At 41.8% G+C, this 140,973-nt stretch overlaps 10 protein-coding genes and 1 pseudogene across 15 annotated transcripts; 5 read left to right on the top strand and 6 right to left on the bottom strand.

Moving 5' to 3' along the window:
* Positions 1 to 268: 268 nt before the first annotated feature.
* On the bottom strand, positions 269 to 5,213 carry LOC121604753 (zinc finger protein 37 homolog). Of its 2 annotated transcripts, XM_041934354.1 has the most exons (3): positions 4,957 to 5,213; positions 4,233 to 4,811; positions 269 to 1,738 (listed from the first exon to the last, which is right to left on the bottom strand). In XM_041934354.1, the coding sequence occupies exons 1-3, from the start codon at positions 5,126 to 5,128 to the stop codon at positions 1,602 to 1,604; spliced, it is 888 nt and encodes a 295-aa protein (XP_041790288.1). In that variant the 5' UTR covers positions 5,129 to 5,213; the 3' UTR covers positions 269 to 1,601. The 2 variants fall into 2 exon arrangements, with proteins under 2 accessions (XP_041790288.1, XP_041790287.1); XM_041934353.1 differs by lacking the exon at positions 269 to 1,738 and having other exon boundaries at positions 2,475 to 4,811.
* A 2,434-nt stretch (positions 5,214 to 7,647) lies between these two features.
* LOC121604754 (zinc finger protein OZF-like) lies at positions 7,648 to 10,011 on the bottom strand. Its single transcript, XM_041934355.1, has 2 exons — positions 9,756 to 10,011; positions 7,648 to 9,610 (listed from the first exon to the last, which is right to left on the bottom strand). The coding sequence occupies exons 1-2, from the start codon at positions 9,925 to 9,927 to the stop codon at positions 8,565 to 8,567; spliced, it is 1,218 nt and encodes a 405-aa protein (XP_041790289.1). The 5' UTR covers positions 9,928 to 10,011; the 3' UTR covers positions 7,648 to 8,564.
* An 816-nt stretch (positions 10,012 to 10,827) lies between these two features.
* On the bottom strand, positions 10,828 to 12,487 carry LOC121604770 (annotated as a pseudogene).
* Positions 12,488 to 13,467: 980 nt separating this feature from the next.
* iqce (IQ motif containing E) lies at positions 13,468 to 25,446 on the bottom strand. The gene is made up of 21 exons (XM_041934310.1): positions 25,053 to 25,446; positions 24,369 to 24,410; positions 24,148 to 24,199; positions 23,899 to 24,048; positions 22,675 to 22,776; positions 22,349 to 22,419; positions 21,123 to 21,236; positions 20,992 to 21,042; positions 20,830 to 20,900; positions 20,679 to 20,751; positions 20,366 to 20,406; positions 19,698 to 19,849; positions 19,243 to 19,298; positions 18,915 to 19,144; positions 18,570 to 18,677; positions 17,248 to 17,524; positions 17,052 to 17,138; positions 16,533 to 16,660; positions 16,264 to 16,355; positions 14,881 to 14,979; positions 13,468 to 14,538 (listed from the first exon to the last, which is right to left on the bottom strand). The coding sequence occupies exons 1-21, from the start codon at positions 25,122 to 25,124 to the stop codon at positions 14,414 to 14,416; spliced, it is 2,193 nt and encodes a 730-aa protein (XP_041790244.1). The 5' UTR covers positions 25,125 to 25,446; the 3' UTR covers positions 13,468 to 14,413.
* A 3,879-nt stretch (positions 25,447 to 29,325) lies between these two features.
* On the top strand, positions 29,326 to 35,901 carry LOC121604745 (fascin-like). 2 transcript variants are annotated; one of them, XM_041934341.1, is made up of 6 exons: positions 29,326 to 29,375; positions 29,681 to 30,608; positions 32,760 to 32,916; positions 33,024 to 33,145; positions 33,385 to 33,555; positions 34,461 to 35,901. In XM_041934341.1, the coding sequence occupies exons 2-6, from the start codon at positions 29,777 to 29,779 to the stop codon at positions 34,664 to 34,666; spliced, it is 1,488 nt and encodes a 495-aa protein (XP_041790275.1). In that variant the 5' UTR covers positions 29,326 to 29,375; positions 29,681 to 29,776; the 3' UTR covers positions 34,667 to 35,901. The 2 variants fall into 2 exon arrangements, with proteins under 2 accessions (XP_041790275.1, XP_041790276.1); XM_041934342.1 differs by lacking the exon at positions 29,326 to 29,375 and having other exon boundaries at positions 29,633 to 30,608.
* Positions 35,902 to 41,482: 5,581 nt separating this feature from the next.
* Positions 41,483 to 42,121, top strand: rasd3 (RASD family member 3). Its single transcript, XM_041934384.1, has one exon. The coding sequence runs from the start codon at positions 41,486 to 41,488 to the stop codon at positions 42,119 to 42,121; it is 636 nt and encodes a 211-aa protein (XP_041790318.1). The 5' UTR covers positions 41,483 to 41,485.
* Positions 42,122 to 45,054: 2,933 nt separating this feature from the next.
* On the top strand, positions 45,055 to 50,300 carry plk1 (polo-like kinase 1 (Drosophila)). 2 transcript variants are annotated; one of them, XM_041934332.1, is made up of 11 exons: positions 45,055 to 45,725; positions 46,045 to 46,213; positions 46,588 to 46,732; positions 46,842 to 46,935; positions 47,085 to 47,310; positions 47,474 to 47,513; positions 47,706 to 47,803; positions 47,937 to 48,014; positions 48,563 to 48,717; positions 49,144 to 49,326; positions 49,448 to 50,300. In XM_041934332.1, exons 1-11 carry the CDS (start codon positions 45,363 to 45,365, stop codon positions 49,640 to 49,642), a joined length of 1,746 nt encoding a protein of 581 aa, XP_041790266.1. In that variant the 5' UTR covers positions 45,055 to 45,362; the 3' UTR covers positions 49,643 to 50,300. The 2 variants fall into 2 exon arrangements, with proteins under 2 accessions (XP_041790266.1, XP_041790264.1); XM_041934330.1 differs by having other exon boundaries at positions 47,471 to 47,513.
* Positions 50,301 to 51,073: 773 nt separating this feature from the next.
* palb2 (partner and localizer of BRCA2) lies at positions 51,074 to 60,725 on the bottom strand. The gene is made up of 13 exons (XM_041934291.1): positions 60,704 to 60,725; positions 60,291 to 60,383; positions 60,127 to 60,186; positions 59,867 to 60,047; positions 57,681 to 59,183; positions 55,427 to 56,925; positions 55,167 to 55,319; positions 54,627 to 54,709; positions 54,299 to 54,448; positions 54,098 to 54,214; positions 52,823 to 52,910; positions 51,913 to 52,106; positions 51,074 to 51,827 (listed from the first exon to the last, which is right to left on the bottom strand). Exons 2-13 carry the CDS (start codon positions 60,366 to 60,368, stop codon positions 51,614 to 51,616), a joined length of 4,320 nt encoding a protein of 1,439 aa, XP_041790225.1. The 5' UTR covers positions 60,369 to 60,383; positions 60,704 to 60,725; the 3' UTR covers positions 51,074 to 51,613.
* A 1,434-nt stretch (positions 60,726 to 62,159) lies between these two features.
* On the bottom strand, positions 62,160 to 68,699 carry LOC121604769 (retinol dehydrogenase 8-like). Its single transcript, XM_041934373.1, has 6 exons — positions 68,587 to 68,699; positions 64,207 to 64,368; positions 63,933 to 64,112; positions 63,570 to 63,663; positions 62,778 to 62,961; positions 62,160 to 62,648 (listed from the first exon to the last, which is right to left on the bottom strand). The coding sequence occupies exons 1-6, from the start codon at positions 68,690 to 68,692 to the stop codon at positions 62,421 to 62,423; spliced, it is 954 nt and encodes a 317-aa protein (XP_041790307.1). The 5' UTR covers positions 68,693 to 68,699; the 3' UTR covers positions 62,160 to 62,420.
* Positions 68,700 to 71,994: 3,295 nt separating this feature from the next.
* LOC121604712 (collagen alpha-1(XI) chain-like) lies at positions 71,995 to 110,129 on the top strand. The gene is made up of 66 exons (XM_041934289.1): positions 71,995 to 72,344; positions 83,868 to 84,035; positions 84,152 to 84,243; positions 84,766 to 84,887; positions 85,010 to 85,172; positions 86,233 to 86,355; positions 88,274 to 88,393; positions 88,474 to 88,602; positions 88,738 to 88,785; positions 89,407 to 89,448; positions 89,577 to 89,639; positions 89,719 to 89,793; positions 90,882 to 90,965; positions 91,092 to 91,148; positions 91,684 to 91,737; positions 91,840 to 91,893; positions 92,015 to 92,068; positions 92,151 to 92,204; positions 92,288 to 92,341; positions 92,433 to 92,477; positions 93,295 to 93,348; positions 94,237 to 94,281; positions 94,360 to 94,413; positions 94,497 to 94,541; positions 94,614 to 94,667; positions 94,792 to 94,836; positions 95,256 to 95,309; positions 95,699 to 95,743; positions 95,915 to 96,076; positions 96,204 to 96,257; positions 96,351 to 96,404; positions 96,492 to 96,536; positions 97,006 to 97,059; positions 97,202 to 97,246; positions 97,334 to 97,387; positions 98,886 to 98,939; positions 99,096 to 99,149; positions 99,254 to 99,361; positions 99,468 to 99,557; positions 99,665 to 99,718; positions 99,965 to 100,072; positions 100,308 to 100,415; positions 100,512 to 100,565; positions 100,667 to 100,720; positions 100,881 to 100,988; positions 101,101 to 101,154; positions 101,263 to 101,316; positions 101,410 to 101,463; positions 101,565 to 101,618; positions 101,785 to 101,892; positions 102,970 to 103,023; positions 103,545 to 103,598; positions 103,718 to 103,771; positions 103,994 to 104,047; positions 104,132 to 104,239; positions 104,330 to 104,383; positions 104,610 to 104,663; positions 104,748 to 104,855; positions 105,458 to 105,511; positions 105,626 to 105,661; positions 105,771 to 105,824; positions 105,962 to 106,286; positions 106,508 to 106,620; positions 106,787 to 106,855; positions 108,701 to 108,934; positions 109,015 to 110,129. The coding sequence occupies exons 1-66, from the start codon at positions 72,266 to 72,268 to the stop codon at positions 109,159 to 109,161; spliced, it is 5,232 nt and encodes a 1,743-aa protein (XP_041790223.1). The 5' UTR covers positions 71,995 to 72,265; the 3' UTR covers positions 109,162 to 110,129.
* A 6,428-nt stretch (positions 110,130 to 116,557) lies between these two features.
* Positions 116,558 to 140,708, top strand: LOC121604748 (noelin-2-like). 3 transcript variants are annotated; one of them, XM_041934346.1, is made up of 8 exons: positions 116,558 to 116,695; positions 121,700 to 121,849; positions 124,605 to 124,760; positions 130,170 to 130,389; positions 131,790 to 131,896; positions 137,433 to 137,609; positions 137,700 to 137,873; positions 139,933 to 140,708. In XM_041934346.1, the coding sequence occupies exons 1-8, from the start codon at positions 116,558 to 116,560 to the stop codon at positions 140,251 to 140,253; spliced, it is 1,443 nt and encodes a 480-aa protein (XP_041790280.1). In that variant the 3' UTR covers positions 140,254 to 140,708. The 3 variants fall into 3 exon arrangements, with proteins under 3 accessions (XP_041790280.1, XP_041790281.1, XP_041790279.1); XM_041934347.1 differs by having other exon boundaries at positions 116,558 to 116,699; positions 121,719 to 121,849; XM_041934345.1 differs by having other exon boundaries at positions 116,558 to 116,701.
* The last annotated feature ends 265 nt before the right edge of the window (positions 140,709 to 140,973 follow it).

Genomic DNA, 140,973 nt, shown 5'->3' with positions numbered 1-140,973 from the left:
AGAATATTTAAGTAGAAACACCACAGTGTGATTCACAGTGCGACCAGGTGGAGCTCATTTCACCCATCTTACAACCCTTTGGATAGTTTAGCAAGGCATCTTTATACAATCATTATAGGTCTACGTCTCTTAAAATCTTAAAATGCAAAGTGAATTCTTTAACCACACCTGTCATATACATGAGTTGGGATAAAAGGTGAACAATTACCATACTGCTACTTACATGTCATCAATGATTTCATTACATAAGTGATGCAATTCCCAGTTTTCAGCCTTGTTTCCTGTCCATCAACCTGTATCTAGATCAGCCTGACAGTCTTTTGAACTGACTGCACACTGGAACTACTGACAAAAAACACAAGACTCTGATCTTCTGAAAAATCAGCATTTATGATATTCAGCAAATGATCTTATCCAAACAACAATCGGTCATCCACATGACACCATCAGTTCGACAGCCACCACTGTGCACTCACTGTCAAACAAAGATTCCCAGGATAAAGGAGGACTGTGATCATTCTCAGAAATGCTCTTGCTCAAACATAGTGTAATGTATGAAAATACAAAGACAAACATATGGCCACACTGTGAATTTATGCGTCTTACTGAACTGAAACCTCTTCTGAATACTTTGCAGGTACGTGACTTCATAAGTCAACATTTGGCAGATCCAACAATCAAGATTACAGCATCACTTTATCAGCCACTAATTTCACTGTGAAACTAACATTTTTTCTCCATTTGGGAGAGTCTCATTGTTTCACAGAAAAACTGTTGCTAACAGAAATATGTCATACATTATGAGGGGAAACTTTACATGAAGATACTGACATCTCAGCTTTATGGAAAACATTTTACTGTCAATTACAGAGAAGTAGCTATTGCAAGACTGTATTTGATGAACACGTCTCCACACGAGTTTCAGCTCTGGTGTCTCCTGTGTATATGAATATAAGTATGAGATTTGAGTCCAACTTTTCCAGTAACTGCTGCAATTATGAGGCTCCTCACTTCTCTGAGGTTTTCTGTGTTTTGACAACGAACCAGGTGAAATGAATTGTCTCACACATATAGTTTGCAAATACAAGGCTGCATGCCTGTATGTGACCTTATGTACTTTGACAAATGACACACATCAAACAGTCTTTTCACAAAGGTCTTGCAAAGCCAAAGGTTCTCTCCAGTGTGGCCTCTTCTCATGTGGACTAGGCTAAGGCTGACATCTTAGAGAATCTTTTACTGCAGGTCTTGGAAAGGTCCAGCCTCTCATCTGTGTGCGTTCTCATCTGTATTTCTAATTCAGACTTTTCAGTAAATCTTTTCTTGCAGGTGTTGCATGAACATGGCTTCTCACCTTTATGGATTCTACTATGAGAGCTCAATGTTGACGTTTGACTGAATCTTTTCCCACATGTGTTGCACGAATATGGTTTCTTACTTGCAAGGATTTTTATATGAGCGTTCAATCCAGATGTCGAAGATAATTTTTTCCACACGTGTTGCACACATACGGCTTCTCACCTGTGTGTCTTCTCGAATGTACATCAAATTTGGACTTACATTTAAAAGCTCTCCCACATGTGCCACACTTGAAACACTTTTCAACTGTTTAGCATCACTGCCAATCTCTGACAAGTCAGGGTTGTGTATATTGTTATTACCATGTACAGGCTGTTTGTCCAAGAAGGAGAGTGATGGAGTGCTGCGTCAGATGACTTGGCCTCCACAATCACTTGACCTAAACCCAAATGAGAAGGTTTGGGATGAGTTGGACCGCAGAGTGAAGCTAAAACAGCCAACAAGCGCTCAGCTCCTCTGGGAGCTCTTTCAAGACCTGTTGGAAAACCATTTCAGGTGACTGCCTCATGAAGCTGATTGAATGCCAAGAGTGTGCAAATCTGTCATCAAAGCAAAAGGTGGCGACTTCGAAGAATCTAAAATATTAAACACATTCTGGTTTGTTTAACCCCTTTTTGTTTACTTCATAGTTTTGATGTCTTTAGTATGAATCTACAATGTAGAAAGTAATAAATATAAAGAAAAAACATTGAGTGAGAAGGTGTGACCACACTTTTGATTGGTAGTGTAGCTATACACTCACCGGCCACTTTATTAGGTACACCTTGCTAGTACCAGGTTGGACCCCCTTTTGCCTTCAGAACTGCCTTAATCCTTCGTGGCATAGATTCAACAAGGTACTGGAAACATTCCTCAGAGAGTTTGGTCCATATTGACATGACAGCATCACATAGTTGCTGCAGATTTGCCGGCTGCACATCCATGATGCGAATCTCCTGTTCCACCACATCCCAAAGGTGCTCTATTGGATTGATATCTGGTGACTGTGGAGGCCATTTGAGTACACTGAACTCATTGTCATGTTCAAGAAACCAATCTGAGATGATTTGAGCTTTATGACATGGTGCGTTATCCTGCTGGAAGTAGCCATCAGAAGATGGGTACACTGTGGTCATAAAGGGGTGGACATGGTCAGCAACAGTACTCAGGTGGGCTGTGGCATTGAAACGATGCTCAATTGGTACGAAGGGGCCCAAAGTGTGCCAAGAAAATATCCCCCACACCATTACACCACCAGCAGCAACCTGAAACGTTAATACAAGGCAGGATGGATCCATGCTTTCATGTTGTTGACGCCAAATTCTGACCCTACCATCTGAATGTCGCAGCAGAAATCGAGACTCATCAGACCAGCCAACGTTTTTCCAACCTTCTATTGTCCAATTTTAGTGAGCCTGTGCGAATGGTAGCCTCAGTTTCCTGTCATTAGCTGACAGGAGTGGCATGCGGTGTGGTCTTCTGTCTCATTAACCCATTTGCCTCAAGGTTCGTCATGTTGTGCGTTCAGAGATGCTCTTCTGCATACCTCGGTTGTAACAAGTGGTTATTTTAGTTACTGTTGCCTTTCTATCGGCTCAAACCAGTCTGGCCATTCTCCTTTGGCATCAACAGGGCATTTTCGCCCACAGAACTGCCGCTCACTAGATATTTTCTCTTTTTCGGACCATTCTCTGTCAACCTTACAGATGGTTTTGCGTGAAGATCCCAGTAGACCAGCCTGTCTGGCACCAACAACCATGCCACGTTCAAAGTCACTTAAATTACCTTTCTTCCCCATTCTGATGCTCTGTTTGAACTGCAGCAGATCGTCTTAACCATGTCTACATGCCTAAATGCATTGAGTTGCTGCCATGTGATTGGCTGATTAGAAATTTGTGCCAACAAGCAGTTGGACAGGTGTACCTAATAAAGTGGCCGGTGAGTGTATATTGCCAATACTCAAATAAAAGTGCACAGTACTGTGTATGTAATCATTTCACTGCATATACAGTATGTTGAGCAACTTTTGATGTCAAAACTGTCATTTCAAATTGCTACATCCACCTGAAAATGGAAGTGACAAAGGCTTTGTTTCAATTACAATTGCTGAACATTTTCCTCAAAGCTGTTGCTAACTAGCAACTATTTACATGAAAAAACAAATATCCTGTATAAAAGGTAAAAATGTGGTCAAACACATAACTGCATTACTGTATAAAATAGCGAAAAAGCATGCTCACATTTGAAAGGATTTCTTATATCAATATAAAACAGTGATATCAGTCACTCAAAATGTGGCATCTCACCTGTATGACTTTTTAAATGTGCGTTCAATCCCGATGCCCAAGAGAATGTTTTCCCACAGGTGTTGCACAAATATGGTTTCTCACCTGTATGGATCCTTACATGAATTTTCAATGCTGATATTTGCTTGAATTTTTCCCCACAGGTGTTACACAAATATGGCCTCTCACCTGTATGGAGCATTACATGAGTTTTCAATGTTGACATTTCCTTGAATCTTTTCCCACAGGTGTTGCACAAATATGGCCTCTCACCTGTATGGACCCTTAAATGAGTTTTAAATGCTGTCATTTGCTTGAATCTTTTCCCACAGGTGTTGCACAAATATGGCCTCTCACCTGTATGGATCCTTACATGAGCTTTCAAAGCTGACATTTGCTTGAATCTTTTCCCACAGGTGATACACAAATATGGTTTCTCACCTGTATGGACCCTTAAATGATTTTTAAATGCTGACATATCCTTGAATCTTTTCCCACAGGTGTTGCACAAATAAGGCTTCTCACCTGTATGGATCCTTACATGAGTTTTCAATGCTGACATTAGCTTGAATCTTTTCCCACAGGTGTTACACAAATATGGCTTCTCACCTGTATGGATTCTTATATGAGCATTCAATAGATATGTCCAAAGGAATGTTTTCCCACAGGTGTTGCACACATGCGGCTTCTCACCTGTGTGTCTTCTCAAATGTACATCTAATCGGGACTTATATTTAAAAGCTTTCCCACATGTGTCACACGTGAAACACTTTTCAACTCTCTGAGTATCACTGTCAATCTCTGACAAGTTAGGGTTGTGTATATTGTTACCACCATGTTCACTTTTCTGATTTCTTTTCTTTGCTTTTGGCTCTGCATTTCTCGCTGATCCTGAATCTTCATGGCTGCCTCCTTTCTGATCTTGGCTCTCAGCTCCATGACAGGTGTGGGACATGAGCTGGTGGTCACTTTCCTCACAAGTAGGGGTCAACATGAAGGTATCGGTCTCCTGCTTCAGTACAAGCTGCTCTCCCTCCTGACTGCTGCAGACTTCCTCCTGTTCCTCTTTCATCTGTAGAGGTTCTGGGTCCTCTAGGTCTGGACTGGAGTTCCTGTCTGGGTTACAGAGCTGCTGCTCAGCCACAACCTCCTCCTCTTCCTCCTTACAGACATGTTGCTGTGGGAGCTCTGGAGGGACACAACAAAAGGAAGAGGACACTACTGTGATGGTAAAGAAAGAATACAGACATGCCAGCAAATTGGCACCACTATGTATTTAAAACACTATACCATAAACCGAACTCCTCATGTAGCTTAATCACGTTTTACACACCTATCCTGTGCAATTTAATTTCGGGTTTCCAAACGACATCCAGCAGTTTGCGCTGACGGTTGATCTCTTCCTCAAACTCCACGATCGTCTTTTTAAAAACTGTGAATATTTCTTCAGCAGCAGCAGTTAGCCGCTCGTTGACAAACTCTCTCAGATGCTCAGCCGAAGACATTGTTGCTTAATAACTAAATCAATAATTAATAACAGGACGACTTCAATGTCGCCTCCCGATTCATTTAATACCTGCACTCAGCCAAAGGAATTGGCGCTTGTATTTTTTTTTTTATTTCCGCTGTACGTCACACTGTGGAGTTCCGATCGTGGACGTGCGGTAGCTTTTCGTTCCGCTTTCAGTTGATGGCTTTTTTAATTCTCACAACTTGCAATAAAGCTGACTGAAATAAGCAGTGGTGGTAAAGGTATTCAGAATATTTAAGTAGAAACACCATAGTGTGATTCACGGTGTATTCGAAATGTTCAGTAAAACTACAGACATATTATGAACAAAATTCATTTCCAGTAAGACACACTGAAATAATCATGATAGAGGAAGCCCCTGTCAATGCCACATTTTATTTAATTTTCATTATAGGCCATAAAATGGAAAATTTGTAGCAGCTCGACCAGGTGGAGCTCATTTCACCCATCTTACAACCCTTTGGATAGTTTAGCAAGGCATCTTTATACAATCATTATAGGTCTACGTCTCTTAAAATCTTAAAATGCAAAGTGAATTCTTTAACCACACCTGTCATATACATGAGTTGGGATAGAAGGTGAACAATTACCATACTGCTACTTACATGTCATCAATGATTTCATAACATAAGTGACGCAATTCCCAGTTTTCAGCCTTGTTTCCTGTCCATCAACCTGTATCTAGATCAGCCTGACAGTCTTTTGAACTGACTGCACACTGGAACTACTGACAAAAAACACAAGACTCTGGTCTTTTGAAAAATCAGCATTTATGATATTCAGCAAATGATCTTATCCAAACAACAATCGGTCATCCACATGACACCATCAGTTCGACAGCCACCACTGTGCACTCACTGTCAAACAAAGATTCCCAGGATAAAGGAGGACTGTGATCATTCTCAGAAATGCTCTTGCTCAAACATAGTGTAATGTATGAAAATACAAAGACAAACATATGGCCACACTGTGAATTTATGCGTCTTACTGAACTGAAAACTCTTCTGAATACTTTGCAGGTACGTGGCTTCATAAGTCAACATTTGGCAGATCCAACAATCAAGATAACAGCATCACTTTATCAGCCACTAATTTCACTGTGAAACTAACATTTTTTCTCCATTTGGGAGAGTCTCATTGTTTCACACAGTCTCATTCTTTTCACAAAGGTCTTGCAAAGCCAAAGGTTCTCTCCAGTGTGGCCTCTTCTCATGTGGACTACCACAGCTCCATTAAGTCTGAGAACCCTCTGATGTTTTCCAATTAAATTTTTACCTGTGTGGATGCTTGTGTGCTTTTTCAGGGCTGACATCTTAGAGAATCTTTTACTGCAGGTCTTGGAAAGGTCCAGCTTCTCATCTGTGTGCGTTCTCATCTGTACTCCTAATTCAGACTTTTCAGTAAATCCTTTCTTGCAGGTGGTGCATGAACATGGCTTCTCACCTGTATGGATTCTCCTATGAGAGCTCAATGTTGACGTTTGACTGAATCTTTTCCCACGTGTTGCACGAATATGGTTTCTTACTTGCAAGGATTTTTATATGAGCGTTCAATCCAGATGTCGAAGATAATTTTTTCCACACGTGTTGCACACATACGGCTTCTCACCTGTGTGTCTTCTCGAATGTACATCAAATTTGGACTTACATTTAAAAGCTCTCCCACATGTGCCACACTTGAAACACTTTTCAACTGTTTAGCATCACTGCCAATCTCTGACAAGTCAGGGTTGTGTATATTGTTATTGCCATGTACAGGCTGTTTGTCCAAGAAGGAGCGTGATGGAGTGCTGCGTCAGATGACTTGGCCTCCACAATCACTTGACCTAAACCCAATTGAGAAGGTTTGGGATGAGTTGGACCGCAGAGTGAAGGCAAAACAGCCAACAAGCGCTCAGCTCCTCTGGGAGCTCTTTCAAGACCTGTTGGAAAACCATTTCAGGTGACTGCCTCATGAAGCTGATTGAATGCCAAGAGCGTGCAAATCTGTCATCAAAGCAAAAGGTGGCGACTTCGAAGAATCTAAAATATTAAACACATTCTGGTTTGTTTAACCCCTTTTTGTTTACTTCATAGTTTTGATGTCTTGAGTATGAATCTACAATGTAGAAAGTAATAAATATAAAGAAAAAACATTGAGTGAGAAGGTGTGTCCACACTTTTGATTGGTAGTGTAGCTATACACTCACCGGCCACTTTATTAGGTACACCTTGCTAGTACCAGGTTGGACCCCCTTTTGCCTTCAGAACTGCCTTAATCCTTCGTGGCATAGATTCAACAAGGTACTGGAAACATTCCTCAGAGAGTTTGGTCCATATTGACATGATAGTATCACACAGTTGCTGCAGATTTGTCGGCTGCACATCCATGATGCGAAGCTCCTGTTCCACCACATCCCAAAGGTGCTCTATTGGATTGATATCTGGTGACTGTGGAGGCCATTTGAGTACAGTGAACTCAGTGTCATGTTCAAGAAACCAATCTGAGATGATTTCAGCTTTATGACATGGTGCGTTATCCTGCTGGAAGTAGCCATCAGAAGATGGGTACACTGTGGTCATAAAGGGATGGACATGGTCAGCAACAATACCCAGGTAGGCTGTGGCATTGAAATTATGCTCAATTGGTACGAAGGGGCCCAAAGTGTGCCAAGAAAATATCCCCCACACCATTACACCACCAGCAGCAGCCTGAACCGTTGATACAAGGCAGGATGGATCCATGCTTTCATGTTGTTGACGCCAAATTCTGAGCCTACCATCTGAATGTCGCAGCAGAAATCGAGACTCATCAGACCAGCCAACGTTTTCCAATCTTCTATTGTCCAATTTTAGTGAGTCTGTGCGAATTGTAGCCTCAGTTTCCTGTCATTAGCTGACAGGAGCGGCATGCGGTGTGGTCTTCTGCCGCTGTAACCCATTTGCCTCAAGGTTCGTCATGTTGTGCGTTCAGAGATGCTCTTCTGCATACCTCGGTTGTAACTAGTGGTTATTTGAGTGACTGTTGCCTTTCTATCAGCTCAAACCAGTCTGGCCATTCTCCTCTGACCTCTGGCATCAACAAGGCATTTTCGCCCACAGAACTGCCGCTCACTAGATATTTTCTCTTTTTCGGACCATTCTCTGTAAACCTTAGAGATGGTTTTGCGTGAAGATCCCAGTAGACCAGCCCGTCTGGCACCAACAACCATGCCACGTTCAGTCACTTAAATTACCTTTCTTCCCCATTCTGATGCTCGGTTTGAACTGCAGCAGATCGTCTTAACCATGTCTACATGCCTAAATGCATTGAGTCGCCGCCATGTGATTGGCTGATTAGAAATTTGTGCTAACAAGCAGTTGGACAGGTGTACCTAATAAAGTGGCCGGTGAGTGTGTGTGACTTCTTTATGACTGACAATGGAGGCGCCATTAAGTCTGAAAACCCTCCGATGTTTCGGGTGTTAACCGCTTCTCACCTGTGTGCGTCCTGATATGTCTTTTTAATTTTGACATGTGAATGAATCTTTTCCCACAGGTGTGGCACAAATATGGCTTCTCACCTGTGTGGGTTATTACATGAGTGTTCAATCCTGACAGCTGACTGAATCTTTTCCCACAGGTGTTGCATGAATATGGCATCTCACCCGTATGGATTCTTCTGTGACAGATCAATGTTGACACGTCACTGAATCGTTTCCCACAGGTGTTGCACAAATATGGCCTCTCACCTGTATGGATCCTTACATGAGTTTTCAATGCTGACATTTGCTTGAATCTTTTCCCACAGGTGTTACACGGATATGGTTTCTCACTTCTATGACTTTTTAAATGAGCGTTCAATCCCGATGCCCAAGAGAATGTTTTCCCACAGGTGTTGCAAACATACGGCTTCTCACCTGTATGGATTTTTGTATGAGCGTTCAATCCCGATGCCCAAAGGAATCTTTTCCCACAGGTGTTGCACACGTGCGGCTTCTCACCTGTGTGTCTTCTCAAATGTACATCTAATCGGGACTTATATTTAAAAGCTTTCCCACATGTGCCACACTTGAAACACTTTTCAACTCTCTGAGTATCACTGTCAATCTCTGACAAGTTAGGGTTGTGTATATTGTTACCGCCATGTTTCCGTTTCTGATTTCTTTTCTTTGCTTTTGGCTCTGCATTTCTAGCTGATCCTGAATCTTCATGGCTGCCTCCTTTCTGATCTTGGCTCTCAGCTCCATGACAGGTGTGGGACATGAGCTGGTGGTCACTTTCCTCACAAGTAGGGGTCAACATGAAGGTATCGGTCTCCTGCTTCAGTACAAGCTGCTCTCCCTCCTGACTGTTGCAGACTTCCTCCTGTTCCTCTTTCATCTGTGGAGGTTCTGGGTCCTCTTGGTCTGGACTGGAGTTTCTGTCCGGGTTACAGAGCTGCTGTTCAGCCACAACCTCCTCCTCTTCCTCCTTACAGACATGTTGCTGTGGGAGCTCTGGAGGGACAGAACAAAAGGAAGAGGACAATACTGTGATAGTGAAGAAAGAATACAGACATGCCAGCAAATTGGCACCACTATGTATTTAAAACACTATACCATAAACCGAACTCCTCATGTAGCTTAATTACGTTTTACACACCTATCCTGTGCAATTTAATTTCGGGTTTCCAAACGACATCCAGCAGTTTTCGCTGACGGTTGATCTCTTCCTCGAACTCCACGATCGTCTTTTTAAAAACTGTGAATATTTCTTCAGCAGCAGCAGTTAGCCGCTCGTTGACAAACTCTCTCAGATGCTGAACCGAATACATTGTTGCTTAATCACTAATTCAATAATTAATAACAGGACGACTTCAATGTCGCTTCCCGATTCATTCAATACCTGCACTCATCTGACGGCACTGGCGCTTGTATTTTTTACTTCCGCTGTACGTCACACTGTGGAATTCCGACAGTGGACGTGCGGGAGCTTTTCGTTCCGCTTTCAGTTGATGGCTTTTTTAATTCTCACAACTTGCCTGTTTAATATCAGTCGCAATGATTTACATCTACCTCTCTTCATTCCACGAGGAAACTAGGTACTGTTTTCTAAATTAGTAGTTTCAGTGAAGATCCATCTCTTCAGTTCTTTCACAGATCATGATGTTTATAGAAAATACAAATAAGCAGTGATGGGAGAAGCATTAAGATTATTTAAGTAGAAACACCATAGTGTGATTCACGGTGCATTCGAAATGTTCAGTAAAACTACAGACATATTATGAACAAAATTCATTTCCAGTAAGACACACTGAAATAATCATGATGGAGAAAGGCCCCTGTCAATGCCACATTTTATTTAATTTTCATTAGAGGCCATAAAATGGAAAATTTGTAGCGGCTCGACCAGGTGGAGCTCATTTCACCCATCTTACAACTCTTTGGATAGTTTAGCAAGGCATCTTTATACAATCATTATAGGTCTACGTCTCGTAAAATCTTAAAATGCAAAGTGAATTCTTTAACCACACCTGTCATATACATGAGTTGGGATAAAAGGTGAACAATTACCATACTGCTACTTACATGTCATCAATGATTTCATTACATAAGTGATGCAATTCCCAGTTTTCAGCCTTGTTTCCTGTCCATCAACCTGTATCTAGATCAGCCTGACAGTCTTTTGAACTGACTGCACACTGGAACTACTGACAAAAAACACAAGACTCTGGTCTTTTGAAAAATCAGCATTTATGATATTCAGCAAATGATCTTATCCAAACAACAATCGGTCATCCACATGACACCATCAGTTCGACAGCCACCACTGTGCACTCACTGTCAAACAAAGATTCCCAGGATAAAGGAGGACTGTGATCATTCTCAGAAATGCTCTTGCTCAAACATAGTGTAATGTATGAAAATACAAAGACAAACATATGGCCACACTGTGAATTTATGCGTCTTACTGAACTGAAACCTCTTCTGAATACTTTGTAAGTACATGGCTTCATAAGTCAACATTTGGCAGATCCAACAATCAAGATTACAGCATCACTTTATCAGCCACTAATTTCACTGTGAAACTAACTGTATGTGACCTTATGTACTTTGACAAATGACACACATCAAACAGTCTTTTCACAAAGGTCTTGCAAAGCCAAAGGTTCTCTCCAGTGGGGCCTCTTCTCATGTGGACTACCACAGCACCATTAAGTCTGAGAACCCTCTGATGTTTTCCAATTAAATTATTTTTACCTTTGTGGATTCTTGTGTGCTGTTTCAGGGCTGACATCTTAGAGAATCTTTTACTGCAGGTCTTGCAAAGGTATGGTTTCTCATCTGTGTGCATTCTCATCTGTACTCCTCATTCAGACTTTTCAGAAAATCTTTTTGTGAATATGGCCTCTCACCTGTGTGGATTCTTCTATGAGAGGTCAATCCTGACATCTGCATGAATCTTTTCCCACATGTGTTGCAAGAATATGGCCTCTCACCTGTATGGATTCTGACATGAACTTTCAACGCTGACATGTTACTGAGTCTTTTCCCACAGGTGTTGCACATATACGGCTTTTCCCCTGTATGGCTTCTCAGATGTCTATAAAATCGGGACTGATATTTAAAAGCTTTCCCACATGTGTCACACTTGAAACACTTTTTAACTCTCTGAGTATCACTGTCAATCTCTGACAAGTTAGGGTTGTGTATATTGTCACTGTCATGTTCGCTTTTGTGATTTCTTTTCTTTGCTTTTGGCTCTGCATTTCTAGCTGATCCTGAATCTTCATGGCTGCCTCCTTTCTGATCTTGGCTCTCAGCTCCATGACAGTTGTGGAACATGAGCTGGTGGTCACTTTCCTCACAAGTAGGAGTCAACATGAAGGTATCGGTCTCCTGCTTCAGTACAAGCTGCTCTCCCTCCTGACTGCTGCAGACTTCCTCCTGTTCCTCTTTCATCTGTGGAGGTTCTGGGTCCTCTTGGTCTGGACTGGAGTTCCTGTCCAGATTAGAGAGCTGCTGCTCAGCCACAACCTCCTCCTCTTCCTCCTTACAGACATGTTGCTGTGGGAGCTCTGGAGGGACAGAACAAAAGGAAGAGGACACTACTGTGATGGTAAAGAAAGAATACAGACATGCCAGCAAATTGGCACCACTATGTATTTAAAACACTATACCATAAACCGAACTCCTCATGTAGCTTAATCACGTTTTACACACCTATCCTCTGCAATTTAATTTCGGGTTTCCAAACGACATCCAGCAGTTTGCGCTGACGGTTGATCTCTTCCTCGAACTCCACGATCGTCTTTTAAAAACTGTGAATATTTCTTCAGCAGCAGCAGTTAGCCGCTCGTTGACAAACTCTCTCAGATGCTGAACCGAAGACATTGTTATTAAAATACGAAGACGGCAGCTTGACGTTTTACTGACAGACTAAACTGTTTCAACTCAATAAATCCATTTCCACGACGCAACCGGCGCCTGTCACCTCTTCTCTCTGGATGTCAAACTTTTGTTCCGACAGTGGAATTTTTGTCTCATCTATTTCCGCGTTGGAATTTTTTCGAGTTATTTTTGTTAGATATCGGGGTTTTATCTGTTTTTCAGCGCGCTTGATTTATTGATTGCTGTCGAGATGTTAAATTGAATTTCAACAAACACTCTAATTATTGGTTGCACATGTCACTTTCACATCTGTCAACCTTATTCTGTATTTCCCATTTCAAAGCTATCAAAAGTAAATCTCATTCCGGTTTAATTTGATGGCTTATTACCCACTTTGGCTCTGTTTTTAATATTGTTCTTCTATGTTGTATTTGTGGAGCAAATGCTTTTATGTATTATTTGTATTAACAGATTCTGATTCTGATTTTGCATTAAAATAAATAATGAGCTTTTTAAATTATCGAAAGTTAAACCAGAAAAAATCTACAACGTACCAGATTAGGTCCACTTTGACCAGCTAAAGCAATAAAATGCTCATTGCACTTCAATGTCATCATAATCATGATCCAATAATATGACTGTTTGACATGGGAGGTCTGTCGCCTCGTGAGTACTTTTACTTTTTATTATATAAATGCAGTTTGACTCTGTCCCCTATACACACATGGCCTTTTAGAAAAGAGGTGCCACACATTTTTTATGTTAATGTTAATACTTCATTTGAAAAGTAACTAGTAACTGTAATGAATGAAGAGGAGTAAAAAGTGCAACCTTTCCTTCTGGAGTGTAGAGGAGTGCAAGTATAAAATATAATGCAAATACTCAAGTGAAGTACACGTTCCTCAAAGTCTTACAGGCCGTACTTATATACGTATATATACATAGATATAAAAAGTACATCAGATACAAGAGGGTTCATTATAAAAACAGCATTTTATTGAACGCAACACACATCTAGTGGAGAAAACTGCACTCATCAATTCTCTTTGCTGACTTCCCTGTCGGTTATCGTTTGTCTGTTTCACAGCACGGACGTTATTGGCATCAGACATACACTCGCTGTGTATCCTCCACTGTACTGATTATGTGTTTAGTATTGCAGCAGACTGATCTATAATTTATTCACAGTTTGACTCAATAGTGCATCAGTTGAGAATCATCCCTCAATCATACCTCAGAATCAGCCAGAATTTATTTAGCATAGCGTAATGATCTTTATGTGTTATAAATCTGGCCTGTCAAAACATGATTCATTCATTACTTCATACCTTGAAAGGAATTTGCAGTGATGTGGCTCACGTGGGCCAGTCAATTTAACAGAAATGAATATATTTGTTACTGAAATTTTAATCTGAATATCTATGCAGTAGGCACTTAGGCAAACAAAACAATCACTGAGAAAACATAAGACTCATTGAAAAGGGCCATTTGGCTGAAATGATAATGGAGTAATATGGTACAATTAAAAGGGGTGTTGATTTCATGTTCATGTGAGTGCTTTATGCTGCACTAACAGAGTACAACACTGGGAGGCATGGACATGTTGTATTTTGACAGGATCCTAAATAAGACCATTATCAAAGTGAGGTGTTTATGTGCCTCTTATTGAAGTTCATGACCCTGCAGCCAACTTCCCAGAATATCCTGGTTATTACTGTAGAAAAAAAAAGCATTCAGACAGACGACAATCAGCAGACAGCAAATTATGTGTGTGTATCATCCCGCCTAACACTGGAATGTCCCAGCTGTCGTTTGCAGGTTCAGTAAGAACCTAAAACATAATCATTTGGTACACTTGACTGTGCAGGTCTTGCTGCTTGAACTCTCTCACACACGCACTCATACACACACAAACGCATCCCAGGAGGTCTATAAGAGTAAAACTTCTCTGCTTCTCAGAGGACGTGACGGGGACACAATGATGTCATCAGAGTCATCAGAATCAGCTGCAGCGGCTGCACCAGACTCGGCTGTGCCGTGAAGCTCTGATTGGTCTGCAGGAGGTATACAGGTATAATTCTGCTTAATCACCATTACATCGTTTCATTAATCCCTTTTAACACAAATAGTGTTGAAGTGTAAAAAATAAACTGAATGAACACATTTGAAGTAGTTTTCCATTTGCACATTTCAACATGAATATGTACAATGTGGTAAAGATTTAGCTATAATTTCAGCATATTTTCAGAATCAATTTTGAAAAATCACATTAAAGTTTACACATATATCTACAGATCCAGCTGACCTCAAGATCTCGCATGCTTATAACAGACAAAACACAAAGGGAATATGTCTATATATATATATATATATATATATATATATATCTGTCTAACCTGCTGAGGATGTCATCCTAGAGGAATGAGTGCCAGAAACAAGCCAGATGTCTTCCTCCTCACCCTGCTTTGCCTCCTCTTTATGGAGGGATGCAGCACCTTGGCGACAAAACAACACATTCAGTAGCCAGCCATGCACAGCCAGCCAATTCAGAGCTAGGGGCTACTTTAGATCTTTTAGGGTCACGTGAGGTAGCAAACATTACTGGTACCAAAGGGCTGCTGAGTGCTCTCATCTGTCTTTTATATGAGGCTGTCAAAGCTCTGTCTGGTCCAGAGGAGACAGACACCCTGGAATTAGATCAGTTTCCCAGCAACCTCCATCACTACCCACAAAAGGTGTCAGGGTAAACGTGCCCAGCAGTTTATGGGGTAGAGAGCGAGGCGATGCCATGGTGTCGCATACTCAACAAACATCAAGCCTGAGCCCTGACGGACACTCTTTAGTGGTTGTGTCTACAGTGTGTTTGGATGCCTCTCTACAGCTCCAGCTTAAAGAATTCGTCTAACATCTGTCAAAACACAAGTGACACTAAACTGTTGCTCATCACAGCAAGAGGAAACCCACACATATGCATTAAATACATGCATTGAATACAGCAGCAGTAAGCTATAAACACATCTGTAATCATTCGAAAAGTATGTTTTCCTGCAGCATTTGCCCCTTAACCCTGAAATAATAGATGAGGCAAGCATGGAATAACTTCAGCAAACTTTAATGAGAGATTCTGTGAATTGGCAAAGCAGTTCCCACCACAGGAGCTATCTAGTCAGTCATAGTGTATGCACTGCTACGCTGCTACACAGCGGGCGATTGGGCATTGAAGACATTTCTCAAAGTGCAGCTGCTTCGTACTCTTTTCTGCTTGTCTATATATTGCTTTCCCCTTTTTCGTTGACACTGCAAATACGTCCAAATGGAGTATTTCCGGTAAGTGAGTACACGTGTGGAAGGACGGACAATGTCCACAGAATCAGCGAGCCACCTGCCTCACAAGGCCACGTGATTGGTGCAGCAGGACTGCCTACCACCTTCTCATGTGACCTGAGAGCGACAGTTGGTGGCAATAACGCACCTCTATTGCATCTCTGCACCTCTTCAAGTTTCCATTTGGAAAGAAAGTCAGTTTTATTGTTTTTGAGTCTTTGTCGTCTCATGTGAAGCAGTTGTTGTTGTTGGGAGAAAACAATCAATCGTGATGAATTTACATAACAATTACTATATCCTGATACATACTGTTGCCCTTATATAAAATTAACATATACAGTGATTCTGGAGCTTCTTTAAGGGCGATGCTATGTGCCATATGGTCAGCTACCTATTTTTTGTTAGTCCTTGTTTTGTTTGAATTGATCACAAAAAAAGTTTGCGTGCAATCTCACCTGTTCTGCTGGGTGTGTGTGTTGAGCGCGCTCTTCTTGGTACCAGCGTAGGCAAACCGTTTCCCATTGGAGAAGGCACAGAGAGCCCTGAGCTAATGCGTGCGTGCACACACGCACACGCACACACGCACGCACACACACACACACACACACACACACACACACACACACACACATACAGATACATATATACATATAATGCAGCAAAATGCACTGTGGGTTTGACTGGATCTGGTCTTTTAACACTTTTCCATGTAAACATGAGTCACCTCTCTATTGCAAGACTACAGCGAGCCAGGTGTCCCCTGAATGCAGACTGTATCATCGTCAAGGCAACCACATCCAGCTCTCCCTCCATGCGGGATGCAGCATCACTGTGATTTGTCGCCTCAACAGCCTGAAAGGACAAGACAAGGAAGAACGGCGAGTCAGAAAATGCTTTTTAGAATCATCTCGTGCTAACTTGACTCAACAAGTCTGTCCATAATCATGTGTAGCGGCATTGCCCATAGCTGAGACGAGGGCATTCAAGTAGATCTATGATTCAGCCTTCATTTCCACATCCTTGAAAAAATTACTTTTCAATGCTATTACACTGCTTCGGATAAAGCACATGGTGATTTCCATCAGCTCGACAGCCGCAAACCCATACTGTATTACACTTGCTACTTTTTATTAGCATTTGGGGCAGCCTCTGTTGCTGTCCTGTTAGCTTAGCTCTCAGGCTAGCATTGCCAACTAGCTTATATTTTACTACGTTGGTTTATTCTGGTGTGTGTGGATGAAACCTTATTCTGTGTGTCGTTCAGCAGGTTCTTGAGCTGAGACTCTCTGAGGAGGTGACCTCTTAATGCCGACTGCAACATCACGATGTCCTTAAGACAGAATGGAGGCAGAAAGAGGACAATTAGGGACAAAGTGTATGAACATTTGTGTTCTCTCACATCAATCGCGTCTTCTACATAACTGTGGTGTGTGACATACCCTATTTCTGTGCTCCCTCCAGTTTGTCTGGATGACCATTGCTGCTTTCTCTCTTTCTTTCTTCCCTGTATCCGTACTCAGTTCTTCAACTCCTTCCTCCTCCTTCCCTTCTTTACCTCCCATGTCCCTCTCTTCTCCTTCTTCTGGCCCTGCTGCAACCTGAGTGTCCTCATTGTCCTCTGGCGATGTGGCAGAGACAGAGGAGAGCTCAGCTCGTGCAGGTTTACTCCTGTCTTCCAGAGTTTGGATCCTCGTCCACAGCTGGTCCAACTCCTGTCTAAGAAACACAAACATGCAAATAATAGGGAGACAGGTGACAAAACACAACTAGCTGCCATTGTGGACGTTGTGTTTCTGAGAGGGACCTTCACCTGATTTTAGGTAATTGCAGCATAGCAGGAAACACAGATTACACAACGCTGATTCCAAAAAACAGAACACTATCATTTGCAAATAAACTGTGTTTACTGACAACAGTTTTACAAAGTGTTCCTGAGCCCATGTATTAATCTCCTTTATACAATCATGTGTTCACAAAGTGGTGAACCTTGCTCCATCCTTGCTGAGCCTTAACCATGATACTATCACCTGCTACCAATCAACCTGTTTACCTGTGGAATGATCCAAACAGGTGTTTTTGGAGCATTCCACAACTTTCCCAGTCTTCTGATGCTCCTGTCCCAACTTGTTTGAAACGTGCTGCTGCATCAAATTTAGAATAAGCAGATATTTCCAAAAATCAATGAAGCTGATGAAGTAAAACATTAAGTACACACACACACACACACACACACACTGGCAGAGCAGAGTTAGTCTTTACGAGCAAACTACATCTGTAAATAACTCTTCTGTATGATTTCTTTATAATATTGATCTGACCATCACCCACACTGCCACATCTCTTTCAGTCGACTCGGTTTCTTGTCTGGCTGTTGTATATTTAGACATTATTTGCATACAGAAAATTCTCCAGTGGATCTTTCAGATGATGCCAAAAGCGTTTGCTGGGACATTTCTGATGTAACTACAAAGCATCTGTATGAGAAAGGCTTCAGCCGTGATCTGTGTAATGGGCTTAAGTAGATTCTCCCAATGAAATGATGGTTTCAGTACATCCAGCAGCAGTTGGTGACAGTCTAATAACACTACACATTCACAGAACATGTGCATCCATATGACCTCCTTTTGATTTTAAACACAAGCAGAACTCAATCATATAAATCTCAAGCTCACATATAGTAGAGATATAGTGACATATGGTATGTTAAATCAAATGACACATCATTTAATCACATCAATGCCACATCACAGCTAAAACATACTTATGCTGCTGTCTCTCTTTGTCCCGCTCTTTCGTCTGTTCAGCTTTCCATCGATCTGTCTCTTTCTCCAGTTCGTCTCTCTCTGTCCTCAGCCGTCTCAGTTCGTCACTGAAAACACAAACACAACACAGATTTAGTCTCAAAAACAAAACGTAATAGCTTTACGCCCACAGCAACTCACACTGGTAATCTTAAACTCCAGCTCCACTTATAAAACCACCCAAATTTTTTTTCCTGTGTTTTTTTATGTCATGAACTTACATTATTATGACTTGATGCATACACTGTATATCATATAGAAAAGCTGTAGGTGACCTGAAGGGTCTCACGTTGCTGCTCACTCACTCTTTCCTTGACAGAGTCTCTTGAAGCTCCGTCCTCTCCTTCTCCAATTGGCTGAGGCGTTGTCTCAGATCAGAAACCTCCTCCCTTTCCTCAGTGTTCGTTCCCACGGAGACCACTGCCTCTGTTGCCATGGTAAACCCCACAATGTCAGTGGGCGCGGCTTGGACCTCCTGATCCACTCGGCCGCTGCTTTTTGCTGACTGGGCGTGTCTTCTGTTGTCCTCCAGCCTCTGATAGGAGGAGAGAGGAGTCGGTTTGTGACGAAGCATCTGTCTGTTTAAGGCAGCGTTGACATGCACAACTACAACTACAACTACTTTTCTCTCACCTTCTCCACTTCCAACAGCCTTCTCAACAGTCTCTGTTTACTCCACTCTCTGTAACCTAGGATACACACATACACACACACACAAATACATTATTGACCTTAATTGTTAACACGTTGTAAAACTGTAGACTGTGACTGTCACTTTATGACAGGAATAAATGAACTTAATGTCTTGTAATCAGGTCAGTTTTGGCAGTACTGGGACAACACTGCAAAAAAAAAAAATAAACTAAGATGAAATATCTTAAATCAAGGCAATATATGCATGTTTTGAGAAGACGATTTATCTCCTCACCAGGCAGTTTTTATGTTACAGCGTTTCAATTGTGTCACGCTTTTTTGTCCATAATTATCTTAGTAAGATATTAATTTATATTAAATTTGTTTCTTGTTTTTGAGAGCTGCCTTTTTGCAGTGAGGAACTGTCAGTGAGATTTTGTTGTGTGAGAAAAGACCTTTGATTCCTCCTGCAGGATTGTCAGTGTTGAGCTCCTCTCTGAGTGCTGTGTTCTCCTGCTGGAGGTGCTTCAGGTTCTCAGTAAGACGATGAACTGCGGAGCTTAAAGCTTTCTGCTGCCGCTGGGAGCATTTACTCTCTGCTCGGCTACTGTAGGCAGGCAAATTGTGACAAGCATTTTTCACGACATTTTATAGACAAAATAATTCAACTGTGAAAATTATCAGCAAATTAAATTATAATGAAAATAATCGTTGTTCAACATGACATTGCAAACAAAGAATATCTTCATAGGATTTCTTTTGTTGCTTTTTTTGGCAGACTTATGAAAAGTTAAAGCATCAAATAGCATTTATCCAACGACCTACAACCTTGTTCATGTAACCATGAGATAAAGAACTGCAGATGGTAGGAAGTCACAGCCAAAATCAACTAAAGGGTTACAGTATTCCTGTGATAATTCAATTGTAATTTTATAGTAATCATATGTTTATGGTAAATTAGAAGCCTGTGATCTGACATCTGATGACCCACCTTTCCCGATTCAGACCAACACAAACACAGGTTTATTCACGGTCACTATATGTCGTTACAGCTTTCTATGATACCACTTGCCCTCTAGCAAAAATGAAAAAGGGAAGGTAAATTTGACGAGCAGATGCATACCTCTTCTCCGCAGCTTCTAGAAGCATCCTCAGCCTCTGGATCTGAAAGACGAGCACACAAATATATACTTAACAAGTTAGGTTAGAGTTGCTTTTCCACAGCTGAGCTCGCATTCTGCAACCAAAGCTGACAACATCTTCTATCACAGTGAGAAAACACAGAGCAGCCAAGGAGCATGGCTTTGATCCAAACAGCATTTTTAGTGTAAGCTCCTCTCTCTCCTTCCTTTAGTGGAAGCGGTAACATGCCAAAAGACTTTATAACTTAACAAGTAACACTTGTTAAGTGTTGCAATGAGAGGCACAGAAGTTACCTCTTCATAGTAGGTTTCTACCGTGATCTTCAGCTCCTCCAGGTTGGTGGTCCTCAGCTCACTTTGTAGTTTACTGGACAAAAAGCAAAGAACTGGAACATAACGTACATAAACCAAATGGACTTACTAAAAAAGTGGGAGTGTGTTTTACCTCAGAGCGTTCTCTTTCTCTCTACACTGCTGCTCCAGCTTCAGGATTCTCTGTTTCAGCCCATTGAGAACCTTGATGGAAAGCATCAATGTCACAAAATCTGTTAAAATCAATCCTAAAAATGATCTCTGGTACGTTCATTAGCGGACTGGGCGTACTCACCACACTCCCTTCTTTTTTCTTATCCACTAAGCTACGAGTATATTCAGATCCCTGTAGAAAAAAAACAATATTTTTTACATGCGTCTGTTCAAAGTTTCTATGAGGAAAAACAAACAAGTTAGTGGTCATACTTTAGTGGGATCCAACAGTTCTTCTATCTGTTTCTCTCTTTTAGCGTTATCTTCCTCCAGGCGGCGCAGTTTGGCTTTCATTTGCTGGTTGTCAGACTTTTGTGCCTGGAGACTCTGCAGAGAAGAGCACTAGTGATTAATCACACATCATGAGTGGATATGGAAATCCTGAGGTGCCAAATCTAAATAAAAAGCTTTAATCCACACATTCACCTGAAGAGGACAAAAGTCTGAGTCAGATACAGAACAACACATTAGAATTAGTAGGCAATCAATGCATTGCACAAGGCCATTTCTGAAGACCAGAGAACACGTCACATTACAGTGAAGCTTGATGCTGGACTCTCTGCAGGAGAAAAATCTCTGTCCTCTCTTCTAGTGACAATCAGGATACCAGCTATCCAGTAATTACTGTTTCACTACTGGGAAAATCTGCTTGAGTGTGCTATATGTAAATCTCTCCAGTCACAATGTCCATGAAAATAATTCCAGAGTTAGATGTGAATATATTCTGGCTGTACACGCTGGTTTCTCAACTGCTTCTCTGATGTCCGCCATCCCTCTCGCTCCTCTGCTGATATTCTCATATCTCACTCTGTGAATTAAGATGTTTATTCCAATTAAACCAGAGTTGGTGATGATTGTTGGAAAAGTGGAAAGACAAGCCAAGAAGGTTTTGGTGAGTTTTTTTGTGAGTTTGAATGAAGTGTGTTTTACAATGATAAATGACTGTTTCTGTAAATGGAGTCTGGTGGCTTTGGCGAGAGGGATGTAGTGGCTGCATCGAGTTAAACTAAAAAAATCTTATTCTTTAACAAACAGGTCTATCTCTGTAGGGATCACGTCTGTAATGTTGTCAGGCACTTTATGGAATATAGAATAACAATCTGAGTCTGTCAGTAGCACAAACAAACACTTTTAGTGGACGTACACCAACGGTGCACAGACACCCGGAGGGATTATGTTGCAGCCTGTTTGGCGGCTGCAGCGCTCTCACTCACTACTGGACCAATTTCAACATTTGTTGTCTCCAGTAGTCACGTGGACATAAAAACATGGGAAAATAGTCCACAAATACAGATAATATTTGACCAGAATTTCTCCCATTTGTTCTCGACATTAAAATCCTAAAAAAATGCAAAGGAAACCCTGATGTACAATGTGTTGTATCAGTGTGTTTATTTCCTAAGTGCCTAACATACAAAACATTCATTCTGCAACTTTACCTTCTTGAGCCGAATAATCTCATCGTACATGTCTTCCTTCTCTCTGTGGTCGCCTGTGCTGAAGGCGAAGCCTGCAACATATAGGAACAAATGGGAAGATGGTACTTAATCAAGCAGACAGTCACCCACATTCTTGCCTTGCAGTGATGAGCCACCTGGTGGTGGTGGTGATAGCATGTGACCCTGATTCTGCTCTCTGATTCTCTCTCCTGAGACTACCCTAAGCCAACTCCTCTGTTTAGCACAAAATCTGACCTTCAGCTTCACACAGTCTCTACTTTCCCTCACTTAGTTTCTCAGTCTGACACACCTACACGTTCTCTCACCATTGGATCCAGAGTGGAGATGTTTGTGTTTCCTCATGCTCAAGGTCTGTTTGAGCAGCTCTGGTGTCACATCGCGCTCTGATCTCAGCGTCTGGGATGCATCTGAAAAAGAGGCAGACAGAGAGATATTTCCCGACACAAATCAATACTCCATCTGACTCACGCATTTAACACCCTTTGAGAGGAAGCTCTGCCGATCCAATTTTCAGATATAAAAATGGATCAAATAAGTGTGCATAATGCAGTAAAGTACGGAGAAAATGAAGTAATGAAGCGCGAGAGAATCGTTATCTCTACAGAGCTTTTTAGCCTGCTTTCTTTTTATTGTGCAGCCCACAAATTCCGCTCTCAACAGCTAATTTCCAGCAGCAGGCAGCTGTTTTCAGAAAAAGAAAACACTCATAAACACACTGTGATGCTTCAATTATGTTATCCAGGCCATTTATATCAATGAGGGTAGGCTGCATAACAGAGAGCCTCTCTGTAGAATGCAAGACAGCTCAACAGCACCTCAAACTACATCCTCCAAAGTGATCACAGTTAAATCGAAACCTTTCTAAAACAGTTTCAATATTATAACCTTTATCAAGTAAGGACTGCAGGACTGTTCTCTTAGACTCCATAAGTTTTAGCTAGGTGTATCTGATAAACTGGCAAATGAGTGTTTGCTAACATGTTAGATATAACAGCTTTGTAAAGTGAAAATATGTCAGACTCAATTAGGATTGGGAACTGAATTCAAAATGCCAAGAATCGGGTAAAATAAATCTGAATTGAATTTCGCTTCTGCATATCGTTTCCTAAATGCGTCAACCCTTTATTATTGCAAACATGGACATGGGCTATCTGCCAGGATCTGTCTCTGTCATGCATCAACGCAGCAGCGACAGAGGAAAGCGAATGAGAAAAAGAAGGTGAGACAGATTTTACAGCTGAGTTTGCAAACTATAATGCTGTGAAACCTTGAGAGTGTGAGACTGCAGACCAGTGATTCAAGAAATCCCAGAGCGATGAAGCCAAATAATAACGCTCGCGGAGTTGCTCATTCTCAGTTTCCCAAACACATCAGTACTGAGCAGGACACCTACAAAGTGAGTCTGAGTCCCTCACTTCTCACTCCATCATCTTACTTTCAATCCGAGCCTCTGCAGACTCTCCTCCCGCCGTCCCTCCTGAGGAGAGACACTACCTGCGGAGCTTCAGCTGTGTTTGTACGATGCTTACCGTGCCCGTTGCTGAGGGATGTGAGGCGAGCTGAGCTGCTCTCCCCAGGTGTGTCCCCTCTGGCGTCCCCCAGGGAGGCCCTCGGCAGCCTCCAGGCCGCCACTGCTGCTCTTCTGGGGTTCACATTCATACTGGAGAGGTATGGAGATTCTGCAATACACATACTGCATATAAACAACCATGGGATATGAAGTGGGTTTCTTAAAGTATCTGCAATACTTCCACACAGAGCAGCTGAGCAGGTCTTACTTGGAGAAGGAGGAGGCTTGCCAGAAGATCTCTTCCTCCTTGTTCTCTGACCCTGAACAAATAGAGGATGTTAAAGCAGAGGAGAGGTGGATTAATCAAACTAATTATTTGAGGCAGAACATGTAGTGTTTACGGCATGACACTGACCCAAACAGGAAAACAAACAAAATAAACTACATGTCATGCTACAAACCATATTCATCATTATTTCATTTGTTTACCTTTTCCAAAATATCAGCGGAGAAAGAGAAGCTATCGTCAACCTAGGACGAACAGAGGAGTGAGCGTGAGTGTGGGGATTTGGAAATGCTTGTGTTTAATGTGTGTCAGTCAAATTATCCCTCATAAACGAGCAGTTCCTGACCCCAGGGGTCACATTATACACCTGGTAGGGTTCATTATTCAGATGTTGAAGCAGATAAACAGCAAAATACTATTTCTGTTGAAAGAAATATTTTATTTACATTGGGTATTTTAATGAAATATTTTACACTTTCACCTCTGTAGACCTCTAATAGTGCATCAAATGAGAAAATCAGTTAGGGCTGCAGCTAAATGTTACTTTCATTGTCGGTTAATATGTCAATGGCCGATTAATCAATAATAAAAGTAGTTGGTGATAATTTAAGACTGCTCTAAAATCGACAAATAAACGAAAGGAATTGGATGAAAGCAGACATTTAAGGGGCGACAAGTCAAAAGGGTTTGGAACAAATGCCACAAACTGCAGTGTTGTGCGTTATTTTGGGTTACAGGCTCAATGTGGACACAAGCGTGACAAACAGCACAACCACATGCTTTCAGCAAATACTGAAGTTCATGTAAAAGCTTCCTCGCAGGACCGATTCACAAACTGAGAGACTGAGTCAGTCGTATTCTTGGTCTAATTAAAACTACGGACTCACCAGCTCCTCGCAGTCTTCATCTGTCTGAACATCACTCGCCTCCAGAGCCAGCTTAGCAGTTGCACTGAACATGGCTGGTGAGCAAACGTTACGTTAAGTTGAAAAACTTGACTTTATCCGTTTGTGATCGTCTCATTGTTTCCAAGTCAAAAAGCGCACTTCAGGTCGCCCCTCTTGCTAGTAGTGAAAACATGGGGCAACAAAAGAGACGTTAGCTGTGCTACAACTCGGATTTTGGTACGCTACACTGCGGACTGTCCACGTAACAAGCCGGCGCTTCACACTGTTGACCATATCTTCATGAAGTCCGTTAAAATGATGTTTTGTTAAAATGCAGAGGTTACTGTTTTCACATCAGTGTCGCAGATTGAGTCGTCTAGCAACCAGGCAGCTGTTAATGGGCTGTGTCAAACTAGCTACAACAAGTCAAAGTTGTACCGGAAACTACGCGAGTTTGTCTTCAAAATTAAAGCGTAAACCGTGTAAAGGCTAGCAAACTTGCATGGAATAAGAGGTAAAAACACCATATCTTTAAATTAAGTATATATTTTTATGAAATGTGTTTTGAAATAGGTCAAACATTTGTGTTCATTTCAAGAAAATGGGAACACGTTTTCAGTAAGATGTTTATTTTGAAAATTAAAACCGGTTGTACATCTTCAGATTTAAAGTGCTTGACAATGCTAACAACCAAACCACAGCCCATGGGTAGGTGTCAATAGTTTCTGTATCCCTCCGAGCTTCCGGCTCATTCCCTCACGTTTCCCATTGGTGGACAGGTCTTAAAAGGCGGGACTTAATTTTTTTTCCTCCAATAGGACGAGAGAAGGAGACGAGGAAAAGGGAAGGTGAAGGAGACTGAACCAGTGTTCCAATGTTCAGTTTGTTAGCCTCTGACTTCAGCAAATCAACACGGGACTCCCATGTCACACAGTATATAACATAACATTTACATACAGAACATGATTGAAATATAAAACAGATATGAAAATTGATAAGATGCGCAGTTTTGCACACATAGCAACTTCCTGCAAAATGTCTTTCCCCATCATTCCCTCTACCGTTTGTTCCCTTGAATGCAACATAATACAGCTGATGAGGAAAGTTTAAAGGGAGATTTACTAGACTGGACAGAAATCTTCTACCCTCTCATGTAAAATGCCCCTCTCTCCATTTGCATGGTTCTTCACACTCTCCTCTTTTCTCGGACTCTGTAGAGAACACAGTGGCCTGTTGATACTGTATCATATTCTCATCCACATTGTTTATACAGGTGGTGGACCCCCCTGAGCCACATAGCCAGGCAGACCAGCATACTTCATGGGCAAACAAACCCACTGCAGATCTCATCTAAGACATACAGTTGTCCAACTTTCTTACAAAAGAGTTAAACTGTCGCTCAATAATCTGTTTTGACCACATCCACAGACATGATGGGAATATAAACCTTAACAAACAGACCGTCATAGCTTTTAATACAAAATGAACTTTTCACCATAGCTGTCGTTGTCTGACAGTCCACACCTACTGAAGAGGACATGTCACATCAGCTGTGTGAGTGAGCAAGCAGTCAGAATCACAATACTTTATTGATCCCAGAGGGGAAATTGGTTCAGTTGTAGAACAAGCAAATAAGATAGGAATAGGAAATACTAGATGCTACTAGAATGCTACTACTGATAATACTAATACGATAATAATAACAATACTAACAATAATAATCATATGTATAGTATATATTAAGATGAGCAGTAATGATAGTGTATAGTAATATATAGTAGTAATAATAATAACAACACTAATATAATAATAGAAGTAGTACAACAATGTTGTATTAATATGCAGTATAAATAAAATACATATATACCATTGCAGCATTAGATACATATACACCCTAGTGTATATATGGTGACTTCAAGATCATGTGGAAAATGATCTGTGCAGTGTGAGTGTCAGCTGTATTATGGATGTGGGTTCTGTGTTTCTGTGACTAACCTAATGTAGAAAAATCAAACGGGGGATTCAGGGATCTCCTCTCCTCTGTGTGTGTGTGTGTGTGTGTGTGTGTAAAATGTTGCCTCGCAGTGGTAGTATGTCTGCCACCTAGTGAGTGTCAAACTGCACTGCACGTTTCCTGGAGGTCAGAAAACCTGCAGGGCTTCAGGTACATGGATCCGCAAGTTATGGAGTATGGATTCTCCATAACTTAAATTATAGCCAACGTAATGATTTTGGTTTGATATACTTACAGAATCAAATACTGCTCAGATTTTAAATGTTATAAGTCCATTTAACAAATTAACTTGCACAGCAGAGTGAATTGTTTTACTGTTTCTCTCAGACAGTCCTGTCTCTTGGTTACCCACTAATGCAACTATATCACAACTATATAATATATCTCATGTAATTAATGAAATGTAAAACACAGTTCCTCAGTTAAATGTATAAAGGAAAGCCATCAGTGTCCCTGAATAAACTAAATAAAATCACATGGATTCAGGTTTGATGATAATAATAATCAGAAGAAGCTTGTTGTCATTTAATATGCGGGTCCATATCCTCGCTGCTGTTCTCTGAATGCCCAAATGGGGGCAATGTGGTTTGGTATAGGCATCAAGCAGACCACGCTTTTTGGCCTGTCTTCACGTCCACCACCAGATTCTCCAAACAGAGGCCAAGTCCTGATCAGAGCCCTGGCCTGTTTGCATTGTTCTACACAATTGATAGATTCATGTCAGGAATTAAGTAACCATTTTTCATAATTAATTGATTCATCATTTCATCTATAGAATTTCAAACCCAACACTGATTGAAAGTAAAACTTCAAAATTTAGTGAGGCAACGTCTGTTGTTTTCACTTGATCTGTGACTTAAACATTAAAATCCTCATTTCAGTTTCAGTTGCTTGGCACTACACACACACACACACACACACACACACACACACTCCACATATCCCATGGGCTTAGCAGGGCAGTCATTTGCATGAATATTGACAACTTAAACATAAACATGGAGCGTTTTGCAAATTAGCTTTCTGTGAACTGCTCATGAACCTTCCCGTCTTTGACCTTTAAGTGTAGAATTTCCATTAACGGAAAACATGGTGAGAGTGTGTCATGTCTCCTCAAATTACATTCAACAGTGTAAGTGCAAGTTTTTAAAGTTTTACACAGGAGTTCTGACCCTCTAGAGAATACGAAAAGTAACTTAAGTAGCTATTAAACACCCCTCCACTGGTCTTACTCCACTGAAGCAGATAACTTTGTAAATGGCTGTATAGAACACTCTAATCAGGTATTTCAATACACATTCAAAATGTCATGTCAACATAAGAGTCATCGGATCAGATTCATATTAAAAAACTGCTGCAGGAGAGGAAACAGGATAAATTGAGTTTTCAAAGGGCTTTGTATTATCCTGATAATATTATTGTATTATCTGTGAGGAAAAGATAAGCAGAGACCCAGTTACACACTCTCCAGAATAAATAAAGGTGGATGTGCAGGCAGGAGTCATGACAGAGGCCGGTGGAGGAGGCAGGCAGGCCTGATCGGACCAGCGGGTGGAAACAGGTGAAATCACAAGGTCAGGAAACAACTGAGGCTGATAATGGAAACACACACTTTGGGTGTCTGATTTCCATGTGTGTGTTCCAAAACACAATATTTTTCATTACCTTCACTGCATAGCAATCCAAGACAGCTCTCCCAGCAGGGCTTATAATGCACTGCTTAAGTGTTGTGTAGATGGTGATGTGTGTCTACAGTGTATCATACACTGTAGAGTCTGTGAGTGTGTCTGTAAAGACAAAGAGAGACAGAGGGGAGGCAGGCAAGACAACATTATAGGCTAACAGACATACCCTCTCACCCTACAGCACATGTTACCATGACAAGATGTCACCAGGGGCAATTAAAGGCAGAGAAAGAGGCAGCAGGAAGAGCTGGAGCAGTGTCGTGTATTTCTTCTAGTTCATCTAAAAGGTGTTGGGTTGAGGTCGGGACTCCCTGCACACCAAACTCAGCAACTATTTGTGGACCTGGCTGTGGGCAATGTTATGTTGACAAATGACACTGAAACTTCAGGACACAAAGTTGGAAGCTCACAAAAATATTGTGTGCTGTAGCTTTATTGCTTAATTGTAACTAGGGGGTGGACACAGACAAATCACAAAAGTGAAAGTCAACAGATTTATGGATAATCTCATTCTGAAAAACTTTGCCTCGGTGTCTTCACAACCAACCCAGCACGCAAACACTGCCCTGAAGACAAACACTGTTCTGTCAGCTGGTGAATGGCTCTATCCATGTGGAACTGAGGGTGAGCACATCTCAATTAGGGGGAGGGAGTGGAGGGGGTATATATGCTGGTATATATGCTGCCTCTGTGTGTGTGTGTGTGTGTGTGTGTGTGTGTGTGTGTGTGCAGTGATCTCCCTCCAGCTCCTCTGCCTCTATCTGGGGCGTGTACCGCCGTTATAAAACAAAACTCCCAGTCCTGCAACTCCTGCAGCTCCGGCGCGGCGGTCTGGATTTGCAGTCAGGGGAAACTCATCATCATCATCATCATCAGTCAGCACAGAGCAGCTCTCTCTCTCTCCCTCTCTCTCTCTCTCTATACCGCAGACACCCCCACATTCACTCCCTCTCCTGTCCGTCGGTCCGTCTCTCTAAAACAAGCACAGCATCTCTTTCCTTTTCTCTTCTTGACACACGGCAATCATGTCCGCAAACGGCGCCGACGGGGACCTGCTGCAGATCCCGCTGGGACTCATCAACAGCGCGGGGAAGTATCTGACGGCGGAGACTTTTGGCTTCAAAATCAACGCCTCGGCCAGCAGCCTGAAGAAGAAGCAGACCTGGACCCTGGAGCAGACCGGGGAGGACGGCAGCGCCGTGTTCCTCCTCTCCCACCTGGGCCGCTACCTCGCCACGGACAAAGACGGCAACGTTACCGCGGACAGCGAGACGCGCGGCCGGGACTGCCGCTTCGTCATCACCGCGCACGAGGACGGGCGGTGGTCCCTGCAGTCCGAGCCCTATGGCCGGTACCTCGGCGGCAGCGAGGACCGGATCACCTGCTTTGCGCAGACTGCCTCGCCAGCAGAGAAATGGAGCGTACACCTGGCTGTCCACCCGCAGGTCAACCTCTACAGCTTTGCGCGCAAACGCTTCGCCCACCTGAGCGCGCAGGGGGAGCGGCAGGAGGTGTCCATAAACCGGGATATTCCGTGGGGATTCGACTCGCTTGTGACACTGGTCTACCGTGACCAGCGCTACCACCTCGAGACGTCTAACAACCGCTTCCTCCGCAACGATGGCACCCTATCCACAATAACGGACAAGGACACCGGCTACATGCTGGAGTTCCGCTCCGGAAAAGTGGCGTTTCGCGACTGCAACGGCCGCTACCTGGCGCCCGTGGGCCCCACCGGCACAATGAAGTCCGGGAAAAGCACCCGGGTCGGGAAGGATGAACTGTTTGGCCTGGAGCGCAGCCACGCGCAGGTCGTGGTGACTGCGGGCAATGAGAGGAACGTCTCCACGAGGCAAGGTGAGGCTCTGCAGTCGCACAGAGCCGGACAGAAAAATCACATTTCACCATACAGATGAAGTCACTGCATAACTGGGCACACACCAGATGCAGCTGTTGCATGATTTGTGTGTGTGTGTGTGTGTGTGTGTGTGTCTGTTTGAGAGAGAGCAGAACAAGAATGATAGACTCCTGTTACTTCATTTTCCTCACACCATGTGTTTTTCATTATCATTGCTCTCACTTTCTCCCCCCTCCCTCACCCCCTCCCTCACCCCTTTTTTGGCCACTCTTTGCCTTGCTTAACATTTTTCTGCAGTAATTCTACCCCTGCATTGTGGCTGCTGGTTCAGGGTCAGCTTCAGTCTGCAGTTATCCATCATTCTTTATCTCAGAATAGACTGAGAATAGACAGAAAACCAGGAAGGATTTGTTTAGGAGACAAAAGGGATAAAATGGAGGAGAGCAGAGGAGAAAACATTCGACAAAGAGGGAGGTGTGACTCAGACAGTCCTGCTGAATGTAGATTTTATGCCACAGGAAACCTCTTTGTCTTGTCGCCACTCGGTCCCACTCTGCGCTGCCATGCACATGGGATTGATCATTGACACCATAGTTTACCCATGCGGCCTATTGATTGCAGAAATGGTGTCTGTGTGGGTGTGTCTGTGCATTCCAGGAGAGATGGATTGTGGAAGAAGAATGATCATTTGTTTAAATGAGGTCATTGTAGGGCAGTGACTTGTGACCTGGTCTCTCATTGAAGTTATGCCATCTAAGACAGTGGGGCAACACACATGCAGCGGGGCCAAGGAGATAGTGTTGAACATGCATTCGAACAGGATTTTTAAAGGACCACCTATGCTCCTCGGTGTGGGTGTGCACAGGCATTTTCCTAGCCAGCAGCTTAACTGTAAAAAATAGGTTTTGGTGTCAGCCTCTTAATGAAGAGCAAGAGATTCTGTTCAGTTCAGAGCCATGTTTAAGTCATTTTAGGCAAGCCTGTAATGTGAATGGTGTCACTCGTAGTGACAGATCCACAGATAATTACCACCTGATTCTGCAGTTCCTCTCAGCCCTATGGAGTGTTTTAGCATCTTGCAGCTCATTGTTTTGGTTTTATGACCCACAACTTTACAGTTGTTCGATTTTCTTCATTCTCAGATGCAGCAGGCAGCTGTTTTCAATGGCAAAGCTCTGATAATTCACCTGTCCAACACCCAGACACAGTTAACAAGTTAGAGACTACCTGGTGAACATAGCGGAGCATTTTGTACTTCCAGATAGCCAGATAGTTATCTCAGGAGACGACGTAGACCAAAATTAAGCTTAAAGTAGAACAAATATTGGGCTATATTGGATTACTCAGGTGGCCAGGAACATGACAAATGTTGCTGCATATCTGCTTGATGTCTATATAGTTAGCTGGTTAATAACAAGATTGCCTTATCAGCTTTATAAGATGGTGATATGTTAGTGTTTACAGCTTGTTCTGCTGCCTCCAAGTGGCTAAAAAGTCAATTAATAGGCTACTTTTTGACTAGTGTTGTTACATAATGGAGACCATGTCTTGTAATGCATAGGCCCAAGTATTTAAAATGTTTAGCTATGCAAGGCTTGCCTTTATTATTATCTATTTAACCATGCAAACTCTTGAGACTTGAACGATTTTGCTTTCAAGTCTCATGTCAAGTCTTTCGGGAGTCGAGTCTTAAGTACTCATTTTTTAGACTTTCAGTCTCAAGTCTACATTTTAGATATTAATCATGAGAACCAGAAATGTTAATTTGGCCACAGAATCCTCATTAGACCAGAATTCAACGCAGTCACAAGACACGTTACATTTTTTAATTAATAATTAATCATTCACCTATTATTTATTTTTTGTAAAAACTTGCTTTTTGCTGTTCTGCTATCATTTTCACCATCACTCCCCTCCCCTCCCCTCACTTAGTCCCTTTCAGGACTGGCACACCCCCTGCATGGGTGCAGTAATACAACAAACCTGTGGGCCACACCTTTAACAGCCGGGCACAGAGAGTTCAGTATGTTCTGTCCCTTTAAGAGTCTATCTGGGGAACTTCATGAATTAGAGGGTAGAAGAGTTTCAGACAAGGAGAAAAACCTCCAGAGACAAATGAAAACTGACACCAGACTGCCCCACTTTTCTAGGCATGGACCTGTCAGCCAATCAGGACGAGGAAGGGGACCAGGAAGTCTTCCAGATGGAGATGAGCCGTGAGGACAGGAAGTGTGCCTTCAGAACCTCTGCTGGAAAATACTGGACTCTGACAGCAAGTGGAGGACTGCAGTGCACTGCCTCCACCAAGTAACCACACACACACACACATCATGTTATACATCACACACTCTTAAATTCACACATGCTCATCCTTCACAGTCTGCTCGTTGAGATTGTCGTCATGTGTGTCACAGGTCAGCCAACAGCTTCTTTGAACTGGAGTGGCGTGATGGTCGTGTGTGTGTGCGTGCAGCTAATGGCAAATATGTGATCGCTAAGAAGAACGGGCAGCTAGCTGCTACTGTTGACAATGCAGGTCAGTGGTGTTTCTGATGTCTCTGAACGGAGGTGGACTCGTGAAAAAGGAGCATTAGTGGAAAGTAACTAATTACAAGTGCTCTCACTAATTTGACTCTCTCCAAAACCCCAAAGCATCTTCAAGTTTAGACAGTCCCTTGTATGTCTGCAGGTTATAAGCTTCAACGTGCCCCTAAACCTTTTTTGGAGACAATGCCAGATCTGTTTGACACAGTGCTAATCAGCCTGTCTCTTCAGGGGAGGCTGAGCAGTTCCTGATGAAACTGATCAACCGTCCAATCATCGTCCTTCGTGGGGAGCACGGTTTCATCGGGGCTCGTAAAGCCGGAACGGCGACCCTTGACTCCAACCGAGCATCGTACGATGTTTTCCAACTGGAGTTCAGTAATGGAGCTTACTCCCTCAAAGGTGGGCATAACTTTAAAAGCTGAAAAAATAATGACTAATAATAATAATAAACTGTTCCAAAACATAGCAAAACTGGTTGAATTAAGACCCACTCTGTAGGAAGCTGTGTGAGTATAGCACTTTTTAGCATCCTGATGGCAGATGAAAAAATACAATAGTTTGCCAGAGTGTCTTTTTTGAGTCTAACACTTGGGGGCGCTAGAGTCAGAATTTCAGAAAAGTTTTTTTTGGCCACTTGGGGGCAGCAGAAACAAGCTGTAAACAACATTTAGTTATTCGAATCTATGGAAACTATACAAGATTCACTTTTTCCTATTCAAATGTCCCTTATAAATAGAGCTCAAGACAGCCCTGTTTAACTCTGTAGTGCTTTAGAGAAAATCAATACTTTAAACTTCTAATGGGAATAATATTATGGCTACATGGATCAATAACTGTCAATCATCTGAATTCAGTCAACTGTCAGTTATCATTCAACCAAGCTTAGGGCTGAACAATGAATCAGTATGGTTAAACTTCTCTCCATGTTGTCTGAACCCAGAGCTCCCTGCTAATTAGCGAGATTGAGAGTGGGCTGGCTAATGACATGAAACTCAGATCAAACTGTCAAACTAGGCCGTGCTGATCAAACATTCTGCTCGTTTCTCGCCTTAGATGTTTGCAGAAACATACTTTAGTGCACTGTTTCGCTGTAATACGTGACCAGGCCGTCTTTCTACTGCATATACAGCCCAGTTTTATGACAAGAAATACCCTTTTTAATAAAAACTATAAAAAAATGTTAACGTTAAATGCATTCAGCATCAGTTTGCTTATTTAACCAGTCACTTTGAATGCATCAGCACATCACCCAACACTTTCCTGTGTGTGAGTCAGGCTTCATTAGGTATGTGTTGTTTGTCCAGACTCCCAGGGGAAGTATTGGTGCGTTGGAGACGACACGGCAGTGGTGTGCAGCAGCTCCACACCTGTCCAGTTCCTGTTCGAGTTCTGTGACCTCAACAAGATGGCCATTTGTGCTCTGGGGGGGAAGTACCTTAAAGGAGACCATGCTGGGGGGCTCAAGGCCACCGCCGACTCCCTGGACAGCGCCACCCTCTGGGAATACTGAAAGCACAGCTGGACTTCTCCACTGTCTGACACAATGCTTCAAACTATTGATAGATACTGTAGGTAGCTGTTTTTTTGCGTATATGTGCGTGCCTGTGTGTGTGCCTGTGCGTGTGTGTGTGTGTAATTGTGATTTTGTCTGGATGGATGTGTGGTGGAAACTGAAGCTGATAAACTGGAAGTCATGGCACCAAAGCACTACCGGTGTTTTATTTTGTATTATTTTTCTCTCTCAATCAGTATCTCTTCTTACTGGGCTTTTTACTGGAGATTTGGGTTAACATTGACTTGTTGTTTAATGAATGAATCATAGTGTGGTTGCGCATTAATTGTTTCACTTCCAGTCAAATTTTTACACAAGCTTTACCTGATAAACGTCAGGGCAATTACTGTTATTAGTTGTGCCTATCTGTGGTAACTACTGGTGTAAACGAACAAGTAGAATGCTATAACTCATAACTTACAATATCTAACCTTCTCCTGCTAAATGTCCTGCTGGCTCTATTGTGCTGCTTTCATCTCCTGCTCTCTTTCAAACGCTAAAGCATAACACACAATAGATGAAGGGATGGTACTGATTTACGTACATGTTTCTGCTGTAAATAAGGCTTTCTTTGTCACTGAACTCTTCAAAACATTATAACCATAGGAACATTTAAGTGCAAAAGTGTGTGAAGGCCGTAAAGAATGAAATGGGATGTGGCTGTCAGATATAACATGTTCTTCGCCTGTGTGCTACATACCTGCGTACCTCTCCAGTTTTCCCTTGTCACCCTTAGATGCGCAGGCAGACAAAATCTGTGTATAGACAGATGCATCTACACAATGTGATCAAATGTTTCTCTTCTTGGCTGTAATCCACTCAGTTCTTCCTCAGATTAGTGTGAGGTGTTTCAGTTATGCTTCAGGAGGAAACAGGTGAGAGGAGCTTTTTTTGTTCAGATGATCATCTGTGAGGGAAAAGGTGGTGGTCAAGTGAAGTTAGAGCACATTCAAATGCACAGAACCAACTGTGACACTTAATCTGCACAATAATGTCCAACTGCACGGAGTTAAAAGCACATGCTAGTTGTGATGAAATGTCTGCCTTAGATTGGGTGCTGCTGCTGGTGCGTAAACACAATGATGGAGTCAGTCATCTTTCTGGCTGTTAATGTGGCTGTGCCTTCCATGTAACATTTCAGTCTTTTACATGTTCTTACATTTGAGCTGAATGGAGTAAAAAAAAACCCAATAAAGTTTTCCCTCTAAACACTGGACATTCTCCTGGATATTTATTTATGTTGTAATTGTTTTTATTTGTTCCATAATCAGTTTTCATTAAAATCTTTCTGTCACCTTGACAACACATCTGACCTTAAATAGATAGAGTCAATGGAAAAAGCACCAGATCAGAGCTGAGCATTTAACTCAGGCATGTCCAAATGAATCCATAAAGGTTTTTCTTGCAACCAGTCAAGAGGTCTCCTAATTATCAGCCGAAGACTGAGATCAGCTGATTAAATGAGTCCAGCCTGGCATGCCACTCCTTGGTTGGAACGAAAACCTGCAGCCACACGGCCCTTTGTGGAATCGTTTGGACATGCCTGGTTTAACTGAAATAATAATGAGGCTAACTCTGGTGATCTTTTATATTTTCCTTGCCATTAAATCAAATGAAAAGAACAAAACCATCATTGACCTGATTCTGTGAAGTATTATCAGTGTTTTCTTTGTGGCACAGAGCTCCATTACTGTCCAAAAAACACACATGCACACATCAATGAGTGACACCGTTTCACTGGGCATCATGTTCCTTCTCTTTAAAGAAAATGAGCGTCAACAAAAAATGGACAAAAACCTTGTCAGGGCTTTCCAACGTAGCAACTGTCTTGTTCTGATAAGAAAATCCATTGTCATGATTTTTGCAAACGCTACTGTGTGTGGGAGAAGGAAGAAAGCGCCTGCATCATGTCCCCTTGAGATCTCACTGAGCCAAAACTGTACAAGAGAAAGGAAGGCGAGGGCAGAGGGAGGTAGCCTACTCCACTTTCTCTGTCCTTCTGCAGAGGAAACTCAACTCTCCTCCTCTTTTTAAAAAAAACACACAGTCATCCTAATGTGGGCTAAACTTCACATGTGTGTTTTGATGCCGACAGACAGGAACAGGCCAACAAAATTCTTTGGTTCTCCACTGCAGAATCTGTACATGTTGCCATGGCAACACATAATGGCTGGAGCTTGAGGAGGATGAATGTTTGGAGCTGGAACAGACACACACAGATCAATAATCTTAATACGCCTTGTAATAGTCGAAGTCAATAACTAGAGATTCAGGTTCTCAGGCACTTCAGAGACCACCGACTGGAAGAGGACTTTCTAAATAAAAACCTGTGCAGACACGTGATAGTGCCGAAATGAACTGGAGCTTCCACTACGCTCGCTAACACAGTAATATTCCCATTCCCGTGTCTTTTCAGTCAGTCTGTGTTTGTGTGCTGTGTGTGCAAAACCTATCAAGAGAAAACACATGGCAGCGTCTTGAAAAGTCTCCCTGCCAGAGAGAGGCAAAGATGGCACTCGAGTGGAAGGAGGGAAGAATAACAGGCAGAGGAGCGACAAAGCCGGAAATGAATGAGATAGAAGATGAAAAGAGAAGATGTGCAGCAAAAACGTTCTTGACCATGTGAAGTGGAACAGATTTTTTTTTTTTTCCTCACTACATTTATAGCCAAGTGGAGAGCCCTGAGCCGGGCCCGGGTCGGGAGTCTCGGACACTTTAAACAGAGAGAGAAGAAGAGCTTATTCAAACTACGCTTGGTGAAACTGTTCATGAGGGAGCAGTGGAAACCATGTATGAATCACCAAATTTGGTTAGTTTAACTTTTTCAGTCGAACTATAGGACTGTATGTTCTTTTATGAGTTGTAAAAATTGCTCTTCTTGGGCTGAATAAACAATTTAACAAGGCTAAAAGTCTATAGCTGCATGCTAGCGGCTCTGTGAAGCTGTATTTAGGCAGATTGGCACATTGAACTAAATGCTAATGCTACCATGGCCCAATGCTCAGAATGATAATATTATTATCCAGATGTTCAGCATGCAGCTATATGCCTAATAGTTACCATGTTTATCAACTTAATCTAGCATGTTGGCATGCTAAATTAAGTTGCTAATTAGCACCAACAAAGGACACCTGAGGCTGATGATGGCTGTGTCATTAGTTTTCAGGTATTTGATCATAGACCAAAGTGGTGGATGAATTCAAACTCCAACTGCTGGTGGCACAAGATGAAAAGTCAGGGGATCACCAAAATTATTACTGTTCCTCCTGAGGGGAGCATAAATGTCTGCATACCATTTGTTGAATAGTTCTCCAGACATTTCACTTGACAAAGGCAGGAAATCACGAAAGTCATCATGATAAATCCTCTCGGGACCAAAACTCTCCATGAGGTAGATATGAAGCATAACGCAGGTTCAGACAGGCCATGGAAGTCAAGCTCAGCTGGCATTCCAGCTTCACTGGCTGATGGCTCAGCTGTGCTCTAGTTAAGCTGTCCTAGCCTGCTTACGCTCACTGTTTCCTCTGCAAGCTGTCTAAAACCCACCTCCACCACAGCTCCACCTTTTGTGCTGTGTCTGACTTCATGTCATTTCTGTTGTGACTGATGCTTGAGGTGTTCCGTTCCCTATGGGGTCTTTATGGGGTCTTTGTTGCTGCTCTCCCTGCTCTCCCTGTTCGATGTAGGCACATGGAAGAGCACATGCTTCAGGCTTTCCACATAAGCGTGTGGAAGGGCAGGGAGATCCCTCAGGGTGCAGTGAACGTCTGTAGCAAATTTCAAGACTATTCATCCAACATCAGTTGTAAAGGTTTTTCCATCTGAACCAACGTTTTTGCCAAGTGACTGACAAACATTGCCATCCTGTGGCCATAACGTGGCTAAAAACTCACAACCCATAAAGGAACATTTAATCCTTCATGCTTTCACCACAGATTACGACCACATCTGATGGTCTTCATCCGTGGGTGGAGTTGGCACAGAAAGTAAGTGGCTGAAAGCTCTGGGAAAAGGTAGTAAGAGGACTTGGAGTTGAGCTTTTCTTTTTCAAATCACCATTTTGAATGTCAAGCACAAACTTTCATGATCAAACAGTTTGATTACTGTCTTCATGAGGCAGTAATTCATAAACATGCACTACATATTTTGAACAAGACATCTTCCTAAATTTGTAGTGTCTTTGTTTTTGTGGGTTACAGGGTTTTATCTATGAACTGTATCACTGCCACCTCTCCATGTATCATGTATAGTTACGACACCTGCAATTTTCCAGCATGCACTTCACTAACTTCTTAAGTCTATGTATATGTCTATTACTGTGTAATAGAGTCCTAGTGAGTCTACTGCTGCCATCTAGTGTCGATATTGTGACAATGATTTTGATTTCAGTTCATTATGTGTACTATGTGGCCATTCGTATGTGGACAGCCTGTTTTTCTTGATTTTGGCTTGTTCCAGTAAGAGAAATATTATTACTACAACCAACAATTATACTTGGAACTTGCAGCTTTGTTTGGTGGAGGCCCCCTTCTGTTTCAATGAGGCAAAGCCAGGTCCTGCACAGAGCCCAGACCTCAACCCTATCCAACATGTTTGGGATGAACCTGAACACAGACTGCAGTGTCGCAGCTCACTGAGACTCTTGTGGCTGACGAGGAGCAAATCCCTGCATCCTGACACCTCACATTGTTCATCATCTAATAAAATGTATTATTTAAAGCCAGATAATAAAAAAAATGTATTATTTAAATACTAGGTTTTATTTGTTATTTTAAAAAGATATAGGGGTGGAGGATTTTTATCAGCATGTTGCTCCCCACAGTTTTGGAGTGAGATGTTCAACAATCACATGTGGATGTAATGCTCAGATGTCCACACACTTTTGACTTTGCCTTGTACATGTAAAAGATTATTACAGCCCTGACAGTAATGTAGAGAATTCACAGATAGAGAAACAGACACATGACAAGTGGTTGCGTTGCAAAAACGCCATAAATGCTGCAGTCCATACAAAAAGATAGCAAGCAGTGAACAGGCCCGCATTAATGGATGTCTCACAGTGAGTGTTGTTGCAACCACTGACTCAGTTTAATTTGTCACCAGTTTTTTTCTCTTCATTTGCTCCTATCTTATTTGCTCCCTTATATTAAATGTGAAGCACTGACCTTCTTCAAGGGTAGAGATAAGAGAAGGGACAAACTAATGCACGCACCCAAATGCATGCACACGTTGACAAATTATCATAGTATCTGTTTGCCCACCGATAACCTACGTCCAGGCAGACAGTGTGAGTCAGCAGAGAGACAGAGGGGGAGAGTTTTGTTCTGGAGAAAACAATCAGGAGGTTCTCTAAAACCCTGCTGATGGCCTCATAAAAATTTGACCGGTGCTTCCAAATCCTACTCTTGCTACTCGTCTGTTGTGCTGTTTGACCTCACCACACTACTAATTGTTTCTCAAGAAGTCCGTGGAGGTGTGGTCCACGCTTTCAACAAACACTTTTATCAGTGATCAAAACCCAAACTCCACCACATTCAAACTTCACTCCAGTGTTTCTAACAACAGCAAGTGTGCAGCACGTGTGTGAAACGTCAATCAAACAGCGGGTCTTTGTGGGAAATCATTAAAGAGAAGCCTTCCATGACTCATACCTGGGGTAAATATGACTGCACGTGTTTGTATCTTGGTTGTGTGTGCATGAATGACCATCTCTTTATGACTGCCAGATTTCAGGCAGTGAGTTCCCAGAAACACAACAACAAAAACTATGTGGGGATAATGAACCAAGAGCAAAACCAATGAGGGAAATGAACCAAAAATGGAGAGGGAGTGTGACTGGTGGCACATGTTGAGGTTCAGTGCACCTCATGCATGGAATAATCAGCAAAAAGCCTTAAACTTGGACTCTTTGCCATCATGTCCAAAGGCTTTATTTCAAATCATGTTTTAATTGAATGTTTATGTTTTTAACTACACTGTAATTTTATTTTTTTATTACTCTTCTATTTATTTTATTGTACTTTATTCTTCATTGTTTGTTTCTTTTCTATATCATTATTTTTCTTGACATTGTTGTAAATGAGGATACCTCCTCAATGGTCTTTCATGGTAAAATAAAGGTCGATGACAATGAGATTAAGGTTGCACATTAACATGAATTATAGATTAAACTAGCCAGCAGCAAACAGGGTAATTAGAATTAGCTCCACCTCAATGAGACACATTACAACACCATTTAATACAGCAGTAATAAATAATTCAGTAATAAAATATTTTGCCCCTGATTGGAGCAACACAGATTCCAGCTGATGATATTTTTATGATGACAATACTTTTATTATAAAATAAGTGAAGTCATAATTATCTGAATCAATCTTTCTCATCTATCTCATCAGGACATCTAAAATAAGCAGGTCATGAAAATGTGACTATGTTGTTGATTTCCTAATTTAAAGCTGTTGGCTCCTGGTGGTCCAAGTTCTGAGACTCATGTGAACAACAGCACGTGCTGATGTGGCCATGTGTGAGACCCTCTAATGTGACTGGTGATTGTCGACACACAAATGGCATAAAGGAAAACGTGAAACTGAGTTATGTTTCCACGCTGCCAAGTGTCACTCTTTGTATCCTGCTTCACCGAGCTCGTGCGAGAGACTGTGAGGGTGGGTGGTTTATTGGCGGAGAGCGGCGCTGCCCAGCCTATAAATACCCATGAACGCTCACAGAGGAGACCAGAGGTAGTGGCATCAGCGGAGGGGCCACACAGAGCAGACCGCCATGTCTCTGCCTGGGCGCTCGCACACCGTCCGGCTGGTGTTCCTCGGGGCAGCGGGGGTCGGAAAGAGCGCGCTCATCCACCGTTTCCTCCACGACCGCTTCCAGCACAAGTACACGCGCACAGTCGAGGAGCTTCACGTGCTGGAGTACGACACTGGGAAGTCTGGGAAGGTGCGCCTGGAGATCTTGGACACGAGCGGGAGCTACCCCTTCCCGGCCATGCGGGAGCTCTGCATCCGACACAGTGACGCATTCGCCCTCGTGTACGCGGTGGACGACCCCGGGTCCCTCGAGGAGGTGCGGCGGCTCCGCGACGAGATTCTGGAGCTGCGGGGCGGCAAGGGAGCGCCCATCACCGTGGTGGGCAGCAAGGCGGATCTAACCGACACCGAGGGTCGCGTGCTGCTGACGGCTGATGTCATGGCCACAGTGGAGGGTGAGTGGGACGCCGACTTCGTCGAGGCGTCCGCGCGCACCGGTGGAAACACGGCTGGAGTGTTCCGCGCGCTACTGCAGCAGGTGAACTTGCCGCACCTGTTGAGCCCTGCAATGTGGAGGCGCAGGGACACGATGCCCAGACCAGCTGTCAAGAAAAGACCACCACTGAAGAAAAACAACAGTTGTGTCGTGTCATAGGAACATTTTCTCCGTTTGATGAGGGACTCTGCAGCTGGGCTGCGCGTGTTCAGGTGTTGCCAGTCATCACGGTACTTTACCTGGTCTGTCCAGAGGTGGAAAGTTGGACGAGTGGCACCCTGTGAAACTTTACTGTCTCTGAAAGTCTCGATACTAACGATAATAATAGTTTAATGGGACTCCTGATCGGTGTAGGTTTATAATGTTAAAAATGCATATTTATGCGTGTAAATATTTTATATCATATGTAAATAAAGTATTGTTTGTGATTTGTGTCTGCTGTTTTAATTCACCACACCTCAGTCTAAATAACTACTTTACCTGAGTTTACTTTATCCAATGAAAGAGTTTTTCATTTAAGTAAAAGTACACATCCCACAGTGTGAAATACTTCATTACAAGTTAAAGTTCTGCATTCACACTGTTACATAAGAAAACATATAAAGGTAGCAGCAGCAAAAGTAAAAATGCTTGCCATGTCAGAGTTATGGATACATGATAGTATATGCAGCATTTTATAACTGGTTTAATATAATAAGATAATCTATGACATTGCCTAATATATTAAATGTTTAACATATGTAAAACCTTGATTTTCAAAGTAACTAGATGTAGAATATTTGCCTCAGGTAGCTGTAGGATTTAGGGGTGTCCTATGAGATACAAAGAGTGAGATGTAGGCTATTTGCAGTAAGTGTATGTGATGGAAAATATAATGCTTTACAAATTACAGACAGGTATTTTAACCATAGCTTGCTATGGTTCCTTCATGGGACCCCTGAGTTTTGTTCCTTTCCTATACCATCAACCATTTAAAATATATTTATCTTGTCTCCACACTAACCAGACGTCATACTTGTACTGATGAAGATCAGCTGCCATTGTTAGCCTCAATGGATGTGTGGAGGAAATATTTAGATTAGTCAGCGCTTCATAAAAATAGCTCCTCCATTTGCATGATCGTGCTGTTTTGGATGGTAAACACACTGTCAAGTGGAACACAGGGAATAAACAAACCCCACGTATCTCATGGTCTTTTCATTCATCTGTCCTCTCCTCATCCACTTGTTCTCCGCTTGTCTTCCTCTACTATACCAAGTCTATAATCTACAACTGAAAACAGATAGGCTACCATGGGCCCGGAAACATGAATATGGAAGAGTAGTAGTGCCTCCTGGAGCAAACAATAATACAATAATAAAAATGAGTTCCCTGAAATCTTGTAATGGACTGAGGAGCATGTTTGCAGTAGAGCTGCTGATGAAACAGCTTACACCATAATACCTCTGTTTTGTAAAAAAAAAAAAAAATTAAATCGCATTTTTTTTTTTACATGGCAAGGATGTTGCCACAAAATTACACATTAGAAATATCTATTGTGCTATCCTTCACCATATGGAGCAAGCTAAATGAAAAGCATATCAAGTTCGAGTGACATGTCATTCATATAGACACATAGTGCAAGCACAGTGGAGTTTCTGCAAGTTACATACTGTAAACTAAGTAAGATTCCTCAGTCATGTAAATGAGGAAAAGGAAGGAAAAGGGAAAAAAAAGGAAAGCAGAATATTATATATATATATATATAGCACAGGTTTCAGCAGCAGGCCAATTGTCTGTTTCATTTGGACTTACATAGCCATTCATAAGATGTTTGTATGGGCACCCTGCTCGGTAGTTTATTATGATTAGCAACAATGTTAATAACGATTATTCTCAGTTACAGAATGAGGAGGAGTGGTACTACCCAGCTACTACGAAAAGTCACAATGGTAACTGCTGCCCCGTACTGACAGGAAAAACCATGAATTCTGAATGAAGACTGAGTAAGTAAAAGCATTGAGGCAAGGTCAGCAAAATGTACTTGAAGTATCAAAGTCAACGTAACCTACACATGAAGTGGCAGAATGAGCCTGTCAGTGTCATTGTATTAGCAGGCAGCATTTTTTTGGTTGAGTTCCAGCTAATTACTTTATATTCCTCTTTTTGGTCGACTGACTTTTTCTAAAGTCATTATAGGTTTTACATGTAAAATCCTAATCTGAAAAGTAACATGTACTTATAGCGGTCAAAAAATTAGTAAAAAACAAAATACTTCACAACTGATAGTACGTTAACAGTATAAATAGTATCAGAAGACGGTGATAATCAACTGCATCTCAAAAACTACTGTACTTGAGTAAATTTACTTAGTTACAGTGCAACACCGATAACCAGTAGGGTATCTGCGCATTGAACCACACTACTCTTCACAAAGAGATTTCGCTTTCTGTTGTCAGGTATGTTTTGTAATTGAAATGTTTACTTGAATAAATTGTTAAATGCGGGACTTCTCGTTATAGCTACATATAGGACTTCACACATCGTGACTTTTACTCGAATAAACAATTAAAAAAACGTTCCTTCCCAAGCATTAAAGCCCATTAACCCGCAACATCAACTTCTGCTCATCAACAGTTTGATTTAAATAAGGCACTCAAACTGATTTCATAAAGGGCCATATGGCTGCAGGTTGGAGCACACCAGGCTGGAATCAATTAATCAGCTGATCTCAGTCTTCAGCTGATAACTAAGTGATCCCTTGATGTTCACTGGCTGGCTTGGTGTTCTCCTCCTCGGCTGGAACGAAAACCTGCAGCCACACGGCCCTTTACTGAGTCAGTTTGAGATGCCTGATTTAAATCCCACTCTGACTACATTTCCCGTCAGTACTGTGTTTTAGGAAACGACGAGCAACTAGCAACTGACATGCAGCCAATCACACTGCAGAATGTGACTTTCTCGCTCAGTGATTGGCTATTTTTGCACCGATCTTCCCACGATGCTTTGCTGCACCGCCTTGGAATTCAAATCGAGCGGACCAATCAGAGAGCGCCATAACGACAGAGGCAGCAATTTAAACTCGTACTAGAGACTGTTGTCAAAAGGCAGAACGAGATAACGCTGCAGCCATCGTTGGACGAGTCTGGAGATTATTTTCATATCTGCCGTCGTTTTTTTTCAATCTCGTGGTCTATATTTATGTTTGCATCAAAGTTTGAGTTAAGCTCACGTTCAAAGGTGGTTTAGTTTTTATTTGAATCCACAAGCGTACGGGAGCAAACTAGCTTCCAGGGCTAAAGTAACGTCGGTTGAGGTCGGATTAACAATAGTTTGACCCTTGCAACTATTATCGATACCTCGACTGCTGAAGACTTTTAAACGTTTCTTTTAAAGACGCCGAAGAGCACTTTAACCCAAAATGAGTGCAGGTATTGCGAAACCGGCGAATCCGTCGGCACATGTCGACCCAAAATCGGCTCCTCTGAAAGAAATCCCTGACGTCCTGATTGACACACGCACCATGAGAAGATACGCGAGGGGAAGATTCCTCGGAAAAGGTGGTTTCGCCAAGTGCTACGAAATCACAGATGTGGAGAGCAAGCAGGTTTTCGCCGGAAAAATAGTGCCTAAGTCCCTGATCCTGAAGCAGCACCAGAGGGAGAAGATGACCTCTGAAATCGCCATTCACAAGAGTCTCGACCATGCGAACGTCGTGGGCTTTCACGGGTTTTTCGAAGACGATGACTTTGTGTTTGTTGTCCTGGAAATCTGCAGGAGAAGGGTGAGTATATTGAGAAAATTCGTACACTGCATACTCTCCTCAGTGAACTCACTTCCCAGGGCCAACGGTTGACACGGCGGTCTCTTCCGTTGTCCTCTCAGTCCTAGTGGAGTTCGCTTAAATTGCAAGAAAAGCCAAGGGAATTTTGAACGTGGTCGCTTAAAATAATACCTTTTTAAAAATGTAAAACAGTGCTTAGACCAATAATAATTCATTGTTTACGACTTTTCCCCCCTTTGTGCTACTCAGAGTGCTGCAGACAAGTGTTTCCTGATATTTGTCTTTGTCTTGAATCCAATTTATTTCGTTTCTGTTTCAGTCCTTGTTGGAGCTGCACAAGCGTCGTAAGGCAGTGACTGAGCCCGAGGCTCGCTACTACATGACTCAGCTGCTCAAGGGGGTCCAGTACCTGCACAACAACAGAGTCATCCACAGAGACCTGAAGCTGGGCAACATCTTCCTCAATGATGAGATGGAGGTCAAGATAGGTAAGTTTCCCTGTTGGACTGCAAATGATTTCACTTCTCACTGAATTTCCTGTCTGGGGATTAATAAAGTTTATCTTATCTTAAATTCAATTGTCTTGTCATACCTTAGACAGGGTACCAGTAACATTTTATAAAAACTCACACAAACAAACCTGTTGGTCTAGTAGTAACGGACAGGACACAGCCCAGCCCTCAAATCAGAAATGTGTCATACTTCCTGGACAAGTGGTTTCCATTGACTGGTGGAAAAGTTTCTCATGAGGGCCAAAACAGCATGTTTTTATAATCATTGATGTGTCCTGGAAGTTTGAATAAAAACTATTACCTTTTTTAGTCTGCTGCTTTACAAAAGCTTGTCTGTCTTTCTTCTGTAGGGGACTTTGGTTTGGCCACTAAGATCGAGTTTGACGGCGAGAGGAAGAAGACCTTGTGTGGAACGCCCAACTACATTGCACCAGAAGTGCTTTGCAAAAAAGGCCACAGCTACGAAGTGGACGTCTGGTCACTTGGGTGTATATTGTAAGTCTGAGCACACATGGGAAGTAGTTTTGCTGCTAAAAATGCACAAACAGCACTATTAAACATGACTCTGCCCAGTCAGATCAACATCCTCACTGTCTTCTCTCAGGTACACTTTGTTGGTCGGTAAGCCCCCATTTGAGACCTCGTGTCTGAAGGAGACCTACAACCGCATCAAGAAAAACAACTACACCATCCCCTGGGTAAGCTGGACTAATGTAGCGCACAGTGTTCATTCAGAATCAAGTGTGTGTATATATGTGTGTATATAGAGAGTTTTTTTTTTTTTTTTAAACACATCTGACTTGCTCTTCACTTCTCTCATAACTGGAATATACAACCGTCTCTGCAGCACATCAACCCGGCCGCGTCCTCTCTCATCAAGCGGATGCTGCACGCTGATCCCACACAGAGGCCTACCATCGTTGACCTGCTTGGGGACGAGTTCTTCACATCCGGCTACATCCCCTTACGTCTGCCCACCACTTGTCTCACTGTGCCCCCGCGGTTCTCAATCGCCCCCTCCACAGCTGTGGAACTCAACCAGAGACGCCCACTGACTGCTATTAACAACAAGGGTAATAGTTCCAGCACGAAGTGACTACAATTTACTGTTAGTCTACAAATTATTAAAATAATGCTAAAATAGTTTGGTCGGAGGCAGACAGTGGTTAACGGTGTCCAGATAAATATTTTGGTGTCTGCAAAAGTGTTAATGACATGGTTCTCCCTTTCCAGCAGTGACAGAGAAGGTGGAGGTGAAGGATGAGCCTGTGCAAAGGTGAGAAGTGTACTTACTGTGCTAGCTTCAGCAGAATTCCTCCGCTGCACTCACTTTGTTATTAAAAGTTATCAAAGAAGTGACAAATTATGAGATTCTGTTTTCTACAGCATTCCAACTTTTTTGCAATCAAGGTTTTAAAGAGCCGTACGTTTCTGTACTTCAGTGTTCTGACTTGTGTACTCTCTGCAGGGAGTCTGAACCAGCAGAAAACCACCTGAAAGATATGCTGCAGCAGCTCAACAGTATCATTGCTGCCAAGCCCTCCGAGAAGGCAGTCATCTGCCAAGGTGAGCGCAGACTCCTCAGTTTCGTCAACAAATCTGTTTCGTTTCAGTGTTACCGCACATTTTAGAGGTTTGGATAATCTTCGTGCCTGCCAGTGGTGGATACAAAGCATTTGTTCTGTTTTTGTATTCCCAGAGGAGGCAGAGGATCCTGCATGTATTCCCATCTTCTGGATCAGCAAATGGGTAGACTACTCTGACAAATATGGATTAGGTAAGACACTTATGCTTTTTTTGTCATTCATCAAGTCAGACTGAACAAGTATAATTATTTGTATGTTTAATTTCTATTATCTTTTTATTGCTTAAACTATAGTTAAGGTACCCCTTTGAAAGACTGTAAAACTACATACAAATCTTTCGCCCTCAACCCAAGAGTTTGAAGGCGCAACAACTTTAGTAGTATTATCTGGATGCATCAGATGTTGCATTTGGAACAAGACGAGTTATTGGCTTATCTCAGCTTTGGAGACTTTTTTCAGACTTCGGTTAAAATCCGTCAACCTTGACTTAACACAACTCAAATGGGGGCTTCAAAATGTGAAGAAACAACACAGACAACTCTTGCAAGAGTTTTGCATTTTCTAGGGTTACCATCTAGACACAACCATGAAAAAGGTCTAAGTAACAACAGAAATTACACAGTTTGTCCACTAGATGGAGCTGACAGTTTATGTATTTGACTGTCAGGTGTCCTGTTTAATACATGTTTTGAATTTGACTGGAAGGATCGTTTATCAAAAGTTCAAATGTGCATTTCAGGCTACCAGCTCTGTGACAACAGCGTGGGTGTGCTGTTCAACGACTACACGCGTCTGATCATGTACGCTGATGGAGATAGTCTGCAGTACATTGACAAGACGTCAGCTGAATCCTACCTCAGCGTGCGCTCTTACCCTACAGCCCTCAACAAGAAGGTCAGTAGTACATTTTGCAGGTTAATTGAGGGTTTTGAATGGATGATGCTTCCAATAATGAATCTGTCCATACCCCCCCTTTTTTTTTTTTTTTTTTTTTTTTTTTAAAAACTTTTTTTTGCTGTTTTACATTGAGCAAACAAGCAAGAGCAGGACTTCCAAAACTCGACTAAACATTTAGGGCCGCTTCTGTAAGGGAGGCATTCCAAACAGTGCCTTCATCTTGTTTGGTTTGCATTGCTTATTCAAACTTCTTATATCTCTGGAAAATTTCAGACCAAAAATTATATAGTGATGGACAGGACCAGGACCATGAATAAGGGAGGCTGGGGCTGAGTGAGGGTCTACATCTGGGTAAATGTTTTCAAGTCTGACTTTGGTTCTTTGCTCAATCATGGTATAGATTCTTACGTTTTCCCCTTCTAGATCACGTTGCTGAAATATTTCCGCAATTACATGAGTGAGCACCTGCTGAAGGCCGGCGCCAACGTTGCGCGGCGGGAAGGGGACGAGCTGGCCCGACTGCCCTACCTCTCCCTCTGGTTCCGAACCAAGAGCGCCATCATCCTGCACCTCAGCAACGGCACCGTTCAGATCAACTTCTTCCAGGTTAGCCACGCACCACATCTTCTCCCAGCAGCCTCCTTTTTAACTGTCGAACACAGTTTGTTTTCCTCGTCCCGTGGGTGCTCTGTGCACTAATCCTGAACCTCCATTTCCCCTCTGCCAGGACCACACCAAGCTGATCCTGTGTCCACTGATGGCTGCGGTGACCTACATCGACGAGAAGCGAGACTTCCGCACCTACAAGCTGTCTCTGCTGGAGGAGTTCGGCTGCAGTCAGGAGCTGGCTAGCCGCATGCGCTACGCCAAGCTCATGGTGGAGAAACTGCTGGACACCAAGCCATCCACTGCTGCACACTAGAGCACCTCACACCGCTTCTTCAAGCACTCTCTTTAATCACTGGCCACTTCTTCCCTTCTGCCAGCCTCTAAGGACGGAACAGACCCTGACATTGTCCTGCATTTTTTTTATTTTACTGGCGCAGTGTAATATATTGTCATCTTTGAGGCTTTTGACATACCATATATTGTACATTAATGCTGTATTTCAGTCTGTCAGCCAATGATTTTATCTCTTTTCCTAGAGTTAATAAAACTTCTCTCTTAACTTTCTTGATGAAGCTTACTCTTAACCAACGTTCCTGCTGAAGAAATCTAAGCTGGCTGGATCGATTGACAGAAGAGTTGATCCTGCACAAGCAAATGCATGTAAGAGGAAAAGATGAATGTTGAAACCTGAAGCCGGGAGGGGGTAAATGTGTGGTGGGGGTTGAGACTCTGGCTTTTCTGGTCTGCTTCTCTAGTTTGTCTTTTTTCTGTGTTTTATCTGTGTTGTATATAGAGAAACGGACCATGTGAATACTTCTTCATCATGTACGTTCTTCCTGTATTTACTTTTCACACTTCTTACAGATCATTTTAGATTTCTTTTTCAGCGTGTACAAACTTGAACATACTGCTTGATGTTGTAAAGATGGTTTAATGGTGATGAAGTTCAAATAAAGGTTCTTTGAACAAGACTTTTCTTTCAGCTCAGTTTTTTTTTTTTTTTTACACCAGATCTTACATCTTTTCTGACACAGTCCTCTCCAATTATCCAAGCTGGGGTGCAACCTGGGGTTCAGGTTTTTTGCCCAAGGACACTTCAACACCTGGGCAGAGCAGGTGGGGATCAACCCTCCTCATCATCACCTCCTGAGCATGAGCAAGACAAATCACTGATTAATGTTTCAGTCACGGTTGCTGCTCTTTAGATATTTGCTGATATTTGCTTGTCTGCACAGAAAAAACAAAATCTTGACCAAAGTATAAAAAACAAATGGATGTTTGAACATCTGCAGTTCCATAAATGGGTAAACTCATGAAAACTCAACAACAGCTACTAAACTGACATTGTGAACATTTATTTTTATGCTCCACGTTGACATGCTGAAATCCTGGAGTGCTTCTTGGCCTGAAGAATTTAAGGAGCTGTTTAAAGGGTTGGTTCACTTAAATTGCAAAGAACATTTCACACTTAACCCTCACATTGATGCGTTATTGTACAGATGGTGTTGAATAACAAGAAGGCATGCAAGTAAAACTATCTGCACAGCTAAAAACCATCATTTAGAGGAACTGACCCTTGAACTAAGTAGTAAAACTAAGAACCATTTTCCTACAGGAAACAGGGGCTTTGAAAAAAAAGGCAAGCATTCACACACAGTGGACTTCATACATTTTTTAAGTATGTGATAATTCCCAGCGAGGTGTCCATTACCAGGAATTAATGAACGACATGGAGGCCAGAACCTAAACATACATCAAAATTCACAAATGTTTATTGTAACTTATTAAAAACAAACTGTAGGTACAATTATTTTTCTTTAAATATGAGAAATACAAAGAACATATTCAAATGAGCACAGTAAAGAACAGCAGTAATAAAACACAAACGTTGGCTTTCAGAATCGAGTAGAGGGTTCAGTGTGTGATACCGGTGTTCATGTTCAGTTTAGAAGCACTCCACCTTTAACAATCCAGCCTCACTGAGGTTATTTTCTAACTAAAGCTGTATCGGTGGTCCAGTGACTTGCTGAACATGTTCAGTTTACAGGATATAAATGTCTTTATCTTCGTAGAACAGCAGCCTGGAGATTATAGAGACACATAAAAGCAGAATTTCCTCAAGCTGAATGTTTTTAATGGAAGCAATGCCTTCAGGATCCGGAAGAATGAACAAATGTGACATTCAAGTATTTTAAAAGATGTCTCTCAACTGAAGCCATGTTAAAATCTTCATGTGAACCTTCACACAGTGACAGGAGGACTTGATAAAAGTAATGGAAGAGTCTTAAATGTTAGTGGCAGAGTGTAAAGTAACGTCTCCATTGTGATGTCCAGTCACCAGTGTGCCCCCTCCTCCCCAGCGTGCCAGCTGCCAGCCTTCGCTCTCAGGAGCCCACACCATCCTCGGGGTCCCCCGACGCCCGAGCTGCCACATGCACACACAGCCGCTCTGACTCAGGCCCACCACGCTGCAGCCGTCCACGTCAGCTTCGCACAGCCTGCAGAACGCAGAGGCGGATGTGAGCGTTAGCTACATGAACGTTTAGAAACAGAGACGCACAAATGCATCAGCCCTCATCTCACCTGCCAGACCAGGCTTTGGGCGGACACAGATGAGCAGCCAGGAAAGATTTTCCACTCAGAGGGTTGACGGCCACCAAAGAGAACAGGGCGGCCTTCTCCCTCTCCTCCTCCACTTGATCTTTAGCTCTGGCCTGTCTCTCTTCTTCCTCCAGAGAGCTGAGCAACTGATGCTGCAGGAGGACAAATAACACTCCCTGTGCACCAACAGAAACACACAGGAATGAAAATCTCCTGAAGAGCGAGACAACAGGCAGTCTCCCAGAAAAGAAATAAAGCAGGAAAATATCAAGTGCAGAGCATGGCATGGGGCTGTGGTTGCGGGGGGAGGGGTTGTGTGGTCTTGGGGTTTGGGGTTCCTCCCTCGAGAACTTAACATGCATTTTCGCCTAATTTTAGACAACTATCATTACAGTATTTATTAATTAGTTACTTTACACATTTTTCACATTATAGTCTGACATTGGCAAGAAAAAAGTGAAAGTTCTATGCTGACTGGGGAAGTGAGAGCGATGTCCTGAAGTAATTCTTCACAGATCACACTTGAGTGATAAAATATAATAATCACAGAATAACATTGGTTAAAGAAGGCTGAATGTGAAAGGATTTGAACTGCTAACCTCTCTGGTGGGTATCATTAGGTATTCATTTGCATCTTACCCTGATTCTAATCAGCCTGGTTCTTTAGTTCTTTATCGATCCTCTTACCAATTCTTCTTTCATTACTAAAGAATTGGGTTATTCTAAATTCTCATTAAGAAAAACACACATAGGAAAGGACCGAGAAGCAAGCTCAACCATAAAATATATTCTTTAATATACCTGCATGGTTCAAGGGGTCACATTTTCAGGTCAGAATATCTGGAAAAATCCCACCCCTGAGTCCCCTTACATGCAAAGCAAACAGACTTACACAGTACGAGTATCCTCTGAGACAGGCTGTGTGTGATAAACCATCTCTGAGGAGGATTTTCTTCAGCAGCTGTCCAGTCTTTAAATTCCTGTGAAACACAAACACAGAAAGCACACTCAACATGATAGAGCCAAATCTGGATGTTATTCTAAAATCAGAGTGTTTATGTTCAACATTTAAAGCTAAGGACAGAGTTTAGTGTTTGCACCTCAAGGTCAGTTAAAGGACCTGAGCTCTGTGCTTAAAATGTGGTTGAACTAATCCGGGCTAATATGCTGTTTATCAGGCTAAAATAATCCTGTTAATTCTCATCCAGCTAATCTGTTTATTTGAACACAGTTTGAGGATTAATTTGCCAATCCTGGATGAAGACATCTTAACCATAGTTCTACAGTTGATCATTCAATACGTTAGAGGGTTCAAATGACACTTTCTGATTTTAATGTCAAATCAAAAGCCATGTTGTGGCTCCACTCATCTTTTAACACTCTTTTACATGCCTATTTGCTCATAGTATCTCAAACCAAATTTGGATTGGTTCTTTCTCAATAACCTTGATGTTCTCATCTAAATTAATAATAATATAAACATTCTTTCATTCCACTTCTGAGAAAGTGAGCCCTTTGTACCTGAACATAACTGCATATTTCATGCATGAACCAGCTGACTGTCAATAAACCTGCACTTTTGCAGGTTTGGACTGTCTGAGTTGTTGCTCTGACAGCTGTTCCAAATGGATTTTAAACAGCTTCAAAGAACCAAACCGAATTGAGTCTCAACAACATTTTAATCTGGATTATCCATGTACAAAGAACCGGTTGTTCTTTCTAATCCTTGATTAGTACTCCTACTCTGAAAAAACAGATCAAATTTGGTATTTAAGTAATTCTTTCATCCATTTATCTACTAAATAGATGTATTCATCCTCTGGCTTCCACCATGCATGGGACAAACGACAAGAAAACATTATGGAAAGTTAAACAAACATACACCTGCAGTTTTTGGTTCACCTTCCGTACTTGTCTTTTTGCATAACACGGCATGCACATTTCGCCGTTGTGTTCCTGTATTGATTTGATCTAAGCAGTCCCACAAGTTTAAACCAACTCCATCCATTTGGAAGATGCTTTAGTCTAAAGCAACTAACAACTAACAGTGCATTAAGCTCTCTGTAGGAACAAAGCTAGATGTCATGAGATACTTTAAGGATCTATTGCTGTGAGGTAACCACTGGCATGACAATGATCTGAAAACCTCTCTGTTCATCTTTCTTACCAAATGAAGAGGTGCCCGCCCTCATCTGTGCCAATCAGAGCATCTGGAAGTCCGTCCACTGGAGCGAGGGCCCCGACACAAACACCAGGGGATGCAAGAGGCTGAGAGCTCAGTGTGCTGAGAGAGAGATGAGATACTGATATATCTGTACAATGAGTATATAACTGAGAGAGAATAAATACACTGCCAGCTCTGTGTTACCTGCCACTGTCGGACAGTGTAAACACCTGCAGGGCGGAACCAGGTGCTGAGTGGGAGGAGGTAGCCACTCTGGACTTGGACACGCCCACGGCAGCCTGGACAAGGCCCTCACAGAGCGGCACTTGCAAGAGGCTGGAGCACGACAGCATCCTGTCAACATACACACGTTTCACTTTCATTTCTGAAACACTGAAGAACAATTAAACAGACACAATTCATAAACGCATTTGGAAATTCAAAATATCTTTAAGCTTCATTTTTATACAAACAATTAGACAAAAATGTTAAAATATATGTCAGAGAGTGTGTTTGAGTGCGTTGTATTCACCTCACTTCTCTGATTTCCAACTGACCCAGAGTCACACACATCAGCCCAGCACCATCAGGGACAGGAAACACATTGATCACTGGCTGTAAACAAACACAGAAACAAACCACATAAATGAAAAGAATTCTGTACATTTGGCCATATTAAAGTGAGTAATATATGTCCTAATTTAGTGTCTTTAAACATCAACTCCTCCCTATTTATTTTAAAACCTGCTACAACTAAATATCTAAGTTTTGACTATATTTTTGCAACAGGATTGATTCCAGGATTGATTTTGTTTTTTCAAATAGAAACTCCAAAAAGATTGGGAATATGACCCTCAGAAGTTCCCAGAACAGAAGGTGACGCAGTATTATTCATTTCCTCCAACCAACAGTCTAAAACAAATTACATTTATAATTACACAAAACAGAAAAGCAGCAAATCCTCTTTTCTGAATAGCTGTACGGCATTTGTCCTTGACTGGCAAAAAAAAATAAATCATCAGTGACTCTGATAGGCAGCCACATATTTGCACATACACACCTACACACTCACCTCATTGAAGACCCAGGTGTGTATTAAGCTCCAGTCAGAAGCTGAAGTCTGACTCCAGAGACACACTGCCCACTTTCCAGCTGCTGCTACACACAAAACTCCCGAGGATCCGGGCAGACAGCATGCATCCACCAGACAACCTCCTGCTGGAGCCTGAACACACACACACACACACACGCACGCACACGCACACACATTAAATTCAAAACTGCATGTTGCAGCCAAGGATTTATTCTTGTGTGACAAGTAAAACCTTTTACCTTCAGTGTGTGTGTGCATCTCATCATGTGTTCCTCCGCTGTCTCCTCTGTTCTCAGGTCCACCAGCCCACCGGAGCCCTGGGACTGGATCCTGGAGTAAGTCGGGCAGGTAGCTGGTTCAAGCCTCTGGGATGGCTCAGATGAAGCCTGGATCTGACCGGTGGGAGAGGTGGGGGGCTGGCTAGGAGGGATGGAAGTGAGTGACGGACAGGGTGAGAGAGCTGGGGGTGAGAGGGCCTGGGTGGACGGGCTATGAGGGGGAGGCAGGGTAAGAGCTGGGGCAGAGGGAAGGGACGTCGAAGGGAGGCCGGCAGTGACAGGGTGGGGGGTGAGTCCTAGTGATGGTAATGAAGGGGTGGAGGGGAGGGCAGAGGAGTGCAGGTGTGGGCTTATGAAGGGTGCTGACGCCAAAGGAGGGCTCAACAGGAGCTGGGAGGGGACACTGTGGTGCGGTAAACACTTATCCTGATTTTTATTTTCTGTAGGAGGATGTGTGATGGGTTCGGAGGATTCCTTTGACTCTTCAGCAGGAGATTTCACATTCAGATGCTGCACAGGAGGACCCTCAGTGACACTGTCACTGCATGCCTGTACAGCAGTGCAGCTGCTAGAAAGCACTTTAGGAGTTTTCTGTAGAGGGTTATCAAAGAAAAGAGCCTTGACAATAGCTTTGTTTTCTGTTAGGTGGTTTGTAGACCTCGGATCCTCCAAAGGATGGACTACACCAGGACAGTCTGTGTGTTCTTCTAATGAAATGACAGAAGACTCTTTTATTTCAAGTTCATATGAGAGCCCGGTGATGTAATCATTCTCTTTGCCTGCAGGATTGTCTGCAAAGTTGGTGTGAGGCTGTGGTTTGACAGACTGGTCATCAGATCTGTGTGTATTGCTGGCTGAGTTGCCACTCTGGCTATGAGTATTCACAGTATTAATATCTTTCTCTTTATATTGATCAACACAGTTTGCAGGACAATCCTGAACCACTGACACAGACTGTAGTGAAGTGGTGTGAGTCTGATACTCTGGGTTAGGTTCTTCAGTCTGCTGCTCAGGTGACTCTTCAGTTATGGGCTGGGGCTTCAATTCACCTGTAAGCTTGTGTTCTGTTGATAAGTTTTGGAGGTCTGCAGACTGTGTGGCAGTTTGTTTTGCTTCAGTGGGATGGGGTAAATTTGAGATTGTGGGTGTGAGGCTGAGCGGCAGTGGCAAAGACATCACTGGATCACAGCTGCTGTGGCATGTATCAAAGCGCCGGATGCTCCGGCGTGTATTGTAAGACGGCGAAGTGAAATGTTCAACTCCTGATTCCAAAGCCACTTGGCGGAGCTTGTGCAGCTTTAGGGAAGCAAACTGGTCATCTGGGAGATGGAAATCTTGTGGAATGTCAAAGTTCATCAGGTTGTTGACCAGCGGGCCAGGATGCAGAGAGGGGAGGGGAAGCACAGAAGTTTGGCCAGGTGGAGAGGAGGGCAAGAGGAGAGACTGCCAGCTTGCTGCGTCTGCAGAACACAAAGTAAAGAAACTTTAGTTTTCATTGTTTTCTTAGTTTGAGAATGAAATGCTTAAAGTGTCTTCGAGTCTGTAAATCAAGGTTCAGAAACAGCCCTTTTCAAATGGCTGTTGTACCTTAGCCCTATGCACAATGTTCACTATTGTGTATAGTCATTAAATGTTTTTGCCTCTATTTTCAATTCAGCCCCCTGAAGTGAACATAACTTTTCCAGTCCAGGGCACATTTTGATTATTTTTAGCAGGTCGTAAATGTTCACTGATGAGTTGATTCATTAAAAGTTATAGCCATAGCAAGTTGCACCATCTTGGTACAGGTAAGCAACAATGACAATAAGGTTGAACTGAACTGATGAACAGCAGGAATACAATCTGTATGCTGATCTCAGTGACTAATTATGTCAACCAGCTCTGCAGCTCTTATATGTATTTTAGTATCTTTTGAACAACAATGGAGTTCTATGGCACAGAGCCATAGGCTATATTAAGCAGTGGCTACTGACACGCAATAACTTGTAGTAGATCAATGAGTAGAAAAATTTACACTACATCTCTTAAGGGGAATAGCAATATAAAAAAGATGGCAGCCTTTAATTGACTTTATATAATAACATCTTTCTGTATTCAAAGCTGTAATTAATCAATATTTTAATCATTGCAAGAAAAACACCTAGACCTTCCCTTCATTCTCTATCTCTGTCACTGACACACAAATATACAGAGTACAGAGTGCAATATGTCTTACTTCTACTTATCTGCGTGGATCTGTTAGTCCGGCCACTGCTCTTCAGAAAAATCGGATAGACTTGATGTCCAGAGGCACAGCTAGACTGAGCTCCAGAGGAAGGCTGTGTAGTTGTGCTGTGGGCAGATGCAGGATGGGGACTGTCTGGAACTGGAACTGCTTTTCCTTGAGTGAGGCTGGGGTTTGGTCCGTCAGCTCCGTGGAGAGCTGGGGAGAAAGAGATCAGGGAGCTGGTGGGCTGGGGATCCTCTGAGGTTTGGGCAAGGCCTAGCTGATGGGTGTCCAAACTACGAGAACATCGAGGGGTCTGAGGTCTCCCTCTGCCCCTGCCTCTTCGCCTCCTCCTACCTCTTGCTGGACGAGCAGTGGTGACAGCAGGAGAAAAACAAACATCGGTGTCAATCTGGCAAACTGACAATTGACCTGAAATCTCACTGGAGCCCTGACCGTTCAGCTCAGCAGACGTTTCAGCTGCCTGTGATTCCGTACCAGGTCCTACAGATGGCGATGCAGTCGCCAGTGAGGAGAACTCTGTCTGAGAGAGTTGATCTGGACCTTCGTGGTTGTGTGTGTGCCTGTTCAGTCCTCTGCCGCGGCCTCGACTCCTGCGATATCGTCCCATGCTCAGCTGGGAGAGTATGACTGCCTGCATGTCAGGCTGGCTCTGTGAAGACGTCATACGTCTTGTGGTTCGGACATAGTACTCTGCTGGGAAAAGTAGTCCGTCCACAAGGGTACAGGAGTCCAGGAGACCTGCACCCTTTATATCCTGTTCACCTCCAACCATCTCGCTCTCTTCTTCTTTTATTTCTACTGTGTTATTGTGATGTTTTTCACTTTCTATTTGCTCTGCTGGGTCTTGTTTAGTATCTTTATTACTAACATCTTCACACAGCCCTTTATCCCTCTGTCCTCTACTATTGTCACCTTCCTCTCCTCTTTCTATCTCCTTTCTTCTTCCATTTTGTGCACCATCTTGTCCTCTTTTTTCAGCGTGTATCGCAGGGTTACAACATGTGAGCAGCGAAGATGTTGACTCTGATTCTTTTACCCCTTCAGCTCTCAACTCAGTCTCTTTCTCTCTTTGTTCTTGTCCTCCTTGCTTCTCTTTTCCCTCTATATTTCCCGTTTCAATTTGTCCACAAGTGTTCCAGTGTGTAAGCAGCAGAGAGGGTGACTCGGATTCTGTACCAGAATATAGCTCCTCACTTTCATTCACAACCTCTGTTTTCACTCTCTCTCCCTCCCCTTCTGTTTTAGCAGTCTCCATCCTTTCACTCTGCTCCCGTCCTTCCTCACTGTTGTCTGTGCTCCTGCCAGCCTCAGCGCTCCTCCTCTCCCAGCGCAGGCGGCTGCGTCGAGACCTGAGGCGCAGGGCCGAAGTGGGTCTGTCACCTCGAGCTGTGTCACGGCTGGGTTCTGGGGTTTGCGGGCAGGTGGCATCAGAGGGGAGCAGGAACCTGATCACCTGGCTCCTCCTGGAGTTCTCAGAATCTGTTGGACCTGGTCAAACATCAGAAAATTTATAAATTTTAATTTGCACTGTTATTACAGGCAAAACAATATCAGCTTTTCGGAGTAATGACAGTGTAATCTCAACCATACTACAAGATATTTTCTGTTTTGGGATATATATGCATATGTGCACAGTTACAAGCAATAACAAATATATTGTTCCTTTCATTATAAAACTAGGCACCACGATAACAGATTATTTTAATCTTCAGAATTCTTCAGAAACACACTCTCTGCCAGTATCTTCCTCCTCTCTTTGCACAACCTCCCTAGATATTCCCCAGCAGATCACAAGCACACCAACAAAAACAATTATTTCTATAGCAATCACATTAGTCTGCATAAGAATCAGTTGCACCAATGATGAAGCACAGTGAATGACAACAACATTCACTGTGCCTCCTATCCATCTCTGACATGCAGTCACAAGGGTTTTTGCATCAAGAATAGATGACTTTATAGTACTAAAAAACTAAAATAGTCATAACTGTATTGCAAAAATGGTTGCATGATTCTATATAGTTTATTACATACATGTATTAACACTTTACTTTTGGCAAAAACATTCTTACATATTTAACAACATACATTCTTTTTTACTTGTCATTGTGGTTATGTACTATTGAAGAGGTTAACTACCTGTGCTTTGCAGCTGATTAGGATAGACTCACCTCCAGTGTGTCCCTGGCACTGAGGTCCACCTGAGGCTGTCCCATTCTGAGCATCCAGCGTCAGTGAAGATGGGATGATACAAGGGTTGGATGTGACCTCTAGATTTTGCTGGTCCTGGTGGGTCTGCTGTGTAATCCTGCTCCTCACATGTCTCCGCACTGCTTCTGAACACTCAGCACGCTGTGAGCAGATCAACGTGTGTGAGACGGAGAGTTTCTACACCGGACTAACAGACACAAACTGAAATAGGGGCTCTTACCTGTAGTCTCTGGGCTGTCCTGAGGTACTCTCTTTTTAAAAGAGCCAACTTCCTACGAAGCTGGGGAGGGAAAAGGGTAGTTTGTCAGCAGCAGTCAGAAAACAGAATTAAGGCTTCATTGTAGCAACTTATAAAGCTTAAGTGTACAGACAGATGTGCACTACCTTCTCCTTGTCATCACAGTGTAGTGTGGTTTTCAGCTGCTCCTCACAATGTGGGATATTTCCCACACTGTTCTCCATCCTGCTCACTCGGCCCTTAACACACATACAACACACACACGACTAGTTACATAAGGCTATGGCGCGGCTAATACACAGTGGCACTTGTTTAGTTGGTTTTGGCTCATGTACGTGTGTTCATTAGAAAACGTTAGCTTAACAGAACTAGAAAGCTAACAGTTAGTACGGAACTTGGTAAACATACCCTCGTTACGCTTCTAACTGAAAGTACCGAGACATTATAAGTCTAAAGAGATGACTACATAACGTAAGCACTCTACACACAAACGCATTCAGTCCGCTGAAATTAAAACTCGCCCGTGAGTGTAGTTTGTTAATATTTGGGGCAGACTTACCGTGGAACCGCTGGTGGGTCCATGAAAGTTTATTTTGACGTTCGATCAGGCGGGTATCGATTTAGTTCTTATTTCCCGCGACTCCCTCGAACAGGCTAGAGCAGTGGAAGTCCGATGACTCGATCAGACGGATGGAGGAGGTAAAGGGGACATTTTACTAGCTAATTAACTGAAATGCTTGAGTTCAGAATCATATTCGCTACACAAACCTGCAGCATATCCCCTTGTGTAAAAATTACTTGGTTAAGAGTGCGATAAAATGAGGAAATTTTTATTTACGACGGAGGATGTTTAACTGTTACTCAACTTTTCAAGCTGTTGTCAAACAGTTAGCTAAACCTCTGAATTTATATCAGAGTTCGACCCAAACAAGCACGCAAAAATTTTCCGTCGTTACCCACTAACCACTTTTTAATTTATCCTGAGCATTTTTTAGGCTGTTTTGGCTAAGCAGTATCGTCTTTTTAGACAGGATCTTCAGACAGGGACAGGGTCTAAAAAGACCATACCATTTAAGGGGAAAAGCATAAAGTAAGGATTTTCTAAAATTATCTAAAAATCAGACAGATGGCATAGATATTTTCATAGATGATGTGTGTTTTCGTTCTTCTTTGGCATAGCTAAACCCAAGGAATTTCCCTCAATTAGAACACAATTGATTAAGTATGTATTTACCTGTCAGTAAAATACAGTGATACATTAATTAAAAAAAAACAAAAACAAAAAACCCTAGTGTTTGTGAAGGACAACCTTACATACCCTAACATGCCATGTGGTGTCAGTATAATCAGTTGGTTATCATCCTTAAGTGTTTGACATATTTGCAGCTGGACATTTTTACTAGGCCATGTTACGAATGCTATTTGATCAAATTCCACTATTTCTATTCCCTTATGATATCAAAACAAAGCCATTCGTATAGTTCTAAATCGGCAGTTCAATGGCCTGACTTTTAATTGAAATTATTTTATTGAAATTGTTTTATTCTTGTATCTGGTAGTGCCAGAAAATGTCAGTGCTTTTTATTTACAAACAGCATGGCATATGGTTTTCCATCAGGCTAAAGGAGCTGCAGAGATATTTTAGCTGAAATGTGGTTGTAACTTAGAGACACTGCCAGCAAAGAGTCTTTTCTGCTTTTATTTTCTGCATATAGCTAATACGCATTTAGCATAATCACGAGTAATGTGTATGCAACCACATTTGCTGAAAACGGCCAGAAACACAAACACAACAAGTTATAAATGTTAAAATTTTATTTCCAAAATAGTTTCTCCGGTGATGGAATTTGAAAAATATGTACATAGATCCAAGTACAGTGGCTACAAATAAAGAAGGTGTAGGACGATCTAACAATCTTAAATGTGAAGTTGTGTGGGACTTATTAGGATAAAATAATGGAATCAGGCTACAGTATGTAAGTGGCAAACCCTAATCATTTGGCACTCTGGGTAGACTAACAAACCTTTAAATCTGTAGTATTTAAACTCAAAAGGACTCATGGTATCTGTACATTCATTCAGATATGGATGTATAAGCTAAGAATACATACAGCAGGAAATATGGCAGGTCATAAAAGATAAACTCTTGTGAGTTTAGTATTTGTGTTTTGGTTTTTTCCTCTGACAACCCAAGTCGAGGTAGTGTGTGGTCTTTATTGTGGTCTACATACCCAGGGTGAGTGTACTGGTCACATTTATTTACAAGATAAAAGTTTCTAGTTTGGTGAAACTGTCCGGCTCCTCAGACATCCACAGGTGAGATACTTCATGGCAGTCATGCTGACGTGCATTAGAGGGCCCAGGTTAAATAGCATGTGGTAGAAGGCATGGACAGACAGGCCTCCAGTTTCATCTGCGTATTTCAGTGCTACGATTGGTGTGTACAAAGGGTTGGTCAGATTCCGGAAACGTGGCCTGCTTGCTTCAATCACTTTCTTGGTACACTGCAGAGAATTAGAGGATGGAGAAAAAAAAGACATAAAATTCGCAGTCAGACTTGCAGGATTAATCAGGAGTGCAGACAGACAGGTGAGGCGCAGCGAGGCTGAGTCACAGGCTGCTTGTCAACTTACTCTGGCGATGTCATCAGGCGTTTGTCCCAGCGTCTCAAAGATGTCAACAGAAGACGGAAGATAGACGTTCTTGAAGTAATGCACCGTGTCAGGATCAGCTCCGGGATACTCCTTCTGCTTCACATCCTGAATCATCTTTGCCTCAAATTCTGTGTGCACCGGGCCCGGCTCAATGAGTGACAACCTGAAGCGGGAGACACACAGCAAAGAAGACTCAACAACAGAGCATGGTTAGATGGAGGACGAGATCTATGGGGAATTAAGTTACACTAGTTCTGAAATCAGAATATTAATCAACAACAGACATTGATTCAGTCTGCTGAATCCCTTCCCCTTCAACACCCAAGACCAAGCTTGTAGGCTACAGTTACCAAAAATGTTTGATCCAGTCCAATCGGCCAAAATTTGTCACGTTTCAGTTTATAACCAAATACCTCTTAAACTAATGGATAAACTGATCAGCCTCAGCTTTACTTTGTGTTGCATGCTTATACATTTAAATAAGATGGTTACTACCTGCTAAACATCATGTTAACATTTTCATTCTTTGCATGCTAACATTAGCATTTAGCTCATAGCTGGGGCTAAGTACAGCCAGAGCTGTTAACACAAATGTAGACTCTTAGTCTCATTTAGCTGATGTTCAGACAAAACCTAAACAATCACTTAATCAGAAAATAATCAATATATAAATCAATAATTAAACTAATCATTATTTGCAGTTTGTCAAACTATTAGTATCATTGTTATTGGTTTGTTACTAATGTGGGAAGAAGCATAAGTGACTCTCACGTGACGTTAAACTTCAGGAGCTGCACAGCCAAACTCTCACAGAAGCCCTCCATGGCAAACTTGGAGGCTGCATACACGTCATTAAACACCACACCTACAGAAAGACAGAATGTTGGCATTTTTAGTTTCAGACATGGGCAGTTGACTAGATGACTTCTTCATGTTCACTTCTTTGTAGACACGTCCCTGTTTGCAAAGACATACAGTCTGTCTTTAGTTGTCCACCCACCCTTCCATTCGTCCATCGTCGACCCATGCATACATCAGACTGAAGCTGACAAATCTGTCATTTCTTTCTGCCATTTGACGTCCCACCCCGCCTCCTCTCCCTTCACTCATCCAGTCACACCTTCGTCTGCCTACCTTGTAGTCCCATCACGCTGCTGACCACAATGATGTGTCCTCCGTTCCTTTTCTTCATATCAGGCATCACCTCCTTGATCATGCGGATCACCCCGAAGAAATTGGTCTCAAACACTTTCTTCATCTCTTCGATGGGGATGCTCTCCACCGGACCCACTAGGCCGATACCTGCATTATTGACTTTATAGGCGAGGAAGAAAAAAATGAGTATCATCACATCACCTTTGGTTAGTGTGGCAATGCATGGTGCAACATAATGAGGATGCATACTCACTGAGGACATCCACATGTCGATCTTTGATACCGTTAATACACTGTTTGACGGACTCATCGCTGCAGACGTCCAGTACAGCCAGCGAGAGAGTTTTCCCATACGCATCCCCGGCAGCTTCCACCAGCTTATCTTTACGTTTCAGATCACGCATTGTTGCTATGACTGAACACATGGAAAAGAAGGAAAAAGGACAGAATTGAGAGGAGCATAGACGAGATTGACTTGGTCGTGGTTTCCTTTGGCAACACATGCATCTCCGCCAAGTCTGTAAAGATAAATTGATGTGAACAATAGAGAAGAAATGCCTTGCTGTAGTAGTGAGCTGTCTATGTAAATGGAGAGCCTGTAAATGCAAAGTCTGTTCCACTGCTATCTATAACTCACTTGGTTTTCACATGATATTCTTTTCGTAGCTCTTTCTGAACCATGTTGCTGTGGTTTTATTTCCACATTCTAACCTAAATCTACTGTACTGGCCAGTGATATCTGACGATTCCCAACTAAGATTAAATTATGTATGCCAATGGCACATGCAAAACTGTTGTTTTATGATGTTAAGGTGTTGTTTTACTGTCCGGGACATTAGTTGCAATTGACCTATTTCGCTTAATACGCATCAATAGTTGTGGAAGAAAATGTTTCAGTGTCCATGCTTCTAGCCATGCTGGTGTACTGAAGACTGCGATATCTCAACAACTCTTGGTGAATTGCTGCAAAAAATTATTCATGCATGCATTCATTCATGGTCCCAAGAGGATGAAGCAAACTGACTTTGGTCATCCTCTGCCTTTTCCTCCAGTGACACCATGAGGTTAACATTTGTGGCTTTGAGTAAATTGTCTTGACAATTATTGGATAGATTATTCACACACTCACACACATGTTCCCCACAGGATTAAGAGTACAAGAGTACAACCCCAATTCCAAAAAAGTTGGGTCACTGTGTAAAATGTAAATGAAACCAGAATGCAATCATTTGCAAATGAACTGTGTTTACTGGGTTGTACAAAGTCTTCCTGAGCACAGCGTGTTGTATGTGTTCACAAAGTGGTGAACCTCGCTCCATCCTGGCTTGTGAACGACTGAGCCTTTCCAGGATGCTCCTTTCATTCATGATACTATCTCCTGTTACCAATCAACCTGTTTACCTGTGGAATGATCCAAACAGGTGTTTTTGGAGCGTTCCACAACTTTCCCAGTCTTTTGTTGCTCCTGTCCTAACTTGTTTGAAACGTGTTGCTGCATCAAATTCAGAATAAGCAGATATTTACAAAAATCAATGAAGCGGATGAGGTCAAACATTAAATCTATTGTCTTTGTTCCTATTTGAGTTTCCTATTTCCTATTTGATTGAGTCATAATAACTTTAACCAACTTTTCATCTAGTGCCATCATTGAGAAAATACTTTGAGTTTTGACCAAATACCTGCAAGACGAATGACATTCCCATCAGCCTCAGCTGTCATTTGTGTTTAGTGCTAATGCTTTTGTTTTTTCCATTGGCAAATTCAATGGAAAGAGTAGCACCTCCGCATTGACTTCAAACTGCAAAGTTATTAAAATGTTTTAGTCCCACATAAATCTTTATCATGCCATTGTGTACAGGCATAACTCTTTTCATCATTGCTATTTGCCAAAAGTCCCGCATGTAATTATGCTCCTCTTATTTCCATGGGCAGCTTCCAAGTGTGAGTTTGTGAATGGATGTAACACTCTGGCATGAGGCCTCCAGGCTGCTGCTGTAAATAGACATATGATTAGGCAACCTGCCCAGGCAAATGAGGTTACAAAAAGACATCATTACTACCTGAAGGGTCAAACCAAGTTCATTGGCTCAGGCTGCATGTAGGCTCACACAAGAACACACATAAATACCAACATCATGCTATGTCCCCAGTGGTTTGACATGTGTGTATTGCATGTTAGAAATTCATCCAATGCATGTCCTGTATGTGTGCATTCATGTGTATTTGTAGAGGAGAAATTCCATTCTGAGTGATCCTGTCCTCCTGTCATAGGAATGAATGGAAAGAAAGGAGTAAAACCTCACAACGAACTGAGGAGGAAGATGCAACAAAAATATAGTCAAAGAGACATGGGATGAAAGGTGAAGACAGAGGGTAAAGTACACACACACAAGGAAACTGTTCACATGCATGCCTTTCCTGAATCAACCTGTTTTTTTTAACCTGAAATCTCTTTCTGAATGACTGAAATAACAACAATGGAAAAGTCAGTGCTTAAGATAGTCACTGTAGTAAAGATAACCTTAAGTCGTCCTAATATAGACACTGCTCATAAACAGTCCTGTTAGAGCAGCCAGTTTACATATCAGCATTAGCATCTTGCCGTGGAGCTCACGTCACCTGCCTGTTCCAGGAATAGCCCTCACCATCCACAATGGAGCACAGCGAGCCAGGCAGTAATTAGCCTGGAGGTAAGGCTGCAGTGGGGCTTTAGTTATTGTCTGGTGTTACGTGTACATGTAAGAGTGACTAAAGGTTAAGTTGGGATCAGAGACATGACTGTGTGGCAGGAGGGAGGCTGAGTGAGCTGGGACTTTCATCATTTTCATCCTGAGTTTGAATATTATCATTATTTTTTTTAAAATAGTATTTCTCCTACTGATGGAGGAAGGCTTTCTTCCCGTTAATTTCCTTCTGTGAAACTTTTTTGTTGTAAGTCTGTAAATTTTTGTCAATTTAAATGATCATGTAAAATTTGAATGGTAATGCAATACAAGTGCAGATTGGTTTGACAGGTCTGCACTCCTTTACCTCCTAATGATAATGTAACTGACTTTAATACAGAAAAGTGTAAGATGGTAAAATGAAAATCTCATTATGAAAACAAATAGATCCATATTTACAACATTAATTTCTTCACATTGGGACATAGAAGTGTTATTATGCTAAAGGAGGACATTTATATAAAGCATCTTGGTTATGGTTGGTTGGTTATTTTCAAAGATTGAGACTGTGTACCTTAAATCTGCTTGGGAGGAGGATTTGGGGTTGGTCGTAACAGATGAGCAGTGGGATGAAGCCTATTGAGAAGCACACAAAGCCTCAGTTTGGATCAGACGTGGTCTAACGCTGCTTTGACTTTTTGTGGTAAAACTTGGCAACATGTATTTCATTGTTGAGTCTATTAGTGACAGGTGTAAGCTGGCTCCTGTATGGAGATCTGTTTTCCAGACTTTAGATAGTTCTGTGCAAGTGACACAACCTGATTAATTGATTGCAGCAGTCTACAACTTCTGTAACTCCATTAGCCTCGAGGCTAATTCTTCATTATATGTAGGATGCAACCATTCCCAATGAAAATAACACATATTGAACATCTCTGTGTGCTAATTGGATGTCCAGGTTCTAGATTTGTCTTGAAAGTCTTAAGCGCTAAAAAAAAAAGCAAAAATAAAATAGCTCACTCAGTTTATTCCAGGTCATTTATGGAATCAGACAGTTGTGTTGTTGATTCTCAGTTGGATCCTCTCTAGACACATTGTAAGACATTTATAAAATACTCTACTTTGAATAATAATTTGGTTCCAATGTGTTTTTTCCACTGAAGAAGTTGTCTTGTTAATATGCTAAAAATGACAACTACTCATTCACCCTCATTTAAAACTCCAGAATCTCTGAATATGTAATTATTTTTCATTTCCATAGTTTAACTGTTGGACACAATATAAAGTCAGTTCTGAGTGTATGTGCACCGAAGGCTTCATGTTTCCACATCACACCTGTGTAAGTTGAATATTCGACCAGGATTGGCTTCTAAATGTACATGAATGTGATAACAGCCTTCTAGTGTCAAACTGCACATACGCCGTTCTGCACAGTGAAGTTCAAACATTCAAGTGTGGAAACAAGAAGAACATGTTTGACTGAAGGGGGACTTCAAATTTTAGATTTAAACCACCACAAACGGCATGTCAGTCCACTTTAGATGGAAATCACACATCTGCTGTGTATTCAGATGCACAGAAACAGAGACAGTGGCATTAATCCACATGATCATCGGAAGTATATAATACTCTTATATGCCCTCAAGTCATGATGTAAGCTTCTTATGAACAGGACAAGTGGAGAAGTGGCAGGAAGTGTATGAAGGGTTTGACAAATTATGTAAAATTTACCAAAATTTAACTTCATTTAAATTTGTAAAATTTAAATGAAGTTATGGCTATTCGTAGAAGCTGTATTATTAAACAATGTATTTTTATTATTAACCAGCTTTCCTTGTCTATATGCTTTAGCAACACAAATGCAGCCCGTTATATATCATGCCAAGCAAGTTTAAAATTGCAAATAATTAAATATTCTCTCTCTCTCTGTCTCTCTCTCTCTGTCACACACACACACACAGTGCACCCACCATGGTAGCGCTTCTGTTCATCATGAGCCAGCATCACGGCCATCCTCAGACCGATACCGGAGGAGCAGCCGGTGATCAGTACCACTTTCTGTCCGGGACTCGCCATGGTGCCCTGCTGCCTCTCCGCTCTGTGGTCGCTCTGAGACACCAGCAGGCGAGCAGCTCTGCAGGATGAGTGGTGATTTGAGGTGAGAGCCACTATAAGAGGATAAGAGAGACAGGGAGAGAGTCACATGGGCAGTGCAACTCAGCTGAGATTATCTAACTGGTGCTGTGGTTGTCATGTAGACTACACTTCACAGTCTTATTAAATCAATAACGGGACAGGTGGCTTTATGTTAAATTTAATTTACCTGCTGACTCTCTGTGGCTTTTGTTTTCTTACCAGTGTTTGAAAGTGTGAAGATCAAACTGATAAGGAGCAAATTGAAGTTATATCAATTTGTAAAGTCAGTCTCTGCTGCGGCAAAGAAATTTGGCGCCGCCCAGTGGTCAATATGATTATTCTTCAAATCATTGCACCTTATGAACGCTTCTGCTGTTTACAGCCAACACAAATCTGGCTACAGCAGCCATGTCCAAACTATTCCATAAAGGGCCGTGTGGCTGCAGGTTTTCGTTCCAACCAAGGAGGAGCACACCAGGCTGGAATCAATTAATCAGATGATCTCAGTCTTCAGCTGATAACTAAGGGATCCCTTGATGTTGATTGGTTGGCCTGGTGTGCTCCTCCTTGGTTGGAACGAAAACCTGCAGCCACACGGCCCTTTATGGAATAGTTTGGACATGCCTGGGCTACAGTATATGTGATGATGCTTGAGGATGTTTTAAAAAAAAAGTATACACAAGGTCAAATAGACACACACACACTTATTGATGAACTGAATGACAATAACACAAGATGAAAACAATGACAAGGAGAAAATTAATGAAAAAAATCATTGATTTTAAAAATAAACGAGAAAAAAATCTTTCCATACTAACTTAAGCATTGTTCTTAAATCAAATAATAATCAAATGCAATATAGCACAAAAGATGGGTCAGTATACATATACATACAAACACACCCATGCATCCATACAGATACATTTATAGTTATCTACACATAAACATACACACACTGTGTAAATAAACAACCATATACATACACATATCCATATACACACACTCTCATACATAATTATTTGTTTTTTAAATCATTACTTGAAAAACAAAATGTATCTTCATCCCTTTAATTGATCTTTATCATTCGTCACACATGTTATTTTCAACTCCCTGTATTTTTTTTTAATTATCTTTGGCCAAGTGAGTGCCTGAAAAGTTCTAATTATGACCAGTGGAATATACACACATACATCCACAGGTAGTAAATCTCTCTCTCTCTTTCTCTCTTTCACACACATACACACACTAATACACAAGTGTAGCTGCCAGTCATAAGTTTAAGACAACCTACTTGAAGCAGGGGGGTTGGGCGTTTGGAAATATGCCTGGATTCTATTTTCTTCTTCAAAAAAGAAGTCAGTATGTATGTGTGCCTGAATGTAATTTACTTCTGTTGCCAAAACAGCACTGTTTCCAAAACACAAATTTCTAATGATTATTGTACACTACATTTACAGTGTTTTTATCTTAAAACATATAATCTACATTTAAACACCTGCAGAATATGCCAAAAGTCTCCAAATGTTAGGCCTTTCCAGTACGCTCATAAAAAGACAGACGTTTGTGCATGTTCATTAGTTACAGGCTGGAAAGCTCTTAGTCTATGCTTTTGCTCTTGCCTTCACAAAAATACAATATGGGCCAATGACAGTTTTTACAAGATAGTGCGGCAAGATGGCACCAAATGGCACCAAGAAGAACAGCTATTCCTTCATAATAGTCACATCAAACTACATTGTTCAAAATCTACACTTTTAATATAACCCTCTCCTTTATGTGCACAGTTGTATATATTATTTCAATTATCAATACAGTAAATTGTGTCTAAAACAATTCAATTCGATTTCAATTCAATTTTATTTATATAGTGCCAAATCACAACCAAAGTTGTCTCAGGACACTTTACATATAGAGCAGGTACAGACCAAACTCTTTATCTACAGAGACTAGACAATTCCCTCATGACCAAGCATTGCTCTATATCAAGTGCATTTTATAAAAGTACAAAACATTGCTGCTAAAAGGTAAAATTTGGCCCTGGCAAGAGAAAATTATTAATTAATTGACAAAATTGTAATATAAATCACTGTTTATGCTGTTTTTTTTGGTGAGGTAAAAATGCTCTTTAAATATCTAGAATTCCTAATTATTGTTTTTCATAATATGAGCACGGCAGGCAGAGTGGCACTTTGCACAGGAACTTCAAGGGAACTCAGGCTCCTCGTACCATTTTGCACCTTAACAATACAAAGCAGGTGTTTGCTTTGGGCCAGTGTTCCACCATTAAGTTTGCCTCCAATGGAAAACGTTTGGGCACCTCTTTTCTGAAATATGCCACTGTAATGTATAATACATTTGGATTTGATTTGATTATAAAGTATTTTACGATTGGTCCTGTTCATACTATCTTTTAAATCAGGGTCACATTTCTGTGACCTATATAAATGAGAATAACACACAAATATCATCTTAGACAATACAGACTAATGTTAATGGAACATGGAATGGAAAGGAGGGAGGCTCATAGGTATTCATGTGCATGTGTGTGCACATACTAACCCCAGATTATGTCAGCCTTTTTCACCCTATAATCTTCTCCTGAAAACCTCTAAAAAGCTTCTTATACCTCCACATGAGCTGCTGGTTTCTGTTCGTTTTATCACATTAGGGATAAAGAATGATAAACCCTTAGGTCAAAGGCAGGGATCACATTTAGCTTTTTATTGTACCTATAGGAAGGATATGGCTTACTTAGTGTGTGTGTGTGTGTGTTTAAAGAGTGTGTGTGGTGGGCAAAGACAGACAGGTACTGGAATTTGGAATCTGCAGCAGCATATTTTTATTAGTTGGGCAGCACCGTTGTCCTGTCCTAGCATGCTTTGTGTGTGTGTGTGTGTGTGTGTGCCTTGACAGAGAGAGAGAGAGAGAGAGAGAGAGAGAGAGAGAGAGCAGAAAATTAAATGTGGCACAAGCCTTTATTGTTCAAGTTGGATGTGCGCGCGTGCTAGTCGAGAGAGACAGGTAGAGACACCACATAGTCCCTTAAATCACTCGACAATAATGATGCTAATAATGACACGCGCAGTAATTATGGTCCTGTACAGCCCCACGAGCCCCAAGCAGTCTCTGGTGAGGGAGGAGGGGTCACCCCGGAGGAGAGAGGGGGGTGAGGAGGAGGAGGGAGGAGGGAAGGGAAAGTGAGGAAAGTTCTCTGCGGGTGAAGGAGAAAAGACCTTCCGAGATTAAGGGATTTTTCCCCCGCTGGTCTGCCTTCTTCATCCGTCCACCCAGCAGAAAAACGGCAAAGACTGGACCATACGGGCTGCTGCATGACATTTATCATTAATTAATTGCCAGCTGGTGGGGTGCACGTCCAGACGCACGGGCGCGAGGCAGCAGCTTCTACACTGTTAAAACTCGCGCGTGCAGGTTGGTCATAGCGCAGGTGTCCGCGGAGCGCAGGAGAGCCACGAGGGAATTACTGGCCGCCGTATCGATAGCTTCAAATGCAGGATGACGAACCGATGGAGCACAGGGCGCGAGACATGGCTGCTGTTGCTGCTAGCCACGGCGTTTTACACCTCAAGGGCAGGTAGGTTGAAGTACTCAGGACTGTTTATTTGTTTATCTTCGTCCAAATAATTGCCTCGCGCCACTTAATTGCCTGATTCTGTTTTACTCGCTGTAAAAAGTTTAATTAGCCAGTGTTTCCTCTCTTCCTCCGTCTCTCTCTCCTCCTCTGGCTGTGTCACATCAGTTGTCAACACCTGCCCTCCAGCCCGCCACGAGCTAATGAGAGCCAAGTTTAATTAAATGTCACCCTGAACGCATCATTTTAATCTAGCAAACACACTCACTGTCAGCCGTTTGTGTGTAGCCAATTTCTGGTTCCTTGATGTGAGCTTGATTTTACAGTCAATGTCTAACCCCCCAAGAAAAACAAGACCCCCAGTCATTTTCCAATTAACTTTAGAAAAACTGAAAAACTGTCTTTGGTTTCCACTTTGACATATTATTTTGTCGTGCCAGGTCATGCAGGCCTAAAGCTTATTGAACTGAACTGTCTCGAGCCCACTGCACATTTGCTAGACAGTTGTCAGGCACAGGCCTATATGTCTAGACTTGTTCTGCCATACCTGCTGCATCAGTCTGAGCTCTCATACAGCAGCAGCATACAGGATATTTAACTGGTACAGCTGGATAATGGGGAACAGACTGAGGCAAATTAAAGTGAGCTGTGCTGAACTGTACTGGGAGCACTTGGTTCCATACAGCAGCCCCTGAAGCTGCACTGGAAGCATGTGATGAGGGTGGATCAGAGCCTGGTGTCATTGATGTTTTGTCAGGATAAGTGCAAAGGTGCATGTGTTTATGCATTTTTATGAAAGACTTTGCTGCTTTATGTTCTAATGTTGTACAATGAGACATTAAAACTTCAGCAAATCTCAAAGTACTTCAGATAAGGTAACTTAATGCAGGACATCCTGTCTGCTTTAATCTGCTTTAACCTGGACCTTAAGCATCATTACAGATCAGATGAGCAAGGTTAGTCTTAGATATTAAATTGATAAATACTTTTTTGTGTCATTGTGATATGTGTTTTTCCCAATATCACACAATATCACACACTTTGCTTCCAAAGTCCATTCTTGAAAACAGTAGTTGAGAAAACAGTCTCACTTCAATGTTCATTTAGATGCTGCTCTGGAGCTTTTGTTCATGGGCTTAATTAGAAGATTGAGTTGCTCCAGTTCAGTTTTTCATCAGTTCAGTTTTTTCTTTCTGGAGCCAGCAGCCAGTTAGCTTAGCTTAGCACGAGGACTGAAAACAGGGGGAAACAGATAACCTGGTTCTGTCCAACAAAATTCCTCCACCAGCACTCAATTAACATGATCTCTTTTGTTTTTTTAATCTGTTCAAAAACCAAAGTGCAACAGCAACAGGTTGTGGCACATTGGCCATGAGCAGTAACTTCCAGGAGTCTTGTTGCCACCATGAGGTTGCTAGACAACCCACGAAGACTAACTCTTGATAAGAGACCAAATGAGAACATTTCCTCAAATGTCAAACTGTTCCTTTGAAAGTTGAGTTTCAAAGTTCTTTCTCGGCCTTGGAAACAGCAGGTAGCAAAACAGATCAAGATGAGATCTGCTGATGAAGATCATGTGTTATGATCATAAGTTCCAAAACAGCCATGAAATGGACCTTGAGGTGAGGTTGTTTAATCAGTCACATATGATTTGTTCATCGGCTTTACAGACCCACAACATCAGCAGTTCTCAATTCGTCCACAGAAAAACCAAGGAAAAAGTTTTTAAAAGACTCAAGGCTGAGCCACACATCCTTCATCTTTACTTCATTACATCCGTTGTTTTCCTCATTTAATGGCTGTTTTATTTGCAAGTCAGCATCCACCGGCTTTATGCAGGACCACATCAGTAATTCAGAGTGAATGACTGTGCAAGCAGGTGATTTGGCAGAGACTCCACCATGTTGCCTCCACCTGCCCTGTCGGAGAAGATGCTGAGAAAGCCAAGAAGTATTTATGTTATGTCCCAATAGCCTTTAAATCATCATTAACTACCTGGCTTTGAACTGAAGATTAAAAGAAAACTCGCCTCCCCGCTACTTATTATAGTTTATTTGATCACGTCTCAAGGATAAAGTGAGAATAAGATGAAGAACAGTGAAAACAAACTGAAGACAGAGGTTGTTAGCCTTTTTTGGTGAAACCTCACTCTGTCTGTGAAGGTCATTACTGAAGTGACTAATGTGACATCTGGACCTTTAGGGTCATCTGGGGTCAAATGAGTTCAGAGTGTGAACCCTGTAGCATCTCACACCTGGCAGTCAGAGAAGGCATCCTTGTAAATAAGAATTTATTCGTAAATAACCCTCCTGGTAAAGAGAAACACAGATACACCGAAAAACAAACTAATTTGCATACCCCGACATGCAGACACACAGTAAAAAGTGTGATACTGTTTTGCGCTCACATTTCTCTTCAGCTACCGGAGAAACTCCTAACACCCATTTTAAAACTTTCTTCAGTTACATGCTACTCTTGATTTTTGGCTCACTGTCAACTAAGGTCACACACCTGGCTGTCAACAGGTTGGGTATGAATTATGATCATAGTTACCTGAGCAATGTGGTCAAGTTACGGTCAAGCATGTCATGGTCTGGCCTCAGGTGTTTTCAGTCTCTTACCTGGCTCATTGTCTGTGTGTAAACTTGTGTGTTCAGGTTATTATAAGCCCAACCCTCACTATTTATTACTTTTGAAGTATTCAAAGTATTCCGTACTAAAAAACAAAAAATCTAGAGTCACCTGGTTGCCAATGTAAGGTAGCTAAATCCAGATTTGCTTAGTTTAAAGCCTTCCTACTACACCGAGAGGTAGTTTCTTCAGGACTGCTGCAGTCAAGATGAAATCAGAAGGCCAGTGCCCAGTGGAAATATGTTTGTATTGGATGATTATAGAAATAATTTTAATGTCTTGTCAAACATGTTAATGCAGGAAAAGAAAAAAAGTAATATCGGCACTCTGTTTGGAGAGAGAATCAGGCTTGGAATAAGATCTGTACCCTGTATCTGCTGAGGTTCTCAGCCAAGTCGACACATGTTAAGTATGTGTAAGTAGAAGATACCTGCCTCACCTCTGCCTGCCAAACCTGGTGTGTGTTGCTTATATTTCATTGTCTGGCCTCAGCAACAGCGAATAAATTTTCCATTTTTAATCCTAGCACAACATTAAATGTAACAAATCTGTTGCTGCGTGTGTCTGCATACAGTAAATTTAAAAGATGGCCACACCCCAATCAGTGATGTAACAGCAGGTGTTTTTTATTTGATGGATGATGGGAAGCACCTGCTGTGACATCACTGACTGGGATGCGGCCAGAGGCAGAACAGTAGTAGTTTTCTACCACTGTGATTCAGTGCTGAACCAATCTCTTTAGATATTTTGAGCCACGCTAGTCGGTCGTATTATCACTTTGGTTGAGGCTGAAATATTTCAACAACTGCAGGATGGATTTCTGTGAATATTTTGGTTCTCTTTAAGGTGTAATAACTTAGCGACACCTTAGTTGTTTAGTGTTAGCATACTAACATGCTGTGAGATAGTGAACAAGATAAACATTTTACCATGCCAATCATAATTATTAGTATGCTAACATTAGCATGTAGCTCAGAGCTACAGCTGTAGATTCTTCTCATTTAGTCTCATTTAACTGTCGTTCTGACGAATTGTCTGATCATTTACAAAACCTTTCTTGAGATATACTCATTGAAAACTGTACAAAGACAGTATATTTAATGTTTTACCTCACGAGCTTCACTGATTTTTGTAAATATATGCTTACTCTGGGGGTCAAACCTCTTTTCACCTGCCAGCTAAGGTCTTCACCACAAGGCTATGTTGTGTGCAGAAGTTTTCACTGCTTGTGCAGTGACATGTTTGTGATCCCTCAACTGCTTCCCAACCACAAACACTGTCAGATGTAAACAGTGTCTAACTCAGCTTCTGTTTTATGCTGCTGAAGACTGTGATTTAAAAACCCTGAAGAAGTTAGTTAGTGAACCTTCGGTTGACACACTGAATCCTGTTTGTTGAAATACACAGCAAAGATGGAGGTACCGCTATCAGGAATATGCCCCTGGCGTTTGTGTTGGTGGTTAAGTGCTTAACCGCTGCTTACATTTGGATAAATATTAGTGAAACACAGTGTTTATGGTGCATATGTTTTTTGAGGAATTGGTCCTTTTACTGTTTCACAACTAGCTGAATTTACCAGAGCTACAGCCAAGCCACAGCCTGTTCCTGTTAAATCCCTTCCAAGACATGTTGGAAGCTTAAAATAACTAAAAGGACACAATGAGGCCAGAAATTCCAAAATTGGATATTGCTCAATAAATGAATGAATCCCTTTTTTCTAGATAAGTAATTCATGTATCATTGAGTCAATTCATGCACTCATGTGTGTCCTGGAACATTGTGAGAGACAAAAGATATGGTCTCTGTGTGTGTTCTTGTATGTTTAGGAAAGAAAAATATGCAGGTGAAAGAAAACAGTCATCCATCTGCTACTTATGTTTGATTTTTTTGTCAGGTTGTACTGTATCAGAAGAAGATAATGCTTCCCTCAACTAACTAAAACAACATGTGTGGAGTTGCCTGCTCAAATGATGGATTTGGAGATGTTTTTGTGCAGTGATTGATGACCGTGGTCCTTTAATTGACAGTTTGTTTTTAGTTGTTTTAAATTAGGTTTTCAGGTCAGTTTGAACAGTTCCTGAAGGTATTCCTACAACACATATTCAGAACAGATGCGACAAACTGATAATTTAATAAGGACTCTAAAAGGGCTGTAAAAGGCATGAGTACCGTTGGATGTTTGCCGATGTTGTGTTATGCTTCAGTGACTATGATGTTTTAGTACAGAATGTGTGTAATTCTAGGGTGACAAATGTGTTTGGATGGAAATACTCTTACAACCCTGATTCCAAAAAATTGGGACGATGTAAAATGTAAATACAACAAAATGTGATAATTTCCTAATCCTGATATATACTCAATTGAAAACGAGGTACAAAGACAATATATTTAATGTTTTACCTCATCAGCTTCATTGATTTTTGTAAATATCTGCTCATTCTGAATTTGATGCAGCAACATGTTTCAAACAAGTTGGGACAGGAGCAACAAAAGACTGGGAAAGCTGTGGAACGCTCCAAAAACACCTGTTTGGATCATTCCACAGGTGAACAGGTTGATTGGTAACAGGTGATAGTATCATGTTTGGGTATGAAAGGAGCATCCTGGAAAGGCTCAGTCATTCACAAGCAAAGATGGAGCGTGGTTCACCACTTTGTGAACACATGATTGGATAAAGGATTTTACTACATGGACTCAGAAACACTTTGTAAAACATGTCAGTGAACACTTTACAAATGATTTCATTCTGTTTTCATTAATATTTTACAAAGCGTCTCAACTAGTCTTGTTTCGACAGACTAGACTGGTGGAGTTTGTGCCATTTATCAAATTATTTTTTATTACTCTGTCCAGCTATAATTGAAGTCAGATTTGTCGTAGTTTACAGCAAATACAGTTGATTCTGGTGTAATGTCTCTGTTCAAACTTTCCCAGCCCAATCAGAAAACCATCTCAAAAAACAAAACCCACCGGGAATTAAGTCATTGGAGCCGCGTTTGAATTGTTGGATCTCTGTAGATAAAGAGTCTGTACCTGCTCTATATGGAAAGTGTCCTGAGACAACTTTGGTTGTGATTTGACGCTATATAAATAAAGTTGAATTGAATTATCTGTACAGATATGAGACTGAACTAACTTGAACTCATAGAAAAGAAGAAGAGGATCAGTTTACTAAAGTCCAACAAGCAGTTGAAGTTGACCGATACCTGGGTGTTTTTTCAATGTGTCACCCTGTGGATACCGCTCACCTGCAACTGGCAGCAAAAATATCAGATAGGAGTGAAGCAGGAGTATGTACATAACTGGTAATGTGACTGGGCTGCTTAGTTGGTTCTTTGGTCATTTCTTTGGTTGTTTTTACAAGGAACCCAAAAAACCATCAGACTTGGTGTCAGTTCTTTTATTACTGGTGATGCTTAGTGTTTCAGCCGCAGAAGATACCAGAGATAATTGTTTTAATCAGGAATATGAGTATGAAAAATCACAAAAGCAGAGACTTGCAGGACAGTTAAGTTCTATCTTCCAGTGGTAGTTGTACATTATTTTGTTTTGTTAATCATGTGTCAGTGTGAGGATGTTTCTTATAAAATGCCATGCAGAACAAAAGAATGCTCCAAAAAGCCATAAAAATTCTGATCATTATGTCCTCTGGTATAGCCGATCTGAGTGCTATAAATTTGTCTTGTGTTTGAAAATCAGCTCATTCTTTGTTCTCCAAAATCAAAGCCACCGTATGACACGACACCCAACAATAATAGAGCACAGAGCCACAAAAAGCAATGTGTAGCTGTCCGAGAAGAGTTGGAGCCCTGCGACCGACAAATATTGATGCAGCGTTTGATCTGCTGAGAGGAAGAGTGACTTTGTAGGAATGAATTTATGTGAGACCCGTCGTTGTTTATTTTGATCAAGATCAGGGCCGAGATGTTGAGATGATATGTGATTGAGTGCCACAGATTCCTAGAAGGAGCATATGTCTATCTGTCTGTCTGTCTGTCTGTCTGCTAGCTTATTCCCTCTCTCTTTCACAGATATTAAGGATTTGCTTAAGTAAATGCAGGTGTGTGTGTGTGTGTGTGTGTGTACTGTATGCACAGACTAGTGTGTGTGTATGTGTGTTTCAGACAGCAGGAGAGACTATCCAGTGTGATTCTTTGATCAGAGCCAGCTGAACTGGGAGGAAAGAAAACATGTGGTCCCTCCATCCTATTCTTCCCTCTGCACTCGTTCTCCCTCTCGTTTCTTCTCCCCTCTGGTTTTCATCTCCCTCGTTTTATCATTCTCCTGGTTTAGCCTCTGAGGAGAGTTGTGTCAGATGTTTGAGAGAGAAAAACAGCAGAGAGAGAGAGAGAAAGAGTAAAGGAGAAAGAGTAAAGGAGGTGAAGGACTGTAATGACAGGCTCCTGGGGCAAATCCTCTGTGGGGGATTTGAACCCTGGTGTGGTGTGTGTTTGTGTGTGTGTGTGTGTCTGTCTGTGTGAGTTTTGGTGCAGTGTAGGAGGCTCTACAAAAGACATGTTATTGCATTCTTTTCCATTACTGAGCTAATGACAGCCTAATCACAAACACACACATACACCCACACTTGTACACAAAACAGCCAGTATTCATATACACACGCATAAACACGCACAAACACTGACACACATCTGGTTTCCAGAAAATCCATAGTCTTTCCAATATGGTGTCTGTTAAGATGTGTGTATGCGTGTCAGTGTGCTTGTGCGCTTTCTTCACTGCTCCACTTCCTCGTGCTTTCCTTGTCCTGTATGTAGGAATGTGGAACCTCAACCAGAGATGGATCTCTGATAGCAGACAGTGACCTCCACTTACTGTTTTGTCAACCTGTTGGCCAAATAAGTTTGGTTTAGTGGCCATCCGGAGCCCCGGCAGAGTTGCTGGTGGCCTGTTCAGCTTATTGCCCCAGAGTGTCAGGCTAGTGTTAAAAATGGATAAATCAAAGCCTGCTGTCATCACATGCAATTGGTTGCACGCCCCTATGCAGCAACATAGTGATCAGGCAGTTACAATAGATATGTTCACAAGCAAAGGGTGTCAGCACATTATAATATCACAACTGCCCTTCCTGATTGCGCATTTTAAAAACTAATAAATGGAACAGCACTTGTAGGTAAGTAGGCGATGCGTATGCATGGAAATGACAGAGCCCAGAGCTATCAGAGCAAGTCCAGTCAGAGCTCTGAGGAAATGCCAGGTGCATTGGATGTTTGTTGCAGCAGTTTGTGTATCTAGTTGTAAAACCAAAAGATGTGTTACTGGCATAACCGCAAAAAATATAATAATTAAACACAACAGCTACAGTATTTGTGGTCTGAATGTGTGGAGACTGGCCTGTGTCGCCATTAGAATTAGCCCTGTTGGCTAACCTGGTAGTTTGTTTAAAACCTGTCTGGACGCTTGTGTTTCTTGCCCCATCAGACCTCTTTTTATCTATCTATTTGTCTGTCTAGCTGTCTGTCTATCTATCTATCTATCTATCTATCTATCTATCTATCTATCTATCTATCTATCTATCTCAGGGTTGTGGTTGAATAGTTCATTCTTGTTGTGGATCTTTCTGTTGGAACTACAGTCTCTCTGCTTTATGTTGAGGCTTACATTTGACATCCTCAGCATGTGTGTGCATGTTGATCATGGTGCCCCTCACACCACAGTTCAGAGCCTCAGGATAACTGCAGCAGCTGATGGAGACCAGAAAACCCTCTTGTGTATGTGCAGCACCGTAAATGTACTCTGTGTGTGTGTGTGTTTGTATACACATCATGTGGATGTTGTATTGTGCTTGTACGTACTCAGGCATCAACAGTATAGGGCCTACATAGTACATTGCCTGATGTGTTTGAGAGCATATAGGGTATGAGCAGTTTCCGTGTCTCGTCTTGTCCTCTGCTGCATTCAAGTGTCAGTGCCGCAGATCATTTCTTGGTATGTATGACTGAAACTGTTCTTGTACAAACTGCTTATGAGTGTCAGGAGCAGTGTCACCTTCACTCTAACCATGGCTCTAAGGTGTGATCACCAGGAGGTACCTTGTTGCCTGAATTTTAAGAAAAGCATATTAGCACATGGTTTAGTAGTTCCTAGTCAAAAGGCATTTATTGAAAATTATTTCTGATGTGAACCTCTGGTATTGAGAAGAAAGTCAGTGGCAGGATTTTAAAGAACTAGTTTGACATTTTGGGAAATAGCTGACAATTAGATTGAATGCTCGATACTACTCTCATTTCTGTACGGTAATTATAAAGCTTATCTTACCTTAGCTTAGCACAAACACTGGAAGTAGGGGAAAACAGCCAGCCACAGCTGCAACATGCATCTTCAAACTGTGCCACAGAGTTGAATCAACACACAAAAGATCTCCTGTAGGAGTCTCAATTGAAGAAATAGCAAGGCTCTGAAAGCAAGGTAATGGCACTGCAGGACTGCATTACATTGTTCAGGTGTTTCTATTTTTCAGGTCACTCAGAGTACGCTTTGTGTCAGGCACGACATCTTCAACAGTGAAGCTGCAGTGAGCAATCAGATTACAAATCACTAAAAACAAAACTCCTAGATTTCAGCTTTTTACAGACATTTCTCAGCCCGTAAAGCAACAGAAATCAGTGGAAGATTTAATAGCACAGTATTAGCTGTATCAGTAAATAACATGATGCCCTGCACATGAAAGACCCATTAATGAGCTGTCAGAATGCCAACAGGCAGGCTGGCAGACAGACAGATGGACAAACAGATGGACAAACTGAAAAAATGGGCAGCAAATGCATCTGGCACTCAGACTCAGACGTTATGCCAACCTCATGTGTGCATACACATGTACGTGTGTGTGTGTGTAAGACTGCCTGTGTGTGTGGAAAGGTGCAAGGCAGATGGAGGGCTTACGTAAGCTCCACAAATACGTGTGAAAAGAAGCCATACCAGTAGAGGCATGCCCTCCTCTCCCCTACCATCTATTATTTCCTCTCTTTACCCCCTTCGCTCCCTTTTCACTTTCAATACGTTGCACATTTCTCTCCTGTCTCTCCCCCAGTCTCGTCTTTTACATCCCATCTTTTTCTGCTTAGATCTCTGTGACCGTTGTGTCCACAGCGTTCAAAGGAATGTGCACGTGCTTGCATTATGGTATGTTTTCCTGCCTGAGATGCAGCTCTGGCTGTATCTTTAGATTTCCAAATGTCTCTTTTGCTTTTTGAGCGTCTGTCTGCTCTTTATTGCCCTCTGGTATCAGTCTTTGTTGTGTGAGGCAGATTGTTGCATGTGTCAGTGCCAAGATCTGCGTTATTATATGGTTACACCAAGCTTCTGCAAGAAGTATGTGCCCTAGAAAGAGAGAGAGAGAGAAAAAAAATGAGAGAGAGAGAGACAAAGAGTGCACGGTCTGACTGATAAAGTATTTCATTAGTTTGTTTACAGAGTAGCTTAATTATAGGGCCGGCATCATTCACATGTCTCAGAGGTAACATCACAAAAGCAGTTGTGCACATTTACAGAAAGTTTTCTCTTAATACCATTAATTGAGAAACTCTTTGTTTTTCTTTGTTCTCCACCTAGTCACTTTGCTGTTTGGGTCTGGGTAGGAAATGACTAATAGGTTTATTAGAGTTGTCTACTCAGCTGGAAAACAGGTTGATATGAGAAGTGTCAGTCAAGAAACACCAAAAATTAGCTAAATGAGGCCGAAAAGCTCTGCAGTCTTTCATCCCTTGTTAATATAAACTATTTTGATTGGTGCAGATTTAAGAACATGTTGTAACAGAACTTCTCAAACAGTTCTGGTGCACCACGGTTCTGAATCAGTGAGCTGGGCACGATAAACTACAGTCACCACAGCAACAGTGCGTCTGCTTCAAGTTAGCAACTTCACATTATTTCCCTCAGCGTCTAAACTGGAGAAAGTCCTTTGTGTCCTCGTGTCTCGGCCCCTGCAACTCTCATTCAGATGTATAGACTCACGACTGTGGAGTACAAACAGAAGAATGGCACCTGTCATGAATGAACAACAACATAACAACATAAATTACTTGAACAAAAGTAGAGGAGTCTTCAAGAAGGCACAAATAATGTCTTATCCAACTGTATCTACAAAATGAATTTAAACATAGATGGATGGCTTAAATGAAACTTTTGGAAGCACTTTTCCCTGTTATTATCATCGTTTTGCTTATATTCAAACAAAGTGTGATACTCATTTCCCAGACAGTTGTCATTAGAAAGGTTACAGAGCCTCCGACTCCTACTTAAGCCCTTATTTCTTCTCTGTACTTTGGTTCCACTCAGGCATCTTTCCTGTGTGATATCCCTCCATTAAAAAAAAAGTCAGTGCTTTGTCAGTGGCCAAATTATGGGACTCCCTCCCTACTTATATTCAATTACCTCAATCCATTGATATCTTAAAGAAGCGACTTCCTTATACTCATTGGTTTTTAACTCCATCTTACACTAAGGTGTGACAGTGAGTGTGTTGGGAGTTTTCTTGTTGTCTTGCATCATGGCAAAAGGTCACTGCTCCTGATGTGGGGATTTAAGACTCCCACAGGTGCTCTATAAAGCTGGGGTTAGGTCAGAAGGCCTGCCTAGGAAACACAGGCAGAAGCAAGAATCTCATTGGCTGCAGGAAATAAAGGAGGATGTAGTTGTCACACACATGAACAAGCACAGATCTAACCATTGTTGCTGCTGCAGCTTAAGTTTGACCTGTCTGTAGAGGTGCACGACACTTTTGGGTCTGAACTTGGATTTTTTCTTTCAGTACCTTAAACCTTAAATAAAGTACTCTGTGCATGCGTAGATAACCTCATAAATAAAGGTGCTGGCAGAGCAGCTGATCATGAAATCCACCAATCTCTCTAAGTCATACTGTTTCATGTCTCTTTGCAGCTGATCCTATTGATGTCCTGAAGGTCCTGGAGCTGTCGGAGGACATGGAGGGCGTGTCATTGGAGTCAGGACTGTGCACCAGCAGGGAGGGAAGAGAAGAAACTGACCTCTCCTTTAAGATCGACAAGAAGATTCAACTGAGCGCGCCCACCAAGCAACTCTTTCCTTGTAAGTTTTAATAGAATCCTCTGTGGGCTTTTTTGATAGAGTAAATAAGAAAATGTATGAATGTGTTTGGTCATTGAGAGTCTCTTTCCTAATGTGTATGTGTGCATTCTCTCCAGATTTGCATTTCCCCATGAATTTCTCAGTGATGACAACAGTCAGAGCTGTGAAAGGCTCACAGGTCTTCCTCCTCTCCCTGTATGACTCACAGGTAAGCATCAAATACACTGCTCCACCAAACTTTCACTAATCAAGCTGCATGTTTAACAACTCATCTTCTTGTCACTTGGCATTTTCTCTCTTTTGGTTTTGTCCACCATAAATGAATAGTAAATGAGGTAGTACAGCAAAATTATCCACCACTCTAACATGCTAGACTGGCCTTGAACAAAAACAAACACTACCACACATGCATCCTGCAGGAGACACTCCTATCAGCATCACAGGTTGTGGAATATGATTTGCTGAATTTCTAATACATTTGCCAAAAACTGCTCAAAATTGTACTTTTACAGACTACATTAAGAGTGCACATTAACATTTAATTTATAGGTTAAATATTATGTAAATACAAAATCCTTTTTACACTGACCAACTACAATATATCAGCGTACACTAGGTGGAAATTTTCAATAGATTTTTGGAGTAGTCTGACATGAAAACAACCTTTTTCCATCATCATTTCATCACTTCATCCCATCATCCCTCTTTCCATCCATCCTACGTGTCTCAGGGCACACAGCAGCTGGGTGTGGAGGTCGGCCGTTCTCCTGTCTTCCTCTATGAGGACCATGAGGGTCAGCCACCTCCAGAACTTTACCCCACCTTTAGGAAGATCAACCTGGCTGATGGCAAGTGGGTAACTGCACGCTCACACACAGGCAGCCACAGACACACTGCTGTGTTTGCCTTGAAATTGCCTTTCCTGGACTCTAAAAATATTCAGACACAAAATCTTCTTCCCTCCTCCTTGCCAGGTGGCACAGAGTAGCCTACAGTGTGGAGGGCCAGTCAGTGACTCTCTACCTGGACTGTGTCAAACTGGACACCCTGGATCTGCTCAGAGGTTATGACCCCCACGTCAGCACTGACGGGGTCACCGTGTTTGGAACACGACTGCTTGACGAAGATGTGTTTGAGGTAGGACTGTGAGTCTGGGAATTTGCTTTATGTGTGTGTGTGTGCGTGCATGCTATGCAATAAGACATGGAGGTTAAAGGCAAAAGATGAAGTGATTGGATGTGAAACATTGTTGCGCATATTAAAGGGAGAATCCATCCATCCATCATCACCTCAACTCCAAAAACCTCAACCTAGTTAAGACTAAACTCATTTGACTATAAAACTAATAAAGGAACTTGGCAAAGAATGAAAACATTGAGAACCCACAGTAAGTTGCTTGTGTGTGGTAATTAAATGTTTCTGCTTGTTGCTGCCTGTTTGATTTCTAAATCGAATGATGACAAATGAAGAAACAGAAATGCTCATCTTCATACACTGCCCTCCAGTGGTCATGAGGATGTACTGCTTTTAACTTTGCTCTTAACCTGCTGCAGGTGATTTAAATGTTTACAAAAATGAAACTTATGAAAAATAGCTGGGCTTGTTGATGCCCCATAATCGTCAGTAGTTATTGTAGAAAAAATTGTCCTGCTTAAGCTCAAAAACTGCTGCAAACTATAGAAAAAAAGCTCTCCAAATGTGTTGCTGTGTAAAATCTTTTATGAGTTCTGTTTCTGTTGTGTCCTTAGCAGTGTGAGGTCATTTTGTCAGATTTCAAGTGTGACCTTTGTTGTCAGTGCAATGTCAGGTGGTCCATCTGTTTAACTGAACAGCTCCCTGCCCGTGTTTGGCTTGGACTCCCTTCTATGTGTGAGCATGTGTAAGAGGGAGAAAGAGTTTGTGTCTGTCTGTGGACTTCATGTGCTGGCGCCTCTTGAGACTGAAGCTCTGGAGACAATTAAGAGCAGAGCAACGATAAAAAGTGTTAAGTCACTTTGATCCCTCTAAATGAACACATACAGTCAAAGATAAGACATGGGAGACAGATGTATATGACATGTCATTTGCATAATGAATGACATATTGTACAGTGAGGACCAGTGATGACATCCATCCTGTGATGTCACTTCATGTGGTGACCATATGGTGTCACTAATGTTGAGTCACAGATTCGTTTGTGTGTGTTTTTGTGACACAGGGAGACATCCAGCAGCTGCTGATCGTCGATGACCCCAGAGCAGCAGAGACGTACTGTCAGGACTACATCCCAGACTGTGATGCACCTTTGCCCTACAGCAGCATATTAACTGAAGCTGAGGAGGTAAGTCCCCCAGTAACAGCCAATAGCAGAAGGCAGAGAGAGAGTTGAACCACCTGTCAGCTTGAACAAACAAGGAGCCGTGGGATACTGATAAAGTCTTTCAGTCTACCTAGCCCATTCCACACATAACACACACCGTGAAGCATCTCAGGTGTTGAATGTTATAAATCCAGACTGTCATTTTAAAAGTAAAGGAGCCCCCAAGGTTTCATTTGTAAGAGGAAAACTATTACAGGTATTTATGGACAGGTTAGAAGGCAGATATGACAAAAAGATAAATGGTTTAATTATTTTCATTCATGTATTTACACTAGAAAATCCTCTGGTTGAAGATCACTGTGGGCTGTGACGAATCATTCGCTGCATGGAGAGTTAGTCAGATATATCGTTCAACACTGGTTTCCACTGTACTGCAAATATTTACAGAGGCAGATTCATAAGAATGATTAATAAGAATAATGATAAAATACTAAAACCACTTTTCAAAACACAGTTACAAAGCATCTCACAGAACAAGATAAAACAGTACACTCCTGCACAATAGGAGGAAATAGAATAGAAAGATCTGTGATAGAAGGATCTGTGATGTTAAACAACATCGTTCAATGACGATATGACTTGCGATAAATGAACAAATATTGACATGTGCATATTACAAAGACAAGAATATGTTTGAGTTTGTGGGTAACAATTTAATAAGATTTTCTTACAGAATTTTAAAATGCGTATGTGGAAACAAATGGCATTTTTCTGTGATTCTGGCATCTAATTATTAAAAGTGCTGCAGCTGAAGAACAAGAAAGTGTTGACAGATATCTGCTCATGTATTTCAACAGAGGAAAGTAAGGAAAAAATAAAAAGTGTCCAGTTTTAAACAACCCTCATTGCCATTTGAGTAGAGATTCTGAGTTTACATGGTGCACTGAATGCACCATGGAGTCCCTGTTTCTGTGTGGATCAAACTCGGACAGCAGAGGACAGAAGCAGCTTGTCTGTAAATGATACCAAAATGAAAAGAAACTAAAAACTCTAGTCTAACTGCATTTGGCGCTTGGCAGATGCGAAATTTTGGACCCTGAATTGCTGTGTGTTAATACAATTGTTTTTATTATTCATCGCGTTTCATTCGGTCTTCTTCTGTGATGTGTGTTAGTGTCGCGATTATGATGAAAACATGTTTTGTCTGTCATTGACTAACACAGTCAATATAAAAACAACAAAAACATGAAAGTAGTACAATAGTATATAGCACAACAGGTGTATAACAGTACAAAATAAAGTTATAAATCATAAAAAGCTCAGTGTTCACTGAGCTCTCACCATCTCTTTCTTACCTTATTTCACTCCACACAGTAAAACACACTACACAGGCTTTTTGATCCAGTATGCTTTGCCAGGTTCTTTGTGCCAGCGCTCCACACTCCTGGGAAAGGTTTCAAATCCTCTTCCGCTGCTGCTGTTTGATTTATCATCTGGCGTACAGCTCAAAACACTCCAGGATTCCTGGTTTACTGTGTTCAGTTATTTTATTGTAGCACCACCAAAAATGCAGTCGGCAGGAAGAAGCCAACGGTAAACATGGAATTTGGACCCCCTTCTGCATTCTAATAACAATCTGATGAAGCCGTTATGCTTAAACAGGCTATCCTGAAACAGCTAAAATAGAAAGACTTAACTGCAGCCATGCCATGTGTGGGCTGCAGTGTGTATTTCTTGGCTTTTTCATGTAACAGAGCACTCAGCCAGACTGCTAGAGGAGGTGCATCTCAACAGGCATCCTTTATGTCCTAAAATTTACATTTCTCTTCATTTGATCACCTATATCAATCCACTTAAATGTTCTGTATGTGTATATAAACAAAATGTTGCACATGCTAACATCAGGCCTCGGCTCTTTTGGTCCTTTTATGGTCTTTAGGTGGAGAGAACACCTAAGAAACATGTGGTCGAGGAGTTCGAGGAGTTTGACTACAGTGACCTCTATGATGACTTGTCTGTTTCCACGGTGACTGCAGGTCCTAATGTCACTGAGTATGAGGTGAGACTCAGCAGCATGAGCTCGACTTTTATTTCCTTTCTGCCCCTCTTTAATCATCTCTGTTTATGCTTGTCGCTCAGATTGTAGAGTACGAAGACTATGACAACACAACAGACTACTATCATGTGAATGAGTATGAATATGAAGAAGAATACGATGATCGCTATGGACCAGCTGAGAGAGAAGGGGATTACACTCTTAATGCACAGGTACCATCCAACCTCAATTTAGGAAATCAGTTATGCATGAACGAATTCTGTGTAGTGACTCGAAACTAACCCTCTGTGCCTCTTATTCATCTACATTAATGCTGTATATGTGCCCATATGCATCTCCTCTCATAGGATATACCAGAGAAAGGACAGAAAGGAGAGCCAGGCTATTTGGGGGCGGTGAGGAAAACACACAGATTGAAAAAACATACACAAACACGCATGATATTGGTCCTCAAAACACTGATTGAGACATGTCCACAGCATTGAGTATGAAAAAGTGTCAAGAAGCAGAAGAAAGGCATCGAATCAAATTTAATACTATTTACTTATGCTTGTTGTCCTGTGCAGGGTTAAAGGGTTGACCTGATATTTCCTGATTTAGAAATATAAGTGTTAAAATATAAGACAACTTTGTTGAAGTTTTGCAAACTTTTTTAAATGAAAAAAACATCTTGCAGAAAATCAGTTTACACTTCTCAACTTATGGTACTGAAGAAGGCAGAGACACAGCAGCCTCCATTTATACCAGGGTTACTTTCCCTTGTATTAGAACATTGTGGGCAGTCCACATCATTTTGTGGCAGTATTGGAATTTGAAATGAACTCAGTTATTTTAATTTGCAGAATAAACCAAACACTGACATTCCCGACTGACTATTTAATCCATTAAGAATTTCTCAATTGAATTTATTGTCATGCATTAAAATGGCACTTGTGTATTTCATACAATGAAAAAAACAAAACTCAGCTCTTCCTCTGCACTCAGAGAGGAAGCTAATTTCTGTTAAATTTCTTTAGGGAACACAGATTACAGGACCATATGGGCCTCCCGGACCTGAGGTGAGTAAATTTTACCTTAACCTTTTCTTCAGTATTTAGTAAAAATCACAACTGCAGTAACTTTTAATAAGGAAGTGGAATTCTATCAAACTCAGGTGGATTTTTGTGTTTTTTGTCTGTGTGTGCAGGGAGAGACAGGGCCTCCTGGAATCACAGGACCAGTAGGACCTCGAGGAGACCCCGGGGAGCTGGTGAGGACCGTCCTCTGTTTGCTGTGTGAGTGAGCACATGTTGACATCTCTCTATAACTGTCCTCCTTTTCCTCCTCAGGGCCCTCCAGGGCGACCAGGCCTTAATGGAGCTGATGGGATACCAGGTCCTCCAGGAAACATCATGCTCATACCGGTAACATGGAGGCACTTCTGTGTGGCCTGAGGCCTTATAAGCTGCAGTAGGAGCAGTTATTTGGTCCTGTTAACCCTTAGCGAAGCCCCAGGACAAATGGGAATGTTTAAATGTTGTAACTGAGAAGTGGGTTTGCTCAGTATTGTTTCAACCCTGATTCCAAAAAGGTTGGCATCCTGTGTAAAACATGAATAAAACAGAATGTGATCGTTTGCTAATCCTTGTTGACATCTACTCATTTGAAAACAGCACAACAAAAATATATTTAATGTTTTACCTCATCAGCAACACTTTTCAAACAAGTTGGGACAGGAGCAACAAAAGACTGGGAAAGTTGTGGAACGCTCCAAAAACACCTGTTTGGAACATTCCACAGGTAAACAGGTTGATTGGTAACAGGTGATAGCATCATGTTTGGGTATGAAAGAAGCATCCTGGAAAGGCTCAGTCGTTCACACGCCAGGATGGAGCGAGATTCACCACTTTGTGAACACACGATTGTACATAGGAGATTACTACACAGACTCACGAACACTTTGTAAAACTGTTCACAGTTCAATGGCAAATTATTGAATTCTGTCTTTATTTACGTTTTACACAGCATTTTGGGATTGTACATGAATTTGTTTGACTTTGCAAGTAAGACTATCACCTGCCCTTCATTTAATTCTCCAGAACTCATGTAAGACATGTGTTCTATATAGGTGTGAACCAGCATTCCAACCAAACAGCTCTTCACTGTGTTACTGGATGTGCTTATTTGCATATATTATGATGTTTGTGCCAAATCGGTCAGCTGTGGGCAGAAGGAATAATTTACTGATCTCTTACAAGCTTAATTTTAAAAATAGTTTTCATGCTCATCAAACCATTCTGAAACCCCTCATTAAGTGTATGGAACCACCTACATGTTCTGTTTCTCTTTAGTTTTTTTTTCTTGTAATTTAACCCATCTGAGCATTTTATTAGGACTTTAATAGCAGTTCTACTTATTGGCCACTGGGTGGGGTATTGAGTTCGCCTTAAAAGCATCTTGTGTACTTACTGTATGTTTGTGTGTGTTTGTGTGTGTGTGTGTGTGTGTGCAGTTCCAGTCAGGTGGTGATCCAAAGACAGGTACTGTGGTTTCTGCACAGGAGGCGCAGGCTCAGGCCATCCTGCAGCAGACAAAGGTACACAAACTTATGAAATACTACAGTCATATCTTCAAAGCACACACGCACAGAGCTGACATAGAGTAACTGCAGTTTGTGTGTGGCTGTCTGACTCCTTCCTCATCCTTCCTCCTCCTCTTCTAGCTGGCTATGAAGGGACCCCCAGGGCCAATGGGCCTCAGGGGAAGACCTGGACCACTGGTGAGTGAGATCACTTCCTTCATTTTGGTGTTTGGTGTGTATGTCGACTGCTCGATGTTCTCCCTGGGGAGGTGCAGGTGAAGGATGAAAAATCCGTTGGAGAACAGACTATGAGATGCAGTCCAATCATTAATGATTCTAATTTTTTTCATTAAGATTTTAAAAACACCTACTCAGCCTGGACATTGCTAAACTGGTTGTACCTCACAACACTGTGAAAACAGTGTCATCTTCAGTCAGTGCTGAGGAACAAAAACCAAGGCTCCAGAATACACATGTCGGATGTTATTACTCGAGGTTGCAAATAACCCTATTCACCTCCTGAACAGTGACAAAAATGTAGCTTCAGGAACTCCACAAAGCAAACGGAGTTCAATGGAGACCAAAGTAGAAGCCATGACAATAGCTGCATGTTTAGTTACAGGTCATTAAGTTTCTGAAGTGGAAAATATTGGGTAGATTCACGCAGTTCAAGACAGTGGATCCTAAAACAGACTTGTTTGGTCAGTTTAATGTTCTGAACTTTTCTTCCCAGGGTGGCCAAGGTCCCTCTGGGCTGAAGGGGACCAGGGGAGAGATGGGCCCAGCGGTGAGTCTCTGGTTGTCATGGCAACACATTCAGCATCTCACTCCTTTGCGTAACTCATTTGACAACCTGTCACTTGCTCTCTTTTGACCTGTTTCTCTCCAGGGTCCTCCAGGACAGCCAGGTATCCCGGGTCAGAACGGACGACTCGGGAAAAGGGTGAGACTATTTACTGCAGTCCTTTCTCAATAAATATCATCTTCTGTAATCTTCTGTCATTTACAGTATGCCAGTGAGGAATCTACCATGTCTGACTTGTTTATGTTTGTGTGTTTATAAGGGTCGATCGGGTGCAGATGGGGGCCGTGGTGCAATTGGAGAGGCTGGAGCAAAGGTGAAGAAGAATTGATATCGCAGTTCACCCACCAACTGCTCTGTAATCTTAAATATTCACTAATCCGTCCCTTTTTTCTCAGGGTGATAGAGGCTTTGATGGCTTGCCTGGTCTCCCTGGAAACAAAGGACATAAAGTGAGTCATATGGCTGAATGAGTGAGTGTGTTAAGAAGATAATTCATGATACTGACTTCCCACTTCTATGTGTATTTTCTCAGGGGGACAGGGGTAAGCCAGGCCCTGTAGGTCCTGCTGGAGAGCCAGGAGAAAAGGTGAGAGGTCACTGTTTGTGAGTGTGTGTGTGTGTGTGTGTGTGGGTGTTTCTGTATGTACAGGATATACTAATGTTTGTGTTTTTCGCAGGGCTCTGAGGGGCCACACGGGCCGAGAGGACAACCAGGTGATGCTGTACGTGTCGACACACAATCAAAACACAGAGTCTTTTAAATCCACTACAATTTAATTTAATGTGACATTAGTCTAAAACACAATTATATGTTTAACGCATAACTTATTTTTAGCTATGCCTAGTTGGTCAGAAAGTTAGTCGTGAGGCAATAGAGCAGCGAGTAGGAGATCAGATGCAGTCCATTGTTTTCAAGGAGTTAGCTTTGCCTAGCATGAGTGGACACAGGGAAGACAGCTAGCCTGCTTCTAGGCAGTTTGGTAGGCAGTTTTGTCCCTGGACAGAGTCAGGCCAGCTGTTTTACTTGTTTCCAGTGTTTATGCCAAAATAAACTAACTGGCTGCTGACTCTGGCCTTACTTTTAAATGTTGTAGCATTATAATTAAGATTTCCTTGCTCTTTACTCCTGTTATTCCACGATAACCCCTCAAAAAGTAAATGGATACAGAAATACAAAAGATACAGAAATGTCTTCTCATTAATCCAAAATACATGTACAATTCTGTTTAATTATGCCTATTATCCAACCAGCCATTAAAATATACAAACATATAATAGATACCCATGTGCTGTACTTATGTCTATACTTATATATATTAATATGATAGATTCCCTAACCTCTTACCATTACCCTGAAACACATCTTGCTCCAACCCTTTGAAGAAGTGAGGACTAGCCAGAACTTTCCAAAACTGTGCTCACTCTTAAGATCTAAAATTCAAATTTGGTCCTCACAGGATAGAAGTATAAATTCACGCACCCTCAATTGCATGCAATTATATTTCATTATGATTTATCCAACTGTGATGTGTATTTCAGGGTTCCAGAGGTCTGAATGGCCCCAGAGGACGCCCTGGTCCCCCAGGCCAGACTGTGAGTGTGAAATTTCCAATTTCAACTTTGTGTAACTGTCTGCACGCGTGCACACACACACACACACACTCACACAAAACATTTGCAGTCATAGACATTAATCTCTACCCTTGACAACAGTAAAAGACACTAGATACCAGTAATTACTATGCTGCTATCTCGCCTCAGTGTTCATCCATGCAGCTTAAATGAGGCTCTTCCTCACCACCAACATAAATACAGCTGAAGTGTCACGGTCAGATGATGCCATATGATAATGCCTCATCTTGATGTTACAGTGGTTCTTCATTTGTTAACATGATGTTACGTAATTCTTATCTCATCTGAGAAAATGAATGTCTCTGCCAAATACAACCTCACATCTCCAAACACCTCAAGCAATTTCTTTCTGGTTTACATAACCTACAGCATGTTTGCACTTGTAGAAACACACACTATCACTTGTAGCCATCAGATAAGGCACAGAAGAAGCACTTTCCGTTTAAAAAAAATACATATTTATGCTTGGTGTTGATTAATTAAGCATTAAGCACCTTAAGGAAGGAGATGGTAGAGCCAGACCCACTGGGGTGGTTGAGTTTCAGTTTTATTTATTTATTGTCCCAAAAGGCTCATGTGATGAGCCTAGGGAAAAATTAAAAATGAAAGATACTAAGCAGTGAACCGTCCTTTTATCTTTTCTTTAGTCAGACAGGAAAAGAAAATATGTTTTAGGAATAGAGGGTTAATGTGATTAAAAAGCCACAGCCAGAAAATAAACCCCGTTAAAAAGAATTAATATATGCACTCTACAGTTCAGTTTCCATACATTCTCCTCCAGTGTCCCATCATTTTGTATTAAAAAGCTTTTGTCCCTACCACTTATTGTCTTCCTCCCTCTTGTCACAGGGTATCCGAGGAATTGACGGGGTTCAAGGTTCAAAGGGAAACATAGTGAGTATAATAAAGGTAGTAGGTCATAGAGCCTGATAACAAAATGCTTCCCATGACATCACTTCCTGTTTGTGACAGGGACCCCCAGGAGACATCGGCGCACCTGGACAGCAAGGAAACCCTGGAATTGTGGTATGAGCAGTAAACAGACACTAACAAAAACCAACCAAGGTGTATAAATGCACACAAATACTAATGCTCCATCTCTCCCACAGGGTTTCCCTGGTCCTCAGGGGTTAGTAGGGCTGCCAGGAGAGAAGGTAAGACACTTGTAGTTAGATCTTTCACTTTGGGGTGAAGGAGTTGTGATCTGACCGACCTTTGTCTCATAGGGGCCTCAAGGGAAGAAAGGGATGCAGGGCTTACCTGGAAATGATGGCCCCCCAGTAAGTATTTGCATATTTGTACTCATGTCTTAATGAGATCATGCATTATCTAGTACCTAATTCTAACCTTAGCATCACAGCTACCTTACATGCTCAACTAACAATATTATCCTCTTGTTGATAGGGTCACCCTGGAAGAGAAGGAACTCCAGGTGAAAAAGGAATGCCGGTAAGTCAGTCGGACGCATGTATCTGTTGGTTTTTGTGCACAATGCATGCATGTTGTGTTGCTCAGCCGCTTTCCTGCCAAGTTCTCCAAACTCCCCGTAAATACCAGTTTGTTGCTGTTACACTTTTTTTTTTTTTTTTTTTTTGCAGATTAAACAAACATAATATAACATGGTATGGTATAACATGGATTAGTGAGTTTTAGAGATGCTGTAGGTGCATTTTGTTACCTTTCGACAGAGCCTGTGTAGCTGTTTTCCCATTTCCAGTCTTTGTGCTAGGCTGCAGGCCGTAGCATCATATTCAACACAGAGATATTAGAGTGGTAGGAATCTTCTCCTCTAACGGAGAGCCAGAAAATGAATGAACATATTTCATAAAATGTCAAACTGTTTGTTTAATGTCTGTGTGCATCTGTAGGGTCCTCTAGGAGTGCAGGGGCCTGTTGGATACCCTGGACAACGAGGAGTTAAGGTAGGAAATGCAAATGCTAAATGCTCCTGCTATTGTATAAAATTGTTGTTTTACTGAACCTCAGGCTTTAACATCCCCTGATGAATTTCATGGCCTTCCATTGATTAAGGATTCATTTAATAAATAGGAGAATTATGCGTTTGTCAATCTGAAAATAAGGCTGTGTTTTGTTGTGCCAGAAAAGTCAACTTTTTCTCCAGCACAAAAGTTCATAATGTTCTCCAAGACATGGTTCTGACTGCCAACAGTCAGGTTTAATGGCGAAGCATGCAATCACTTTGATATGCTTGCCACCTCATGAAGATGTCATGAACAGCCAGTGACATTATATCATGTGTTTTCTGTTTTCTTGTTGATTTCCACTTTGTTTTTTCTCCACTGTTAAACAGGGAGCAGATGGAATCAGAGGATTAAAGGGAAGCAAAGGCGAAAAGGTGAGACAGACAGAAAGAGTCTGTGCATAATCAGGATGTTTTGTTGTCTGAAAATATCACATTACGTACACAGATCAACTACAGTATGCATGCCTGTTTTCAACAGCATCTGTGCTTTATGTTATCTGTTAAACTGGATTTTCCCTCTCCTCAAATTCATCCTGTCTGCAGGGAGAGGACGGTTTCCCAGGAGCTAAAGGGGAGATGGGAGCGAAGGGGGACATTGGAGACAACGGAGCTCCAGGTGGCCGAGGAGAAGATGGCCCTGAGGGGCCCAAAGGCCAGATGGGTCCTCAAGGAGAAGCTGGCCCTGCTGGTACTTCTGGAGAGAAGGTACATAGCTAAGTTATCAAGTAGAATGCTAATCAGGATTGATCAGAAAATATCAGTAAAATTGTTAAATGAAAGTGCAATATAAACTTCACAATGAGCTAAAAGTGACGCTGTCTCTCTTTTTTAGGGAAAACTGGGAGTTCCTGGGCTGCCAGGATATCCAGGACGACAGGGTCCAAAGGTGAAATAAATAAAATAATCAATGATTAATGTCAACAGATATAGTAGAGATAATTCATACAAAGTGAATGCATGTTCCTTCCCTCATCCCCAGGGTTCTGATGGATTTCCTGGTGCACTGGGAACTGGAGGAGAGAAAGGCAAGAAAGTGAGTAGAGGGTTTAAAATAATGATGATTTTATGTCAAGAAGTCAGACTTTTCTATTAATGTCCTGTCTTTTGTGGTTTTACCCAGGGTCCTCCAGGGCAACCAGGAGGTGCAGGCCAGAGGGGTCCAAATGTGAGTGCTGTGTCCTTCTAACTATCTCTTTGGTGGAACTAACAACTCATAAACATTTGAAACATGACAGAGGACTCCAAATAGACATGTTTGGAACTAGCTTAAAAGTAATAATACCGTATGTCAGTGTTGGGTTTAAACTTGTTTCCATTTCCCTCGAAAAACGCCCAAAAAAATCAGGGATTGCAGGTTTAAACAATTTGAACAATGAATAATTTTCAATACTTTTCACAGTTTGCCTAAGATATATTGTTGATATTAGCATTCATCATTGTTATGTTACCTTAAAATCACAGTGTTGCAGATCTCTGCGTCATCTCTGTGTTCGCTGAACCAGTAACGTACTAAGTCTCTGAAAGTTCACTGTATAGTGAGTCACTTCCTGCTCAACTGGACACCTCCTGTCTCAGGTCAGTTACAGCTCATGGCGGCCGTGGGTTTGCTCTCACTCGTGTTTCTTCTACGACAGGGTGCTCGAGGTGCCAGAGGGGCAAAAGGGCCTACAGGGAAATCAGGAGAAAAGGTCAGCTGACTCTGCTCTCAGCCAATAGTAACACCCCGTCAGTCATTGTTAATGGGTGAATTCATCTCCACTTTTTGCTACGCTTCACCAGTTTCTATCCATCAGCCCCTCTATGTTCCTCCTCCCTCTTACATTTTCATAGGGTGCTTCAGGACATGATGGGCCCCCAGGATCTCCTGGAGAGAGGGTAAGAAAAATATTGTTGATACCAGTTATTGATTGGTTAACTAGTTAACTCATCGCCTGTTTTATTGGATGGTTACATTTTATTTAGGGACCTCAAGGGCCGCAAGGAAGGAATGGAGAGCCAGGACCAAAAGGATCAAGCGTGAGTTGTGACAAAACACACTTTCACTCATACACACACACACACACACACACACACACACATTAGAATTGATTCATTAGTCATAACATTTATTTGTAATTGTGTGTATCAGGATAAAGATTTACTTTCCTCCACCCAATCTTAAATTTTTGGACCAATTAAATTAAAAATACAACATTTGCATATCACGCTTGCAAATAAACACTGTTGTTATACAGCTAAAGATAATTTCTCAGGTGAAGAAGTATACTTCTTTCCCACTCGTAAAAACTCTGCTGCATTGTACAGAAGAGGACTGTGCCCTTTTCACCAGTTCATCCATCTTCCATTGCTCTTTTTTTCAGATCACTTTTAGAGTTTTTAAAAAATATATATTCTTTTTCTTTTTAGTTAATATAGAAAAAAAACAAAAACAAACGAAGTCTAGGTCAACCTAAAATCTCAATGTTATGCACAGAGAAAAAAAATCAAACAGCAATATTCCATCTGTTCCATTCTCATCAAAATGTTATCTCAGGATCACCTGGAGGGAATTTCTTTACATTTGGCACAAACATCCTCTTGAACTCCTGATGGTCAAAGGTCACTGCAATCACACAAAACACATTTTTGATCATAACTCAAGAATTCATACTTAAGAAACACAAATGTCTCATAGAATGAAGTGATGACATTTTATATCCAAAAGGTCAAAGGTCAACTTCACTGTGACATCATAATGTTGCGCAAAAACACTTTCCTGGCCATTATTCAACACTAGAACTCAGGAACAGAAGGAGAGATTATGACCATATTTCGCATTTGTTCAGATAATGAATTGGTGGCACTAATCTTGGGCATCCACCTTGAAACTGTGGTGATTTTATAGATTGCATATTTGAAGCATTGTAATCCACCACACGCTCATTGTTTCTGCTGATAATGAGCTTCAGGTGATTGTTGTTGTGCCATGTGATGAAGCTTTCAATCAGTAAATCAGAATTACGCTTCATACCTTTTATTAAATCCCTTCATAGTCTTCACTACATATATTAAATGAGATAATATCTGGACAGATATAAATGTAAACTGCATCTTGACTGGTTGGTAGAGGCATACGACCACGAGACAGTAGTTCCATTTATTTTATGTTGGTGGCAGTGATATTTTGTTGTGGTGCTAATATTTCATAATGTTTCAGGTGTCGTACTTTGTCATTTTCTGATAAAAATGTATTCTGACTGAGACTCACATGCTGCTATGAATCATCTACAGTGGCCTGCAGGGGACCGTTCCTGCATTCATATTTGAATATTTGACAGCTCAGTGAATCAAATGCTAGCAGGGTGAAATGTAATGATGGTACTCCTACATATTCAGACTATTTTTAACTTCATCTTTAACTTTACAGGCATTACATGGACTTTGGGTCAGTTTTTATCCCATTAATATCACACTGTGGTCTTGGCGTGTGTGTGTGTGTGTGTGTGGTTCTATATGCATGCACGTGTGTCTGTAGGGTCCTGCTGGGAAAGATGGACTTCCAGGTCACCCAGGTCAAAGAGGAGAGCCGGTGAGTGAGGTCAAATTTCATAACAGGTGATCAGTTCCTACACGTTTTCTTTGAGAAATGGTCTTCAACACACACACACACACACAGACTCTTACACACACACATACACACACACACCAGAATTTGTTTTCTCACCCTCTTCTTTTGTGACTGCAGGGATTCCAAGGGAAGACAGGACCTCCAGGGCCCATAGGTGTTGTCGGGCCACAGGTGAGCTCAATAATGTGAATCAGTTCTGTTATGTAATATTTATCCTGCCTTGTGCTTCATGTCTGAATTGCTGTAACTGACCCAATCACTTGTGGGTGTTTCAGGGCAAATCAGGTGAACCTGGTCCAACAGGGGACCGCGGTCACCCAGGGGCACCAGGTGTACCCGGAGAGCATGGTTTACCTGGGGCTGCTGGGAAGGAAGGTGGAAAGGTGGGTCCATACAGTCGCTTGTTCACAAACAGTGATCATCATCATAGAGTCGTCATTTGTGTTTAAATTGTACAATGTTTTTAGTTTTTGTTTATTTGGTTCTCAGGGCGATCCAGGTTTACCTGGGACATCTGGGAAGAATGGTCCTGCAGGACTGAAAGGGTTCAGAGGGAGCAGAGGGGCCCCTGGAATCATGGTAACACACCTTAATATGCATACACCACATTCCCTGCAAATTACTTGATTCATTAATCTTCAAGCTGATATAAGCTACGTAGTACAAATAATGTGTAATCTTTCCAGGGACCTCCTGGTCTAAAAGGAGGATCAGGGCCTACTGGATCCCCAGGAGCCATAGTGAGTTCACATCTCTTTTGTTACTACAGTTCGTGTTCAGGATGCCCTCTGAATCTGTCCAGTGAGACCATGATCAACTAATTTCCACCGTTTAAATTCACATGAAAGATTGACTTTTTTAAAACTGTTTTGTGATGTGTTATAATTTAAAACAATATCAAATTGACTTCAGCAGTTTTTATACATCCATTGTCTCAGTACTTTTAATTATCAAGACGTTAAAGGACCAACATGTCCTGTCTGTAGGGGCCGACAGGTGAGAGGGGCCCTCCAGGACCAGCAGGGGCCATTGGACAGCCTGGCCGTGGTGGACCAATCGGAGGACCTGGACCAATGGGAGAGAAGGGCGAGCCTGTAATTGCATCTAACTTTTTTTAATTTCCTATTCACTGGCTCTTTCATTATGTCTTCCCTTTAGACTTCATTCACTGCATTGACGCTTTTTAATGCTTTTGACACATGACGTAAAAATTCAGAATCCGTACTGATCAAAAGAAAACCACAAATATCATGGATCAGTTTTTAAATGTCAGTGTTTGTGTATTTAGCTGTAATGCAGAATAACATGTTGAATGTCTTTGCATTTCAGGGAGAGAAGGGTCCGTTTGGACCAGCAGGTCAGGATGGAGATCAGGGACCTGTCGGGATGCCTGGGGCTACAGGCTCTGCAGGACCTCCAGGAGATGATGGGGATAAGGTAAACCGTGTGTGTCTGTGAGTCAGGGAGAAAGTGTATGTGTTTGTGCTGTGGCTGTAAATTGTGTTTTCTTTGTGTGTGTGTGTGTGTCCACAGGGAGAGCAGGGAGCACCTGGGCAGAAAGGCAGCAAAGGAGACAAAGGGGAAGCAGTGAGTCTGGAGCTGGAGAACTACATCAATATGAACCATACTCTATAACCAGAGTAGATCTGATTACGTCTGAGTGTCTCTCTCTCTCTCTCTCACCACAGGGTCCCCCAGGCCCCACTGGCACTCAAGGGCTAGTTGGTCAGCCAGGACTTCCTGTGAGTCTGTTTTCCTGTTTGTATTCTCTTTATCTTTGCTCAGTCCCATCAAATCACACTGTAGCACAAATATGATGAGAAGTCTATGCCCCCAAAAGTCCCACAAATTACATTTTTAAGTCATAAACACACTCATTCCTCACTCTCCTGTGTGCTCCAGGGTGTAGATGGACTGGTGGGTCCCCGGGGCCAGCAGGGCATGTATGGTCCTAAAGGAGACGAGGGACTCCGTGGCTTCAAGGGCTCTAAAGGACCAATAGGATTACAGGTGAGATTTGTACAGCAGTCAGGGCGCAGATCATTGAAGCGATGTCTTCTGAATAGATAGTGAACTTGGAGCTCTTCGCTTTAATCCTCTAATCCTCTGTGTTTTTTTCAAGGGCATGCCCGGCCTGCCAGGAGAGAAGGGTGAGAGTGGACATGTGGGACTAATGGTAAGCTTATATCCTCTTTAAAGATCTGTGTCTTGTTGACATTTTTCTTTCATTTATGCAAATTTCTAAACTGATGCTATGTCTCCCACATTATACACCTGGTTTTAGGGTCCTCCTGGTCAACAAGGTCCCACTGGTTCTCAAGGACCTGTTGGGGGACAGGTAAGTCTCACAGTAATATTTATGCGTCCTCGTTTAGTCGAGCACTTGTTTTGAATTCTGAAGAAATACTGTGATGTCCTCTGTGTTTTGCAGGGTCCACCTGGTCGACCTGGGATGATAGGGCAGCCAGGTGTTGTTGGAGAGAAGGTAAAGTAACTGACAGTAACACGTTTTGCATTCATAATGTTTTAAACAAACAAGTCGTCTCTTTCTGGATTTCTGACATTTCCTCCCTCTGTCTCTCTAAGGGGGAAGATGGTGAGGCAGGTGACCCTGGTCCAGTTGGTTTTCCAGGAAAGATAGTGAGTTTGTCTGCTTTATTTTGCAGGTTGGAGGGGGATGCATGTTTTGATCAAAGGCTTCTTTAAACTTGCTCCCACTGCCTTCAGTTTTTTAAGCTTCTCTTGCTCTCCTCCTCCTCCACAGCCCTCTTAATCGCTCTCTCTGCTTTTTTTTTTTTTACCACAGGGCGAAAAAGGAGACCAGGGGGAGAAGGGAGATACGGGCCCTCCAGGAGCAGCCGGTCCTCCAGGAGCCAGGGGCCCCCCAGGAGATGACGGAGCCAAGGGCAACGCTGTGAGAAACAGTCATTTCAAAAACCACTCTTCAATACTGTACTGTTTTATACTGCACGATACAAGACACAGAGCACTGTAAAACACTTTTAACCTACATTATACTGCACACTGCAGTGTAATACAGTTTTCCTTACTATAACATACTTAACTGTGCACTGCCCTAGAAAGTACAGTGACTACATATTTAGTTAAAATTGAGTTAAGAGCCATGGAAATGTATGAACTCTGGAAGCTGCTGATGCACTTTCTGCACTCTCTACCACAGAGACATAATCAGCTAAACAGCTGAAGAAAGAGACCTATACCTAGCTGTTGAGATAGCCTCTGCTAGCCTCAGCTAAAGCTAAAACTAAATCAAATAGATTCTTTCCTGGCTGTTATCTGTAAGAGAAAAATATTCATCTTACAAACCGACTTGGTAATTCAGTTTGGGTTAACTAACTACTTTTGGCTGTAGCTTAATCCACCAGTGATGGGGAAAATAACCCAGTTAAACTCCTGCTAACATTTGCCATCTTAGCAGCTCTCACTTACTGCCATCTCAGTTTTGGAATAGTGAAATCCATACAATTTGATGGTTAGATTACCTTTGAATTACAAATTTAAACATTAAATTGCATATTGCTCGTCTGTATTGATTCTAATATAACTATAGTGCATCCAATCGTCCATGGTCAGACAGACACAGAGAAAAACAAAGACTGACTATAATTTATGGACTCTAAATAATCCATATGAAGTTTATTTTTCTACATCAAAGCTGCACAAGTGGACAAGAAAGCTGAAAAAAACAGATTTTGTTCACAGATACTGCAACTTCCTTGAGCATTATCTAAGGCTTTTCTCGGTATTATGAGGGCTCTGTGGCAATGAGTTTTTAAGTAAAGTAATCAGCCTAAAAAAGACATAAAGGAAGGCAGTTCAACCTTTTTATCTGTCACACAGTTGGTCTCAACTTCGCTGCTTCTATGGTTACAGCTGCCTGCCTTTTGCAGGGCAGTACCTGATTCCATGCTGCACGGTACATTATAATGCCATACTAGCTCAAGCTCTCTGTCTTTCTCTCTCTCCTCAGGGTCCTATAGGTCTAACTGGGGACCTCGGACAGCAGGGAGAGGCTGGACCCAATGTGAGTGCCTGTTCATCTTTAGTTCAAATTATTTTGCCAGTTATGGAAACACCAGGCTAACAAAAAAGATCTTCCTGGAATAAAGAAAAAAGTTTCACACGTACTCATGTAAGAAATGGTACCTTTACCTCTGGAAATTGAGGTTCCCCATGTACAGCTACTTTAAAAAGAATTGAAGTTTAAAATTCCTGTGTTATTTTGGTTGTCTGAAGGTAAAGAATTGAGTTGACAATTGAAAGATGTGATTTTTAAGATTTATGGAAAATTCATGCCAGAAAAGACAGAGTACCTCTTCATGACAGGCTGTTTCATTGTTATAACTTGGAGCTTTTTAATTTTTTTCTTTTTGAATTTGTGGAACTCCACTCTGTTTTATTACTCTCCTATAATATGTCTCATAACTGTATCAGCATGAGCACATCACTATAAATTCGTGTTTCATAAAGACATCTTCAACTCATTTTCTGGAGCAAAAGAAGTGTAGTTTTTTCCTCTGCCCACTATTTTTGTTTCGTCATCAGGGTGTGGACGGCCTGCCTGGGGCTAAAGGAGACACAGGAGACCCTGGGAAATCTGTGAGCTCCTCCTTTTTACATCACACATCATGACATGCATGACAGTTCATAACCATGAAATATGCTGTCATCTTGCCATGCAGTGACCGCCCATATAATAGTGTCTTTATATCTGTCAGGGACCACCAGGAGCAGCAGGAGAACCTGGACCATCTGGATCCCCTGGCCGAAGGGTTTGTGTGTTTTTGTGTTCATGTGCCTGCATGCCCCTCTGATGCACTCACGAGCCTCATTTTCTGTCTCCTGTTTGATTAAGTAAAACATTAAACCCTCCTCCCTGATAGGATGAGGTTGAGGGTATTTTTGTTAATGCATTCTCACAGTGTGTGTGTTTGTGCATCAGTGCATCTGTCTGACAGATTCAGGTTAAAATGTTTTAAAATGCTGTTCTTCAGGGCCACCTGGGAAAACCAGGGAAGGAAGGAAAGGCAGGCCTGAAGGGAGCCAAGGTGAGAGTTAGAAACAATTCTTTGAATAACAACATCTCAACACTCACAGCTTCTAAAGGTCACCCTGGTCTTTGTCCATTTCAGGGTGCTCCCGGTTTGGAGGGACCCATAGGCAAGACAGGGCCCGTCGGTGCTCAGGGACACCCTGGGAAGTCTGGTCCTCAAGGTTTAAGAGGGATCCCCGGCCCTGCGGTAAGTCTGAAAGCGAAAAGTGAAGCAGTGGAAGTGGAGCATAAAAAAGATGCAGGTTCAGTTATTTCTGTCTGTCTGTCTTTCTCTCAGGGTGAGCAGGGTTTAAATGGACCACCTGGCCAGGCAGGGCCCCCAGGTCCCATGGTAAGATGACTCATCAAATCAAGAGCATAAAAACTACTTTTTCAAATGACATTAATGGAGATTTTATTGACAGTTTATGGACACTATGATCAAAACACTCACATTTCACATCCTTAGCTGTTAAAGTAGGGGAGGTGTAGGGGTCAGAGTGGTAAATTAATTTGTTTTTTTATCCATTCATCACACGGTAAGTTGCGTTTGACCTCATCATAACCCATCTTCTCAGGGTCCACCGGGATTACCAGGGCTAAAGGGGGACCATGGAAAGAAGGGAGACAAGGTGTGTGCATACTGTTCACACATAAACACTGACTCTGACCTTGACTTGACCTTGACCTTGAACTAATTTCTGACATCTCTGCAGGGTCACGGCGGTCTCATAGGTCTGATAGGGCCACCAGGAGACATTGGAGAGAAGGGAGACAGGGGGCTGCCAGGAAACCAGGGACTACCAGGTCCAAAAGGAGATGAGGTACACACAAGCCTGAATTACCAGCCATTTGCACCGTTATGTCTTTGTAGCTATATGCAAAATTCAGTTGGATACATACAGTGGTTTTATACTTATGGTTCAGTATGCCTCTTGTTTTTAGCTGGTTGTCTGCTTTTAATGTCTATTGCTCTGTCTCTTACTTTTTTTTCTTTTCTTTTGTGAAGCACTCTATGACATAAATTCTTTAAAGGAGCTATATGAATAAACGTATTATTATCATTATTATTAATGTTGTTGTTTGGAGTATGACAAGGACAGGTGGCCAATTCTCACATGGTGAACCGTTAAAGGCTTCAGATACTGTTGAAAAAGTTAACTCTGATTCACAAAAAGCACAATGTACGGAGTGGACAATACTAGGAGTAACAAGGAGAACGGGGGTCAGTAGAGGCTCCTAGTAGAGCTCTTCATGCGAACCCCCAGCAGCTTAATCCATACTTAAAGAATAAAGCCGTATTGTATATTTTTATAATTGCCATCACATCCTGTGAAAAGATTTAAAAAACAACAATGTATTTTGTATTAGGTGCCTCCAGCAGGCCCACTTACTTCAGTTTTGTTTCTTTCACTTTATATATCAGGGTCCAATCGGTCCAGCAGGTCCCAACGGCCCCCCTGGCCCCACAGGTCTGTCGGTGAGTACTCAAGATAATATTGACAGTACATGTGTAAATATATATTATTGTCATTTCTTTTGGGATCACTGGTACACTGCTCATCTTACCTTTAACTCTTTACCTCTCTCATAGGGTGCTATTGGTCCAAAGGGCTCTAAAGGAAACCAGGTAACTGTGGTGCTCATTGTTATATTAGATTAAATCGTCAGTAATATGATGTTGGGGCCTCATACCCCTCTACCACTCTAAATTGATCCCTTTGCACTCTGTGTATTAGGGTCCAATCGGTCCCAGAGGAGACATTGGGCCTGCAGGACCTCCAGGACCACCAGTGAGTTCTGCTTACTGAGATTTAGTACATCCAACATCCATACAACTCTCAGTAACTTACAATTAACAGTAAAGACTTTGCGTATGTTTCCTGTGATCCTCACTATCCACTTCTCACCTCTCCTCTGCTCTCCTCAGGGACTACCAGCAGCTGGGATGTCCCCTCTGCCAGAGCGAGGACGGAGAAGGAGAACCCACACTTTGGTGGATGGTGCTGCAATTGAAGAGGAGGAGGAGGAAGGGGAGGCGGTCGATGGAGGAGAGGAGGAATGGATGCAGAGGGACCAGGCGGAGCAGGACGGTTGGATGAAGGAGAAGGAAGGCCAAGGCATGGAGGAAGTGTTTGCGTCTCTGTCGTCTATGAAAGTGGAGGTGGAGGGTCTGCGTAACCCACAAGGGACGTACCACAGCCCCGCCCGCACCTGCAAGGAGCTCTGGCTCCTCCACCCAGAGCTCCCCGATGGTACTTTATCAGTTTGCGTCTCAGGTCATTTGTTTATCACAGCTGCCTGTCTGCACGCCGAGACTCATTTTATCTGTTTTCTGTGTGTCTGCTTCTCTGCTTAATATCATCTGTGCCTTTGTGATGTTTCTCTGTTTGGTGTTTTTGTTGTTGACAGTGATATGAACCTCATGTTTTTTTGACCCCTCTATACTCCTCTCCCTTTTTCTGTCTCTCTCCAGGTGAATACTGGATAGATCCCAACCAGGGTTGCCATAGAGACTCCTTCAAGGTGTTTTGTAACTTCACTGCACAAGGAGAGACATGTCTGTACCCTGACAAGAAGTTCCAGTCGGTTAGTTTTCATGCAGAAACACACACACACACACACACACACATACACTCTTACCCTTTTTTTGAGCATTTGATAAATTGTTCAGAGCAAACAGCCTTTGCCAAAAGCTTAATGACTTCTCAGAAAGAGATTAAATATTATTTTGGGGGGGTTTTTTTGCCATCAGGTGAAGCTAGCAGCCTGGAAGGGGGAAAAGCCTGGCACCTGGTACAGCAAATTCAGGAAAGGAAAACAGGTATAGTGTGATGATTATGCATGCTATCAATGTGCGCCAATGTGTGTTTTCATGCAACACTTCGTAGAAAGGGACTTTAAATGTGAAATTGTTTAATCTAAGTATAAACACTGCTGCAAATGTGAAACATATTGGGTTGAATGCTAATTAGCAGCGTTTGTCAGCTATAAAAAGACACTCAGCATTTTAATAGTAAGTTTTCAAAGCAACATTTAGAACACTTGGCAGGCACTGTTTTTCAAAGTGTCTTACAACAGTGCTCAGTTTTTATGATGAAGAACAAACCATAAAATTAACTGAAGTTAGAGAGTTGGAAGAATTCAGATTATATCAGTGATAAACAGACCATAAGGAACTGTGCTTCTGACTTCCATTTGGCAAAAGTCATACTTTGCCCTGTTCTAGAACAGACAACCTTGCTGACTGAAGTGATTAATGAAAAGGGGTGCATTGATCACCACAGCAGAGGTTGACCCTCGGTGGTTGTGCATCCAGCTAGGTCAGGTATTCTGAGGAACAAAATTGGCTGCTCGAAGATATCCAATGAGGGTTCTTGTCCTTGTCGCTGCACTACAAAAGAGAAAGAAGAGTTACAGTGCTTGATAGGTGAGGGACACAAACTACCAAAATAAAAGCTGCTACTTATTATGGCCAGTAAGACACAATAAAGGGCTGTCAGTTCCCACCAGAACAGGCAACATGTTACAGAGTGGAGACTCTGCATTCTGCAGTCCTTATCTCTCCTAGAGCTTAGACCACTACTGAGGAGCACACAAAATACACTTAATGAGCTCTGGAGTTCTGTTTGAAGACGACTCCAGGCCAGGAGTACGTAGATCAGAAATATGTTGCTCCAGTAAAGGGACTTAGGTGACCTGGAGGAAGACAGGTGCTGGTCTGTTCTGAGGTATATAAGTTTTAGTCACGATTGTGATCTTGAAAAACCAGCCCTCATAAAGAAACTGCATCAACATAGAGGAACAGTGATGATTAATGTTCACTGATTTTGGTGATATATCAACTTTGTGACAACTTTGTAACTCTAGTGACACCAACAGGTTGACATTTCGGGACAAACAGTCATGTTCCTGTCAAGCGAGTGTGTATGAGGCAGCAAGGAAAAGGACACAAATACAGACAACCGGGCAGGCGAGAACTATTCAGTGACTTATTGGTAAAAGGATGGTACATAAGCTTACAGACATGGGTAGCGAGTCTGAACAGAAGCAATCCACAGATTAACAGGACTGCAAAGGGTTCAGATGGCTAGAGGGCATGAAGCAACACCGAAAATCTGACATTTCATTGGGGAGAAAGGTGACCAGGATTAATGGGGAAAGGTCAAGGACATCTGGTGGACAGGTGGAGGATGGCAGTAAAGTTTAATAGAGATACAGCAGCCTGAATGTGGCTGAAAGGGACAAAGAGACAGAATGGGCACAAATAAACACAACTGAGAATACTGTTGTGACAGTTTGCCTCAGGATAAATTGTGATAACATTGGGTCAAAGTCACAGCATCATAAATCCATACACGCCTAGACCAGTGCACCCCAGGTGTTTATCTGAATTGAATGTTTTTCATTGGTTACCATGATGTTGGGATTACGTGATGAATTTTGGGCTCTAATTTTAACCATGTTATCTTGATTAAGACCTGGTAGAGTCGAAATGTTGGCTGATTACTGTAATGACACTTTTAGAGATAATCCGGTGTTTTCCATTTCTGAATCTGTTTTCCTGGTTTAATGATAGGGTTGAATTTGCACAATTTTCAATGTTCACAGCTACCTTTCTGTGTACTTCGCGCACGTTTTTGTGTGTGATTTTGGTGTTCTCCTCCAGTTTTCCTACACTGGGGTGGATGGTGTTCCAGTCCACGTGGTCCAATTGACCTTCCTGCAGCTGCTGAGCGCCACAGCCAAGCAGACCTTCACCTACCACTGCCTCAACTCTGCTGCTTGGCTGCACGCCGCCACCTACAGCCACGAACACGCACTGCGCTTCAGAGGCAGCAACGGCGAGGAGCTTACACATGAGAACACACATTACATCAGTGCGCTGTATGACGGGTGTCAGGTGAGTGACACAGATATGCATTCGAATGTGAACATAAATCACACGTTTGTTTTCTGATTGATTGTGTTTCTTTGCTGCAGACACGCTCAGGACAAGAGAGGACAGTGTTGGAATTTGACGCTCCGCTGTCCAACACGCTCCCTCTCTTTGACGTGGCTGTGCCAGATTTTGGGAAGGGGAACCAGAAATTTGGTTTCCAAGTCGGCCCGGTCTGCTACAACGGCTAACCAAGCCGGGGGAGATTACACCAGGAGTAATTTAATAGGAAAAAGAGCCATGGACACTTTTTACATGCAGGGAGGAAACTACATTCGAGACTTAACATATTTATAAGTTGATTTACCTACAACAGTGTTCCTTCAAATAACCATTCTTTTGTACAGGCATTCACTCATACACTCCTGAATTCATACATCATCTTATTCATCTCATACAACTGACTCAGATATCATGTTTTCAAGTTAGTAAATGCATTGACTGTCAAGCATTTCCTCAGTTACGGACATTTCTCATTTCATTCCTCCTTTGAAGGAGTAAGTGGTGCTCTCACAGTTTGATCCATGCCTGTTCATGCATCTATTGATCTATGCACTCTATTCCCATCTATACATAATCGTACACAAACACGATCAGTGAATCCTCTTCAAAAATGCAAAACCACCATTTTTCAGCAACGTTCAACCACCATGTTGTTCTGTGTTATCATCAAACCTCAATTTGTTGTGTTTTTTTGTTTGTTGTTGTTATATTGTTGTTATAATTATCTGTTATGTGATGTATATTGGAGTGTAATTCATCACGGTGCTATTATGTAGCTCCCTGCGGAGTACATTTCTTTGTAAAAGGGAACGGGGGCAGTGCATTTTTTTTAATATTGTGAAGCTGTGTTCTATATTTTTTCAACATAACAAAGCAAACTGTGGTATTTGATTGCCTCAAGGTCTTTCTATGCATAGTTGTGTGGGGAAGTGACTGAGTAACATATTTTAATAAAAGTACATAATGTACATTTAAGTTAATTCGATGAGATTTAGTGTTATTGAATGCCTTTTTTGAAGCAAAGCCAACAGAGAAAAGGTTTGAAGAACAGAAAGATGAACCTTTGCTGCATTCCAACCAGGAATTCCCTCATCAGGTCTGCACTTTGATCCGTTTTTCCTTGTATTCATACTGCACTTGTATTACTATGGTCACAGGGTGCTTGGTGACTACATACAGTATAATGAAAGTCAATTAAAAGGTATTTTTAAAAATGGTGATGTCAGTCAGTTGACACTTTGCCATGAAATTTGGTATAAACATTCATGATCTGCACAGGATGAAGCATATTGAATTAAGTGATCCCCTTTTTCTTTGGTGTCAACATGAGGTTGATGTATTTTAGTCAAATGTCTCAACAACAGCAGCATAGATTGTCAATGACTATGGTGCAGATGTTCATGGTGTGGATTAATGACTTCCCTGAATTGTACTAACTGAACACTTTTCATCATGCAGCATGATGTTTAAGTTTTAATTTGTCCAAGAGCCGGGTTTATGACCCAAAACCATAAACCCAAATGAAATTCCCATTTAGTGCTAGCAAATGTTAGCATGCTAACATGCTAAAGTAGGATGGTGAACATGGTTGACGTTACAGTTACTAAACATCAGTATGTTGGCATTGTCACTGTGAGCTTGTTAGCATTTAGTTCAAAGCACTTAAGCACAGCCTCACAGAGCCTTTATGGCTATTGATTAGACTTAGATCTGCATTTCGTCCATTATTTCCACTACTCGTGCAATGTGTTTGATGCTTGATGGCCATATATAATGCATGTCAATTCTTAAAAGGGCTTCACTCAAAGTAGAGTGATATGACAAGGTCAGGAAAAATAGGTTGGCGCCAATCCATTTAATGCCTTGTAATTGATGAGTAAAATCTTAAATTATATTTTTAAAGCAGCTGGAAGCTAGTGGAGGTATAATAAAATGCATGAATTGTGCTCTGAGTTGCAGTTAAAAGGCCAGAAACTGCATTTTGAACCAACTCCAACAGAATTTGGGCAGTTTAAATTGTGAGGATGGAAAGCTGACTTTGGCTTGGCAGGAAGCCAGGTGTTCCCTTAACTTCAACTATAAGTGAATTGTATTTAAGATGGTTGTGTGTGTGTGTGTACAATGTGTTAACATTAGTATTCTGTTGTTAGCAAGGCTTTTGTGCAAACACCATCCATATTCTCTGTGGCTGCCTTCCATCATCCATCACTTTCTGTTGACCCTTATCTCTCTCCAGTCTCTCTTCTTTAATCTTTTCCCTGCTCTGCTCTCTGTCCTGACATCTGCAGTACATCTAACAGAAACGGGGCCATTTCCAATGATGCTGAAACTTTAATGAGGTGAAACAGATGAGATCCGCTCATCCAGGAGTGTTTAGCCGCTAATTTTCATCCATGAAATATTGATGGCGTGACATGAAAGTCAGTTACATCGTGGTTAACAGGGTTGCGACCTTGTCAGCTTAACACTGGTTCAGCAGTGTTTAACATTTTATATCTTTTCAGTCAGTGTACTGAAGATACATGTCAGTGTCCACATGGATAACATGACAGCCAGGAGAAAGGTAAAAATGAGAAGTTTTATCTCTTAATTTGTTTTAACCCACTAACAGTTGACGGTGAGGCTAATGATTCCAATGCCTGTAGTCCGTTTGCTGGCTCAAAATTCGGCCAGGAGTGAAATATCTCTACCAGAATTGGACGGGAAAACACGGTGCTGATATTTATGGTCCTGAGAGGTTAAATTAATAATGTTCCCGATTCTCTGACTTCAACCAGGCTCCAACAGTAGGTTAAAATTTCATGCTAACATGTCCTATGCCAACGATTAGCTTATAGCTAAACTAGCTAACTAAGAAAGATGCTTGCAGTAGCAGTTAGCTTTAAGCACAGCTTAGCTTAACTTTTGATTGAAACACTCATACTGGCTATTTGATTATATTTTGAAGTTTATTCAAAATAATGTAAAATAGTTTATAGTTTAGTAGTTTAAATAGTTTTCTAGTTTAGTTCTGTTTAGTAAATCCTACTTATATTTGAAATCTTAAAGTAGCCTGCATGATTGTTAAAAATATGCCAATAATCGTATCATTATGAAATAATACTACTGTAAACAATATGACGTTAAATGTAAATACAGCTGATAATGTAGGCTAAAGCTACAGCTAAAACTTGCAAAACTCCTAAGTCCAGGCAATAGAGAACTGAGCCTGTAGGTGAGTCTAAACTGTCCACTTAACAGAGATTAAACCGTTTTAATTTGTGTAACAACATGACCATTACAAGTGGTTTTGTTCTTTAAGTAGTTTCATTTTGCAGTGTCTAATTAATGTGCAGCCTAAGGGGGGCTTGCATGAACATACCTTTTAGTCATGTTTTCACCCTCTTATACATCAATTAATCATTGCTGACAAATACTTCAGAATCTCTTGCCTGTTCTTTTAATTTATTTATCTTTGTCGTATTTCATTTGGGCAGGGTATTGTAGGGACTGTTTTGTAGTGACTCTCAAGAACTGAGAGCTGGCATTAAATGCATAAAATGGGGTATTGTAGATTTGTTTATATTCCTCAAATGCATTAAAAAAAATATTTGGGATTGGTTCCGAAACTCAGATATTCCATCAGTACTATGAAAAAATTTAAGGCTGCAACCAATTTTGACTGTCAGTTAACCTGCTGAACCTTTGATGTGTAAAATGTTAGAAAATAGTGAAATTGCCCATCACAATTTCTTGCCAATAGTCTATGCATTAAAGTACATTGAAAAATGATTTAAACCATTGATCTTTTGTTACTATAGGTTCAGATCAATTTTTTGTTGTCGTTGTTGTTTCACCTTAAAAGAGGTTGAAATAATACTCAGCCATATCGATATGGTGCAACACTGCACTCTAAACAAACTGAAACTGGTTCTACAATGGGACTTCATCAACTTTGATAATACTTCATTTGTACAGTACCTTTCATACAAGAATTGCAGCTCAAAGCGCTTAAAAAAATAAATCACATGCACCAAGTGCTCTGCATTAATACAAGACATGGAATTAACATAAAACGGGTAGAAAATTCATATCCCCAATGATCGACAGTGCTATCTCACATGCAATCTGTCACTCACAAGTGCACCCACACACCAGTTAAAGTGTAACCCACTGCCTGTGTTGACGTAACAGATAATCATCCTTTTCTCCAACTCCTCCTTCCCTACACCCCCTCTTTCACCTTCTCTGTGACAGTTGTCCTCTGCAGTTGGCGCCTGAGTGGCTCTCCTCAGCATGCAGCCAACACTAGGACTGTGTTCTTCTTCCACAGCCGGAGGGGATTCAGTCGCTCCCGTTCGGCCACAACAGTAGTCCACAGCCCCGAGGCTAACTAAGGGAGGTGTACAGTTCCCAAAGGTACCTGAACTAGACGTCGGACCTTCTTCTAAGTGCTCTGCGGGGTCACAGTGTGTGTTTTGTTTTTTATGCCTGCGGTTAGCCAAACCTGGGTCAAGACTGGGGAGGCCTGAAGGAGGTGGTGATGGGTCCACCTGAAGTCCTGTGGGTGCTGCAGCTGCTGTTAACTGTCTGTTCATGTAAGGTAAGAAGACACTGTGTCCACACCTGCAACTTTTAATCTCTGTGTTAGAATATGGAGTGTGTCAGACAAGCCAGTTTTCCAACTTTACATCAGATGTCTAGAGATAAAGTGGATGGAGACTTTATAAACTTGTCCTATGATGAGATGAAGTCCGCTCTTTTTATCTAATTTTTAACTCTATTTGTGTTGGACTTCAAAGCATGAAAAAGTGAAGTTTAGGGTTGTAATACACACTTTGGCAAATAGTGTAGCACTTTTTCTTGGCTCTTTCAATTCCCACATTTAAAGCATGCATCTGTTTGCATGTGAAGCGTATTCGTATCTCCCATAACACACATCTTGTTGAAAATTACATTCGCTTTCACCATGGATCTCTCTGAGCCTTTCTACACTGTGTCCAAAGAAATGAAATGCTTGATGGATCAACGGCATAAAAAGGACTAGATAAATATAATATTTGCTGCCAGAGGAGTTCTTGCCAGCATCTTCAGAGCCTTCCTTTACTCCTAAAACACTTTTATTATTAGAAATTTATTTTACTGCATTTTGTACTCAGAAATATCACTTTCATCTTTATCTTTTATTGTGACTTTTGATGTGCCTTCTTTTGGCTCATTCATTATTTTAGGTTTCAGTCTTGTTCTTTCTTGTTTTATCTGTTATGTATTTTGCAACTTTGCAACTTTCAGATGAAAGTTCCTACAAATGCAAAGACAGAGCTACTTGAGTCTGTGGCCATAAATACCCTGAAGGTGTGTCACACCCCTCATTTGTCGTGTTGCTGCTATTGTACCCCTCCATTTCCCCGACAACTGTGTTACCCCTAAGTGCTGCTGATTGAAATATTCATGTTAGTTCATCGTATTCGCTAAAGGCCGTTTTATGTATAATACATGTGTATCCTGGGGGCTCTTTACTGAGACAAGAAAGCATGAGCATGTAACCGCTGATGAGAACAAAGGCAATAAAACATTTAGCGTTGGTTAGTTAAATTGTCGACACATAATCGCTTCAGCCGTGAACCACAGAATAGCTGTGTTCTTTTGTAGTTGCACTGCAGTAAATGGATGCTCATCTTGTACCATAGTACCATGAGAAGCGCTCTCACACAGTCAGCTATTAACACTAATCTTCTCTGGGGGGTCTTCGACACCCCCGACCCTCTTAAACAGCTCATAAGTAATTCTTATGATTGTTTCATCAGCTTGATACTTCATAATTTTCCCTAATTTTCTGAAAAATGCATTGATGTTGAACTTCACAAGTATGCAACGGAAAATTACTCCTGTTTGATGTCTGTAGCAGTAAAACAAGGCTAAATAGCAGCAGCACGACCTCTCCGAATGACATGAATGACTTTAGCAAATAGGCCATGCTATAGCCCATATGGCATATAAATGAAATGAAATATTTCCTTATTTCGTGTATTAACATTTTATGGTCATTTCCATATTTTGTCACCTTCATCAAAGTGCAGGCCCAGTTTGTCTCAACGGGAAAGTGTTGTAGTGTGTAACAATGAAGTAAAGCCGAAGTCAACAAAACACAAGGGTTAAGATAACATTTCACTAAAAGTATATTCAAGGCAGTCTTTACACAGACTAAAAAAGAAGTAATCATTATTGTATTTAATAATAAATGGATAAACAGCTCGGTGGAGAAATATTTTTTTAATTGTCTTTGTAACATTGAATTGGCAGTGTTGTATGGTTGCAGTTTTTTCATGCATTGGTCATTTTCTGATGGTTCATGAAATGCTTAATTATATCAGTTTTTGTACACCGTCTGCAAAAACACTATAATTTAATTTAATTTAGCCCATAGTATATTCTGTATATAGTATGTAGTGTATCGTGTGGAAATTGGACATAATTCTGCTATTAAGCAGATTCACTAACTAGCTCCTTTTCATCTGTGCAGACAGAAACAATATTGGCACATTGGCTGATTTTTATTTTGGGAGTTTGTTGCTTCCACAGAAATGCGGCGGAGACAGATCAAATAAAGCATGTTCGGAACATCTTGTACTTCATCTCAAGTTTTGATCAAATCTAGTGTGAAGCAGCTTGCATACTGAATTTGTGGTTGGAAAGTGCGGCAGGCCACGAGGTGGCAGTGTTGTGTCAGTTTGCACATGAGGCACAAAGACACAGACACACATGGACCAGGGACAGGTCAATTCCGACGTTTCGCTTTGTAGGCGTTTACGTTTAATCAATATAAAGGAAAATAGGAGGAAATGAGCAGAGAGGAATAGAAATCAATGTGTTCAATAAAAATGAAAACGAAACATTACCAGGCCGGAAAATAAGGAGAAAAGGGTTATGGGTTGGAAAATAGACAACAAAAGCAAGAAACAGGGATAAATGTTCAGTGAGATTTTGTCATCTTGCTATTTTATGTTGTTCACTTGTTTATCTAAGCAAATATTATTTAAGGGTTTAAAGGAATGTGCTCATTTGATGAATGAGTCGTGAGAATAGGTAAGAGAAAGAGTGATAGGGAGAGATGGAGGAGTGGGTCTGAGAGGAAGAGAGGGAGGGTGGAGGGAGGGAGAGGCAGAGAGTTAGTGGATAAATGAGAGAGCAGCGCTGGCTCAGCCACAGCATCTTACTGCCAGACGAAGGAAGGAGTCCAGGAAACACACACACAGCTCAGTAGGACCTAACCAGCTGTTTCCAGGAGCGTCTCCTGCAGCTTGAGCCGTTGGATGTTGGGACTGCATGCGACACATGGAGGCATCTGGAGTGGCTTGTGCTCCAGGATTTATCCTCTAACCTGTGGCAGTGTAGGAGCGCAGACTTCAGCAGATTTTCCCAGCTGTGGTTTCATCACAAAACACTGACTTTGGATTGTAGAGCTGAACCCTGCGCGAGCACATTTTACCTGTGGCATCATGATGTTTTTAGCATGACCACTGTCGACAGTTTGGACTGTGTGTGAGAGCCAGCCAGAGTTTCTGTTTGAGTGTGTGTGTGGTGTGTGAATGTGTGCGTGTCAGGATGAGTGTTCCCATGTTGAAGATTGGCGCGGTGCTCAGCACCATGGCTATGGTAACTAACTGGATGTCCCAGACTCTGCCGTCTCTGGTTGGACTCAATGGAACCATTATCTCCCCTGAGGGCACACATGAGCGGATCGTCAGTGTATGTATTGTGTATATACACTTTCTAAACACACATGCTGTACTATTTATTTTTCCACAACAACAACAACAAAAAATGATCACCAGAAGTTCATCTTTCTCTAAAATTTGCAGGAGTCAGTGAGATTTTTCAGTGCATGCTTCAATCAGCTGTTTTATTCACAACACCCAATGCCTTTGTTGCATAAGCTCTCATTATTTGACACTGATATTATTTGCAGTTGATGAGAGAAATTGCTGTTTTTAATTGCAGCAAAACACCTTGAAAAAGAGTCAAATGTAAGGATCAGAAACATTCAGGAAAATTTAGGTTACATGCAGGAGATGTTTGATCTTTTTATTGGTGCAGAAAATAGATGAAAATAGAAACAGAAAGAAATAAATGCTTGCAGAAAATAGAGCACAGTGTTGCAAATATGAGGAATAAATAGCACCGATATATAAATAAATAACCTTTTCTGTTGATATGAGTCATAAAGAACACATGTACAGTAAACTGCCATTGCTGCACACACACACACACACACACACACACACACACACACATAGGGGTAATGGGATTGCTCTCTCTCAGACTTACTGGGGTGATATTTCTCCTGGGGAAGGCTGACTCACCCATGGGACAGCCAGCGATTTGTTGCCCTAGCAACACCTTGGCAACCCCAGACGTGCAGATGCTGGACCACTGCACATGCAGGTCTCTTAACTCTGTACCCACAGTATACTGTGTATGGGTACGTACGTGTGTGTTTGTGTGCCCGTGTTTGTGTATTTGTGCACACTTGGGCTTTGCATGATTTAGTTTTCTGGCTCTAGAGGCGCCTCACAGCTGCTATGTGGCAGTACTTTGCAAGTTCAGCAAAGTGCATTCTGTTTCATGCAAGTAGACGCCTACACACAACCACAGACGCACACAAAAGAACTGGCTGAGAACAGATGGAGATGTTAGAGGTGCAGTGTTGCTATTTTGTGCAGCTTCAGGAGATGACAGCTAGAGAATCTCCTAAATCTTAAGCTGTTATGTTACAGTCACTTTGACGACATGTGAAAATAATTGTGAGCTAGATCGGTGCTTCTCGGCTTTATTTGTCTGATTTACGCTCGCAGTCCTGTCAGAGGAGCTCATTATGGACACCTCCCATCATGTTCAAAGTGTGTTCATTAGAATTGATTTTAAACTGGATGTTATTTAACACTATTTATTATATAAAAGTGAACTGTTCCATTTTTTCTATACAATTGAACGGCCAATATTTAGGTTGGTTTGGTTATCCATTACTTTTGGCTTTCTATTTTAACCATTTTTCCCACTATTTATAGGTATTTCAACTGTTAAGCTATACCTTTTAGCTTCCTATTTCAACTGCTAATTCATAACCTTTGGCTAGATATTTCAACCACTTCGCCATTCATTTTAGCTTTCTGTTTCAGCCATTTATCCATTACTTTTAGCTGAGAATTGAGGCGTCCCTGTTTGTCTGCTAACTAGTTTTCACACTAGGTGCCTGGTGTTCAGGTGTTACAGCTGGCTCAATGTGTACATAGGCCTATGTGCTTTAAATATATTTCTTTTCAAGTTTGTTGAACTACTCCACCATCTTTACCCCCTGGCAACTGCAGAATTACCCTATAAGTAGGGAACACTGAGACATTTAGCTTTTGTGTGTAGAATAAGCTGAATAACTTGCCTGAGTCGAGTTTTATCATTTCTCCCATGTGTGAAATGAGCCCTTAGGTGCCATATGTCCTTCTCTGTTTAATTACATTGAGCAGGCAGCACAACAATGTTTATATTTTCTTCCTGTCCACGTCCTCCTGTTTTAACCCCCCCCCCCATCAGTTTCATTGTAAACGGGACTTCAAGGTTACCACACCAAACCCAGCTGATTGATTTATCAGATGTTTCCCTCCAGGCCTCCACCTCCCCTTCCCGCACCTCCTCTCTCGCCTCCATCCTCCCAGCTTCCTCCTCTGTCTGTGTTACTCTTTTTCAGGGTTTGTAGGGCAGCTTCTCAGTGAGATTACTGTGACAGGCTGTTATGTGTCAGATTGAGCTCAGCCATGCTTTTACATTGTTCTAAAATGTGAACACTAAGTAGGTCAAACCGAGGACCTGGTTAAATCTCACCAAAAATGAGCTCATGATGCTCTAATTTAACGTGTTGTGACCTGGGTCCAACGTTTAGACCCCGGAGAACAATTGCTGTCACCTCAACACTACTTAATGAGTTCCCAAATAAGTCCAAAAATTAAAAAAAGTAAACATGACTCATTATATTACAACTTAGGTGAGGTTTTTGAACTACTGATAAATGTATGTGTCTTTCTGTGTGCTGGAACACGGAAGCAATTAATCTCTGTTCACAGTTTTTTAATCTTAGAAACTGAATACCTAATGTTGCAAATTTAAATGCCACTGAATTTGTTGCATTAAAATATTTTACTTAGATAGAATCATCTATCTGAATTTATATAGTCTGAATTCATGTGAGAAATAGGAAAAAAACATGCCTGCTGTGTCCGTAAACAATGCTATAAGAGCAGTGAGAGTGAACCAAAACAGTAGAATTGGCCTGAAAACCAGATTTAAGTGTTCACTCTTCAAGCTGCTCAACTTCAGTTAATCAAATTCCTGTTGTTGCTCAGACTGGATGGGTTGCTGCAATACAGACACCAAAATTCAAGATGACAGTGTTTTCTGCGATTTTAAAACCTGGGCTACCATGAAATTGATCCAACCCTTCTGTCAGTCATATGATAAATTTCTAATTTAAGTCAAATTCCTCCTTAAAAAACAGCTTATCAAGTTAAATCAACTTTTAGACATTTGAATCGGATAGCTCAAAGAGGTGATAATTAAACCACGTAAATTCAGGTTTTCATCAAGTTAAAGATTTCAAGGTTATACATTTAGTTGTATTTTAATGTCAACATTCTACAATAATACTGTATGCATGGATCTTGCAATATATTCAAGTAACCAAAATATACGTTAACATCAAATGCTATGAAAACAATGTAATTGTCACAAGAAAAATCAGTAAAATGTGCATTTGATATGTGAATTAAATGGTGCCAGCATCAGCGGGAGCAAAGTGGTGCATTAGTATGGACTTTGAGGAGAGGAGAAATCATTTTTTTGTGCAGATTTCTGGGCGCTCTGGGGAACCGGTGACTTTTTGCCAGAGAGAACAGCAGCTCCGGCTGTGGATGCCGAGGGTGGAATCTCTCCAGCTCTGCTGCAAGATTTCCTGGACGCAGACATGTGGGAGATGTCACAGCTGATTTTTGCTGCAGACGAGAAATATCCAATTTAGACACGGACGTCTATGGTGCAGTCAAGTACAATAAAGTGCAAAGAGCATGCACTCTCCTTTTTACAAACCTAAATGGACACTTATATCACAATATGAGTCCATTCAAGAGCTCCTGAAATCCTGCTGAGATTTAGACCGAAACATTGTAAAGGGAAAATATTTGCCCATACTTCTTTCTACAGGGTGACCTGAATATCATGTTGAGAGAAGTGTGTTGTGTTGCACAAAAGAAACTGCTTCAGTATATGACTCATTTGAGCCCGTTTGAAAAACACTTCACAAAAACAGATTGGCAAACAAAAAACGCAGAAAAAACGAGTCCCTGAAATCGTGCTGAGATTTACCATCACGATGGAATAAGACAGAAATATTTTAAAAGGAAAATATTTGTCCACCTTTTCAACTACAGCGTGACCTGAATAACATGCTGAAATGCTGAGAGAATGTGTGTTGTGTTAGAAAATGCACAAAAGAAAACTGCTCCAGTACTGTGACTCATTGGTCCCTTTGAAAAACACTTCACAAAAACAGATTCCCGCAAACTAACAAATACACAGCAAACACACAAAAAATAAATAATAAAACATGCACTTCAGGGCCTTTGAAATGTAGCTTTGGCAGTCACTTTAGTGTTGCTTTAAAAAAAGCACAGCATGATTTACTGCCTTCAGTTGTTATTTGTCAGTGTCCTTCACATTGCTGCCTTCATATCAAAATACACACATGTTCAAGACGATTCCTGCACACGTCTCCTGTACTGCTAGCTCCTATACTAATACTCCTCCTTTGAACACATGGTGTATATGAGAGGCAGTAGAAGCACATTTAATGAATGTGTGAATGAATGAGTGTATCGTGTTATCTTGGTCACAATGACTTGGTGGAAGGGGACATGTTTCAGATTTTATAGATTCCATCAAGCTTTAGGAGAGGTGGCTGGTGACAAGTTACCTGATTTTGTTCCATTTTGTTTGGGAAATTATGATCTATGCATTGATGTTATACAACTATTTAAACAAGTAAATTTTCTATGGAGTGTGGCTCAAAGTAATGATATTTTATAATATATTAATCTCTTGATTATTTTCTCAGTTAATCAAAGAATTGTTTAGTGTATTGAATGTCAAAAAGTTCAATATTCTGTTAACACACATTAACCCTCCTATTGTGTTTGGCTCAAAATCCGAACCCGAACCCCGGGAACATAGGACCCTTTGGTATGCTCCCATTATGTGGCATATAAATCTGGGAACATAGAAAGGACTCGAAAATTGGCCATCACAGAGTCCACTGTCACTTGAAATTCCTTGTTTTGTCCAATGATTAGTCCAACATCAAAAGATATTTTATTTAGTATGATTTTTAAAGGCAAAAGTGTCCAATCCTCATGTTTGAGAAGCTGGAGCCAGTGATTTCTTTGTCATTTTTGCCTGACAAATGACTTAAATGATCAGTCAGTTAGGTCAGGTGGAATGCAAAACTCAGACTGAAATCAAAATGTGTGTTTCAAATTCAATAGAGACGACGCTGATATGTGCCAAAATGTGACCCACTGATAACAGAAAAACCAAACAATTAAATCCCATAATTTATTTTGAGCTTCACTTTATTGACATTCTCCCCTGTTGAAAGCGCAGCTGACAGGCAGTGACCTCATTAACACAGAGCCTGTTTGTGTGCAGGGTTTGTACCCGGGCTCAGAGGAGGGCTGGCAGGTGTACAGCACGGCTTCAGATCCCGACGGCAGGTGTGTCTGCACGGTGGTCGCTCCGGCACGAAACCTCTGCAAACGAGACCCTCGGAGTCGACAGCTACGCCTGCTGACTGAACAGGTGTGCGTGTGTGTGTTTGTTTGTTTGCATTCGTCTGACTCTGAGTGCATCCCTGCACGTTCCAGTGGTCAGCATTGCGATGCAGCGCAGGGGAGAGGCAGTGTACTGGAATGAAATATTCACTGGACTGTCTCTTTGTTTTGACACTTGCTGAAACACACATGAACAGACACACACACACTCAGGTTTCACTGACAGATGTATCCCTGATACATCAGTAGCTGTATCCTCTAAAGACTTCCAGTCATTCAACATGCCAAAAGAGCTTAAACTCAAAGGAAACACTGACAGATGGGTGGGGAAGAAACACTTTGCTCTATTTGCAGGATGCAGCTCTGTATATGAGTATTTGTATATCTCAATGTCTGTGGGTTCATATACGTGTTTGCATATGTGTGTGTTTATGTGAGGATATGCATATGGCTGCGTAAGCACATTTCTCCCAATGCGCAGCATATGTGCGTCCCAAGAGAGAAATAAAAGTGATTTGTGACAGAAGTTGATGAATTATTGAACACCATCAGACCAGCAAAGATTTCCCGAAGCTTGCACTACTGCAAGGCTCACACATTACGATGCTATAGCCTGTGTTCTCGCCGAAGTAATCGCACAATAACGTCATGACGATTATAACTCTTTGTGTCATTCACTGCTGGTGTTACATTCTGTGCTGTCTTTCCACAAAGACATTGAGAAAACGGTAGATGAGCACTATCTGGAATTACGTCTTCTCCTCGCTCCCCGCTCTGTTCCTGTTGGGAGGCTTCTGTATTTATGAATCTTAATTAGCTCAGCGCTTCTCTGGAAGTGATACCTAGGTCCTGCTGTGCGTGTGAACGTGTGTGTGGGTGTGTGTGTTTATGTCCTCCCCAGCATGTGTTATAGCAGGAGATGTGTGGGTGGGTTTTTTTTTTTTTTTGTGTTAGTGTTTGTTTGTTTGCATATCACTTCTGGATATCTGGGTCATTTTTATAATAGATTTTTTTTTCCACATGCTCGTTTTTCCATTCAGTATTAAAAGATATTTGATGCATCTGGTAGCATTTCAGGGTGGTTAATGAGAAGAAGCGTGGGAGTGTTTATTTCTTTAGAGCAGAACATATTCTCTCTGAGAGTCTCATGTTTAAATGGATCTAATGGGGGCCTCCTTCAAAGAGAAATATGATCTGCGTGATTTTGCATCATGTTGTCGAGCTGAGGTGGTTGGAATATTAAAGGGTTGGTTCACCCTAAATATAGACTGCATGTAACCCAAAAACACTGATTTGATTTGTCTATTTTAGGGCTATACCGAATAGTTTGAGGCTTTGAAGCTTTAATCATAAATAAATAAAGCAATTCAAACTCCAAATCTACTTTTTAGATCATGTGATTGTAGTATTTTTGCAGCTTCAGCTTCTGCTGCCTTCGCTCCGCTCGCTCAATGGAGCAGCTCCAGTCTACGCATGCGTCCAGTTGCACAGTACACCTTCAGTGTCGATGGGCCGTTACTCGTGACGTGCAACCAATCACATAGTGCTGTGGGCGGGGCAACATGGTGACTACAGGCGGCGAGAGGCAGCTGTATCAGAGCTCTAAACACATGCAAACAAGTGTATTTGTATGTGTTCAACGCTTCATTTAAAAACCTCAGTAGAGTCTTTGTAAAAAATATATTCTCTACAGCCTTCATCTATTTCAGATTTCACATCTCTCTCTCTCCCGGTGATTTCTGCTGCCTCCCCTTTAACATTTAGGTGAAAGTAATTTTGTCTGTGGTGCTCACTGCTTTAGAACATTTCATTTAAAAGATTCAGTAGCAATTTGTCCCTCTGGAATCAGTGTCTTCCTTCATTTGGATAATCCACAGTCCTCACTGTAAAAAGTTAAAACTGGCTCTGCTTTCTCACGAAGATAAAGAAATGACTTCTAGTTCAGTGTAGCGCCATCCTCTGGCACCAAATAACCTGTAAAACTAATGACATTCAGCTGTACTTGAATTTGCCGCTAATTACCAAAGGTTATCATGCTAACAGGCTAAATTCAGATGCTGAGCATGATAAACATGATACCTGCTGAACATCAGCATGTTAGCATTATCATTGTGAGCATGTTAGCTTGCTGAGCAGCCTCAGAGAGCTGCTAGGTAGTCTGTTCTTTTACAACAAGCACAAAATATATCTGCTACATTATGTCAAAGTAATTAACTCAGTAATTAAAACCCACTTATGTCATGCAGCAGCTCTTGGATGCACACACATACACATACAAGCAATTCTGTTTGAAATGATCTAAACCTGAAAAAAAAATATCTAAAGACAGAAGAATAGATAGCCCCTATGTGTTCTGTGGATTAACCAGAGAAACTAGGACAATGTCTTTGACACAAACTTTCTAAATGCCGTTTTCAGTGCTGTAAGTAGCACACATGAAATTAAATTTTTATCTCTGCTGTAATGGGGTGGAAGCAGAAATCTCACAGATGGATATCCTCCTGGACAGATAAAACCAAAACCATCTGCTTGGCTCCTTGGCCAGATACCAAGAGAGGTATGCGTAAGAAAATTTGTCTTTTTAGTGTTTGGGTGAACCAACCCTCAATATTCCGTCACGTCACCACAGAATCATATTCACAGGCAAACAACAGGTGTTTGAAAACAAATAACAGGTGGCAGTAATCAGACACCAGCCAAAACCAATCATAGGCATTTCTCGCGATGCAGGATACTAGCAGTAATCAGTCATAATATGAACTGTGTGTGTGTGTGTGTGTTAGGTTCAGAATGTTAGTCAGTCCATGGAGGTAGTCGACCTGCGGACATCCAGAGACCTGCAGTATGTCCGAGACAGTGAACCGCTGCTGAGAGGAGTGGACGGACGCTTACATACTTATGTGGCCAACCCCCGCACTCTGACGGCCAAGGGCCTGCAGGTACACACACACACACACACACACACACACACACACACACACACACTCACACACCCAGACGCAGACGCACAGTAACACAGTAAGACGGTCGCTGTAGGGAACACATAACCTTTGGTGTGAAAACATTGATTTCACGCATGCCAAGCGAAGTTTCTTGCCTGCACTCAGACACGCGAGCATCTTTCTTGAAGGGGACAAAATTTGTCTTGATGCTGTCAATTCAGTAACCTCATGTCCGCTGTGTAAAAGTGTTGCAATAGCTTTGTACAGAAGGTGCCAGCAAAACTGCAGCATCACTGCACACATTAAGACTTGGAGCTGTCCAAAAAAAGAAAAAAAAAGGATCTGCCTGCAATGAGTCTGACATTTTAATATTAATGATGAAATTTACATAGTACTGACACACCAAACCAGGGGGAGTTCTTGTACAACAAGCATTTTTTTTCAGTTTGGTGTCAGTGTCTTAAATTTGCGGGAGAGAAGATAAGATTACTTCACTGGATAAGTGCTGCCTTTTATTCAGGGAAATCTAAATGTATTTCACTTCTTAAATTAGGAGTACTAATCTCATCAGGCTCGGTGCTCTCTGCCATGATGCTGCTGGCAGGCGTCTGTGCCAACAACAAACCAGCAGGAAAGCGGAAGATTATCTCAAGAGCTACAGAGAATGAAAGGCTGTGTATTTGAGGAATGAGGGGCGAATGATCTGAACAGTTAAATCAGCTGTGACACTGCTGTTTTTCTGTCTGTAATTGGAAGCACAGGACGCCTCATGGCACCGACACTAAAAGGTAGTAAACTCTCTCCGCTGTCTACACCTGCGTGGAACTTTCCCAGGAAGCATTGATTTGGGGATTTGTGTCTTGTTTGACGTCAGTGTGAAAAGTGGGCTAAATTTGTCTGAAAAGTGAAAGTTTTTTAGATATCTAGGCCACGTGTTATCACTGTTTAAACAGCATTTCAATGACTATGTTTCAATGTGTAGTTGGGACAAGCTTCACATTTAAGTATAGCCATTTTCAACCAAATGTAGCCCTTTTTAAACGAGACGTCTAGATTTCCTTTGATGTGCAAATCACCAACTCAGGGCTTACTTGGTTACTGAGACATCTTTTGCCAGAAGCTCTCAGCAGGCAGAACTAACACATAACACAGTAGAGCGATTGAAAATGAGTAGAGACCAGTAAAGGAGGAGTCATGGTGCAGACACACAGAATCCAGCGATGATGCATCTGGATGCACCGGATCAATCAAAGCTCTGGCTGCTGTCTGACGTACTGCGAGCAGGGCGGTGTTTGGTTTTGGCTCATCTGTTTTCAACATGGAGGATCCAGTGTTGCTGCACCTTCAGACTGGGTGTGATGATATCAAGCCAATTGCATATATTCATTTTCTGTGGAGAACAGGAGATCTGGCTGCACAGTGCAGGATGGATACACCGCAACGAATTGACAGACCTTTCTCCGTATCTGTATTAGCATAAACACGACTCGACTTCTACTTTATGCAAATTAGCCTGTGAAATGCAACTCACCAGGTTCACTAAACTCAGCTCAAACTGTCAGACTAGGAAGTACTGATCAAATATGAATCACGATTCTGACACTGCATTGCCTGTCAAATGTTAGAAACATAGTATATTGTTTACTATAATATGAGAAAGTTTCGGACCAGTCTACTGTTTTTCTCCTGCTCAAAAACAGACACCGGCCAACTCGCAGTTAAGTCACCCACCAACATGAGCAATTAGTGATCCAGTGCGTCAAAATACCTCGCCGGAGGCGGCCTGTTTCCTGCACAAGAGCGCCTCTTAAGGATGCAAAATTGATACAAAATTTCACTCCTAATTCCCTTAAGTGAGGGCAGAGGCGAAATATTAACTTCTGGAACTGAATTGATCCTGTCTGGCTGATTTGGCAAAGAGTTCACTGTAATTGAACTTTTATCCGCAGGGTCTCCGATCAGTTTCAGATATGAGATGGTATATACTCTCATTGAGTAAGTATTGATTGTTTAAAACCCTTAAGTGCAAGGACACCAATTGAATATGACATTTTTGATATGATGCTGTATAAGTCACAGCTTGTGGTTGCTGACTCCTGCAGCACCTTTACTGTTTATTAGCATTTTTGCCCCGAATTGATTTTCACCACTTCATCACGCTCATGAGAGGATTGATAGCACTCTTCTGTCTGTACAGTAACTATGAAGCTACAACCAGGAGCCATTAGCTTAGCTTAGCATAAAGACTGGAAACTGGGAAACAGCTGGCATGACTCTGTCTAAAGGTTATCCTATCAGTGACTCTAAACTTACAATTAACACGTTATGTTTAATCCATACAAAAACTGTAGTTTAACAGCAATTTACTGTTATGCTGTGGGTTTATGTACCAGACTACTTCCTGGCCGGAAGCAATAACTTACTAGCGTCTCCACTGATTTCCTGGCAACTGCTATGCTAACTGGCAGACACCCTTTTCTGCATGATAGCGATTACACATATTTCCCAAAACTATTCCTTTAAAATACCGAAGCCCGAACATAACACAGGTTAACTCTCAAATGTAATAAACCCAACATTATACAACGACGTATCCAATATTTAAAAGCATTAGATGCTATATGAAACGGACAGAGGCTCCATAGGAGGTCCACAAACACAGACACACCCAAGGAGCAACGTGTTCATAAACACACACACACACACACTTCTCCTTACTGTACTTCCCCACATAGAGAGAATTTCCACCTCCCCATAAATCCATTCTGCCTTTCATCTTTTCCCAAGCATCTTCTTAACAACATCACAGGGCTCTGGAGTCTGTTTTTTAGTTTTTATGCAGTTAGTGTGTGTGTGTGTGTGTGTGTGTGTGTGTGTGCGTGCTTGTTTCTCCTTGGGGGTTTTCACAGTCATAAGCTTTTGCCTTTTGCACTGAGAGGCAGACTGGTGAATATTTATGCAAATGTGCAGCTACAGTAAGTTTATCAATAACTAAACAGTATGTTCATCCCATGGGAGGAAGGGAAGCAGGGAGATGGAGAATCGGAGGTAAAACAGAGGGATTAAGACATGGATAGATTGACCGCTTGAGAGAGATGGAGGTAAAGAGGGGAGGAAATAGAGAGAAAAAAATGTCGCTCATTGCATATTACCATTTTTCTCTGCGGGAGGGCGGATGAGAGGGATGAGCAAAGTGAAGTAAAAGGGAGGTAAAGGTTAGGCAGAGAGAGGGGAGAGATAAAGGAGTGAAACAGGAGGGGAGAGATTAGCAAGAGGTGAAGATGAAGGAGGAGACACGGCAGGGGAGGGATTAGCCAGGTAAAGTGTTTACTATCTAACAGGCTGTGACATTTCCATCATTTTGTCGAGATTGATTTCCATAAATATTAATGAACTTAAATTTATATGCAAATAATTATGCCAGCACCAATCAGTGAGGATAAAGTAGCCAAATTTAAGGTCAAACCAAGCATGTAAAATAGCTTTAGAAAATGGTTTGAAGCGGTGTTGGAAAAGCATTCAGGTCCTGATTTGAAGATAGCAGAAGAAGAATTAGACACATAAAGTGTTTGACTGACTGCCAAGTCTATTTCCTGGATGTGTTGTTGTGTTTGTGTGCGGGGGTATGAGATGTTCTGAGGAGATGATAAGGTTTTTGTCTTTGCTTTTGACACTTCCTTTAATCCTCTTTTTTTCCATTTCAAATCCAACCCCTCTCTGTACACAGCAAACAGTTTATTGGAGGATTTGAAGGTGAAAAGACATCCAAGCATTGAGGCTAAAACAGAAATAAAAGTGGTATATAAGGAAAACCCCTCAGCCTCCTGCTGCAACACACAGCTGTGTCATACATATCATTCAAATGGTAAATGTTGATCTTCCTTCAAGCTGATAGCAGAAAAAGTCCTGAAAAAGTCCAGTGTGAGACTATTTTAGATCTTAAACTGTGGATGGAAAGCCAAAATGTTTAAAAAAAAGAAAAAAGATTTGTCTAACCATTTACTGCTGTTTATCTGGGTCGCAGTGCCTGCAGAGTAGCCCAGACGTACATTCCTCCAGCCACATCTTCCATCTCCTCCTGTGGGACTTTAATGCGTTCCCAGGCCAGATGGGATATGTAGTCCCTCCAGCATTTTCTGGGCTTGCTTTCCATTTGGCTTACTTGGTCCCTTGCGTCTCTTCCTTGCGTCTTTGCCCTTCTCAACAGATACACTAAAGAGAGGTGAGGAAGAGCCACAAGGATGGAGACAGCAGTCACTCATGACGCATCTCAACTGTCGAATGTGCAGAAATAACTGAGCAGAAGACAAAAAAACATTGCATTCCCTCAGTTTTCAGTGTGGAAATGCACGGATGTGCTGCCTCTGCCTAATTCATTCTCCCATAGTTCTTCAGTTTCGTGCTTAAGTCTTTAAAACTTTTCTCTAAAAATGGGAGTCAGTCATTACCAACAGGTGTACCAGATGTTAGTCAGAGCAGAGGCATCATCAGACAGCTGAACTGCAGCACACCGAAGAAAGCATTGCTGAAATGTCTGCACGAATTTTGACATTGAAAACTGAATAAAAGAAACAATCTAATTCATTCTGTACCATTTTTATACTGTCTAGAAATGACGAAGCAGCATTTTATATTTAAAAAAACCCTGACACCTGATGACTGCTGCTCCGATACTGAATAAAAATAGATTAGGGCACGACTATGAGCAATAACTGTATATTTTTCCTGAATGAGCCAAGATGCACTTTGAATGGAAAAGAAGAAGAAAACAAAATTGGCAGATGAAGAAAAAAGAGAAGCTGTAAGAGAATCTTTATGATTCATTCATCATTCATATTATACACACATCTAATCATTTTTATTTCATGGATATTGAATAACATTTGAGCTGCCGAGTTGGTGCTTTTATTCCTGTTTCCAGAAGTAGTTTGTCGAATCAAAAGAATTTAAATCATCCAATGGCAATAATATCACAGTAATGCTGTTCAGCTCGACTTTTCCTCTGACTGCGCTGTATCAGCTGACCAATCACTGAATGGATTCACACTGAAGATGCTATCCTGTAAAAGAAGAAAGTCCCCATAGATTACTGCTGTGGTTCCTGTGGAAGCCCCCTCTCTGCTTACTCGATTAGTTTCCAGGTCACAGGCTGCAGGATGGAGGAACGAGGACAGGAACAAGCATAATTAACTGAATGGAAAGCACTTTGAGTCCACTCTGGGGTCCCCTCCCAGTTAGACAAGCCAAGAGTTAAGTAGTCACACTCAGTGACTGCAGTGACTTTACTGAGCTGCTTCACCCAAAAGAGAGAGAAAAATAGATGCTTTGTCAGATTTAAGCACATTAATGTGGACCACGTCTTCTCTCTGACTCTGACTTTTCTTGCTGTCTTTTGTGCACACACAGGAGTTGAAGGGCCAGATGTCTCAGCTACGGCCCCTTCTGTCAGTGGTGGAGCAGTACAGATTGGACCTGCAGACGCTGGCCACCCTGCGAATGGAGCTCCTCAACCTGTCAATCATCCTGACAGCCATTCAGGAAGAGATCGGCGCTTACGACTACGAGGAGCTTCAGCAGAGGGTTTTACTGCTAGAGACCAGACTACACAGCTGCATGAACAAACTTGGTACGTGCTGGAGGAAAACACTGGACATTTACCAAGCAGAGAATGTATAACTGGTACGGTATCAGGTTGCATTATGGCAATAGTAGTCCAGTGTTTTATAAGCAACAATGTGTTACTTTGCATTACAAGGATATCAGCCTCTGCTTTACCAATTTTGACCGTTTGGTTTTAAAAGTGCTTCTTGCAACTCCCACAATTTTATGGAAGGCATTGCCAAATTGCTGAAATACCCCTTTATTGCTGAGATCAGACAACACGAAATTTTTCTCTTTGGCAATGGTCACTATGTCAGATCTAAGGATCACAATGCCTGTCTTGTCCGACCATGTCTTGGTCAAGACACTGGCAAGACTGCATGTTAAAATGTCTTATTTCATGCACGCCCACACATGTCATCAGGGAGGCGGGTGAAGCAACTGTCAATCATGGCGACAGAATGAAAAAACATTTTGGGAAATATGCTATATTTGATTTCTTGACAACCAGGAGATCAATACACTCATGTCTCTACAGTAATTATAAGAGTATAGCTAGCGACTAGGCTGATCCTGTGCTATGGCTGTCCACTGTTTCCCTTGTTTCCAGTCTTTGTGCTAAGCTAAGCTACCCAGCTCCTGGCAGTATGTTCATATAAACCAGACAGACATGAGAGTGGTATTGATTTATTTTTTCATCCAACTCACCACCAGACAGTGATTAAGCATATTTCTCAAAATGTCAGCCTATTGCACTAGGCAGGTTTTCTAACATGAGTTTCACAAGGTCAGAAAGTACATGAGGACGGAGCTAGAAGTCGTGTTATTTATGCATATTTTCATTAAAAATATACAGCACAGAAGTGGAATATGTTTTCAGAAAGAAAGTTTGAGATATTTACACAGGTGTTATGATATTGCTTTTGCAGTGAAAAATTGTCTCTACTGAAATCCCTCAGTGTTGACCATAGCCTCTATTCCAGTTCTCAATGTAAGAGCAACTACTGTAGTTTTCACAGCCATCTTTCAAACCTACAGAGGGTGTTTTATACTCAAAAGATGGATTTTACAGCAAAAACACTTCAAGGGCTTAGTAGTTACGACTGATGAATCAAAAGAATCTTTCAAGAAAAAATACAACTTCGCTCGGAGTTGAAAATGTTTTCTTTAAGTTTAGAAACATATTTTATTTTAATAGATTTCATGAAATGTTGGTAAATTGATTTGGGACTGCTGGCAGGCCCATAAACAAGCTGGCCAGATGACCTTGACAGGCACATCAATCACTCAAAACCAGAAACTCTGAACACACATTTTTGCTTGACTTCCGTAATCTTCGCTGGATGCTTGCTTCATATGTAAAACTCATTATGTTTGGGATCTTTGTTGCAGATTTAACACAATATTTCCATTTCTTGCTAACAGGTTGTGGTCGTCTGACTGCAGTTAGTAGCCCGATCACCGTGAGAGCCTCGGGGTCCCGCTTTGGCTGCTGGATGACTGACGCCATGATTCCCAGCTCCGACAGCAGAGTAGGTGGACTGTGTGTGTGTGTGTGTGTGTACATGACAAGTGAAGCAGGTGTTAATGAACACGGTCACATGGCAGCTAAGCTCTACATTTTTCTTGATGTATTTCTTCAGTCTTTCTGCCTTACTTCTAGCATGACTCCTGTGTGCACTCTGTCTTCACTCGCTACAAGCTTCACCTATTTCCTGCACACGCATTGTATTCGTTGAGCACATATTAAGCTAGTTGTCAAGGCGACTGTCTCCCAGTTGCCAGGTGTGATTTATATCGCCATGGTGACCCTTGCCTGTTCCCTATTAGAGCTTCTCCCTGGTGATGAGAAGGAGCTATACACAGCAGCAGCATCCCAGTTATTGCCTGCTGCTTCCCAGTTACCAGTGTGGCTGTTGTTACAGTTACATGGTTGAGGGTGGGGGCTCTTTCCCAGCCCCCAAGTCTGTTTGCATCTCTGTGCCAAGAATAGGAAGCTTTTTCTGTCTCTGTCATTAAATGCTGTACACTGCATGTTCCCAATCTGAGTTTGACATTCAGCAATGCGCAACTAATGCATGTTATACAAATCCAGTAGATGTTCTTTCTGGATTTGTATCATGAATAATGATAAATGATAAGAAAAATCTGTCATCTGCTGAAATCACTTTTATCTTTCTTCTCTTCAAGCGTGAAGGAGCCCTGTGGAGTTCTCCTGTAAACAAACAGTCATGTTTACATTTAGAGTTTCCTACCAAAATGCACTGTGTGTTTCCTCGAGGCCTAACAAATGTGTCGGATGCATTTCCCTCCTCATGAAACATTTGCAGAGCTGATTTTCAAATGATTTTCAAACCTGTATTGTTTATACTGAACCATGGAGGTATTAAGTGGAATGGGCACATACGGTGAAAAACTCTGCAGGCTCTCTTGTGCTTCTGCATGAGGGCATTCTGATAAAGAGTCATTTCAGGGTGTTTGTCACGCTTAGAAATATGTTTTTCAGCATTTTACAGCTGCTCCTGTTAGTTAGGTTTCTGGCCACCTGATGAAAATCCTAATGCAGGTATGAAATGTTCTAAATTCCATCTTTGACGTTTTAACAACATGGTTAAAATGACATACTACAACTACTAAACATTTTTCAGTGCACGCTTTCATGCTGCTGAACAGCATTGCTTTGATTTCATCTGTGATGTTACAATATACAGGAAATATCAAAGAAAAAAGATAAACAGCAGACGTTGATGTTGTTAAGAAGATTTTATGACTTGTAGAACAGTGAACTTATTGCATCGACTTCCCATGAACAGGAGTTTTCCTCTCTGAAGAAATACAGATACAAATCCGACCGGTGATGTCTGTGAGCGCTCCAGGCATGTACCTGCAGATGACCTTGCTGGCCTTTGATATTTCAAAAGGTCATTGTTTAAGGTTGCTGATATTGAGCATCAGGAAGATCACCTACCAACCGGCAACAGCAATACTGTGTTATGATTTTTTTATTTTAATTTCTTAAACACAATAAGTCAGATAAAATCTTATAAATATCCAGGCTGGACAACTTGTACCTTATCAGTTAAGGCTGTGTGGAATTAAACACACACACATACACACACACTGTAAGTAAAGTCATTCTCATACATCCTTTGGTATCCATGACTACAATGTCTGCACAGGGTCCCAGTTTGGCATTTATGAATTCTTCATTAGCTCATCAGTGTGTGAATGTGTGTGTACGTGTGCACACACATTATACTTTAAACTCTCACACACACGCGCATGCACACACCTGTCGCTGTATTTGAGAACAGCTGCTGAGGTGTGGATATCCCCTGATCTGTCAAGATGTGTCTGCTGAGTGTGTGAGAGGGAGAGAGACACGCAGCAAAGCAGAGAGAGAGAGAGAGACGAGAGACCGGGGCCTGTTGTTGAAGAGGTGTGAAGCAGGGACAGGAGACAGGGAAATGAAAGAGTGGGTGGACAGAAAGTGATAGAAACAAAGAGAGTAAGGGGGAAGTAGGAGAAGGGGGATCATAAGAACAACAGTCGGGACAGAATAGCAGGTTGGGATGAAAGAAGCATGGGAGGCGATGACAAAAAAAAAGTGAGCTAAAGGAAGCAAAGAAGAGGCGGAAAAAGTGGTCAAGACTGGCAACGGTAGACATTAAAGATAGGTTTAAATTTCTAAAGGGTCACTGATTGCTGCAAGTCTTCTCCATACTGACCGTGAAGTTGTCTTTTCCTACTGTGACTCCACTGTGAGAAATAAAAGACCAAATCCACAGTTTTTATTCCTGCTGCAGACAGCCGGAGCACACTGAGTTAGACAAATCAAGCTTTTTTACAACAAAATTCCTTCTTCCTACTTTACAGACAATTTTTCCTTCCGTCAAATAGTGTTTCCCATAGCGTTGTCCACTGTTATTGAGGTTAGGAATTGGATTAGTCACTCAATGAATATGTTTACATGCACGCCAATATTCCACTATTATTTCGAATATGACAGTGTTCCATAATAAATTAGTAGGCCCATTATCCAATTAAGACGTGGAATATGCTGATATTATTCAGGTTTTTGGAGCATTCTTTGCATGTGTGTCGTGCCCATTCAGAATATGCTTCTCAGCTGGGGTTTTTAACTGCAGTTTGCAACACACAGCCTCTTGCCTGTTTACAGTCAGCTCTGTGTGTTGCCTAGCCAACAGTTTACAAGGGTTGGGTAGAGATGCATGCACAAAAGAAAAGCCCACATTTCTGGTCAGAAGGAGAAACACACCTGATTTTAAATGTTATGAAGGACTTGGATATATAAACAGGTTTTTGGATATGTGCAAATACCGCAATGCCGAGCTTTTCAGAGGGTGTTTGAATGAACGAAAGAGAGAGGCTGTGTTCGCACAGTGGAACAAGTCCGCCATCTAATTTGACACACAGAAGGGCAACAGGACGTACTGTACATCATAATGTGAATCAGAGTATGCACGGCTGCATGTAAACAGGAGTATTGGTTAAATATTCATTTTTTGTTTCATGTAAACAGATTAGGAGGAATATTATCTTTTTGGGAATAAGGGCAAAAAACACGATATTTTGTACTTGTAAATGTAAAAGATGATTTTCCTGTCACTGCATGTAACTTCATGTTTAAGCCTCTTGGCTCATTTGTGAAAGCTTGTGTGATCTCGTTAACTGATAACTAATAACAGCAACAATGTACATGTGACGTGGCTAGGGAGCTAGACCCAAAATGCAGACAAACAGACGTTGGTAAGGTGACTAGGTGAAGGTTTATTTAGGCAGCGGTTAGGGGGGGGGGGGCGTAGATAGAGGTGGTGTCTCCAGACACAGGGAAGGCTGGGGAGGCAAGCAAGGAAGGTAGAGGTAGGCCGTGTGGCAAAGCGGTGGCACGAGCTGACTGGTACAGGTGCTGGTGGCTCGAGGGTAACGAGCTGGATCCACAAAGCGGTGACAATCTGGCAGCGAGAACACCGGCGGTCCCGCCTTAAGTAAGCTCCTGATGAAGATCAGGCACAGGTGTGTGCAGCCAGCTCCTCCTCCAACCCGCAAGCCACACCGATGCTGTCAGAGAGAGCATACACAAAACCCAACCCCCAGCCTCACATACACACACACCACAGTACAAGTCTTTTCCTTTGGACCATCTGAGCCAAACTACAGTCGTGAAAGCAAATGAGAAAACAGACACCAAAACACATCCAATAATTTGTGTAGTGTGCTCCACTTAAGAGCAAATACTTGCACAGAACCACAACTGTGGATTTTGTTCTCCATTTTTTACAGTGTAGTGACACTACGAGGAGATCACTTCGCTTAAATAGGGTAGACCTGGAAAAACACCTGTCCTTTTTGGGAATCTGAGTTCAAGAAACACCAAAAAAAAAACAAAAAACGCCCCACTTACTTTCTTGCACATACCGTTTGTTGTATAATCAGCGTCTGGAGCTTGTTTATAGAAAGCAAATGGTGCATTCAAATGCAAAGAGATTACAGCTGCCAGAAAACAAAGGCACTCGTGTTCCTTTGAAACACCGTTTTAAAAGAAATTAGAACAGAAAGCTTCATCAGATGAGCCGGTGAGGCAGGGAAGTGTTAAGAGGAGAGGGGGAGGGAGTAATCAGTCTGTTTTCATTGTCTTTGCAAAACACATGCTGGGTCTCAATTAAACATTTTTTTACTGAAGTCCCAAAGAATCACTGCAATCAGTTACTGTTGTCTGAAAGTCTCTAATTCATTGGCCATTTTGAATATTGTGCCTAAAAATCAAGTGCACTGCAGGAGATATCTTCTTCTTCTTTGACCCATGAAAACAAAGACCATTTTTATCTGCTCTGCCTTTTCTGCCCTCGCTACTTTTCTGTGTTTGGAGAAGGAATAACAAGCCTTGCTCTCTGCTGCCAGCGCTCTCTTCTCTTTTCTTTCATCTGTTTCACCTCTCGTCCCTCTTTGGGTAATTAATCCTCCATGCTGTCGACACTCAGTTTCCCTCCTATCTCATCTCTTCTTCCCCCTCATCTTCTCTCGTTCTCGTGTCCGTTTGTTTCTCCAGGGAACTATGATGGTCTTCTCTAACGAAAGAGAAAACCATCTAGCAGATTTTATTAGCTGTAGCTAGCAAGTGTTAGCTAATTAACATTAACTGTGTGCGGTGAACACCCTGTCTCAGCTAACTCGTTATAAAACAAGAGCCCTGTAAAATGGAATTAATGTGCACTTGATGGCTATATGCATGATATTGTGCTAAAAGCTGCACATTCCAGGGAGTAGTCATCACATAACCAGTGGATGATTCCTATAGAAAACATGGAAATAAAAAAGCATTGTTCTTGAATCATAGGGTAGAGCTACTTAGCTCTTGTATTTTAGTGCAATGCAGGCTGTTGTGTGGATGCAACATAACTGTTTGGATGCTTATTGTAGAAAAACTGGGCTGGCCAACATGGAACGTGGAGGTTTACAGGTGATTTACACTTTAATCTCCATATTTTCAAATTGTATGTTTCACTTTTTACTTTTTTATGAGGTTGGCTGGGGTTTCTGCTGCAGGATAGGTTGCCTCTGTAAGTAGTAAGCTGGTTAGACGAACAGCAAACACCTTACATTAGACACACACTGTTTCTTGTGTTTTGGTTTTAGGAAAAGCAGTTTAAGAAAGCACATCCTTCTTAATTCTTTGGAAGTGAGTATCACCTCTTCAGCATGTGGAGAAATCCAAAGCTGGCCAGGCCTGCTGTGTGTTACAGTTGCTGAGCTATGAATAGACAGCTGCTGTTTTGGTGAGGAGTCAAGCGGAGAGTCAGTGAAATATCTGTGGTTTGCTGTCACTGATCTGCCTGGATTTCTTTGGATGAAGGTGTGACAGAGTCTCAGCACCAGCCAAAAAAAACCACCATGGAATTATCTAATCAAGTTGCTGGTGAGCGTGGCAGGTGGCCATTATGGCGCTCTCTGCAAATTCAACAGAATTTAGTCCCGAATGGGAGCTCATTTTTCATGCAGAGGCAAGATCAGAGGTAAACCTTCTGTTTCCCTTTCTTCCCCCGTCAGGTGTGGTCCATGGACGGCTACTATAAGGGCAGGCGTGTGTTGGAGTACAGAACCATGGGGGATTTCACAAAGGGGCAGAACTTTGTGCAGCATCTGTTGCCCCACCCCTGGGCCGGAACCGGCCATGTGGTTTACAACGGATCACTCTACTACAACAAGCACCAGAGCAACATCCTGGTAGGAGACTGGCTTGACGGGAGACGCTGCAGAAGAAACAGTTTGATAATAAATGACCACAGTGAGAGATGTGTGCGTCTGTCTTTCCAGGTTCAATACCATTTCCGCTCTCGCAGCGTGTTGCTCCAGCGCAGCCTGAGTGGAGCCGGATACAACAACACATTTCCCTACAGCTGGGGAGGGTCCTCTGACATCGACCTCATGGCTGACGAGATGGGACTCTGGGCCGTATACACCTCCATACCAAATGCTGGAAACATTATGGTACAGTCTGCCGCTCTCTGCGTAGATGTTTTCTAAATCTGTTTGGATAAGTTACATTTAAGTTTGAATGACTTAAACTGTTCTAGTCCAAAGTTACTGATGTCACCAGGTTTATATCATCTTCCAGAAGTCGTAAACTCCCATGGTTTTTAAAAATCCATTAAAACAACTGATAGAGACACATTGCTGCACTGAATGATATAATCTATCATAAAGTTCACCAACATGAAAATAATAAACAAATCACAATTAATCTCTCTTAAAAAGCTAAATTATGAAGTTAAAATACTGAACCTCTGTTGTAGATGTAGAATGTAGAATTCCTCCACCGTTAATGAACTTTAACTTAAGATTCAACAGGTATAATATAATGAATTGACCGTTCATTTAAACCAGGCATCTCAAACCGGTTCCATAAAGGGCCGCATGGCTGCAAGTTTTCATTCCAACCAAGGAGGAGCACACCTGGCTGGAATCAATTAATCAGCTGATCTCAGTCTTCAGCTGATAACTAAGTGATCCCTTGATGTTGATTGGTTGGCCTGATGTGCTCCTCCTGGGTTGGAATGAAAACCTGCAGCCACGCGGCCCTTTATGGAACCGGTTTGAGATGCCTGATTTAAACCCTCTGCTGAACAGCGTTTGTTCAGTCAGAAGTCAATTAAATCAAATTTTCCTAACAAATTTAGCCCAAATTCTGACAGAATTTCAAGAAAACCTGAAAAAGAAAACACAAATGAATGCATTTGAGTGCATTACAGCTAGATAAAGATAAATGTGGAGAATTACCACCATTAGGTGAATGGTGGTAATTCTCCATTAGACCATCAAATCAGACAGTTTTCCACATTTTGTTGTGAAAGCAAACACAAGTTTTTGGAGTGTTTTGTAAATGTATCAGAAATAAAAAGACAGAAATATCCTTTTCGATTAGTATTCAGGTCCTTCGTTGTGACAAACAGCTGAGCTCTGGTGTGTCCTACTTCTATCAGTGGTCCTTGAAATGCCTCTACAACTTGAATCCCACCTGTGCCTAGTTAAGTTCATTGGACATAATTAGGAAAGGTGCACACCTGGCTATATAAGGTCTCCCAGTTGATGATCTGTGTCAGAGTGAGGTCAAGAGATTTGTCCATTGACATGTGAGTCAGGATTGTGTCACAGGCACAAATCTGGGGAAGCATTTAAGAACATTTCTGCAGCATTTAAAATGCTAAAGAGCACGAAAGCCTCCATTATTCCCAAGTGGAAAAAGTTTGAAATCACCAACAGTCTTCTAGATGTGGCTGACGAGCCAAACAGAGCAATCAGGGAAGGAGAGCCTCGGACAAACGGGTAACCAAGAAGCCAAAGTTCATTATGAATGCGATCCATCTTTGTGGAGATGGGTGAACCATCAGTGCAGCACTCCACCAATCAAGCGTTTATGGTAGAGTGGCCAGACTGCAGGCATTCCTCCCTCCCTGACAGCCTGCTGGGAGTTTTCCAAAAGGCACCTGAACAACTCTCAGACCATGAGAAGTAAAACCCTCTGGTCTGATGAAACGTAGATTGAACCATGTGGCCACAATTCACAACAGGCGCCGAGTATCACTTCATTAATGCAATCCCTACAGTCCAGCATGGTGTTGGCAGCATCGTGCTGTGGGGATGTTTTTCTGTGACAGGGACTGGGAGATTAGTCTGGAATGAGGGATAGATGGTTGCAGAACCTGAGCCCAACACAGCATCTCTGGAGAGATCTGAAAATGGCTGCACAAAGGTGCTTTAACCAAGTATTAAGTGAAGGGTCTGAATGCTTATGTAAATGAGATATTTAGCCTTATTTTTAATACATTTACAAAATTCTCCAAAACCTGTTGTTGCTTTGTTACTGTTGTTACTGTCAATCAGTGAAGGCAGTAAATAAAATTTAATTCAACATTGCACAATTCCAAAAACAGGAAGTTTGAACATGTCTTGCACAGAAGCGACTCACCTCTTCGGCCAGTTTTTGAGGGATTTCTTTAAAGCCAGGTATGTGAACCGGTATGATTGAACCCTACCTCTCTGTCTCCAGGTGAGTCGTCTGGACTCCCGCTCGCTGGAAGTCCTCCAGAGCTGGGACACGGGGTTTCCTAAGCGCAGCGCGGGGGAGGCCTTCATGATCTGCGGCACCCTGTACGTCACCAACTCCCACCTGGCCGGGGCCAAGGTCCACTTTGCCTACCACACCAACTCCTCCACGTACGAGTACACCGACATCCCCTTCCACAACCAGTACTCCCACATCAGCATGATGGACTACAACCCCAGAGAGAGGGCGCTGTACACCTGGAACAACGGACACCAGGTCCTCTACAACGTCACACTGTTTCACGTCATCCGGAGTGATGGATAGATCGCAGGAAATGGTAAAAAGGAGAGGGAGTGTAGTAGAGGAGGATGCAAGGTGTCGTTAAAGTGTGCTGCGACTTACAACACACACACATGCACACACACACAAATACACACATACACAAGGGCCATTCATGTCAGCAGGAAAGTGAGTACTGTGTTTCAATTTGAATGACTTCTAGACTACAAGAGCTCACTGAGCTACTAGACACAATACACGGTTGTCGAACACATGTCTAAAGGTCACTGACAAGAGTATTCATCACGGCGAAGACGAAATTAACAGCCTCTGCTACAGCGACGCTGATAGAAAGAAGAAAGTCAGACAGTTTGAGCTCATCCATATTCTGTTGCGTTTCATTCAACTTGTGTCTCAAGAAGTGATTCTGGAAGTTAAATTCGAATTGTCAAAAAAAAAAAAAAACAGAAAAAAAAATCAGCTCGTGAACTGAATTTCAACTCGCCTCAAACCTCGAGCTGTGACGACGGACCTGATGGGGATATTCTGGGTTTGTGATGTGATCGTGGACGTGTTCAGTCAGCATGGTTGTTCATTCATTAAATCTTACTGTCAAACTTTGCCAAGACTGCTGTCGTCTCTGATTTAGAGCAGGGGGAGTAGAGAAGTGAACCATCAGTTTTTACCTTGTTTTTAATACAAACCTGTATTAAGGATTCTCCTTTTGTTCGGTGTTACGAGCTTTTACACAACAGTGGCTCAAAT

The sequence above is a fragment of the Chelmon rostratus genome, chromosome 3 (assembly GCF_017976325.1).
Source record: "Chelmon rostratus isolate fCheRos1 chromosome 3, fCheRos1.pri, whole genome shotgun sequence".
NCBI lineage: Eukaryota > Metazoa > Chordata > Actinopteri > Chaetodontiformes > Chaetodontidae > Chelmon > Chelmon rostratus.
The sequence above is the reverse complement of the archived record's forward strand: the minus strand, read 5'-3'. Positions and strand labels throughout refer to the sequence as shown.

Excerpts from the sequence above, each read along its gene's own strand:
- LOC121604753 (XM_041934353.1), bottom strand. The coding sequence starts at position 5,128 with ATGTCTTCGGCTGAGCATCTGAGAGAGTTTGTCAACGAGCGGCTAACT. Across the intron at positions 4,812-4,956 it reads AATTAAATTGCACAGGATAG|AGCTCCCACAGCAACATGTC; the intron begins GTGTGTAAAACG and ends GTGTCCCTCCAG.
- LOC121604754 (XM_041934355.1), bottom strand. The coding sequence starts at position 9,927 with ATGTATTCGGTTCAGCATCTGAGAGAGTTTGTCAACGAGCGGCTAACT. Across the intron at positions 9,611-9,755 it reads AATTAAATTGCACAGGATAG|AGCTCCCACAGCAACATGTC; the intron begins GTGTGTAAAACG and ends CTGTCCCTCCAG.
- iqce (XM_041934310.1), bottom strand. The coding sequence starts at position 25,124 with ATGTTCAGTGCAACTGCTAAGCTGGCTCTGGAGGCGAGTGATGTTCAG. Across the intron at positions 20,407-20,678 it reads TAGAAACCTACTATGAAGAG|ATCCAGAGGCTGAGGATGCT; the intron begins GTAACTTCTGTG and ends CTCGTCTTTCAG. Across the intron at positions 16,356-16,532 it reads TGTAGTCTTGCAATAGAGAG|CTCAGGGCTCTCTGTGCCTT; the intron begins GTGACTCATGTT and ends CGCACGCATTAG.
- LOC121604745 (XM_041934341.1), top strand. The coding sequence starts at position 29,777 with ATGTCCGCAAACGGCGCCGACGGGGACCTGCTGCAGATCCCGCTGGGA. Across the intron at positions 30,609-32,759 it reads GAACGTCTCCACGAGGCAAG|GCATGGACCTGTCAGCCAAT; the intron begins GTGAGGCTCTGC and ends CCACTTTTCTAG. Across the intron at positions 33,556-34,460 it reads TGGAGCTTACTCCCTCAAAG|ACTCCCAGGGGAAGTATTGG; the intron begins GTGGGCATAACT and ends TTGTTTGTCCAG.
- rasd3 (XM_041934384.1), top strand. The coding sequence starts at position 41,486 with ATGTCTCTGCCTGGGCGCTCGCACACCGTCCGGCTGGTGTTCCTCGGG.
- plk1 (XM_041934330.1), top strand. The coding sequence starts at position 45,363 with ATGAGTGCAGGTATTGCGAAACCGGCGAATCCGTCGGCACATGTCGAC. Across the intron at positions 46,936-47,084 it reads ACAACTACACCATCCCCTGG|CACATCAACCCGGCCGCGTC; the intron begins GTAAGCTGGACT and ends CCGTCTCTGCAG. Across the intron at positions 48,015-48,562 it reads CTCTGACAAATATGGATTAG|GCTACCAGCTCTGTGACAAC; the intron begins GTAAGACACTTA and ends TGTGCATTTCAG.
- palb2 (XM_041934291.1), bottom strand. The coding sequence starts at position 60,368 with ATGGAGAACAGTGTGGGAAATATCCCACATTGTGAGGAGCAGCTGAAA. Across the intron at positions 54,710-55,166 it reads ACACCTGGGTCTTCAATGAG|CCAGTGATCAATGTGTTTCC; the intron begins GTGAGTGTGTAG and ends GTTTGTTTACAG. Across the intron at positions 52,107-52,822 it reads TCAGAGGATACTCGTACTGT|GGAGTGTTATTTGTCCTCCT; the intron begins GTAAGTCTGTTT and ends GTTGGTGCACAG.
- LOC121604769 (XM_041934373.1), bottom strand. The coding sequence starts at position 68,692 with ATGGCGAGTCCCGGACAGAAAGTGGTACTGATCACCGGCTGCTCCTCC. Across the intron at positions 63,664-63,932 it reads CAGCGTGATGGGACTACAAG|GTGTGGTGTTTAATGACGTG; the intron begins GTAGGCAGACGA and ends GTCTTTCTGTAG. Across the intron at positions 62,649-62,777 it reads CGCCTGATGACATCGCCAGA|TGTACCAAGAAAGTGATTGA; the intron begins GTAAGTTGACAA and ends AATTCTCTGCAG.
- LOC121604712 (XM_041934289.1), top strand. The coding sequence starts at position 72,266 with ATGACGAACCGATGGAGCACAGGGCGCGAGACATGGCTGCTGTTGCTG. Across the intron at positions 90,966-91,091 it reads CCATCCTGCAGCAGACAAAG|CTGGCTATGAAGGGACCCCC; the intron begins GTACACAAACTT and ends CTCCTCTTCTAG. Across the intron at positions 100,416-100,511 it reads CAGGAGATGATGGGGATAAG|GGAGAGCAGGGAGCACCTGG; the intron begins GTAAACCGTGTG and ends GTGTGTCCACAG.
- LOC121604748 (XM_041934345.1), top strand. The coding sequence starts at position 116,558 with ATGAGTGTTCCCATGTTGAAGATTGGCGCGGTGCTCAGCACCATGGCT. Across the intron at positions 131,897-137,432 it reads TTCCCAGCTCCGACAGCAGA|GTGTGGTCCATGGACGGCTA; the intron begins GTAGGTGGACTG and ends TTCCCCCGTCAG. Across the intron at positions 137,610-137,699 it reads AGCACCAGAGCAACATCCTG|GTTCAATACCATTTCCGCTC; the intron begins GTAGGAGACTGG and ends CTGTCTTTCCAG.